General features: G+C 43.3%; 1 protein-coding gene across 1 annotated transcript; it reads left to right on the top strand.

Annotated features, from left to right (window-relative positions):
* The first annotated feature begins 41,115 nt into the window (after nucleotides 1-41,115).
* TREH (trehalase) lies at nucleotides 41,116-109,516 on the top strand. Its single transcript, XM_077456851.1, has 15 exons — nucleotides 41,116-41,273; nucleotides 63,110-63,210; nucleotides 65,623-65,773; nucleotides 69,427-69,514; nucleotides 69,614-69,714; nucleotides 69,817-69,909; nucleotides 70,103-70,219; nucleotides 70,310-70,432; nucleotides 78,514-78,566; nucleotides 78,662-78,850; nucleotides 85,956-86,173; nucleotides 100,004-100,115; nucleotides 102,097-102,209; nucleotides 103,978-104,031; nucleotides 108,275-109,516. Exons 1-15 carry the CDS (start codon nucleotides 41,179-41,181, stop codon nucleotides 108,413-108,415), a joined length of 1,749 nt encoding a protein of 582 aa, XP_077312977.1. The 5' UTR covers nucleotides 41,116-41,178; the 3' UTR covers nucleotides 108,416-109,516.
* Nucleotides 109,517-144,179: the final 34,663 nt, after the last annotated feature.

The raw sequence follows: 144,179 nt of genomic DNA, 5'->3' as shown, positions 1-144,179 counted from the left end.
GAGATTTTTTTAATCTCATAAATAGGCCTCCTAAATCCCCATCACCTTCCTTAAAAATCTCAAAGACCCCTTCTGTATTCACCACTCTTGTGGCTCTGAACTCAAACACATCCATATCTACTCAAGATTAATAACTAAATCAATCTGCAAGTAAAACATGCACAAATGAATAAAAAGGATTTTATTTAATGGTTATCCCCAGTCCTTGAGTAAATTCTAGAAATGCAGTCCCTACCTTCAACGCCAACGTTTTTGAATACCTTTTAAAAAGTATAGGTGACTTCTAACTAGTGTGCCAATGTTTTTAGAGCAGACAATCTTAACTAGCATTACCTGGAGCCCTAGGGTTTCTCCAGAGGATGCTGGGGGTTCCTTGAGTTGCAGATTGACCTTCCATTTGATGGTGCCTGCATAGTTACTGGGTCAACACCATTTGTCAGCGCCAGCTACGTGAACCCAATGATCTTTTGAGCTGTCTGGAAGGTTGGCAATATGACCACCATTGTAAAGGGGACATTCGTCCTACTGACTGCTAGCATAAGGGACATTTGTACCACAGCCTACTAATGAATTGGCTTTAACAAGGGTCCTCCAAGACTTGAAAGTTATATTAAGGGTTCCTCTGGGGTACAAAGGTCAAGTAAAGCTGCTTTAGAGAGAAGAGCTACCGCAGTAATAGTAAGGACAAAACGTATATCTATATCTGCTAAAATAATGCATTATGTTTGTGTAATGAGGATTACTCCTGAGCCTTGTGGTAGATCTAATAGTGTAGCTACTATTTCCAGCATCCGAGATGTTTTGGTTGCTTTTCTTTTTGAACAAACAGGTGACATTAGTTTTGGATTTTCAATTTTGATAAATTGTAACTAGGATGTGACTCTCCATAAGTATACAGCAGTGAAAGTATATGCAGAAATAGCTTTACCAGGAGGTTTTACTTTATTTGTTTAATGGTGGGTAATCCTGGACCTTTAAGCAGACCCAGTAGTGTGATAAAGAAACAAGACTTTAAAAATAATAACACAGGTTGGTAAGATTTGTTACATCAAATTAATTTAGTTCACCTTTTTATCTAAAATTAGCTGAAAAGGTTTAATGAAGATGGATGTTTATTAAAAACTTTAATCACTTCCCGTCCAGCGATGTACCTGTACGTTGCTGTACTTTCGGTGGTTATATCGGGATGATGCCTGACAGCTGTTTTTTAGAGCCCGTGGTCAGCAATCAGAGTGGCTGATCCTGCCTCCTTCCGTGGCTCTCTCTGGTGCTCCTGTCCCACCGTGACATCTGAGCGGCCAGACAGCGTGTCTGCCAGCTGGCCGGTCAGTCAAGTAAAACCAGGATCAGCTTTGATCAGCTGTTTGTAATAGTAAACTGGAAGCGATGATGATGATGACATAATTTCAGGTTTTGAATGCTTTTAAGTGCAGAGGAGAGATTTGGGGTCTTATACACCCCAGATCTCTCCATAAATAATACTGTGACATGCCTATTGCTGTCACAAGAATGTTTACTTTCCTTGTGACGCTAATAAAAGTGCTAAAAAATTTTTTTAAAGCATGACATGTTTGCTATTTATTTACTGTGCATAACATCATCTTTTATACTTCACATAAAAATTAGGTTATATATTGTGTTTTTTTGCATCTACATTAAAAAAAAGTGTATTTTTTCCTAAGACATTATGTTTGAAAAACCTGTGTGCAATTACCGTGTGACAAAAAAAAATTGCAAAACCCACTAATTTAATCTCTAGGGACTCTGCTTTAAAGAGGAAGTAAACCCTGATGAGTTTACTTCCTCTTTCATTCCCTGCAAAGGCAAAGCATAATGGACTACTATGCATCGCATAGTAGTCCATTATGTGTCACTTACCTGACACAGGAGCCAGCGAAGTCACCGCTGTCCCCTGTAGTCCGGCGCATCCATCTTCTCGGTGGGGTCTCGCAGCTCTGCCGCTGTCATTCGGCGAAGCCGTGATGACGTCACTCCCGCGCATGCGCATGGTGTGCCTGCTCGCTGTTGTCTACGGTGCCTGTCTTCGGGCAAATATCTCCTAAACCGTGTAGGTTTAGGAGATATTTCTTGGACCTACAGGTAAGCCTTAATCTAGGCTTACCTGTAGGTCAAAGTGTGTTGTAAGGGTTTACAACCACTTTAAGAATATTGTGGCAGCACGCAGGTAAAATCACCTGGTTGTATTCAGGATGGGAAATATGTGTGTCCTAGATTCAGGCTTTATGCAGACTTTTACAATTAGAGGGGAAGAGTTAATGAGCCCAGCTGAAGTAAGTGGGCTCATTAAGACCTCTACAAAAAACCCCAGCATGCATAGGGAGATGCTCCATCCTGGAACCAGTTTTGTGTGTATAGACTGGGGAGTCTGAGATCTGTTCTGTGCGGTGAGTTAACGCCTGTGTGGCAAACCCCTACAATAGAGACAGGGACTGGGGCAGCACAAGGCTGCACCCAGTTGTTAGACAGGGAGTCTACGTGTGTAGTTAGAGGTCAAGCTGACCAGGATTTATTTTCTTGTTTTATTTTGTTTGGCTGTTATATGTATCACTGCATGTAGCCTAAATAAACCGGACCTTTTGTTTTTTGCACCTACACCGCTGTCTGCTGTGCCTGACTTTGTGTTGTGAACCCATCCAGGGGGTCACACACACCCGCTACCGAGCGAACCCCCTCACAGTTGGTGGAGAATGCGGGCAGTTTTTTTTTTTTTTGTTAAGGCCAGCATGGAGGAGATACTGAGACAGCTGGCTCTAGCAAATGCAAACCAGCAGCAAGCAAATGCAAACCAGCAGCAAGCAAATGCAAATCAGCAGCAAACAAATGCAGCTTTACAAAAGAGCCTTGCAGCTCAACAACAAGCCCAGCAGCAGGCAAATGCAAATAAGCAGCAGACAAATGTAACTTTGCAGCAGAGTTTGGAAGCTCAGCAACAAGCACAGCAGCGATCTGAAGCCCGCTTCATAGACCTGTTGCAGAAGCAAGAGCAGAATTTTCAACAGCAAATAGAGACATTGATACAGCAACGTCCGCAGACCAATGAAGCAAGTGGGTACAATAATACCGCAACCTTTGGTGTGAGCCGTTTACTGACAAAAATGACTGGAGAGGATGATCCGGAGGTGTTTTTGACCACATTTGAAAGGACTGCTGAAAGGGAAAAGTGGCCTAAGGAGCAATGGGCTGGACTGGTGGCCCCTCTGTTAACTGGGGAATCGCAGAAAGCTTATTATGACCTAGAGCCTGACCAAGCAAAAGACTATGTGGTGCTAAAAGCAGAAATATTGGCACGGCTGGGTGTCACCCTGGCAGTCCGGGCTCAGCGTGTGCATAACTGGACTTTTCAGGTTGGAAAACCTCCCAGGTCTCAAATGTATGATCTCATTCACCTGAGCAGGAAGTGGCTGCAGCCAGAGATTTTGACCGCACCAAACATTGTGGAACGTGTGGTTATGGATCGTTTCCTGAGAGCTCTTCCTACTGCCATCCAAAAATGGGTAAGCCATGGAGACCCAGAAAATGCAGATAAACTTGTGGATCTGGTTGAGAGGTACTTGGCTACAGAGAACTTGACCACCTCTTCCAGGGACTCACGGACTTTCCCCCCTAAGACCAGATCATCCCCAGTGGCGGGTAAGATGACTCCAAGGGGTGAGGGTGGAGAGAGTGAGAGGGTGGGAGTTCTACCTAAGGTCTGGCGGGAGCAGCCCAGGAAGCCCATGCTGCAAGAGGCAGCGAAAAAAATTATTTGCTACCACTGCCGGCAAGAGGGACATATTGCAGCCAATTGCCCAGTTGTGGATGAGCCTATGCAATGTGACTTTATAAGGGAGAGACGTCAGTCGCTGTTTGCGACAGTTGCATGCACTGCCATTCGGGGACCTGAGAAACATTTATGTAAAATGTGTATTAATGGTAGACATGTTGATGTGTTGCTAGATTCAGGTAGCCTGGTAACATTGATAAAAGCTGAATTAGTTACTACAGAGGTCTCTGGGAAGAACAGGGTGGCTGTTATTTGTGTGCATGGGGACACCCGAGAGTATCCTGTAACTTCAGTGTTTTTTGAGACCCCCAAAGGTAACCTCTCTCATCAGGTGGGGTTAGTGTCTCAGTTACCACATGATGCTATTGTGGGAAGGGATTTTCCAAAATTCTGGGAACTCTGGGATTGTCCTGAGGCCCCCATTGGTGCCCCTATAAACCAGGAAGATGACCAGAATTCCTCTGGGAGTGGTGAGGACTCTCCTGAATTTCCCTTGTCGGTATTGGCGGGGGAAACTCGAGAAACTAGGGAGGAGCCAACATCCTCAGATGAAAACATGCCGTTTGTGGAGTTTTCGGATCTTGAGGTTCACAGGGAAAATTTTGCCACAGAACAGTTAAAAGACCCCACCCTAATAAAGGCACGGGAAAATGTGGTGAAAATAGATGGCGAGTTAGTGAACCCAGATAAGACTTGCCCTTATCCTTACTTCACTATGGAAAGGGACCTGCTATATCGAGTGGCTCAAAGGGCAGAAGAAACCATTGAGCAACTTGTAGTGCCCAAACCTTACAGGAAGTTGGTGTTAGAATTGGCTCATGGACACATTCTGGGAGGTCATCTGGGGACAGAGAAAACCAGAGAGAGGGTATTGCAGAGATTCTATTGGCCTGGGGTCATGAAGGAAATAGAAAATTATTGTTCCTCCTGCCCTGTGTGTCAGAAGTCGGCACCTATGCCACATTTCCGTAACCCACTGGTACCTCTTCCTATCATTGAGGTCCCCTTTGAGAGGATCGCAATGGATTTGGTAGGTCCGATAATGAAGTCTGCTAGGGGGCATCAGTACATTTTGGTTATATTGGACTATGCCACCCGTTATCCGGAAGCAATTCCTCTCCGAAATACCTCGGCCAAAACCATAGCCAAAGAGCTATCCCTTGTTTTTAGCCGCGTGGGTATTTGTAAGGAACTGCTTACGGACCAAGGTACACCCTTTATGTCCCAGGTTATGAAAGAATTATGCAAGTTGTACAAAGTGAAGCAATTGCGTACATCTGTGTATCACCCCCAAACAGATGGGTTGGTTGAAAGATTCAACAAAACCCTAAAACAAATGTTAAAGAAGGTGGTGGATAGAGATGGAAAGAATTGGGATTGTCTAATACCCTATCTGATGTTTGCCATTAGGGAGGTACCCCAATCCTCTACGGGTTTCTCACCCTTCGAGTTGCTCTATGGGAGACACCCAAGAGGGCTGCTGGATATCGCCAAGGAAACTTGGGAAAATGAGAGTTCTCCTCACAGGAGTGTGATTGAGCATGTCGCCCTGATGCAAGATAGAATTGCACAGGTAATGCCAATTGTAAAGGAACATTTAACCCAAGCGCAGTTAGCACAGCAGAGAGTGTACAACCGTGGGGCCAAGACCCGTACTTTTTCCCCGGGGGATAGGGTCTTGGTGCTAGTCCCTACGGTTGAAAGCAAATTTCTGGCCAAATGGCAAGGTCCATATGAAGTAATTGAAAAAATTAGTGAGGTGAACTACAGGGTTAGACAGCCAGGAAGGCGAAAGCCGGAGCAGATCTATCACGTCAATCTGCTGAAAGCCTGGAGGGATAGGGAATCCCTAGTTGCAGAGACTTTGTCACAAGTACAGCCTGATTGCTTAGTTCCTGAGGTTGTAATAGCAGACACCTTATCGAAACCCCAACAACAGGAGGTTAAAGAGTTTGTACTTCGTAACAAAGAGATTTTCTCTGAGCTTCCGGGACAAACATCTGGCGTAGAGCATGACATTATCACCCCGCCAGGAGAAAGGGTAAAACTAAAACCTTATAGAATACCAGAGGCCCGACGGGAGGCAATACGTGGGGAGGTTCAAAGGATGCTGGAATTGGGTGTGATAGAGGAGTCCCAGAGTGACTGGTCCAGTCCTATTGTACTAGTGCCCAAACCTGATGGGAGCTGGCGGTTTTGTAACGATTTTAGACAATTAAATAAAGTTACAAAATTTGACACCTACCCCATGCCACGTATAGATGAGTTGGTTGACCGGCTGGGAACAGCCCGATATATGACAACTCTTGATCTCACCAAAGGGTATTGGCAAATTCCCCTGGCCGAGTCGGCCAAGGAGAAAACTGCGTTTGTAACCCCAGATGGGGCATTCCAATATAAGAGAATGCCGTCTGGGTTACAGAATGCACCGGCAACATTCCAGCGGAAAATGGATAAGATTCTGAGGCCCCATCATAAATATGCTGCAGCTTACCGGGATGATGTGATTATCCATAGCACAGACTGGGTCTCACATTTGCCAAAAGTACAAGCAGTCCTAGACTCTATCCGGGAAGCTGGGTTTACGGCCAATCCAAAGAAGTGTACCATTGGAAAGGAGGAGGCCAAATATCTTGGGTACACTATTGGGAGGGGGGTGAAAAAACCCCAAGTCAATAAAGTCAAGGCCATACAGAGTTGGCCACGTCCCAACAGCAAGAAACAGGTACGAGCCTTTCTGGGAATCGCTGGCTATTATCGACGATTCATTCCCCATTTTGCTTCTCAGGCTGTGCCCCTCACCAACCTGACAAAAGGGAAAGAGTCGGTTATGGTTAAATGGTCCCCAGAGGCTGAGGAAGCATTTCAGTCCTTAAAAACAGCCTTATGTAGCCAGCCAGTGTTGTACTCACCAGACTTCTCTAAGGACTTTGTTGTACAAACTGATGCATCAGACGTTGGGTTAGGAGCAGTGTTATCCCAGGTCTGGAATGGGGAAGAGCACCCAGTCATTTACCTCAGCAGGAAGTTGAAGTCCCATGAGGTAAATTACTCCACGATTGAGAAGGAATGTTTAGCAGTGAAGTGGGCTCTAGATTCCCTTCGGTACTATCTGCTAGGTAGGCACTTTGACCTGGTGACTGATCACGCTCCTTTAAAGTGGATGGCTCAAAACAAGGAGACCAATAGAAGGGTAAATAGGTGGTTCCTGGCCCTACAGGAATTTAACTTTACAGTTAAGCATCGCCCTGGTGTTAAAATGGGGAATGTGGATGCTTTGTCTCGGATACATGCGTGTCTGGCTGCTTGTGTTACAACCCCAAGGTTGAAACAAGAGGGGGGGGGGGGTATGTGGCAGCATGCAGGTAAAATCACCTGGTTGTATTCAGGATGGGAAATATGTGTGTCCTAGATTCAGGCTTTATGCAGACTTTTACAATTAGAGGGGAAGAGTTAATGAGCCCAGCTGAAGTAAGTGGGCTCATTAAGACCTCTACAAAAAACCCCAGCATGCATAGGGAGATGCTCCATCCTGGAACCAGTTTTGTGTGTATAGACTGGGGAGTCTGAGATCTGTTCTGTGCGGTGAGTTAACGCCTGTGTGGCAAACCCCTACAATAGAGACAGGGACTGGGGCAGCACAAGGCTGCACCCAGTTGTTAGACAGGGAGTCTACGTGTGTAGTTAGAGGTCAAGCTGACCAGGATTTATTTTCTTGTTTTATTTTGTTTGGCTGTTATATGTATCACTGCATGTAGCCTAAATAAACCGGACCTTTTGTTTTTTGCACCTACACCGCTGTCTGCTGTGCCTGACTTTGTGTTGTGAACCCATCCAGGGGGTCACACACACCCGCTACCGAGTGAACCCCCTCACAATATATATATAATATTTGGGGGTTCTAAGCAATATTTTAGCAAAAAATTCTGATTGTTACATGTGAACAAAAAGTACCAGAAAAGGCCCAGACTGGATGTGGTTAAAGATAAAGTCAGCAAAGATTTACCACATCAAGAAAATAGGTAGAGGGCCAAACCCTGGATATAATTTTCACAGCTATTACCGAAAACAACTTTCTGGAAACTTTGATTTAAGAAATGATAAAATGAAAATGCTACACAATAAGATACAAAAACAAAGTTAATGAATTTCAGGAAAAATTGTGTAAATTATAACTCAATAGAAAAAAGTAATCATCATTCAGGACTTTTGAGGCACCAATGATCTTTCATGCAAGTGAATGGCAGTTGAAAGGTGAATTTACAGGAACCAGAAGAAGCAGTCAGTGTTTACTACTTTGCTTTTGACTTAAATAACTGTAATTGTGAATTTAAATTAATCTGTTTTCTTTTTTTTTAGGTTATGCTGATAATAAGCCAGAATGTGCAAAACTACACAAATTAGATTTCTGTATAACTGAAACACAAATGGCAAGTGAGGAACATCTATACTTTCGAGAAACATTGTTTATCAGAGGGCAAGGAAAAACATGGATTCTGTTGCCTAAATCTGGACTGCTGGACTCATATCTGTGGTGCCACAACTGATAAAACAAAAGAAATTACATCAAATGGACTAAAAAAACTATTATGGAAAGAACAGCATTTAAAATCAAAAACCATAAACTCTCAGACTGCTTTCACAGCTTTTCTTAGCAGAAATATGTGGGTTGCTGTAACGTACTACAGTGAGGGAAAAAAGTATTCGATCCTCTGCTGATTTTGTACATTTGCCCACTGACATAGAAATGATCAGTCTATAATTTTAATGGTAGCTTTATTTTAACCGTGATAGACAGAATAATGACAAAACAATCCAGAAAAAAGAATTTAAAAAAAGTTATAAATCGATTTGCATTTTTTTTTTTAAATCAAAAAGGTTTTTATTGCTCACACAATAAACATTAAATATCAGAATGAAACTCAATCCACAAACAGTCTTTGGTGTTTCAAATATCCATCTATGGTTACAGATGTTCATATTCATTACCAGTTTTCACCCATAGTACATGTGAATTACAAAAAATCATCCCCACTGCCATCTAATGCATAGTTCTTATAATTGTGGTCTTTTTGTTCCCCCTCTTTGCTTGTTATCTGAGAGTTTAGTGCCCCTACCATCTACAGCCCACTGATCAGTCTCGTCTGCACCAGCTCCACAGGGCTAAGTCCCGGAGTGTCAAGCCATGCGCCCCACAGTCTGTCAAACTTGTCAGGGTTTCCTCTATGTTGGTAAATGTACTTCTCCATTATGAGTGTTTTACCCATGTGCTGTATCCATGTCTTAGTTGTTGGCGGTGCTGCAGATTTCCAGCTCAATAAAATTGTCTTTCTGGCCTGAAACAGTGCTCTAGCAAATGCGGTTCTCTTCCCCTCCTCTTCTACCTCTCCCTCCAGTACTCCCAGCAAGCATTGTAATGGATCAAGAGTAACCTTGGTCTGGAACACCTGATTTAATATGACCAAGACCCACGCCCAGTACCTATGGAGTTTTGGACAGCGCCAGAGGAGGTGAATCAGATCCCCGGGCGCTATCCTGCACCTGTCACACAATGGGTCGTGCCTCTTGCCCATCCTATGTAGTTTCACTGGAGTGTAATGAGCTCTTAGCAATATAAAGTTGGGATACCTTCTGCGCTACATTCAGCGAGCACTTGTTAACCGCCTGTAGGGCTTCCTCCCATAGTTCCCCTTCAATAGGTCCCAAATCCACCTCCCATTGTGTTGCTGCCTTCATGGGGTGCCCCTCTAGGAATGACGACAGGAGCATGTTATAGCATTGGGAAATCATGCCCTTAGTTTCTACTGCATCTTGTAGCATGTGGAAGATTGGAGTGGGTGACAAGTTCCACTCCATGGCCTCCCCATGAGCTCTAACTGCATGTTGGAGTTCTATATAATAAAAAAGCATGTTATGTGCTAAGCCGTATTTGGATTGCAGGTCTTTAAAAAGGATCAAAGCCCCGTTATGGAAGATCTGCCTCAAATGGGTTACACCCAGGGGAATCCATCTAGGTCCTTGTTGGATTTTGGCTAGTTCTATATATGTTTTGTTTCCCCATATTGGGCTGAATGCCGTGAACCCTGTTACATTTTGTAGCTGCCTGACTTTGTTCCACACCTTCTGAAGGAGCGTGTATGTTGGCATGGTTTTGTTGGGTTTTTGACATTTTTGTCTTTTAGTCCCTCAGGTATGGAGTCCGCCCCCGTGCATTTCCATTAGTCTACTGGATGAGCCCCCCAGCGAGGATGTCATAGCCCCTATTAAATGCTGTACCTGCACTGATAAGTAGTATATCCAGGGGTTAGGTAGGGCAAGTCCCCCCCTCTTTTGGGTATTGCAACTGCTTGAGTTTAATTCTAGGGGGGCTTAGTGTGCCAAAGCAGCAGTCTGAAGAGTGAGTTCACCACTCTAAATATCTTCAGCGGTATAAACACTGGCGTATTATGCAGTAGGTACAGGAACTGTGGCATCAATATCATCTTAATAAGGTTTGTTTTTCCCGCCAGGGACATTTTAAGCTTGTTCCATACATTTATTTTGTCTCTAATGCGAGTTAGCATTGGATATACATTTATTTTGCAGATGTCTGTCAGGGGAGACATGTATTCCCAGGTATTTAAACTCTGTCACTATGGGCACTGGTGTTCCATCAATGAACATGAGAGCTCAAGAGAACAGGAGGGGGCGCTGCATTGTATCTCCTCGCACCCAACGAAGGACCCAGGAGGTAGGAACCTGATCCTTGAAGTTGCACCCACCCTGGATGGAAAGGCCCACAGCCTCAAGGAAAAAGTGGTGTTTCACCCAACAAAGGGCATCAGTAGAAGTCACTCTTAGAACCCACAAGGGGTAATCTAGAAAAAGTACATGTAGATATAAATGAAATATATGCTCAGGCAGGTCAGCATAAACTGTAATGACTGACCGGGTATGGCCTCTCAGTCAAAGCAATAATAATAAAAGAGTAGATTACCTGGGGAGCCACTGAAAGAATTGGGGGGTGTTTTTCAGCGTGCAGGCTGGCGTTCCACGGAGTGGACAAAGAGTAGTGATGGTGGATAGCGGACAGGACTATATAGGAAACCCACTGCCGGTAACTCCATTCTCCATGCAAGTAGCTTCCACCCCACCTCTCTGATCCAATCAATTCTGTACAGTCAATATTTACGCATTAGAAACTGTACTGATGATTAAATTTTCAAAAAGCTGACTCTCTAAGAATACGCTTACTAGCGCGGGGTTACTCGCACAAATGCCTTAAAAAAGCATATAAAAGAGTGTACAGCAGAAACCGAACTGATATCTTGTATAATCCCTCCACTAAGAAAAAACAACGAACCCGATTTCAATTATTATCACATTTTCCAACCAGCATCGCACAGTCAAACAAATAGTTAAAAAATACTGGCACATGTTGACGATGGATCCTCTTATTGGTCCCTTTGTGCCTGCCACCCCTGTTATCACATTTAGGAGAGCACGCTCCCTACATGACCGCCTTGTATGCAGCAAATACAAGGGCAATAAAACTGACCCTTGCAAATACAAAGGTACATTCACATGCGGAGGCTGAAATTATTGCAGATACCTCAACACTGCCTGCAATATCATATTACCCAATGGTGACACTTTCACACCTAAGCATTATGCCAATTGCTCTACCAGCGGTGTAGTATACATGCTTACATGTGAATGCAACAGTTTTATATATGCAATACTATCCAGGAATTCTGGAGAAGGGCATACAAACACATTTTATCTATGAAGACTTGCAATCCCAATTTACCCCTTGGTAGACATATGACCCAAGTGCACAAAGGCATTTGCCCCAAATTTTCTTTTATAATACTTGATCGGGTACATCAGGGCATCCGAGGGGGAGACTCAAACAAAATATTGCTCCAACTTGAACAAAAATGGATCTTCAATTTAAATGCCACCAAGCCACCCGGACTCAACGGGGCTGTCTCTTTCAAACCATTTTTGGAAGGTTTCACATCTGGGGGCTCTGACTGGGAACCCCCATTCAAGATCTCTCCAGACGCAATTTATATTTCTAATCTATATTTTAGTGAATATCACTTTAAATATCGCTTTTCCCTCTAGATCGGTTCTACAAAATCCTTATGTGTATGGTTCACTGCTTGTGTATACTGCGTTCCGCGGCAGAGGATCTCAACCGGTCCAGGGAATCCTGTGCCGAGGTCCATGCCTCCCTCGTGGGCTCTGATGGGTTTCTAATATAAGCAAGCTCCAACTGCCTCACCTGGTCCTCTACCTGCACCAACAAGGCCGAGGAGCCACGCTTAACAGCTGAAATTTTGGTTATAAAGGTGCCCCGCAGGCATGCCTTAAAGTCGTCCCATCTCAATTGCAAGTCACCATGCATTTGGTTATCTAAAAAGTATTGCTCAATTTGTTTCATCACCCTTTCATGTGAGGTAAATAGATGCAGCCAAAAGGCATTTAATTTCCAGGGTGCCCTGGGTAAAAGCGACTTGGGGCGGGTAATAATGTATGCAACCAGTGGCGAGTGGTCGGAGACCCCTCTCGGATGGTACTCAACCTTGGTGATCGCGGTTAGTCATTGGGGGGACCCCACACACAAGTCGATGAGAGACAGGGACCCATGGGTCTTGAGAATTGAGCATGAGAATTGTTTAACAGTTGGATGTTTCGTTCTCCAAATATCAGTCCAACCCACCTCCATCAGCAGCCGGCTCAGAATAGTGCCCCTGCTTCCCGAGGGTGGCCGGACTGGGGGATGTCTATCCAATTTAGGATCTAGGTAGCCGTTTAAATCACCCATAATCAGTGTGGGAGCCTCAGGCAGGTAAGACAGGAGAAGCTGCAATATTTCTCTTGAGAAAGGGGATGGTATATACACAAATGCAATTATCACAGTCAGAGTAAACACTTTACAATGCAAGAATACATATCTGCCCAGCGGGTCAACAACTGCGTCCAGTTCCTGGTAGGCCAAGGATTTATGTATCAGAACACTCACCTCCCGCAAATACGCGGTGTGAGTGGAATGATATGCCTTGCCCACCCAGGAAAACTGCAGGAAAGCTGTAGTGTCCTTCGTGAGATGGACACCCCGCCCCCTAGTGGTTAACCCCTTCACTGCCAGTGACATTGTTACAGTAATCAATGCAATTTTAAAGCATTGATTGCTGTATTAATGCCAATGGTCCCAAAAATGTGTCAAAATTGTCCGATGTGTCCGACATAATGTCGCTGTCACGATAAAAATCGCTGACCGCTGCCATTACTAGTAAAAAAAAAAATTATTAATAAAAATGCCATAAAACTATCCCCTATTTTGTAGATGCTATAACTTTTGTGCAAACCCATCAATAAACACTTATTGTGATTTTTTTTACCAAATATATGTAAAAGAATACGTATTGGCCTGTTTATAGCGCAAAAAATAAAAAACAAAGGGGTCATCAAATACCACCAAAAGAAGGCTCTATTTGTGGGAAAGAAAGGACGCCAATTTTGTTTGGGTGCCATGCAGCACGACCGCGCAATTGTCAGTTAAAGCAATGCAGTGCTGAATCGCAAAAAGTGCTCTGGTCAGAAAGGGGATAAATCCTTCCAGGGCTGAAGTGGTTAAAGGAATTGTAAAGGCAGAAAGTTTTTTTTTACCTAAATGCATTCTATGTGTGTAGCAGTCTCCCCAGCACCCCCTAATTACTTACCCGAGCCCCATCTCTCTCCAGCGATGTCCACGAGGGTCTAAGCCCTTGTACACACGGTCGGACATTCCGACAACCAAATCCGTCGGATTTCGTCCGAAACTGTTGCATACACACAGTCGGACAAAGTTGTCAGAAAATCCGATCGTACTTAACATGATGACGTTATTTTGTTAGGACGGGACTACATTCAGGCTAGTAGCCAATAGCTTTGGTCTAGGAATTTGATCTGAGCATACGTGGCACTTTGTCCGATTGGAATTCTCTACACATGATCAGACAAAGTCTGATGGGATCATGTTGTCGGAAAATTTTATAGCCCAGCTGGAAAACTTGGTCCGTCGGATACTCAGACGGAAACAGTCCGATGGAACCCACACACTGTTGGATTATCCGACAACACGGTCCTATTGGACATTGTCCATCGGAATGTCCGACTGTGTGTACAAGGGCTTAGCCATTAGGGACACCCCTCCTGATTGGCTTTCGCGGCTGTCAGTCAGTCAGCCAATCAGAGGAGGGGGTAGGGCCAGGTCGGTGCTCCGTGTCTGAATGGATACACGGATCTCTGACTCAGCTCGGGTGCTCCCATTGAGAGCTGCTGGCTGAGGGGGCAATAGATAGGAGGGAGGGGCCTGGTCTGCTCTGTGCAAAACCAACTGCACAGAACAGGTAAGTATGACATGTTTGTTATTTGTTTTGTTTTTTTAAAAGAGACTTTACAATCACTTTCACAATCACCACAAGGTTTTGAGGCTGAGATTTGGTGACTCAAACCTTCAGCTCGCTCCACATATTTTCTTTTACTGAGATTTTATTAAAGTTTTTGAGTATAACAAGAGAAATAAGGTAAATGAAGTGTACTCATAAAATATAAGTACACTTTGTACAAGCATTGCTCCCCAAAAGCAAAATGAGAGCAGCAACAATCTGATACTGCAACAGAACATGGATAAGACAGGACATACAAGACATCAATTTGTGAAATAAGTTGAGCGTCTAAGTGTCATTTGTTCATGGAAAATGGCAAAAGAACAACATCAAGGCAATATCATGCAGTCTGAACCACTTATGTCTTCAAGTTTCTGAGCCACAAATGGAAGATATAAGATGCGAGCAGAGTACGAACCGAGGTAAGACCCTTTTGATTCCACCATTGAAAACTTTGGGGATTTTCCAACGCAGGTAGGAACAAAGGACAGTTAAGCAGGGGTAAGGGAGGAAGATGGGGGGGATTTTAGAAGAGCAGAATATTTAATGGAATCTCAGACCGAGAGGGTGTGGATCAAAATCAGAATTAGAGATTTGGGAGGAATCCATGGTATAGAAGAAAGAGGGATTGGGTCAACATCCAATACATCTATAAGAGTCTATAAGGGTGACAAATTAACTGCTTGTAGTTGGACTATGGGAGAAATCTGGGCAGCTTTATAATAGTTGGCAATATTGGGGACACCCAACCCTTCCCTGACTTTCGGGGTGTACAGAAGGGATCTATTTAGCCGTGGTCTAGTACTTCCCCAAATAAATTTCAAGATGCGGTATTTCAAGATACTAAGGATATGAAGAGGAACAGGAATAAGAAAAACCATAAATGAGTATAGTATTTTGGGAAGGCCCTCCACATATTTTCTATGGGCTAGGCCACTCCAGGACCTTAATATGCTTCTTCCTGAGCCACTCCTCTGTTGCCTTGGCCATGTGTTTTGGGTCATTGTCATGCTGGAATACTCATCAACGACCCATTTTTAATGCCCTGGCTTGGGAAGGAGGTTCTCACCCAAGATTTGACAGTACATTGCCCCATCCATCGTCCCTATGTTGCGATGGACTTGGCCTGTCCCCTTAGCAGAAAAACACCCCAAAGCATAATGTTTCCACCTCCATGTTTAATGGTGGGGATGGTGTTCTTGGGGTTATAGGAAGCATTCCTCCTCCTCCTCCAAACACGACGAGTTGAGTTGATGCCAGAGAGCTCAATTTTGGTCTTATCTGACCATAACACTTTCACCCAGTTTTCCTCTGAATCATTCAGATGTTCATTAGCAAACTTCAGAATGGCCTGCACATGTGCTTTCTTGAGCAGGGGGACCTTGAGGGTGCTGCAGGATTTCAGTCCTTCACGGCATAGTGTGTTACCAATTGTTTTCTTGGTGACTATGGTCCCAGCTGCCTTGAGATCATTGACAAGTTTCTCCTGTGTAGTTCTGGGCTGATTCCTCACTGTTCTTATGATCATTGAAACTCCAAGACGTGAGAGCTTGCATGGAGCCCCAGACCGAGCGAGACTGACAGTTTTTTTTGTGCTTCTTCTATTTAAGAATAATTGCACCAACTGTTGTCACCCTCTCACCAAGCTGCTTGGCAATGGTCTTGTAGCCCATTCCAGCCAAGTGCAGGTCTACAATCTTGTCCCTGACATCCTTGGACAGCTCTTTGGTCTTGGCCATGGTGGCGTGATTGGAATCTGATTTATTGCTTCTGTGGACAGGTGTCTTTTATACAGATAAAAAGCTGAGATTAGAAGCACACCCTTTAAGAGAGTGCTCCTAATTTCAGCTTGTTACCTGTATAGAAGTCCAGGAGCCAGGAATCTCACTGATTGATAGGTTAACAAATACATATTTCACTCATTAACCCCTTAAGCCCCAGACTATTTGGCTGGTCGAAGACCAGAGCTTTTTTACGATTCGGCACTGCTTCGCTTTAATAATAAATTGGTATTCTATCCAAACGTCCACCCTCCTCCACCCCCAGAAGAACTGAGTCTATGTTACTGTATATAGAGATGCATGAAAGCGATGAAACTCAGCTGCTATTGCTTGGGAGTCCACTATCTGCTTATTGTCTTTATAGTGTGAACATAGCGTGAATCCTGTTGTTTCTTTAGTTATCTAGCCAATAGTATCCAACCCTTATTACTCTGTTCATAGAATCGGTGGGCAAAGTATCTATGTTTATTTTGAACTTTTCGATCGAGAAGCTGTTTTAAGTCTGCCCACAGTTTCTCCAGTCTCTGCATGTCCCCAGGTTTTAAATGGGCCTTATGTTTAATTTCAAATTTATGTATTTCCTCTAAGAGCACAACCATTTCCTTCTGTGTCTCTTAATACGCAAACTCTCCCTTCTGATAACCACCTTGTGGGCTTCTCATACCACTTGGTCAGACACCTCCTCTGATATACTGGTCTCAAAGTATAGTGCTAGTGTCCGGGACAAGAATTCCACATTCTGTTTATCATCCAAAATAGATTACTTTAATCGCCGTGTTCTTTCCAGGCTCCCAATTGATGCCGGACATATTGTTAAACTTATTGGAGCATGATCTGACATGGTGATTGACTCAATAGTTGATGAATATACATAATTCAGATAATATTGATCGATCAAAAACATATTGATCCTTGAATATACATTGTGTATTTTGGAGTAATAACTGATATCCCTGTCCCGCTCATGCAGCACCCTCCAACTGTCCACCAAATGCAGAGAGCAAAGACACTGTTTAACATATCTTAACATTTTATGATACACAAAGGTTTTCCCCAAAGAGGTGTCAAGACTAGGGTCCAAGGTAATGTTAAAATCCCCTCCCATAACCAATAGACCTTGCCGAAACTTCCCCAGTATATCCAAAGTTTTAGATAGCAATTTAACGGTATGGCTATTGGGGGCATATATAGTAGCTAGGGTATAACACTGGCCCTGGATCTTTCCTTTAACAAAAAGAAAGTGGCCCTCAGAATCTACAAAAAGGCCAATACCTAGTAATGAAAAGAAACAGTGATGTAATATTGCTAAAATTGTAAATTTAAGCTGATAAAGTACCCCATAAAAGACTATGAACAAGTCACCTAAAGGGAGGGTGAATCCGAGTCCCCCCCCCCTTCCGCCTTTTGGTAGAAAACAAAGTCCCTTGTCTTGGCACTGACTTATTGGGGAAAAGATGAATAAAAACATGAACAGAGTACCTCATGAACCCCAGGCTTCCATTCATATTCTTATATAATTTTTTGCGGTATTTGAGCATATTGCCTCAAAACTTCCCACCAAAGGGGAGAAAACAAAAAAGCATTGGGGGGGGGGGGAGGAAGGGTAGAAAATAAATAAATACATTTAAAAAAAATGGGGGAGGATGGTGGTGGATTAAGAGAGTGTCAGGGCTGGCTTAGCCCTTACTTCTCTGGGCTGGCCGCTCAGCTGTCGGCTAATTGCCAGCTCTCTTCTCTCTCCACAGTTACCAGCTGTTCCTGATGATGCTCGTCTGACCTGCCTACTTAAAGCCTTCCAGCTCACTTCACCTCTGCCTTCGCCTTGGTCACATCACTAGAAACCATCTCCTGCGGTTTGTTTAAAGACTGGCTTGCTGACATCCCTTCTGGCTCCTTATCCTGCTTGCTGTTGCTCTACTTGGATCCCTGACTTCTGGCCTGGCTGACTACCGATCTGGTTATTGGACTATGGCTATACTTGACTATGCTTTTTTTATTTACCTTTTTATTTTTATTAATAAACAAGTGTGATTTAATTGTACTTCTGTCTCAGTCTGATTCCTGGTTTCTGACAGAGAGAACAGAACAGAGGGAAAAAACAACCTCTCCCCCACACAAAACATCCCCTTAGTCAGCTCTAGGCAATCTGCTCCTTTCCTCTTAGCCTTTTTCACTTTACACCACTACTCAGGCATATCTTTCTATGACCAAATTATAGTCCTGTCTTATCCACATCAATTTTCTGTCAACCTTTAACTGGCACTTGTTGCCATCTTTCTAGTCATTGTAGTGATGGTTTGTAATTATTCAAGTTCCAGTCCAGAAAGTCCACCAGGGGGAGCTCCAGCACCTCTATGAAGTGTTGAAAGTCATCTTTCGTTTTAAGTGTTGCTGTTTTCCCATTCCGGGTTGCTATAACCTTAAAGAGATATCCCCAGTGATATTTATCATCAGCTGCTTGTAGAACTTCCAAAAAGGGTTTAATCTTTCTGCGTTGCATAAGAGTTCTGTATGATAAATCTGGAAATAAGGCTATCTGTGCACCATTAAAATCAACCGTGGATTTATTGCGGGCTGCTTTCATGATGGCTTCTTTCACTGGATATCTAGGTAGTTTACAAAGGACATCTCTTGGTTTTTCTGCATTTTGGGGGGTAGGGGCCAGGGCACGATGGACTCTGTCTATTTCAATCTTATCCGGTGCAGATGGCCCCAGAATTAACTGTAACAGACTGATCACCTTTGGAAACAATTCAAAATGTTGTTTTATTTCAGGCAGGCCCCTTATATATACCAGCAGGAAACAAAATTTAAATAAATGTGTGAAAATTAAATCAAATGAATAAAGAACTGCTGCCCCTACTGGCTACTTCCACCTGAGTGGGGTAAATGAATGAGAAAAAAATGAAAGTAGGTGTGGCGCTGTTCATTTAAATTATCTTAAAATAATTGGTAATGTAGTATATACTGGTGTGCCTAATACAATTAATTAGTGTATCTTATGAAACTCATATGTTAAGGCTCATACATACGAAAAAAATACATAAATGTGGAAAAATGCAGAAAAAACATAGAACTACACAAAATTAATTCATGAGAAAAAAATATCCAAAAACATGTGCAAAAGTGCAAAAATAATTATATGTCTCCAACGTGAATAACCATGCTCCAATATTATTATAAAAAACAAATGATAAAATTCATAGTCCCAATGATAAAAAGTTTTTTAAAAATAGGTAAAAGTGTTTTGTGCTGGTGAAGGAAACCCCCCCCCCCACCCCCCGACTCTATTTCCTCTTGAAGGGTGAACACAGCATACGCGGCTTATTCGTGCTCCTATTGTGACTGCACTCACCAGAAATGACTCCCCCTCCAGACATTCACCGTGGTACGTCACCGCGTTCTTGACGGTCGGAATTTGGTGTGACCGTGTGTATGCAAGACAGCTTGAGCGAAATTACGCCAGAATTGCGTCGAGAAAAAAACCATCAGAGCTTTTTCCGACCAAAATTCTGATCTTGTGTATGCGGCATTACAGTCTTGTTTGGATGAATAATGGGAAAGAAGGATGCTAGCAAGTACTTCTATTAAGTGTACCTAAACACAAAAATTCAATCAATTGCAGCTTACCAGTCCTTTTTTAATGATTTTTCCTTTTGTATTTGCCTGGTGATCCTGCAAATAACACAATTCTGTCCTAGAGTGACAGCTCTCACTCCACTGCATTGATGAAGAAGCAACATTGTCACCATATGCTGCCCACCTGATTTGAACTACAAACACATTCTCTACTTTTCATCAATTACATGGATTCCAGGAGAATTTATTTGTACTTTACATAGGATAGCTAGGAAGGAAAAAAAGATTATGCTTTCAGTTAAAGTTACACAAAGTTGCAAGGAAGCTACATTTCTGGCAAAATCAACAAAACATGTCTGTACTTGATGACAATTTATTTTACTAAAAAATAAAAATGAATGCGGTAACTGCATCGAAGGACTGGTAAGCTGCAATATATAATTTTATGCTCCTGTGTTTGAATATCCTTTAACCGCTTGCCGACCAGCCATCGTCATTTTACTGCAGCTGGTCGGCACAATCCCACAAACCATTGTAGCTATACGTCGGCTCGTGGGATCGAGATAGGCGCATGCACCCGCTGCACAGCAAAGGTGCAGATGCTCGTGATGACTGCCGGTTACGAGCGATTGCGAGCAGGAGAGGCAGAACAGGGACGAGTGTGTGTAAACACACACTTCCCTGTTCTGTTCTGAAAGGAGTGACAGATTGTGTGTTCCTATTAGCTAGGAACCACGATCTGTCACTTCCTCTAGTCAGTCCCCTCCCCCTTCAGTTAGAATCACTTCCCAGAAAACACAGTTGAGCCCTTGATCCCTCCCTAGTGTTTGATCGCTGTATAAATGTCAATGGTCCCAAAAATGTTTCAAAATTGTCTGATGTGTCCACCATAATGTTGCAGTCATAATAAAAATTGCAGATTGCCGCCATTACTAGTAAAATAAAATAATAATAATAAAAATGCTATAAATCTATCTTCTATTTTGTAGACACTATAACTTTTGCGCAAACCAATCAATATTTGCTTATTGCATTTTTTTACCAAAAATATGTAGAAGAATACATATTGGCCTAAACTGAGAAAAAAATAGCTTTTTAAAAAAAATATATATATAGGGGTATTTATTATAGCAAAAAGTACAAAATATTGTGTTTTTTTTTTCAAAATCGTCGCTCTTTTTTTGTTTAAAGGGCAAAAAATAAAAACTGCAGAGGAGATCAAATTCCACCAAAAGAAAGCTCTATTTGTGGGAAAAATAGAACGTCAATTTTGTTTGGGTGCAGTGTCGCACAACTGCACAATTGTCAGTTAAACAACGCAGTGCCGAATCGCAAAAAATAGCCTGGTCATTCAGCAGCCAAATCTTCCGGGGCTGAAGTGGTTAAAGTGCCTAAACCTAATGGGAGATCTAATCAAATACATAAGGAAAAGTTCCATATGTGGTGATATGATAAAGGTGTCTATAAAGTGACTAATTCACCTTTAAAGTTAAACCATTGAGCTTGAGGATAATTCTAGCTATGTGGATTGGGAGTGACTTAAGCTGTGACAACAAACACTGCATTCAGTAAGAGATTTGGAGGTGATTTATGTAGCAGAACCAAAGACTATGACTGGACAATGAAGTGCGTTTGTTACTGTGCAATGAGAAACATGCTTCTGTAGATTTAGCCTCGGATTGCACAATGAATCCCACAGGAACTTTCAGCCCATTCCTATTAAATTCACATGTGATTTACTATGGTGCAATTTGAGCCCATCCAACGATATGTCTTCTGCTGTTAATAAAATACCTTTATGTTTTAGATTCATAATCTAAAGTCATATTTCTTGAAAGAGGGGGTGTTGAGACAAAGGGCCAAAAACAAACATACTTGGCCAGAGTTTGATTCATTTGTCAAGTGTCTTATGAAGCTTCACTTTTCCTATGGTTTCAATTGATTCTGAAGGCAACTTGTGGGTATAAATGCTGGGGGATATTCCCCATACACATCTGAGCTGAGGAAGACACTTGGAGGAGTGGTGATGAAATGTCTTTAGCATTCTTAAAAGCTCAGGTTAATGTAACTAACAAAGACTAGTCACCACAGGATAGAAAGCAAAACACTAGCCTTTAATTCATGTTCATTACAATAACCATCCAGAACTGTAAAGGCCAAGTTTTCTTCAAAAGCAACTGGTTGGGCCATTGCTGTTAGAGAAGTAATATAAAATGTAACAACTGAAATGTAATCCCCTAATTAAGCACTATTAAGAACAAGAGGAAATTATCTCCTAATAGAGATGGCCTTGCGGTTCGCCCGGTGGTAGGATCGCAGCGAATTTTGCGTGTTCGCGATTCGCCAAACCGGCGAACTTCTGTCGCTGTTCGCCCATCGGACATATGCGTTTACATTGTGAAAGAACTTTGACCCATGATGACACATCCATCATGGGGTACAAGAAAGCCAATTGAGACATTTCAGCACATGAACAATTGGACATTCCCCCTACCTTATAAATAGACCTTATCTGGTGGCCATTTAAATTCTGTCTTATGTCAGTGTAGGGACAGAACACTGTGTGGAGAAGAGAGAGACAGTAGTGACACAAATCACTAGCTATTAGGTACACAAAAGTCCTTTTAAGGACTGGTCTAGGTGTAGTACAGTATATAGGGTTCAGTGCACTGCTGTGCTGGTGATTTCTGAGTGCACTGCTGACTGATTCTGCAGCTGTCTTTTGTCATTGTAGGGACAGGACGCTGTGTGGAGCAGGGACAGTCAGTTTAATCCCTAGCTATTACTATTAGGTCCACAAAGGTCCTATTAAGGACTGGTATAGGTGTACAGTATATAGGGTTGTGCACGTATAATATACTTTCTTCCAAATATAGAAAGAATATTATACTTAACTGCTGACCGATTCTGCAGCTGTCTTTTATCAGTGTAGGGACTGAGGGACAGTCTGCAAATCACTAGCTACTAGGTCCACAAAGATCCTTTTAAGGACTGGTATAGGTGTACTATTTGGTATGCAGTATATAGGTGTGTAATACACATATAAAATACTTGCACATATAGAAAGCATAGTATAGTGCATTTCCACTGTGCAACATTGTGAATACTGAGTGGTTCTGCAGCGATACTACAAAGAGTGACAAACGCAATAAAAAAAAAGTATTATAACTGGTGTGATAGACCAGTGGCCCCCAAAAACGACAGATTAAAGTGGGATGTTATACACCTTCTTCCACATACTGCACTTCTCTAGAGACTTTTGTCACAGGGTAATTTAAAAAATGACAGGCAGAGGAAGAGGCAGGCCCTTCCACAGGGCCTAGAGGCGATTCAGTTCGCACTGTGCGCTGTACAAGTATTTCATTCATTCATTCATTCAGTCACAGGGGTGGTAGGGCAGGAGCAACAGACTTGAGCCAAAGTGGCAAATTGCAAAAGGTGCGTGCGATTATGTCAAAAGACGCACCAGACTTGGTTGAGTGGCTCACTCAGCCTTACTCTTCTGCACCCTCCTCATCCTCTCGATCTGCACCCTCTTCACTCTCTGCTGTGTGCACCCCCAAAGACACTACCACCAACACCACCACCCCCATATACCTTCCGTTTGAGTCACAGGAATTATTTTCCGATCCATATCAAGACATTTCCGATGCGCAGCCACTCTTGGCATTGGATCAGGAAGAGGAGGTAGCAACAACCGCCACTCAGAAGTCTGACGACAGTACCCAGATCAGCCCAAGGAGGAGGTTGGTCCCCGCTGTTGCTGCCTACTCCGAGATCTCTAATTATAGCAGTGGGGAAGGTGACATTGATGATGACGTGTCTAGTGATGTCACGTGGGTGCCCACAAGAGAGGAAGAGGAGGGGAGTTCAGAGGGAGATATGGACCAGCAGATAGGGAGGAGAAGCAGGCGGAACTTAGATTGCACAGGAGGGACAAAGCAGACTGCTAATGTATCAGGAGCGAGGCATCAACCATGTACGGTCACATCTGGCGCTCCCAGAACGCCGTCACATGGCTCCGCAGTGTGGCCTTTTTTTAACATGTCCGCTGCTGACAATAGTGTTGTCATCTGCAATCTTTGCAGTCAACGCATAAGTCGCGGTAAGCCCAACACTCACCTAGGGACGACCGCCTTAAGAAGGCCCATGAGCTGCCATCACCGAGCCCAGTGGGATCAAAGGAACCCAAAAAGCCACACTTCAGGCTCTCACTGTCCAGCCTCGTCTTCTACTTCTCCTTCTCCTCTCTCCTCACAATTGTCCTCCACTCCACCTTCCATCATGCCATCCTCACGTTTTTCTGCAAAAAGGCAGGCTTCCGTGGGCCAAATGTTTGAGCGTAAAAAAATGATGATGCTGGATAACCCTCTTGCCCAACGGTTGATGGCTGGCTTGTCAGAACTGATAGCCTGCCAACTACTGCCATATAAACTGGTGGACTCGGAGGCCTTTTGAAAATGTGTGGCCATTGGAACACCACAATGGAAGGTCCCAGGAAGGAAGTATTTCTCACAGAAGGGCATCCCAGAGCTATATGGCCATGTTCAGCGGCAAGTAAATGTATCTCTGGCACACAGATTTCATGCAGGCCTGGTTCTTCTTCTCCTCCTCCTACTCCATCCTCCTCCCTCTCTTCCTCGGCTGACCCCTCCTTTTCCCCTGCTAGCGTCTCTTCCGCTGCGCAGTCCAAGCTCCCCAGAACCTATTCGACATGCCAGGTGAGACGTTGCCATGCTGTGCTGTGTCTGTTGTGCCTGGAAGCCAAGAGCCACACTGGCACTGCACTCCTTTCAGCTTTGCGTTCACAGGCAGATCAGTGGCTAACACTGCTCAATTTGACAGTTGGTAAAGTAGTGTGTGATAATGGTGCCAATCTGCTTAGCGCATTGAAACAGGGCAAAATTACACACGTGCCATGCATGGCACACGTTTTAAACTTGGTTGTGCAGCGATTCGTTGTCAAATACCCTGGGGTCCAGGTAATCTTACGGCAGGCAAGGAAAATCTCAGTCCATTTCAGAAGATCTTACACGGCCATGGCTCGCCTTGCTGACATTCAGCGGCGACACAATCTGCCGGTCAGACGTCTTATTTGCGATTGCCCGACGCAATGGAACTCAACCTTCTATATGCTTGATAGGCTGCTCCAGCAGAAACTTGCAGTTAACGAATACCTGTACGAACTCTGCGGCAGAACAGGTTCTGGGGAGCTTGGTTTTTTTCACCGTGCCAGTGGCTGCTCATTCACGACGCATGAAGACTTCTGCGGCCATTTGATGAGATCACCAAACTGGTCAGTCGCAGCCATGGCCCCATCAGTGACATGGTACCTTATGCCTTCTTTATGGAGCATGCATTGCGTCGTGTCATTGATCAAGCCGTGGAGGAGCAGGAAGATGAGAAAGTTGCAGTGCTGGATGAATTCCCGGGGGGGCTACTCTATCTGAGACAAGTCAACAACAGGAGTCTGAAGAGGAGTCAGAGGAGGATGGTGCCGGGGTGGATGAGGAGGAGCAAGAAGAGCATGCTTTAAACCTTTCTGGGATCCCTGTTGTTGTGCGTGGATGGGGAGAGGAGAATGAGGAGGACAACATTATCATGGATGATGAGCAGGAGCCAGGCCACCACACCGCTTCCAGTTTAGTGCAAATGGGGGCCTTCATGCTCCAGTGTTTTAACAGGGACCCCCGTATAAAAAGCATAAGGGTCAAGGACCAGTACTGGGTGGCAACGTACTTAGACCCCCGGTACAAACACAAAATGGTGGAAATGTTACCACCGTCACAGAGGGCTGTCAGAATGGAGCACTTACAGACCTTGCTTCGACAACTGCTGCATTCCGCTTTTGCGTGTGCTGGCAGAGGAGGACTTCTCACTCCCAGAGAAAGAGTTGCGGGTACCAATCCAACAGCGCCTGCAAGAAGAGGGTGGTTTTAAGATGTGTTGGTGACTTCTGATATGAGGTCATTCTTTCAGCCGACCCATGGACAGGTTTAATCTGGATCCAGCCTCAGGGAATGCCTAGACCGACAGGTGTCCGACTACATCAGGTTAACGGCCGATGTGGATGCTCTGAGGAGTGATGAACCCGTGGACTACTGGGTGGGCAGGCTTGACCTCTGGCCAGAGCTTGCCCAATTTGCAATGGAACTGTTGGCTTGCCCCTCATCCAGTGTCCTGTCCGAAAGGACGTTCAGCGCAGCAGGGGGGATCGTGATCGTTAAGCGTACTCGCCTAGCTCACTACAGTGTTGACTACCTGACATTTATAAAAATGAATGAGGCATGGATCTCAGAGGAATTCAACACGTGACCAGTAGAACATGTATATGCATAACTCTATAAACAATTTATTTAATCGAGCACACAGACCTTTTTTCTACCTTCAACTCACTTCCTTGTACAAAAAAAGCACACCGTACTATATGCCTGTACCCTCCTGTTTGAAGAGGTTGAACGGTGTCATATTTTTGGGCCCCGCAGCGAGTTGCTGGTATCAGTGCTTCTGTCAGTGGCCTCTATCTCGGTGCTGGTGTCAGTGCTCTCTCTCTATCTTGGTGCTGGTGTGGTGTCAGTGCTCTCGATCTCGGTGCTGGTGTGGTCTCAGTGCTCTCTATCTCGGTGCTGGTGTGGTCTCAGTGCTCTCTATCTTAGTGCTGGTGTGGTCTCAGTGCTGTCTATTACGGTGCTGGTGTGGTGTCTGTGCTCTCTAACTCGGTGCTGGTTTCAGTGCTCTCTATCTCGGTGCTGGTGTCAGTGCTCTCTATCACGGTGCTGGTGTCAGTGCTCTCTATCACGGTGCTGGTGTGGTGTCAGTGCTCTCTATCTCGGTGCTGGTGTCAGTGCTCTCTATCTCGGTGCTGGTGTCAGTGCTCTCTCTCTATCTCGGTGCTGGTGTGGTCTCAGTGCTCTCTATCTCGGTGCTGGTGTGGTCTCAGTGCTCTCTATCTTAGTGCTGGTGTGGTCTCAGTGCTGTCTATCACGGTGCTGGTGTGGTGTCTGTGCTCTCTAACTCTGTGCTGGTTTCAGTGCTCTCTATCTCGGTGCTGGTGTCAGTGCTCTCTATCACGGTGCTGGTGTCAGTGCTCTCTATCATGGTGCTGGTGTGGTGTCAGTGCTCTCTATCTCGGTGCTGGTGTCAGTGCTCTCTATCATGGTGCTGGTGTCAGTGCTCTCTCTCTATCTCGGTGCTGGTGTCAGTGCTCTCTCTCTATCTCGGTGCTGGTGTGGTACCAGTGCTCTTTATCACGGTGCTGGTGTGGTGTCAGTGCTCTCTAGCTCGGTGCTGGTGTCAGTGCTCTCTATCACGGTGCTGGTGGTGGTGTCAGTGCTCTCTATCTTGGTACCAGTGTCAGTGCTCTCTATCTCGGTGCCGGTGTCAGTACTCTCTATCATGGTGCTGGTGTCAGTGCACTCTAACATGGTGCTGCTGTCAGTGCTCTCTATCACGGTGCTGGTGTCAGTGCTCTCTATCACGGTGCTGGTGTGGTGTCAGTGCTCTCTATCTCAGTGTTGGTGTGGTCTCAGTGCTCTCTCTCATGGTGCTGGTGTGGTGTCAGTGCTCTCTAACTTGGTGCTGGTGTCAGTACTCTCTATCATGGTGCTAGTGTGGTGTCAGTGCTCTCTATCTCGGTGCTGGTGTCAGTGATCTCTATCACGGTGCTGGTGTGGTGTCAGTGCTCTCTATCATGGTGCTGGTGTCAGTGCTCTCTATCACGTGCTGGTGTCAGTGCTCTCTATCATGATGCTGGTGTCAGTGCTTTCTATCACGGTGCTGGTGTGGTGTCAGTGCTCTCTATCTCGGTGCTGGTGTCAGTGCTCTCTATCATGGTGCTGGTGTCAGTGCTCTCTATCACGGTGCTGGTGTCAGTGCCCTCTATCATGGTGCTGGTGTCAGTGCTCTCTCTCTATCTCGGTGCTGGTGTCAGTGCTCTCTCTCTATCTCGGTGCTGGTGTGGTCTCAGTGCTCTCTATCTCGGTGCTGGTGTCAGTGCTCTCTAACTCAGTGCTTGTGTCAGTGCTCTCTATCACGGTGCTGGTGTGGTGTCAGTGTCCTCTATCTCGTGCTGGTGTCAGTGCTCTCTATCACAGTGCTGGTGTCAGTGCTCTCTATCATGGTGCTGGTGTGGTGTCAGTGCTCTCTATCTCAGTGTTGGTGTGGTCTCAGTGCTCTCTATCACAGTGCTGGTGTGGTGTCAGTGCTCTCTATCTCAGTGTTGGTGTGGTCTTAGTGCTCTCTCTCATGGTGCTGGTGTGGTGTCAGTGCTCTCTAACTTGGTGCTGGTGTCAGTACTCTCTATCATGGTGCTAGTGTGGTGTCAGTGCTCTCTATATCGGTGCTGGTGTCAGTGATCTCTATCACGGTGCTGGTGTGGTGTCAGTGCTCTCTATCATGGTGCTGGTGTCAGTGTTCTCTATCTTGGTGCTGGTGTCAGTGCTCTCTATCACGTGCTGGTGTCAGTGCTCTCTATCATGGTGCTGGTGTCAGTGCTTTCTATCACGGTGCTGGTGTGGTGTCAGTGCTCTCTATCTCGGTGCTGGTGTCAGTGCTCTCTATCATGGTGCTGGTGTCAGTGCTCTCTATCACGGTGCTGGTGTCAGTGCCCTCTATCATGGTGCTGGTGTCAGTGCTCTCTCTCTATCTCGGTGCTGGTGTCAGTGCTCTCTCTCTATCTCGGTGCTGGTGTGGTCTCAGTGCTCTCTATCTCGGTGCTGGTGTCAGTGCTCTCTAACTCAGTGCTGGTGTCAGTGCTCTCTATCACGGTGCTGGTGTGGTGTCAGTGCCCTCTATCTCGTGCTGGTGTCAGTGCTCTCTATCACAGTGCTGGTGTCAGTGCTCTCTATCACGGTGCTGGTGTGGTGTCAGTGCTCTCTATCTCAGTGTTGGTGTGGTCTCAGTGCTCTCTATCACAGTGCTGGTGTGGTGTCAGTGCTCTCTAACTCAGTGCTGGTGTCAGTTCTCTATATCATGGTGCTGGTGTGGTGTCAGTGCTCTCTAGCTCGGTGCTGGTGTCAGTGCTCTCTATCTCGGTGCTGGTGTGATCTCATTGCTCTCTATCACAGTGCTGGTGTCAGTGCTCTCTATCTCGGTGCTGGTGTCAGTGCTCTCTATCACGGTGCTGGTGTCAGTGCTCTCTATCACGGTGCTGGTGTCAGTACTCTCTATCATGAAGCTGGTGTCTTTCCTATCTATCACGGTGCTGGTGTCAGTGCTCTCTATCACGGTGCTGGTGTCAGTGCTCTCTATCACGGTGCTGGTGTGGTGTCAGTGCTCTCTATCTCGGTGTTGGTGTGGTCTCAGTGCTCTATATCACGGTGCTGGTGTGGTATCAGTGCTCTCTAACTTGGTGCTGGTGTCATTGCTCTCTATCACGGTGCTGGTGTGGTGTCAGTGCTCTCTATCTCAGTGCTGGTGTCAGTGCTCCCTATCATGGTGCTGATGTGATGTCAGTGCTCTCTATCTCGGTGCTGGTGTGGTCTCAGTGCTCTCTATCACAGTGCTGGTGTGGTCTCAGTGCTCTTTAACTCGGTGCTGGTGTCAGTGCTCTCTATCACTGTGCTGGTGTCAGTGCTCTCTATCTCGGTGCTGGTGTCAATGCTCTCTATCACGGTGCTGGTGTCAGTGCTCTCTATCAGGGTGCTGGTGTCAGTGCTCTCTATCATGGTGCTGGTGTCAGTGCTCTTTATCACGGTGCTGGTGTCAGTGCTCTCTATCATGGTGCTGGTGTGGTGTTAGTGCTCTCTATCTCGGTGTTGGTGTGGTCTCAGTGCTCTCTTTCATGGTGCTGGTGTGGGGTCAGTGCTCTCTAACTTGGTGCTGGTGTCAGTGCTCTCTATCATGGTGCTGCTGTGGTGTCAGTGCTCTCTATCTTGGTGCTGGTGTCAGTGCTCCCTATCACGGTGCTGGTGTCAGTGCTCTCTATCACGCTCTGGAGAAATCCTGGAGGTGAGCATGGGAGGAGGTGACAAGGGAGCTAGAAAGCAGGAGGTCTTATGCCCCGTACACACGAGAGGACTTATGTCCGACAGACTTCCGCCGGAGTTCCGCCGGAGTTCCGACGGAGTTCCGACGGAGTTCTGACAGACTTTTCGGCCGAACGGACTTGGCCACACACGATCACACTAAACTCCGACGGATTCGAACGTGATGACGTACGACCCGACTCGAATAAGGAAGTTCATAGCCAGTAGCCAATAGCTGCCCTAGCGTCGGTTTTAGTCCGTCGGAGTAGCATACACACGAGCGGAGTTTTCGAAGGGGACCGGGTCCGGCGGAGTTCCTTCGGGAAAATTTGAAGCAGGCTTCATTTCTAAAGTCCGTCAGACTTTGGCGAATCAAAAGTCCCTTGCAGCCCACACACGATCGGATAGTCTGACGGACTCGGTCCTTCGGACTTTGGATGTTGAAAAGTCCGCTCGTGTGTACGGGGCATTAGGATGACCAAAGAGAGCAGCTTGGTTGGTATTTTGGGACTAGGTTCGTGATGTAGGTGGGGGCAGATTTATGGGTGGCTTTGTAAATTATTGTTAGTACTTTGAATTTTATTTGTTGGGTGAGTGGAAGCCAATGGAGGGATTGGCAGAGAGGAGTGGAGGACACTGAATGGTTGGTAAGGTAGATGAGTCTTGCAGCAGCATTCATTATGGACTGAAGGACGGATAGTCTATGTAAAAGTAATCCAATGAGGAGGGAGTTGCAGTAATGGAGGCGAGAGATGACCAGGGAGTGAATTAGAAGCTTGGTGGTGTCATTAGTTAAAAAGGGGCGTATTCTGGAAATGTTGTGGAGGCTAAGGCGACATGATTTGGACAGGGATTGTATGTGGGCCTGAAACGACAGTTTAGAGTCTAAGGTTACCCCTAGCACCCAGGCATGTGGGGACAGACTGATAGATGTGCCATTGATCTTGACAGAGAAGTCAGGGGAAGGGGGACATGGGGGAGGAAATATTAAGAGCTCAGTTTTAGATAGATTCAGTTTGAAGAAGTGGTTTGACAGCCAGGCTGATGTGTCTGTTAGTAGATCAGTGATGCGTGAGGAGATTGATGGGGTGAGATGGGGGAGGGGCCGAGAGATTGATTTGGGTGTCATCAGCATATAAATGGTAGTGAAAGCCATGGGAGGCTATCAGCTGCCCCAGGGAGGACATGTAGATTGAGAATAGTAGAGGTTCAAGGACAGAACCTTGGGGGACCCCAATGGTAAGAGGAGTTGGAGAAGAGGAAGTGGAGTTGTAAGTGACACAGAAGGTGCGATGAGATAAGATTCGAACCAACGGTGAATGCAGTCATGGAGACCAAGCAAATTTAGTTTTTTGAGGAGGAGGGGGTGCTCAACTCTATCAAAGGCAGCAGAAAGGTCAGAGAGTAAGAGTATGGAATAATGACCATTGTTTTTGGCTGTTAGTAAGTCGTTTGTGAGTTTTAGGAGGGCAGTTTCTGTGGAGTGCTCTGGGCGAAATCCAGACTGAAGGGGATCAAGAAGGTTATTCTCAATGGGGTGGTCACTCAGTCGGTTGAAGACGAAATGTTCAAGGAGTTTGGAGGCAAAAGGGAGTAAAGAGATGGGTCTTAGGTTGTTAAGATTGGTGGGGTCTGAGGCCTTTTTGGTATGTAATGCAAAGAAAAAGAGAATCTCACTGCTCCAGGATCACACATACAGGCTTTGAACTGTTCTCTCGGCTCGGAAGCCACAGGTGCTGGCGATTACCAATAGTAACAGATGAAAAACAAGCTCTGGACTGCCGCACTCCTCAGAAAACCCATCTTACTTTATTGAAGGATCACATCACAGCTCAACAAGCACAGCAATCAAGGAAAATGCTAACCTTTCGCACTAGCTGCAGTGCTTAATCATAGCTATCTGCTTTTAATGAAAATTGTTAGACAGTGTATCTTTTTTTAAGGAGAAAGCAAAAAAGTTCCAAAGAAATAGGTTCATTCCAGCTTAAGCAGCGCTACAAAAAACAACAACACATAAAGTAAAAAACAAAATATATTAGGAACCAGCACTCCAAAAATATAAAAATTGTGACAGTCCAGGTGTCGACAGAGATATGGCGTCCTGATCCTGAACATTCCAGACTGTACACCCCCACAATCCTCTTATTCCATTCAAGCATATAGAAGTAAAAGGAATCCTCATAGTGTCACACTGAAAACTTTTATTGTCCCAAAAACACCCGACCCTTAAGCTATTGCACTTACACAAAAATATACCCCTCACATTTTTGTAAATCATTTATTATATCCTATTGTGTGACAACACTGAAGAAATTACACTTTGCTACAATGTAAAGTAGCGAGTGTACAACTTGTATAAAAAATTCAATTTGCTGTCCCCTCAAAATAACTCAACACACAGCCATTAATGTCTTAACCGCCGGCAACAAAAGTGAGTACACCCCTAATTGAAAATGTCAAAATTGGGCCCAAAGTGTCAATATTTTGTGTGGCCACCATTATTTTCCGGGACTGCCTTAAACCTCTTGGGCATGGAGTTCACCAGAGCTTTACAGGTTGCCACTGGAGTCCTCTTCCACTCCTCTATGATAACATCACGGAGCTGGTTGGACAGTCCATCACCTCTACCCTCAGCTTCTTTAGCAAGGCAGTTGTCGTCTTGTAGGTGTGTTTGGAGTGGTTATCATGTTGGAATACTGCCCTGCGGCCCAGTCTCCAAAGGGAGGGGATCATGCTCTGCTTCAGTATGTCACAGTACATGTTGGCATTCATGGTTCCTTCAATGAACTGTAGCTTCCCAGTGCTGGCAGCACTCATGCAGCTCCAGAGCATGACACTCCCACCACCATGCTTGACTGTAGGCAAGATGCACTTGTCTTTGCACTCCTCATCTGGTTGTCGCCACATGCGCTTGACACCATCTGAACCAAATAAGTTTATCTTGGTCTCATCAAACCACAGGACATGGTTCCAGTAATCCATGTCCCTAGTCTGCTTGTCTTCAGCAAACAGTTTGTGGGATTTTTGGTGCAACATCTTTAGAAGAGGCTTCCTTTTGGGACGAGAGCCATGCAGACCAATTTGATGCAGCTTGCGTCGTATGGTCTGAGCACTGCCAGGCTGACCGCTCACCCCTTCAACCACCGCAACAATGCTGACAGCACTCATACGTCTAGTTCCCAAAGACAACCTCTGGATATGATGCTGAGCACGTGCACTCAACTTCTTTGGTCAACCATGGTGAGGCCTGCTCTGAGTAGAACCTTTCCTGTTAAACCACTGTATGGTCTTGGCCACCGTGCTGCAGCTCAGTTTTAGGGTCTTGGCAATCTTCTTATAGCCTAGGCCATCTTTATGTAGAGCAACAATTCTTTTTTTTCAGATCCTCGCAGAGTTCTTTGTACCAGTACAGTACTTTATATTGTAGCAAAGTCTAATTTCTTCAGTGTTGTCACATGAAAATATATAATAAAATACAAAAATGTGAGGGTGTACTCACTTTTGTGAGATACTGTATTTAAAACAGCATTCATGTATAATATACACTGCTGATGAAAGCAGTTCCGATAATCTCACCACCTCAGAAAGAAACAGATCATTCCTGGTGGTTCCTGGGAGAGACTTGGAACAAATCCCCAGTGCAGCAAGCCGTGTGGTCTCACCTAGACGCATTTCCACTTTGTCAATAGATGAGTTGCTTAAGCTGGAAAGCACCTATTTCTTTGGAATGTTTTTGCTTTCTCCTTAAAGCAGTTCTGCACTGACTAAAGTATAAAATAATTCCGGTCAATAAATGTAAAAGATATCTATATTAGAATATGCTCACTTGTTTTTTGGCTGCACGTTTTCTCCGTCCATTTTTATCACTAATGAACTCTTTTAAAAATTTCCTTTGACCGATGTCATTTTGCTTGTGGGCAATTGAAGCTCACAAGCAAACACTTCCTCCTTCCCTTCGTTGTGAGGAACCAGCATTCATTGCCGGTTCCTGTGCATGCTCAGTGGCTTCACAGCTACGAGCGGCATAATCGGACTTCCGCAATGACTCCTGGGATTCATTACACGAGATCCCAGGAGACACAGCAAATTACACAGGAAATGACGCAAATCCCCGCATATAGCCCGCCCACCCCCGCAGGGAGAAAAACAAACATGAAGTCAGGATAACAGGTCGGCTTACTGCATAGACAAATGAACCCGCAATTAGCTGATTTTACATGGTCTAGAAGCGATAGAGCTCAAATTGATAGGATGAGTGCAGAACCGCTTTTATGTTATATTTGATTACAGCAGCTGCTTAGTTTAATATACTTCTTATCTTGAGAGCTGGATAAGTGACCCTGTTTGTTTGTTTTTTTTGCTGGGGAATTTTTTTTTCGTGTTTCTGCTATGCAAAGCCCTTCCATGCTCACCTTACTTTATAAAGCTGGTTATAAATTGGGGCACTTGTCATTTTTGGTGAGCTTACTGGAATTGGCATGGGTCACATTGGAAACCTTCAGTTGCTAATGTGCTTTACTGGGATTCTAGTATGTCCCTGTGTAGCTTCCACATGTATATTTGCAAATTTTGTGCAACTAAAACCTCTATTTTTAACACAAATTGTTAGACAGTGTAATTAGTTTTTTTGCTGGTTAGCTGGTATGTGTAGTGGGAAGGTTTTTGTTTTCTTTGTGAAGTGACTGTTCTGCACCCTTGAGGAGTAAGATGAAAAGGGCACATTAGCAGCACTTTCCAAGCAAGTGGCCGCTCAGCGCCCTAGAAGAGGAGGAAAAGGGTGCCTTAGCAGCATAGATAGGAAAGTGGCTGCTTTGTGTCAGGACCTGGATCACCTACTGATGGCACTGTGGTTCCTAGAGCTGAAGTTCTCTAATTAGGCTACACCTGATGCTAGCTGCTGGGAAGGTATATAACCTCGCCCTTGATTTGCATCATTGCTTCAGCGTTTTTGTCTGTTAGCCATAAACCTGCTTGCTGATCCCTGTCTTATTTTGTACCTTGCATCCAGTTTGGTTTGGATTTGCTTCATTGTCACGTTTTTTTTTTTCACTTTTTTCACTTTTGCTTTGCTCTTAGTCTTTTGGCTATGGATTGGTGTTGTGCGTATTAATAAACTTCATTTTAATCTTACTCAGTTTGATTCCAGTTTCTTAAGTACAGGTACAATTAACTGATCATCCCTGCTGCCTCTGGATACCTGCACCTGGTATCCCTTACACTCTGCATCTTTGAGGACGAGGACGAGGAGGAGGATAAAAATGCCACATCAGCAGCATTAAAAAGAAAAGTGGCTGCTCTATGTCCTTGGAGAGGTGGAAGAAAACGGTGGCACAGCAGCACATGCAGGCTTTGTCAGTCACTTCACTACCGCCTACATGACTCACCATTGGGGGAGTGAAAAAAAAAACAGCTCCCCCAAAGCGTCTACTTGTGCCATTATCACATTGTAAGAGGGAATGGAGAAGAAGTAAACAGAGATGGAGCTAAAGAAGGGGGAGAAGAAGAAAGGGGAGAAAGAGTAGAAGGAAGAAGGATGAGGTCACAATAGTAAGCCTCACCACTTACTACCTCCATGTGGCAGCACCTTTACCTTTTCTTTTAAGCTTACCATTGAATGTCCCCCTTCCATTTGCAGCTGCTTGCCCTTCCACTGCCTTGTGAAAGGGCAGGCAGCCTATGGTCCTTGATTTTCCCCCTGCGGTCATGCCTATGGTTTACCCAGCCGCTGACTGCCTGGGAGGAGAAAGGTTATGCTAGCATAGCAGAGAAATTGCAGACATGCCTGGTTTCTGCTGTGTGCATCCCAAAAACCTTTTCAAGACCAAAAAATAAAGAATCAATCTAATTTCTGGTGTCATGTATCTTGTTAGTGTTAAAAGGTCTCAGGTGTGAATGGAGGGCAGGTGTGTTAAATTTGGTGTTATCACTTTTACTCTCTCATACTGCTCACTGGAAGTTCAACATGGCACCTCATGGCAAAGAACTCTCTGAGGAAAAAATAATCGTTGCTCTACATAAAGATGGCATAGGCTATAAGAAGATTTCCAAGACCCTGGAACTGAGCTGCAGCATGGTGGCCAAGACCATTCAGCGGTTTAATAGGATAGGTTTCACTCAGAACAGGCCTCGCCATGGTCGACCAAAGAAGTTGGGTGCACATGCTCAGCATCATATCCAGAGGTTGTCTTTGGGAAATAGACGTATGAGTGCTGCCAGCATTGCTGCAGAGGTTGAAGGGGTGGGGGGTCAGTCTGTCAGTGCTCAGACCATACGCCGCACACTGCATCAAATTGGTCTGCATGGCTGTTGTCCCAGAAGGAAGCCTCTTCTAAAGTGATGCACAAGAAAGCCCGCAAACATGTCCTTAGTCTGCTTGCTGAAGACAATCAGACTAAGGACATGGATTACTGGAACCATGTCCCGTGGTCTGAAGAGACCAAGATAAACGTATTCGGTTCAGATGGTATGAAGTGTGTGTGGCGGCAACCAGGTGAGGAGTACAAAGTCAAGTGTGTCTTACATACAGTCAAGCATAGTGGTGGGATTGTTGTGGTCTGGAGCTGCATGAGTGCTGCCGGAACTGAGGAGCCACAGTTCATTGAGGGAATCATGAATGCCAACATGTACTGTGACATACTGAAGCAGAGCATGATCCCCTCCCTTTGGAGACTGGGACACAGGGCACTATTCCAACATGATAAGAACCCCAAACACATCTCTAAAATGACCACTGTCTTGCTAAAGAAGCTGAGGGTAAAGGTGATGGACTAGCCAAGCATGTCTCCAGACCTAAACCCTATTGAGCATCTGTGGGGCATCCTCAAACGGAAGGTGCAGGAGCGCAAGGTCTCTAACCTCCACCAGCTCCATGATGTCATCATGGAGGAGTGGAAGAGGACTCCAGTGACAACCTGTGAAGCTCTGGTGAATTCCATGCCCAAGAGGGTTAAAGCAGTGCTGGAAAATAATGGTGGCCACACACAATCTTGACACTTTGGGCCCAATTCGGACATTTTCACTTAAGGGTGTACTCACTTTTGTTGCCAGCGGTTTAAACACTAATGGTTGTGTGTTGTGTTATTTTGAGGGGGCGCTGTACATTCACTACTTTACATTGTAGCAAAGTGTCATTTCTTCAGTCTTGTCACATGAAAAGATATAGTAAAATATTTACAAAAATGGGAGGGGTGTACTTTTGTGAGATACGGTATAACAAAAGCGTATTTTTAGTTTGGGTACAGTAAGGAAGGGTTAGAAACTCCACCAGATTTTCAGTGCTATGTTCCCCCTAGGGAGATTCTCCCTCTCTGTCTAGGTGACCCTTGTCATTGGGACAAAAAATCCAAAAATCCAAAATTTTGCAGCCGTTATCAAATAACAAATAGGGAGGAAATCTTTCAATATGTTCTTTTATGTTCTTTGGGATAGAAAGTGAAGGAAAATGTCTCTGAATGGACAAAAACATTGAAAAATCTGGCAGGGGTTCTAAAGATTCCCTATGCTATCCAAATAGCAAAAAAAATTGGCTTTAGACAAACCTTTCACAGGTCTAGAAAAGATTCCTTCTGACCTTGGCACTCCATGTTGAGATATTTTTAGTGGAAGTTAACATGAAGGGCTAATGCAGGCCATACCTGGTCAAATTTCGAACAAATTTTCTTTTCAAAATCAGAATTTTTTTTTTTTTTGTGATCCGATGGTGCCACCATTGATTTTCGAAATTCGGCCGACCAAGCCTTAAATTTCACCTCATGTTGCTACAGAAAATAATTTTCGTGGCCGGGAATCTTCTTTTCTCTCTGTAAATTTTCTTTTCTTTTTACATTTCTCACACGATTCTCCCATCATTGATTAGAAAATCGTTTGTTTTTCAAAAAATTTCCAACATGTCCGATTTCTCAAATTTGATTTCCACACGAAAATCGGCTGTTGCTACAGCCCACTATTTGTGCGAAATTCATATGAAAATTCTTAGATACGATTTTCGAAAGAAAATTCTTTCGAAATTCGAACCGTGTATGGCCGGCATTACTTTTCTATTGCAACATGAGTTCATAGGATTGTATCAGTTGTTTGGCGTTACATGTTGGAACTAACACATTTAAGGGGTAACTCTACTTTTAGTGAAAAAAACGAATTCCTCTGTGTGATCAATGTTGATTGCAGCGATTTCAACAATCGTTGTTACAGATTCCTAACTTTTGTTGCTCTGAAGAAATAACTGTTTGTCTAAGTCGATGTGCAAAATGAATCTGAATAGGAGCGATTTTCATTACAGAGTTGCACTTGCTGATAAACACAGGGTTCTCATGCGGAAAATTGCAGAGTCTGAATCCCTTTAGATGTGATTAACCCTTTGGAAATATCTCACCAAAAATTTTGTTTTGTTTTTTTGTTAGAGATGATGCCTAAAACCTGACTTGTATCTTAGTGCAGACTTCTGGGAAAATCAGTGAGCCAATCACACAATGCAGCGAATTACATTTCTGGGAGGTGTTTTGTACACCACCTGTGTATGGAACACTTCAAGGCTGCCATATTGCATTGAATTTTAACATTCAATTACAATATGGCTTGCATCTCAATTGTATATGCTATATTATTTTTTTTATTTGTCCTTTTTTCACGAAAGTGGAGTTACCCTTTAAGCACTAATAGAATCAATAGCACTACTAATGATAGAAAAGCCTTTTGTAACAATATCTAAATTTGCATCTAAAAATTTAGTATGTATGTAAAATGTAGAAAGCACAGAATTTGACACAAACATCTCATTTAAAAGCCAAAGTACAATTCATTCCTTCTGCTGGAAGGTTTCTGTTTAGACAGCAATGTGATGTTTCATATCAACTTGCATACGCTTCATGTTTTAATTAAAATTTGTGTCTGATAATACATCAGTCCTGTAGAAGGGGTTACTGTACTTCTGAAAATACATGTAAAATTACACAACCTGGCTCAGCTTTTGTATCTTTGAAATTGGCTTGCAATACTGTAGCTTGCACTGTGTACTGTAGAATATCTGACTTGTTAAGTGAAACATGGCGTAAACTTGGGAAACTATTGCTATCTCCCTATCTTCGAGTTTCTTGTATACTTCACTAAGTCATATTGCTCTGCACTACAGCCTGGTATTACTGTGTGGGAAACTTGAACAAAAAATTTGGCAAAAAAACAAATTATGACTTATTGGCTATAATTTGAGCTATAAAATTAATGTGTGAATTGGCATAACAGATTCACTATAGACTAGAAAATTTGGCCCCATAATAGGTAGGGTACACAAAAGTACTTGGGGCATTGGAAGACTACTTGACCCCTGATCCATGGTGTCTGCAGTTGTCTTTTGTCATTATTTAGTGAATGTTTTGCCTATTAAAAATACAAAAGAACACTATAAATGTATACTATATACACATACAGTATACCATATCACATATTATGATTTAGCATTTATAATTAAACCTATACAAAAAATAGAATACATTCTAATTTATCATGGTTTATCATGAATGTTTTGCTGATACATGTACAAATAATATAATACATGCTTATTATCATGAATGTTTTGCTGATTAAAAAGGAAAAAAACACAAAAAAAGTATATGCTACATATACAAAAGACATAATACATTCTGGTTTATTATAAATGTTTTGCTGCTTAACCTCCCTGGCGGTACCATTATTTCGGATTTTAGGTGCTAAAAGCGGTACCATTATTTTGCATGAAAATTTGGCGTTTTATATTGTAGTCCTGCAATTCTTAGGAATAACTCTCTTAAATCTGTCCAAACCAGAGTCTAGCAGACATCCCGGGTATGATAAAGTTTGAAAAATTAAATCATAAATTATAATATAATAAATAATTATAAATAATTGTACCAAATAATAATATAACAATAATAAAAATTATTCAATAATGTAATCTAATCAAAAACACTGAAATTTGCTGAGTTGCAGAATTGTCACTGTCATTACTTTTCACTATTTGATGACGGATCTCCCCACAAATCGCTATCGCTCAATTCTGCGAGTCATTCTAATTTATTATCGCTGTTTTCTAGCTGGTCTAAAATCATTTTTGATGTACAGTGACAGTTTTGGTTGCTATGGGCAATCTCCAGTTTCCAGGCATAAAGAACAGTTTTTACAATATAAAACTGCATGCAGGACACTGGGCAGACCACTAGGGACAACGGGGATGTGAAATATTTACATACAGCAATGTAATCTGTAAGATTACATTATACTGTATGTTTACTGTTTATTTCACTTTTTGAATTTGGCGCCGATCTCCGTGCCCGTGCGTCGCAACGCTCGCAGGGCACGGAGATCGCCGATGTGATAGATCGAGCGAGACACGGCTCGCTCGTACAGCGGGGAGACAACGCTGGATTCGAAGGAGAAGGTAAGGAAACCTCCTCCTGGATCCAGCGACGCTGTCCCGAGTCTGACTCGGGGATACCGCTTTTGGTATAAAAAATCCACCCCGAGTCAGACTCGGGAATACCGTCAGGGGGGTTAAAATGGCTAAAGCACAGTAAAAATGTATACTACATATACAAAAGATTTAATACTTTCTGATTTATTATGTCAATTTCTGGAGTCTTCTCAGACATGGAGAGTCCCACAGGAAGAGTCAGGAGTCATGTATGGGATGATTGCTCACTCACACATGATAGCACTTGGTACTGCTCCTCGTTTTTCCCATTGGGGTGCCATGTTCCCCCCCCCCCCACAACTCCTGAGCCAGACACCTGTCGATGGTTTTCATTAGGACGTCTAATCTTATATTGCTATATAGCTGATTTATTTTACAATTTGCATAGTCTCCTGAAGAAGTGAGATAATTGTCATGAAACGCATTGAGCTAAAGGATACATCCATCATTATGTTTTGTGAAAAGCCTTGATGAGTGGAATTTGTATATTTATCATTATATGAATACTACGTTGACTGTATTTTTTCTTATGTAAATGATTTTCCTCTATTGCTTAATAAATCATTTTACGCAAATGTTGTGCCTCATTTAAAGTCCCATGGAAAATGTTTTTTGTTCTTTACATATGTAACTAGGGGATAGAGGCATGACATTATAAAGCACCAACACAAATTACTATTTATAAAATCATCAAACTGAACTGAGGAAAATTATGACCACGACCCCTTTATTTGTGTTTTAAAACAAATATGATAATCTTTAACCTTTGCTGTACCATTCCTTTAACAATGAACACACAGATCAATAGAACTATTGAAACTTTAACCAAACCACCTGCTCAGCCTTTGAGGACTCAAGCACCAAGTAGTTGTACCAACCACCAGGTACAGGTACCTTTTATTTTGCACCATGGAAGGCCAATTAGAAAGGAAAGGAGTAGTTGGCTGTAGGGGGTGATTGATCCCACGGGGACACTTGGTTAGCCCCATGTCCCTAGCATGCTGCTAACTAACCATGTAACTTCAACCCAAGTCCAAAAGTCCCAGAATGTAAGCGGTTAATGGGATAAGATACATGGGTGTAGTAAGAAGAAGACATGGCAGAATGCCAAAGAATAGACTATTAATGACTCATTAACCCTTGTCCGGACTCTGTCTTCTTGTGGAACTTTGAGCAGTCACTTGGTTTGTTTTACTCACTGCGACATACGATGAATTCTTCAGCTTGGTGGGTGACATTCTTTGCCCTATTCTGTGTTTTACAGAAGAAAGGTGTCAATGGAAACTTTTCCACTCCATGTGACAGGTAAGCATTAAATTCATTTTAAAACATGTGAAAAGGGAAACTGCATATAATTTTAATTAGTGATTAAATAATTCACACTCACATTCAAGTAAGTAGGCATCAGCATGAAAAGCATCCACAGAGCCAAGTGCCAGACAATTTCATGCTGAAGATTATGCATTTGAATGTGAATTGTTTACTCTCTCGTTAATATTTTCCAGTTTTAATACTTTTTTGAGCCCTGTTTGCTCTCCTTTTTTCCTCTTTTGTTATTGAATTCTCAAGCCTGACAGCAGTGGTATAACAATAGCCATGGCAGCCCATGCAGCTGCTTTGGGGCCTGAGATAGGAAGGGGTCCCCATTAGAGATGTTAAGGAAACTCAAAGTCATATCTTAAGCTGCCTATAAATGGATCGAAATTCAGCTGGTTCAGCAGGGACCAGAGGAATTTCCATCCTTGTGTGGGCACTATGATTGTACAGAAGTCAATGTGCTGGAAAATGTCCCCTCAATCAAAGCTGTAGGCTATGGCCCCTAACACTGATCTGTATATTCTGATGGGGGGAAGTCTTCCCGCTGTCAGAATACAGTGACTCAGTGGGGAGGATTCCCCCATCCACCTCTTCTTCTTTTTTTTTTCATTCAACCCTCTGGTTAGAAGAAAAACACTGACCCATCTATAGCCAGCTTTTCAGTCTTTCCTAGTCACAGATCCCCCTCTGTGCAGAAAGAAGCTTTTGCTTATCTGTCTTATCAGTGACATTGCCCTCTGAACTTCTACTTCATTCTAAAATTAACCCGTTATGCCTAATGCAGTCAAAACCTTAAAGGATAGCTGAGGTTTGTAATAAAAAAAAAAAAAGTTTAATGCTAGAGTTTAAAGAAAGTGTGTATTAGGGTTGTAGAGTAATTGTGTGCAAGAGCATTATCATTTTGTCATAATATAAAATACCATGATGGTTATTGTTATTATTGCAAATACATCTATAATTTTTATCCAAAGCTCTGGTCCCATGTGGTGTACTGACTATGGTAACAGCTCTCCTGCTGCCTGTCCTTGATTTAAGCATACATTATGTTAATATCATATTGCCACAGTGAACACTGCCAATGGCTACAGAGTTAGCTGGGGGGGCATGATTCAATGTAATTGCAAATGTTTTACCCATCCATTCTGTGCTATAAGGACCAGATAACTTTATATTTACTCTGAGGCCGCGTACACACGCGGGGACTGTTCGCCCAACTTTGTCCGTCAAACAGTTTCAGCAAACAGTCCGCTCAAAATTAGCATGGACGGACATGGCCACACACGACGAACGAACAGTTTGCTGAAACCGTGCGCGATGACGTGAACGGCACGTACGACGGGACGAAAAATACGACGTCCTATACACTGCATTATAACTTTCGGCATGTAAATCCTTTCTGAGCATGCGCGGAACTTAGTTTGACGAACAAGCCTACACACGAGGGGACTGTTCGCTGAAACAAAGTTTCAGCGGACAGTTTTTCGGAATTTCCGAAAAACCTTGTTCAGCGGACTGTTCGCTGAAACTGTCCGCTGAAAGCCCACACACGGGCGGACTGTCCGCCGAAACACTGTTCAGCGGACAAAGTTGGCTGAACAGTCCCCGCGTGTGTACGCGGCCTGAATGTTAATGCTTCCTTAGCATGAACTGACTACATTGAAAGGCACATTTAGCAATATAACACATGCATTTCATCTCAAATATCAGGATTACAATATTCTAAATATTGCATTGTGAGGAAACTATTTAACCTTACGTCTCCAAAAAAGACACATGGCTACACAGTGAAGTTAGATGGTTCAGCCTTAAACTGTGTAAGGGGTTCTTTACTGTTAGAGTAGTAAGTATGTGGAACTCCCTTCCACAGTTTGTGGTTTTAGCAGGGAGTGTAGTTAAATTGAAAAACTTTCTAATTAAACACAATATACTATGGAAAAGGGTAGTGACATAAACAGACACACACACACACACACACACACACACACACACACACAAACATGTTCAGGTTGAAGTGGATGGATTGTTGCCTTTATTCAACAATAACAACTATGTAGCTATGTACAACCCGAGGGTATACTGCACTGTTGGCCTTTTAGTTCCTACTAGTGTCTTATTGACAGAGTTGCTAAAGGGAAGGCGTTGACAAATGAACGCTAAAAGAACTAAAATGAACATGTATAACATTCTAAGACCAGCTACAGCTGGGTGGTGATTTGAGGGGTCATATCACTAAAATAATTTCTTACTAAGAACAAGTCAATATCCACCAGAGTATAAATTGTGTTTTTCATAAACATAAGATAAAAATCTTGTGAAGTGCACTTTGAACACATTACTGTTTAAAACTTGTAAGGGTAGATAACAGAGGGTGGTTCACCAGAAGGGCATAATTCATTTTATATAGAGCAAGAAGTGGTAATTAATGTTAATAATGGAATCTTCCTCTAATCATAAGTTATATCTCGTTGTTTCCTTCCATTTTTTTTCTGCTGTCCGACCAATAGATTCCTGCTCTTACAACCAATTTGCATGCTGTTGTACATAACTTGGGAAAACTAAAACATGTCATATTAGATATTTTTCTTTGATATGGTTGGGGACCATATCTTTTTTGGACTCATGCAATAACACAAGGCTCACTACTGAATGTCATCTTCATGGCTCAGCTGAATGTTGCTTTTATGAACAATGTTCTAATCACCAAAATTCTAGTAAGAGAGAACATTTCTGCAATTGTTAGAGCAAATATTCATCACTTAGGAACATTGCTTTAGTCTTTTCATCACCACACATCCATAAGACCCCTTTCACATTGTGCAGCCCCAGGCGTCAGCGGTAAAGCAGCGCTATTTTTAGCACCACTTAACTTAGTTTTAGCAGTGCTATTTGGCCACTATTTGGCCACTAGCGAGACAGTTTTAACCCCCGCTATCGGCCCTGCCAGCGCCACGATCCAGTGTGAAAGCCCTAGAGAATGGAGCAGCTGTTTTAGGGCAGGTTGCAGGCGCTATTTTTAACGCTATAGCGCCTGCAAAACGCCCCAGTGTGAAAGGGGTCTCAATGTTAATACTAATAGCTGCTAAAAACGTAGTCTTGTACCAGGTACGCATACCTGGTCTGGTATAGTTCATTACCTGGACAATTAAACAATTTGTTGCTTTATCTTAGTAAAATTTGATGTCAGTAAATTACCTTCAATGAAGCAGTGCAGAATATCCTGGTAATACACTATAGTGTACACTATAGTGTATTTTTTAGTAAGCAGATGGTATGTCTTGGTAATGGTACCACGCTGATCGCACACCTGGGCCTGCTGGTACCTCCCCCTGGTCTTACTCGGCTCCTCCCCCTCATCCCACATGCCACCAGTTCAGCGGTGATTGTTATCTTTGTGCTGGACTGTTGGATGGGAACAGTTGTTAATTGGAGGGGGCTGGAGCGTATTGTCTGGAGAGAGAGAAGCAGTGGAAAAAGGTAAGTCTTATGCATGTTACCTGGGAGGGAGGAGGAGTAGCAGGGGCCCCTGAACCATAGTATGATGGGGGGGGGCAGTGTGATGGGGTATTTTGACAGGAGGAGGGCAGTGTGGCAAAAGAAGGGTATCTGGAAAGTGTGACTGGAGGGGGGAGTGTGAAAGAAGGGGAGCAGTGTGACAAGAAGGAACAGTCTAATAACCTGGGAAGTATGACAGGGGAGGGCAGTGTAATAAGGGAAATGTAATGTGAAAGGGGGGCGGCTGTGTAACAAGAGGAGGCAGTATGATGGGGTAGTGTGACAGAAGGGGGCAATGTGACGAGGGGGCAGAATGATGGAGGGGCAGTGTTACATTACAGGAAGGGGGCAGTATCACGGAAGTATTGTGCCAAGGGGACAGTGTGACAGGTGGGGGGCCAGTGTGACAGGTGGGGGAGCCAGTGTTACAGGTGGGGGGACCGCAGTGTCACAGGTGGGGGGGGCAGTGTTGGTATTACCTTGAGAAGAGAAGTCCAAGCAGCAGCCCTTGTACATGCAAACTTGTGCACTGAATCTGGTGTCTGCTCGGGTCAGAGGCCCCTCCCCTTTCCATTGTATACACTGACTCTCGGGAAGCGAACTGTGCTGGCTGGAGGGACATCACAGAGCTGCCGATTGCCCCATCCCCTGTATAGTTAGAGATGCCAACTGGCCCAGAGGTACAGGGGGAGGTGCAGGGTCTTGAGGGCCCCCCCACAGTGGCGGAATGCCAGGGCGCAAGTGCAACCCTGCCCCTGGTAATTCTGCCACTGGAAACAGCAGCTGAAGTTCATATTGTGGGGGCTGGGCTGGCTGTTTTGTGCCTGTACCTGTACTGCTGGGCTAGGTACATTTTGTCACTCCCGGTGTCTTGTCACATATGGTGACCCATCAGATTTGGCTACCCGCTGGACTGCGCATGCGCGATGCCGCCATATGCATTCCACCCCTGAGTCCAGGTTCAAGCCCCACCATCCTAGTGTATATAGAGTTAGACTATAATTATGCCAAGCGAAGCGAGGCCGTGCCCAAAGCATGGCGAGCGGCCCTGTGTTGGAACACATATGGCGGATTTGCGCATTGCGCACTCCAACGGGTAGCAAAATGTGATGTGTAGCCGAATGTGATGTGATACTGGCTTCAGTGCCCTCTTGGCACCCTAGCAGCTGCCTTATGCTAGAACCGGCTCTGTGTGTGACACAAGGAGAGGAGGAGGGAGGAGAGCAGTCTGACACTTCGGTGCCCCCCCTGTAGAGCAAGCGCCCAGTATCGACCCTGTTTACTACAGTAAAATGTCATAGTGTGATAGCCATGGGCAGTAGTAGGAATGCAAAGAAATTATTATTATACAGGATTTATATAGCGCCAACAGTTTTTGCAGAGCTTTACAACATGAGGGCAGACAGTACACTTACAATACAAATCAACAGGAGGGATCAGAGGAGTGCTCGTTAGAGCTTACAATCTAGAAGGGAGGGTCAAGTGGAAACAAAAGGTAATAACTGTGGGGGGTGAACTGATGGGGGAAATGAAAAAACAGGTGTGGGTAGGGTAGGCTTCTCTGAAGACAAGGGTTTTCAGGGATCGTCTGAAAGCTAATAGAGTAGGAGATAAGCGGGCAGAATGGGGTAAGCATTCCATAGGATTGGAGAGGCTTTGGAAAAGTCCTGGAGGTGAGCATGAGAGGAGGTAACGAGGGAGCTAGAGCAGGAGGTCTTGAGAGGAACAAAGAGAACAAGTAGGTTGCTATTTAGAGACTAGGCTAGTGATGTAGTTGGGGGCTAAATTATGGATGGCTTTGTAAGTAGTTGCAATGCCGTGTAAACATGAGCGGAATTTCCGACAGAAAAAGTCAGATGGGAGTAGTTCATCATATATTCCGATCATGTGTATGCCCCATCTGACTTTTTACGTCAAAATTTCTGATGGACCTAGAAAGAGAACATGTTCTAAATTTTTCCAACGGAACAAATTCCTATTGGGAAAACCGCTCGTCTGTATGCTGTTCCAACGTACCAAAAACGTTTCATGCTCTGAAGCAAGTACGAGATGGAAGCTATTGGCTACTGGATATTGAACTTCCTTTTTCTAGTCCCGTCGTGTGTGTTATACATCACCGTGTTCTTGACGGTCGGACTTTGATGTGACCGTGTGTATGCAAGACAGCTTCAGTGGAATTCCGTCGGAGACACCTTCAGAGTTTATTCCGACAGAAAAACCACTCGTGTGTACACAGCATTAGTATTTTGAATTTAATTAATTGGGTGAGCGGAAGCCAGTGGAGGGATTGACATAGAGGGGTAGCAGACACAGAGCGATTGGTAAGGTGGATGAGTCTGTCAGCAGCGTTCATGATGGATTGAAGAGGTGATAGACTATGTAGAGGTATGTCAATGAGAAGGAAGTTGTAGTAGTTGAGGAATATAGAGAATACCTTGTGTGTGGCTACATATATATATATATATATATATATATATATATATATATATATATATATATATATATATATATTGTATATTAATCATATTCAGCTAACCACGCAAAGGGTAACATCTACATTTTTATTTTCCAACCAGTTTTACTGGGAACAGTAGATTAAAAGGGAGTGGTTTCACATGTTACTGCGTTACGAAATACATTACCTAAAAATAAAAAAATAATAGATGCTTGTGTTCATTTGTAGCACTCTCATGAGGCAACACATTTCATTGCATGTGTACTAGTCTCATGTAGAGAAGGATGATGGTGTTCTTTAGTAAAGCAGTATAAAAAAACACAAGCTCACAAAAGTGAAAAGAACAAAGAGAAAACTCACTAAGTTGTTTATCTGAGGTTGGCTTGAATAAAAGAAATCTTCTTTAAAATTTATTTGGAGGGTATTTTGGGTGGGGTGGTATTTTGGGTCATTTTGTTTATTTAGTGTCACTTTGTATCTGTGCCTTTTACTTTTTTTGTGTATGTGAATGTTATTTTTGCACTGTTACTTTTAAAATTTTATGTAAAAAAAATTTAAATAATAAGGGGCTATTTAAAAAAAAAAAAAAACAATAACAGGTCTGGTATTAAAGTGGCTGTAAACCTTTACAAACCACTTTGACCTACAGGTAAGCCTAGATTAAGGCTTACCTGTAGGTCCAAGAAATATCTCCCAAACCTATATGGTTTAGGAGATATTTGCCTGAAGACAGGCACCGCTATCTATGGCGAATGCGCCGTAGACAGCAGCGCGCAGACGCACTGAGCGGGGCATCGTCGATGACGAAGATGCCGCGCGTCTCGGCTCCCGTGCGCATGCGCGGGAGTGACATCATCGCTGCTCTGGCGAATCACAGCGCCGGAGCAGCGAGACCCATGGAGACCCACCAAGAAGATGGATGCTCGGAACTACAGGGGACAACGGTGACTTCGCTGGCTCCTGTGTCAGGTAAGTGCGATGCATAGTAGTCCATTATGCTTTGCCTTTGCAGGGAATGAAAGAGGAAGTAAACTCATCAGGGTTTACTTCCTCTATAAAAGTGAGCATCACAGTGGGCTAGTGGTTATACATGGAGTTTGCATGTTCTCCCTGTGTTTGTGTGAGTTTCCTCCCATGATCCAAAGATATTCTATTCTATGCTATATTATCGTCTCTACTATTTGTTTGCATGTGAGAAATTAACACTAGATTGTAGATTCTTTGAGGACAGGGGCTGATGAACATCCAAAATATGTATAATGCTGCTTAAATATTTGGTGTTTTTTTATAGGTATTTGTATAAGGAGCTTTAGTAACCCCCTGAAGCCATAAAAAAGCCCATTATATTCAAACCACCTTAGTTTTGCCTTTCCTACTGATTCAAATGCATTTCTGCAAAATGATAACATTTAGCAAAATCTGCTGATTTCTGCCACAAGTTTGAGGAAAATAATGCTTTTAATTTCATTCATCCTTAAAGTATATGTAAACCCTCACCTTGTAAAAACAACCTATTCCATTTAACCACTTCTAGACCGCCCCACGTACATTTACTGCGGCAGGGCGGCCTGGCTACGCAAAATCACGTACCTGTGTGTGATTTTGTACACACGGTTTAGGGGTCGGCCCTCGCTCTGTGATTGGACAAAGCGGGAGCCAATCAGCGTGTCTGGTGGCCAAGGTGGCCATCGCGACCCGTCGATCAATCACAGGAGAGACAGATCAGCCGTCTGCCTGTGTAAACAAAGCAAAAGGCGGATCTGTCAGGAAAGGAAAGAGAGATCTTGTGAGTCACCTAAGCTGAATCATAGATCTCTCTTTTTCTTCAGTGTGACACTGCCCCACAAAGATTGTAAGCAATTCCCTAGGGAACATTTAACCCTTTGATCACCCCCGGTGTTAACCCCTTACCTGCCAGAACCATTTATACAGTAAACAGTGCATTTTTATAGCACTGATCACTGTATTGGTGTCACTGGTCCCCAAAAAGTGTCACTCAGTGTCAGATTTGTATCCCGCAATGGTGCAGTCCCGCTAACATAAAAAATTTGCAGATCGCCGCCATTACCAGTAAAAAATTAAAAAAAAGTCCCCAAATCTATCTCATAATTTGTAGACTCTTATTGGGATTTTCTTACCAAAAATATGTAGAAGAATAAAGTTGTCAGTCTTTTTTTGCATATAGCGAAAAAAAAAGGAAAATTGAATTCAAATACTTACCATAAGTTTCCTTTCCTGACAAGCTCCATGGCAGCACAGCTGGGTATAGGCTTCACCCCCCCATGCCTCCAGGACTTAACTCACATAAATTTGAGCCGACCTACAGCCTTGGCGTTCTGTAACTAGTTCTATCAAGCTGGATGGGATCTGTGCTGTCATGGAGCTCGTCAGGAAAGGAAAATTACGGTAAGTATTTGAATTCAGTTTTCCTAACGGCTCCATGTCAGCACAGCTGGGAACTAACTAGCCAAAACAGGAGAGGGATAAATGCTACGCACTCCTCAATTCTGACAAAAAAAAAAAACAGAAGCCAGGATGCATCTGCCAAACTCAACTGTCATTAAGCCATGAATATGAATATTTTGGTGCCGACGTAGCTGCCTTGCAGATAGTTTCAGACACTCAACCTGCTGCCACTCTCAAGGTCGAGACCCTTCTAGTGAAGGGTGCCGTGATTCTCCCAGCATGGCCAACCCTTTCAACTTGTAAGCCAAGGAGATGAGCTTTACCAACCAAGAGGCAATAATCTTGCTGGAAGCCGTAAAATCATCATGTGTTCCACCTGGAATGACAAACAGATGCTCCGACTTCCTGATGGCAGAAGTTGCATTGATTAAACATTTTAAAGCTTGGCCCACATTCAATGGGCTAATTTCTTGAGTACTGCCCAAAAGGAACACAGGAAGACAACCTCTTGTGTGATATGAACTCTGAATGTCAGTTTAGGCACAAAATTGGAGCATTGGCATGAGCATCACCCTGTCTGGAAGGACGGGTTCTTTAAACCCCAAGGCCACCAATGTTGACTCTTCTGGCTGATGTTATTGCCACCAGTAAAGCAGTTTTCAGTGAGAGGTACCACAGGTTAATTGAAAGCATTCAATTACGTCTAACAGCAATGGGAGATTCCATTTCGGAAACAACAATTCAAGGTTTCAGCCAAATTGCATCTTGAAAAACAGTATAATTATGTGTTGGATGCCCACTGTATGCTGGTGAAGGCAGAGATAGCCAAAATGTGTGCCATAGCATACTTGCGCATAGCCCTAAATCAATCCACGCCTGCAGTCCAGCGTAAAATCTTGATCAGCAATAATACTGGTAATTTATGGCATATTCTACTTTAGGCACGGTTAGCGCTGTCCTTTTTTGTTTTTGTAAGAGTATTTACAATCTTCATAGAGCATTCAAAATCCATTAGCCTCTGCCTCTCTAGACCCAGGCCATCAGCCTGATCCTGTCAGATGCTGGATAAATGGGACTTTGGAGAAGATTTGATCTTACAGAGGGAGTCAATCCTTGACACTTATAAGGATGAGCAAAGGGTACCAAGGCCCCTTCGGCCAATCTAGGATCATCACCGCAACTGTCATCTTCCCCCGCCACAACCTCAGCTGGAAGCTAAGAATCAGAGGGAGCAGCAGAAAGGCATAAGCTGTCTTGAAGATCTACTCTGCAGTCAGCACGTCCACCCCGATTGCTTGCGGATTCTGGGCCTTGGAATGGAACTTCAGCAACTTGGTGTTGACTGGGGATGTGAGCGGTCTACCTCTGGAAGAAAAATACCAAGTTCTGTTAGTTCTCGAAAGACTCGCAGTAGTCTGGACCATTCATTGTTGTCCAGACTTGTCCTGGACAAATAGTTTGCCTGAAGATTATTTTCACCAGGCACATAGGCCATAGATAGTTGCATAAGATTGACTTGGGCAGATTCTAGAATTGGAGAAACCTCCTTCAGAAGGGAGAGACTGAGCCTTGTTCCCAAATGTAGGCCACAGTCGTTGCGCTGTCCAACGTCGCCAGGACAGGCTTACCCCGGAACATTGCAGACGACTTAGTTTATTCAACCACAAATTTAGGCCACTGGTCCAGAAACCCAACTTGAACGGGAGCAAGAGTTAAACTGAGCTGCTGGAGCGAGGCGATTTCTATGGCTCAATCTGAGACGTGAAGGATGAAAGATCTACAAATATGGCCAAAAATTCTTGCCTTAAATGGACCATGTGTCAATCACCAAAGCCGTACCTATGTCCACAGAAGAGCCACATAGTGCCCCTAAGGCATGTTTTTGGGAGGCACAATCCCAAAATAACAGAAAACATCCTGAAATGGAACTCTTTACTGACTTCTTGGTTTATGTGTTAGCTTCCCAGTTTTTCCTGGACTCCCAGCCAGAAATGCAGAAGTTAACCTCTCAGGAGTGAGAGTGAGCGTGGAAACTGACTCTTGAGTTTTTAGGTCTCCTTTAACTCAGCAGACATTAATCTTGAGGCAGGAAGCCAAACTGACCACTATTAAATTTAGTCTCGACCTTCTACAATCAAGAAAAATGCAGGCCACAACATCTTCTGATGGTAAGGACATGTATATGGCCAATCCCACAAGGCAGACACAGTGACCAGAGGGGTGATCCCAACCCCTGGACATCTTTCAGTTCAAAAGCGCATAACTTTCACATCTTGCTGTGACAACATACTCCAATCTTGTAGAACGAGCACTTGATCTATTCAACATAAGATAATTGTCAAGCTGTCCTCTGGAGGTACTTCAAATGCTTCCAAAGCTTCACTTCTAATTAAAGGCATTTCACCAACCTTACCAATCTGGAAAAAGGTCATCCTCATCTTACTGTTCAGAAGAGACTGAAGAGAATTGATTGGCTTGAGAAGGCCCTGAATAAAAGACTGGACATTGCCAGAATAGATGGCCCTTGCAGAAGATGAATTCAGAAATTCCTTAAGAGTGTCTTGACCATATGCTTAATTTTGACAACTTGGTCACCCTCATCTTAATCACAGCTTGCCTGAACAAAGTAGGAATCACATATTCATCCACCTCTACTTGGGAAGAAGCTGACAAGGGTTAATTTGCCTGAGGTGGTTCTGAGACTGCTCATTGGCACCATATATGACCCTGTCACAGAGTGAGTGGAAATGACTCCTTTAGAGTGTATTGACCACATGCTTAATGAAAGTGACAACCGGTTAGATGTCGTCATCATCTTTTCCTTGGTCGCTTGAACAAGGCAACATTCTTGCAGTCATGCTTGTCTGTCTTCTCTTTGGAAGAATCTGAAGCAGATTGCTTGCCTGGGAAGGCTTGAGACTGCTCAGTAACCCTTTCACAGGGTAAGTGGAAACACTCCTTTAGATTGTATTGACCACAGGCTTAATGAATGTGACAACCTGTTAGGTCATCCTTATTCTTGGTTGCTTGAACAAAACAGAATTATGCAGTCATGTTCATCCGGAAATTCACCTGGCATGGCTAGGCAGCTTCTCATTGCCAGAGCAGATAACTCTTTCAAAGGATGAGCAGAAACCACTCCTTTAGAGTGTATTGACAATAGAGGTTATTTACGAAAGGCAACTCCACTTTGCACTGCAAGTGCACTTGAAAGTGCAGTCGCTCTAAATCTAAGGAGTATATCTGAAATTAGTGGGAGCTCTGCTGATTTTATCATCCAATCATGTGCAAGCTAAAATGCTGTTTTTTACTTTCCTTGCATGTCCCCCTCAGATCTACAGCGACTTTATTTCCAAGTGCACTTTCAGTGCAAAATTTATTTTCCTTTAGTAAATAACCCCCAATGTGTTTATTGAATGTGACATCCTATTAGGTGTCATCCTTATCCCTGGCTGATTGAGCCAGTGGGATACATACTGTCATGTCCATACGGCAATTCGGAAAATGGGCTGTATCACATGGTATGGCTAGGCAGCTTCTCATTGCCAGAGCAGGTAACCCTTTCAAAGGGTGAGCAGAAAACACTCCTTTAGAGTGAATTGGCAATGTATTTATTGAATGTGATATCCTATTAGGTGTCATCCTTATCCCTGGCTGCTTGAGCCAATGGGATACATACTGTCATGCCCATCCGTGTATTCCTCTTAGAGTATGAAGAGGGATGTTTAACTTAGGAAAGCTGTGAGAATGCTCCTTGCCAGAGAATTAAACTCCTTCACAGGGTAAGTGGGAATAACTCCCTTGAGTGTATTGGCCACTTGTTTAATAAATAAGACAACCTGTTAGGTATCATCATCCTCACCTCTGGTTGCTTAATCAAAGCAAAATTCACACAGTCATGTTCCTCCACATCTTCCCCTTTGGAGAGTCTGAAGACTGAAGTCGGAAGTTTATTAGACTGGTCATTACCAGAACATATAACCATACTCATACAAGACTCATGCAAGACTCATACAGCCATGTTCATCCACATCTTCTTTATTGAAGAGCTTGAAGAGGGCTGTTTTGCTCTGAGACTGGTAATTAGCAATAGATAACCTCTCCACAGGGTTTTGCGTGTCATTTATCAAACCAGCCCATAAAAATAATTAAATGCAGTAAAATAGTTTACTTAGTAAAAAACCACTGCTAGAGGGAGACTGAAGCCTCCATCTACAGCCCTGATTCAGCAGGTGGTTCATGAGCTAAACCTTGCTCTGCCAGGAATCAGGACATAATGAAAAGATTGTTCAAAACAGTGACAAAACAGGTAGGAATTTTCAACAGAATTACAATAATATTCTGCAATGTACACAAACCAAGGGAATTGTAGACACCATGAGCATGCTTCTCCCCATTTTTGATGTTTTGGTGAAAAACTGGAGAACACATAGAAATATAAAAGGAGATCCCATATCTCAACAGGCCATAGCTGGCTCCAGTAGTCATCCACAGGTGACTCCTCTACCTTCTCTGGAAATGCTGGTCTTTTGAGGGGGTAGACAAAACGGCACAACAGTAAAGCAAACATGAGAAGCCACCAACAGGTTATTGCCATGTGCGAACAGACAAAGGGGGTTATTTTCTAAAGAAAAATCCGCTTTGCGTTGCAAGTGCACTTGGGAGTGCAGTCGCTTTTGATACGAGGGGTACATGCAAGGAAAATAAAAAACAGCTTTTTAGTTTGCACATGATTGGATGATAAAATCAGCAGAGCTTCCACTCATTTCAGATCTACCCCTTAGATTCAGAGACACTGCACTTGAAAGTGCACTTGCAGTGCAAAGTGGAGTTGCCTTTTGTAAATAACCCCCAAAGTGTTACTTTGTGTGCCTGTTATGCAGAGTACTCCCTGTGGAGGAGCTAAGGCTATGCATAGAGGCTGCAGGGAGAAAGGCACCACAATACCCAGCAATGCAGCATTCATTTGGATACAAAGCATTTTTCAAATATAGATCACCCATCCTCCGTCATCCAACCATAAACACTGGCACAGAGCGGGTACACGTGCATAGGAGAGACTCTGCCAACACCGCTGCCCACCTTACATGGACCCAGCGGACCCCAGACAAGGCTGTTAGCCGTGACAAAAGCTGCCTCGAGGACCAGTAGTGAGGCTCTCTGGATTATGGGTCATTTAGCCGAGACACCAGGGACTGCATCCCGTCTAATCCACACATGGATGGACGACCAGCCATTTAGACCAGCCAGGTAGAGGAGCACACCTAGGTCCTGCGCATAGGAGGAAAAAAGAAGAATGCTAAGACTGTGGGTGGGTTCAAATTTATATGAGTTAAGTCCTGGAGGCATGGGGGGTGGAGCCTATACTCATATATGTGCTGACATGGAGCCGTCAGGAAATAAAAAGTGTAGACCCAATCAAATACCACCAAAAGAAAGCTCTATTTGTAGGGAAAAAAAGAACATCAATTTTATTTGGGTACAGCCTCGCAGAACCACACAATTGTCAGTTAACCACTTGCCGACCGCCTCACGCCGATGTACGTCGGCAGAATGGCACGGGCAGGCATAAGCACGTACATGTACGTGATTTGCCTCCCGCGGGTCGGGGGCCCGATCGGGCCCCCGCCCGGTGCCTGCGGCGGTCGGTTTTCGTTCGGGAGCGATCCCGGACGAGGGGACGGCCATTCATTCATGGCCACCCCCTCGCGATCGCTCCCGACGAATGGAAATCCCCGGTGACATCACTTCCTCTCCTGTAATGTAAACACAGGAGAGGAAGTGATGTATTCTCTCCTCCGTGTCGGTATTTTTCGTTCCGACACGGAGGAGAGCGGATCAGTGAGTTGCACCAACACATCCCACACACAGTAGAACATGCCAGGCACACTCACACCCCCCCTTTACCCCCCGATCACCCCCCCAATTACCCCTGCCCCCCCAGTCACAGTGACACCAATGTCATTTTTTTTTTTTTTTTTTTTTTTTTTGCATTGGTGTCATTTGTGACTGTAATAACTGTTAGGGCAGTTAGGGTTAGCCCCCTTTAGTTCTAATGTACCCCCCTAACCCCCCCAATAAAGGTTTAACCCCGTGATCACCCCCCGTCGCCAGTGTCACTAAGGCTGGGTTCACATTGCAGCGGTTTATGAGAACGAATGTGATTCGCACCGCACTGCAGTGCAAATCACATCCGATCTCTGTGCGATTCGAGTTCAGCCATTCGCCGCACCCGCCGCACCCGCCACACCCGCCGCACCCGCCGCAAATTCGCACGGGACCCTTTTTTTGGCCCGCAGCAGAATCGGATCGCATGGGTGTTCACACCATGCGATCCGAGTTTGCAGATCGCACTGCGATATGCGAACTGATCTGGGGGTGTCAGTAACATTTCACTGACACTCCCAGCAGTTCGCATAGGGCAGTGTGAACTGCCGCCGGGAGGCATGCGATGCGGGAACCCGCCGCGGATTCGCGGCGTTTCCGCATCGCTCCAGTGTGAACCCAGCCTAATAAGCGATCATTTTTCTGATCGCCGTATTAGTGTCACAGGTGACGCTAGTTAGGCAGGTAGGTATTTAGGTTCGCCGCAGCTTTTTATAGCGCTAGGGACCCCCATATACTACCGCATAAAGCCCCCTGATTGCCCCCTAGTTAACCCTTTCACCAGTGATCACCATATAACTGTTACAGGTGACGCTGGTTGGTTAGTTATTTTTTTATAGTTTCAGGGCACCCGCCATTTATTACCTAATAAAGGTTTAACCCCCTGATCACCCGGCAGGTGTCATTTGTGACTAATAACTGTTAGGGCAGTTAGGGTTAGCCCCCTTTAGTTCTAAGGTACCCCCCTAACCCCCCCAATAAAGGTTTAACCCCGTGATCACCCCCCGTCGCCAGTGTCACTAAGGCTGGGTTCACATTGCAGCGGTTTATGAGAACGGATGTGATTCGCACCGCACTGCAGTGCAAATCACATCCGATCTCTGTGCGATTCGAGTTCAGCTATACAGATAGTATGGCTGAATTCGTGTCGCACCCGCCGCACCCGCCGCAAACTCGCACGGGACCCTTTTTTTGGTCCGCAGCAGAATCGGATCGCATGGGTGTTCACACCATGCGATCCAAGTTTGCAGATCGCACTGCGATATGCGAACTGATCTGGGGGTGTCATTAACATTTCACTGACACTCCCAGCAGTTCGCATAGGGCAGTGTGAACTGCCGCCGGGAGGCATGCGATGCGGGAACCCGCCGCGCATTCGTGGCGTTCCCGCATCGCTCCAGTGTGAACCCAGCCTAATAAGCGATCGTTTTTCTGATCGCTGTATTAGTGTCACAGGTGACGCTAGTTAGGCAGGTAGGTATTTAGGTTCGCCGCAGCTTTTTATAGCGCCAGGGACCCCCATATACTACCGCATAAAGCCCCCTGATTGCCCCCTAGTTAACCCTTTCACCAGTGATCACCATATAACTGTTACAGGTGACGCTGGTTGGTTAGTTATTTTTTTATAGTTTCAGGGCACCCGCCATTTATTACCTAGTCTCACTAGTGTACCCCTAAATTTAGGGGTGTCTACTTTCTAAAATGGGGTCATTTGGGGGGGGGGGGTTTGTGCCATCTTGGCATTTTATGGCCTTCAAAACTGTAACGCCCTTAGAAAGCCTGAAGGCGGTGCTTGGTTTTTGGGGCCCCGTACGCGGCTAGGCTCCCAAAAAGTCCCACATATGTGGTATCCCCGTACTCAGGAGAAGCAGCAGAATTTATTTTGGGGTGTCATTTCACATATGCCCATGGCATGCGTGAGCAATATATCATTTAGTGACAACTTTGTGAAAAAAAAAAAAAGTTTGTAATTTTCCCGCAACTTGTGGCAAAATATAAAATATTCCATGGACTCAACATGCCTCTCAGCAAATAGCTTGGGGTGTCTACTTTCTAAAATGGGGTCATTTGTGGGGGTTTTGTGCCATCTTGGCATTTTATGGCCTTCAAAACTGTAATAGGTAGTGAGAAGTGAACTCAAAAAATTACGCCCTTAGAAAGCCTGAAGGCGGTGCTTGGATTTCGGGGCCCCGTACGCGGCTAGGCTCCCAAAAAGTCCCACATATGTGGTATCCCCGTACTCAGGAGAAGCAGCAGAATTTATTTTGGGGTGTCATTTCACATATGCCCATGGCATGCATGAGCAATATATCATTTAGTGACAACTTTGTGAAAAAAAAAAAAAAAAAAAAAAAGTTTGTAATTTTCCCGCAACTTGTGGCAAAATATAAAATATTCCATGGACTCAACATGCCTCTCAGCAAATAGCTTGGGGTGTCTACTTTCTAAAATGGGGTCATTTGTGGGGGTTTTGTGCCATCTTGGCATTTTATGGCCTTCAAAACTGTAATAGGTAGTGAGGCGTGAAATCAAAAATTTACGCCCTTAGAAAGCCTGAAGGCGGTGCTTGGTTTTCGGGGCCCTGTACGCGGCTAGGCTCCCAAAAAGTCCCACATATGTGGTATCCCCGTACTCAGGAGAAGCAGCAGAATTTATTTTGGGGTGTCATTTCACATACGCCCATAGCATGTGTGAGCAATATATCATTTAGTGACAACTTTGTGTAAAAAAAAAAAAAAAATTTTTTTTTTGTCATTATTCAATCGCTTGAGGCAAAAAAATAAAATATTCAATGGGCTCAACATGCCTCTTATCAATTTCCTTAGGGGGTCTACTTTCCAAAATGGGGTCATTTGGGGGGGTTTTGTACTGCCCTGTCATTTTAGCACCTCAAGAAATGAGATAGGCAGTCGTAAACTAAAAGCTGCGTAAATTCCAGAAAACGTACCTTAGTTTGTAGATGTGACAACTTTTGCGCAAACCAATAAATATACAATTATTGACTTTTTTTTTACCAAAGACATGTGGCTGAATACATTTTGGCCTAAATGTATGACTAAAATTGAGTTTATTGGATTTTTCTAATAACAAAAAGTAGAAAATATCATTTTTTTTCAAAATTTGCGGTCTTTTTACGTTTATATCGCAAAAAATAAAAATCGCAGAGGCAATCAAATACCATCAAAAGAAAGCTCTATTTGTGGGAAGAAAAGGACGCAAATTTTGTTTGGGTACAACATTGCATGACCGCGCAATTACCAGTTAAAGCAGCGCAGTGCCAAAGTGTAAAAAGACCTCTGGTCATTTACCAGCAAAATGGTCCGGTCTGAAAGTGGTTAAAGTGACGCAGTGCCGTATTGCAAAAAAATGGCCTGGTCAGGAAGTGGGTAAAACCTTCCGGAGCTGAAATGGTTAAAAGAGAAATGAAAGGCAAAACATTTATATATATATATATATATATATATATATATATATAGACTCATAAATACATTTTCCCCTTTTTTGTAAGTGGTTACATACCCTCTATTGTCAGCTGCATATGCTTATATGAGAGCTGGGGAGGAAAAACAGCTTAGAGAGTTGGGGGAGGAGAAAGAGCAGCACCTTGATCTTCCAAGTGAATGTATATGCAGGGGGCGCGTCAGGACAAGTCTAAATATTGGAGGAGAGCAGCCTGAGTTCTCAGCACAGCTAGAAAACTGACAACAATGTGCTTTCAGGCCTAGTGTGGTCAGTTTTGAATAAGAAAGCATTGGGGCTGGCAGGAACACCAGGGATTTCACATAAAGGAAGGAATACAAAGAGAACAGGACACTTTCTCCTACAAGTACATGGTACAGCAGGCACGTATCAGGAATATGAAATGTTGGGTTTTCATCACTTCCGGTCGCTGCCGAGAACGGAAGTTCCTTTGTTTGCAAGCTGTACAGAGTGTTTATTGACTGTAAGATTCTACTGGTTTTATTAATAAATATTTTTGGATTACTACACTGTGGAGCCCCCCCCCCCCCTTCTTTATTGCATGTTAAACTGCATTGGATGAGCCTGGAAGTTCACCCTCTTATCGGCATTGGTGTGGATACTTTTGGGAATCGGTCGATCTATCCATACAAGGGCTGAACTTGACCTGTAGGGGTACCTATGAGGTGAGAGGCTGGGGCAAATGAGTGGCGCACATCGGATGGTGAAATGTTCGGGTGACGTTTTTTTCTGCTATCTGCACATGCACTTTTTTCTATGAACTGTTTCCTTGGATGCTTTTTTATTGGACATTATTATTGCACTATTACCACTTTGGAGCATTTTTTGCACTTTATTTTTGAAGACTGTTTCTTGCACTTTGAAAGAGATTATTATGATGTGATTGCTATTTTGCAAATGTTGATGAAGTTTCTCTGAATATTGCACTTTATTACTCATCAACTGTAGTTAGCACTATCACAGAGGTGTTTCCGTGAAGCAGGATTATTGCACTTTCAGATTCATATATAGATTTTTTTTATGGTATTGATTGATTTTGCTTATTTATATATTTTCCTCATTACAAAGAACCGGACGTCCCTCCAAAATTGATTAAAAGATGAGAAGAAAACTGGTTAGGGAGACTACAAAAAGGCCTACAGCAACATTAAAGGAGTTACAGGAATATCTGGCAAGTCTTGGCTGTGTGGTACATGTGACAACAATCTCCCATATTCTTCATATGTCTGGGCTATGGGGTAGAGTGGCAAGACAGAAGCCTTTTCTTACTATAAAAAACATCCAAGCCCAGCTAAATTTTGCAAAAATACCTCTGAAGTCTCCCAAATGCATGTGGGAGAATGTGTTATGGTCTAATGAAACCAAGGTTGAACTTTTTTGACTATAATTTCAAAAGATAGGTTTGGAGAAAAAAACAACACTGTGCATCACCAAAAGAACACCATACCCACAGTGAAGCCCATATGGTGGTGGCAGCATCATGCTTTGGGGCTGTTTTTCTTCAGCTGGAGCAGGGGCCTTAGTCATGGTAGAGGGAATTATGACTAGTTCCAAATACCAGTCAATATTGGTATAAAACCTTCAGGCTTCTGCTAGAAAGCTGAACATGAAGAGGAACTTCACCTTTCACCATTAGAATGACCCAAAACATACATCCAAATCAACAAGGGCATGGCTTCACCAGAAGAAGCTTTAATTTTGGAATGGCCCAGCCAGAGCCCAGACATGAATCCGATTGAACATCTGTGGGGTGATCTGAAGAGGGCTGTGCACAGAAGATGCCCCAGCAATCTGACAGATTTTGAATGTTTTTGCGAAGAAGAGTGGGCAAATATTGCCAAGTCAAGATGTGCCATACTGATAGACTCATACCCAATAAGACTGTTCTGAGAGTGCTGTAATAAAATAAAAAGGTACTTCAACAAAGTATGAATGTAAAGGTTTGCACACTTATACAACCATGTTATTTTTATATTTTTATTTTTTTACTTCCCTCCACCTAAAATATTTCGGTTTGTTGTTCAACTGATTTGTACAGTTTATAGGTCACATTAAAGGTGGAAAAAAAAAATCTGAAAAGATTTATCTTTGTCTATTTTTTTACATCACAGAAACCTGACATTTTAAGAGGGGCGTTTAGACTTTTTATATCCACTGTAAATGTCACTGGCAGGGAAGGGGTTAAACACTAGGGGGCGATCAAGGGGTTAAGTATGTTCCCTCAGTGTGTTCTAACTGTAGGGGGGGTGGGCTCAGTAGAACATGACAGAGATCACTGCTCCTGATCACTGGGAGCAGTAGATCCCTGTCATGTCTCTAGGCAGAACAGGGAAACACCTTGTTTACATAGGCATCTCCCTGTTCTGCCTCTCATCTCACAATCACGGGCCACCAGCGGACATCGAGTCTGCGGGACCCACCGGCAACGTGCCCACTACCCTGCGATGACGGAGGGACGTACGTGTACGCCATTCTGCCGACATATATCGTTGTGCATCGGTCGGCAAGAGGTTAAACTGCAAATCTGCAATATGTCACAATTACTGCAAGAATACAGCTGGCAAACATTTTTGTTTGTATTGTGTTTTCTTTTAAATGTCATCAGTTTAGAATTTAAGATTGTTGTGATTAAACTTTAATGCCTTTTTCTGGCATGTGGATCATTTGACTAAGAACAGGATCCTGAATCTGACACAAAGCAGTATTTATAGATGTACACTTAAAGGTGTATAGGTGTGTCTGTAGAGGTCTACTAAAAATGTATACTCATATGTACTAGGAAATAAATACATTGATACACTAAATCTTTACTGGTCCACATTATTCTGAAAAAAATGCTAATGTCATTCTAATAATTTTAAAATAAAATTAATTTTAATTAATAAAATAATTTTCAGTTTTTTTTTTTTGTTGTTAAACGTTTTATAGAGGTAAATACACTCTAAGCTGGTTAAACCAGTTTTATCTAAAGTGTAATGTCTACTTGCCAAAACTGCAATTAGTCCAAAATAGTATCTACTGTTCAAAAGCTGCCCCTATTTTTACCTGATGGATGTTCAGCCATATTTTAATTACTGCTTAAAGCAACTTTTTGACTTTCTAGTTGCATACCTGATATTTTAAGTATAACTAAGGATATAGTGGAGAGAGATTGGAACTCCTATCAGGTTTTTATTGCTGCCTGTACCCCTGTTAGGGAGATTCCCCCTCTGTATGGGGGGGGGGGGGTATATTTAAACTGGTGAATCTGGTGCAGCTCTGCATAGAATCCAATCAGCTTCCAGGTTTCATTTTCAGGCTTACCTGAACAAGCTGAAGTTAGAAGCTGATTGGCTGCTATGCAAGGCTGCTCCAGTTTCTGAGTGCTCCAGTTTTAGTAAATCTCCCACTATGTGTCCTGTTTACCATTATCATTGAAAGTGAAAGTAATAGAAAATTCCAAATTTTGGGTTGCCCCCAGAAAAGTAAGAGAGAAAATCTTCCAATGGGGACACTAGTTCTGGTGACCTGAGGGCCTAAGGGATTCCTTTAATTGTCCGGGATTTCCTCTAATTTTCTGTTTTAGCCATTGGACAGAAAGTGAAGGTAAATCTCCCCAAGGGGACAGAGTTGACCAAAAAAAAACTGCGTTTATAACATAAAAAATAAATAAAATGTTTTGCTTTTAGTTCTACATTAAATCAATAACACTATTCATGTTTTTTTTGTTTGTTTATTCAATAATTAATCTCTTAACTTGCCCAAAGTCTCTAATTTACTTCATGGCATCAAAGTGGCTAGCAGCGCTAGGGTCGTCGGTTAGAATTCAAACCACAACACTATCTGCCTGGAGTTTGTATGTTCTATGTGTGTTTGCGTGGGTCGATTCCGGGTACTCCGGTTTCCTCCCACACTCCAAAGACATGCTGGTAGGTTAATTGACTCCTACCTTAATTGGCCCCGATATGTGTATGCATGGGAACTAGAGATCTTAGATTGTAAACAACTTACGGGCAAGGATTGATGTGAATGTATAATATATTTGTAAAGCCCTGCGTAAATTGACAGTTCTATATAAGTAACTTTAATAGATAAATAAATAAAATGTAATCAAATTAATTCTCAGTCAGATCTATTGCACGGGAAGTTTCCTTCACCATGTCCAGATGGCCAAGATTTTTGAAGATGATAAACATTTTGTTGACATGGGCCTCCGTGATACACCTGGTGAGTTCTCTTTCTGATTTTTGTGAATAATGTTGATGTTTTATATATATAATGCATTAGACACAGATGTTACAACTACCAACTAAACTACATAATAAACTAAAAAGAAATGCTGGTGAAAGACTTGAATTAAATTACTTAAATGTAGCTCTTGTGTATTAATTTTACTTGTTATTTGAAAGCAAAAACATACATACATTTCATTTGTTAGCCTAATGCCGCGTACACACGATTGGAATTCCGGCCAGAAAAAGACCAATGAGAGCTTTTCATTCGAAAATGTGACTGTGTGTATGCTCCATCTGAATTTAGCTGTCCGAATTTCCGCCAGCCAAAAATTGATAGCATGTTCTCAATTTCCCAGACGGAAAAACTTTCTATTGGTAATTCCGATCGTGTGTATGCAATTCCGACACGCCAAAAATCACGCCAAAAATCACGCATGCTCAGATTCACGAGATAGACGCTATTGGCTACTGGCTATTGAACTTCCTTTTTCTAGTCCCATCCTACGTGTTGTACGTCACCGCGTTATAAACGATCGAAATTGGATGTGACCATGTGTAGGCAAGACAGCTTGAGCGGAATTCCGTCGGGAAAGATATCAGAGCTTTTTCCGACAAGAATTCTGATCGTGTGTACGCGGCATAAGTGTCGGTTCACACTGGGATGACTTGTCAGGTGACTTAGCCGCCTGACAAGTCGCGTCCCGTTTTGTATAATGGAACCATTCCAATCGGAGTGAAACAAGTCGCTCCGACTTAGAAAAAGGTTCCTGTACAACTTCGGGGGCGACTTGAGGCAACTTGCGTTGACTTCTATATAGACGCCGTTTTGCAAGTCGCCACAGCGGTCATGTCCAGGTCGTCTGAGGCAGTGGCACTTCAAGTCGTGCTGCCTCAGTGTGAACCGACACTAAATGTAGAAATATTTACTGTAAGTGCATCTCTAGGCAAAAACTTTTTAGAGAAGGGTTCAACGTTCTGTCAAGTTTTTATTGTTTAAAGAAAAAGTGTGTCACCGGAGCAAATAATACAAATATATAGTGCGTGGCTGTTGCAGGAAAAATGTCAGATCTGCTCCAGTCATAAGCCCCCTAACCAGTTTTGGGGGCTTAGTAATGTTGCAGTAAAAGTGTAACTGCACTGATCCTAAAATGCTCATATATCTTTACCACAAAAACGTGAACAAAATTATATCTGTGATTCATAAAAAAACAAATTCAATCATCAAAACTGTATATATATCATCACAATGCACAGTTTTACACTCCTGTGTATCATTATGGTGCACTGCGTCAGGTAAACTGCATGTCAGTTTTTTTGTCAAAATGAATGGGCTGCCCTAATGCAGTCAACCCCAATGTGTGACACAGCACATGCTGACACATAACACAATGCTAAACTAATTTTCTTTAAAAAGACAAATGTTGAGTTAAAGTGGTTGTAACTCCACATGACTTTGTATAAGCAGATTGGTTTCCTAAGCCTGTGTCCCCCCTGTCTCTGCGTTTTATTTAAAAAAAATGCTTTCAATGCGCCACTCGGCGATGGTGTGACCGGCCAGCTTTCTACTCTCCCCATCTGATAGTTAAAGCGAGAGGGGCTGAAAATCCCCTACTCATGTCACACGGGGAGGAGAGGAGGAGAGAGGAGACAGCCGGCCGGTCACGTGATCGCCAAGAGGAGCATTAAAATCCAGTATTTACAGAATTTTTTAAAATAAAACACAGAGACAGGGGGACACATGCTTATGAAACCAAGAGGATTATGCAAAGCATTAACAGTTATTTAGGCAACAGGAGGGGGGGCGGGCCGTGACACAGGGCTGACAGGCAGGGAATAGGACAAAGGGAGGCACAGGATAGCAGAGAGCAGGGCTGATGGAGGCACTATGCTGACCACGGTGTCAGGGCTCAGCAGCCCTGATATACCATGGTCAGCGTACAGAGGGGAGGGCAGAAACTGGCAGGATCAGCCAGGTATTTCAGGCGTTCTAGGGGGCCAAATGACACAGCACAAGCACTGTGCTGTATAAAATACTTTAAAGGAGCAGGATCTTTATTTTAATTATTTTGGGGGGTTAACAAACATTTTAATAGCTGTTTTCCAACATTTATGAGAAGTGGTGATAAAGGGGTGATATGATCACCTAGTATAAATAAAGAAAAGGTCCATATAATAAACTTAGTGGGAATTTATTCACATTAAAGGCACCCCTAAAAAGTCTCAAAGGCACTCTTTGTGACTGGAGGAAAAGGAGATAAAACTTCATATACAGAACTGACTTTTTACGGTTACAGCTCTAAAAAATGTGAAATCTGTGTGTTTCTTCTTTTATAGATTTCAATGGAGAAGTGTATACATTCATCCTAATTTTGTAACTATGTCTTTGCAACTATTTACATTTCAGCCAAGATATATAAAAAGTTTCAGAGTCTGTTGTTTCGGAGACAATCTAGTGGAGCAGTGGATAGGGAAAAATTGATCACATTGGTGAACACATCCTTCAATCATCCTGGCACAGAATTGGAACAGTGGGACCCACCAGACTGGAATGAAAGGTACTTTTTATTTTGATGACTTTTAAAATTAATGTAAGGCAAAAAATAAATTTTTAAACAGGCAGGCGTTTATGTCCCAGCAGACAACACATTTTTTTAATTTCCTAACTCCATGAAAACGTATGAATGGTGAACTCCGCCCTCGCTCATACCCCATAGCACCGACTCCCATAAATTTTGAGGCTGATCTAGTCCATGGACTCCTATTTTGTCCTCCTTACCTCGCAGACCCCATCAAGAATTGCTGTGCAAGCAGCACCGCTTACCTACTGTAGCTGCAACAAAGTTGTGGCTGTTCCACCTGTTCCTCCCTAGGTGGAGACCCACTTTCTGGACCTCAAGTAAGGCTGAAGGCCAATGGTGTTTGTGGTTGGCATTTGAAATTGTTGCCTTGCTTAATGCAGGCCTGTTTTTCTTTCAATCGTTTTTATTGAGAATTTTACAAAATAGATGAAAAATAAACAGGTTACAAATAGGAATCCAAAGACAGTAGAATTGAAAAGTAAACAAATTGTCCATTTCTAAAAAATATATGTATAAGGAAAACACATGGGATAAAGCAAACATGACCTATTGAGGTAAGTACCTAGCTATAGTTAATTCTAGAAGCGAGAGAAGTATACCAATAGTCTGGTTAGAAGTTCTATATTCAATACCATTGGTCTCATTCAAGTATCAGAGGTACATTTCCATATTTTTGTAACACTTGGCAGCCCGCTCCCAGGCTGAAGGTAATCAGTTTCCAAAATGCCACACCAAAACAGGTCATCTGTACCTTATATAATTGTAATAAAGAATGTGTTCTCTAGGTCAATCCCTGAGTTTTCTTATAAAACTCTCAATGACGATCAGCCTCCATCACGGGGGGGTAGGCGATTGCATCATGTAAGCTACCAATAGTAGCCTATTCCCTTAGTTAACAATAGGAAGGAGTATAGTTACAAATGGAGAAAAGGGGTCTAGAAAGAAAAAAGGGGAAGAAAGGGAAAGGGAGTAAGGAACTCCTACTCCAAACTTCACCACCTAATAGGCAATCTAAGTATCAAAGTATTGTGATCAGTAGTCAGATAGTTGATCCATCTATCCCACACCTTCTCAGTCACCTTCATTTTGACGTTTCATTTATCATAATCCAGGAGAGTTTGTACTTAAGCTGATCAAAAGGTATGACCGCCAATTTCCAGAACTTGGCAATGATAATTTTTGCAGACACAATATATAAGTGATGAGTCTCCTCTGATGTCTCGGTGTATCCTCCACCACACTACCTAGTGGCTGTTTAAAGTGTAACTTCACTTTTGTTAAAAAAATAATATCCTATCTGGATGATCTATGTACATTGCAGAATTTTAACAAACTTTGTTACAGATTCCTACCTTTTTTCTTGTTATGAGCAGAAGACTGTTTGCTTAATTTCCTTTTTAGATTGTTTGCTGAATGGCAGGGACTGGAAAGTTAACTTTGTCAGCATCCTTTTAACATAAGTAAACCCTATAAGGGTTTCATACCAAACAAACTAAATTCCTATTGCAACTAATTCCTATTGACTTTTGGTTTTTGATTGAGGATACTTCAGCAGTTTGAAAAGGAAAATTAATTTTTTGTATCATCAAATTACTATATGGTTTGAATTGCACTTGCACATAATTACGTAGTAGGTGAGGTTGAAAAAAGACACAAGTCCATCAAGTCCAACCTAAGTGTGTGATTATAAGTCAGTATTACCTTGTATATCCCTGTATGTTGCGATCGTTCAGGTGCTTATCTAATAGTTTTTTGAAACTATCAATGCCCCCCCGCTGAGACCACCGCCTGTGGAAGGGAATTCCACATCCTGGCTGCTCTTACAGTAAAGAACCCTCTATATAGTTTAAGATTAAACCTCTTTTCTTCCAATTTTAATGAGTGGCCACGTGTCTTGTTAAATTTCCTTCCAGAAAAACGTTTTATTCCTATTGTGGGGTCACCAGTATGGTATTTGTAAATTGAAATCATATCCCCTCTCAAGTGTCTCTTCTCCAGGGAGAATAAGTTCATGGTATATTACTTTTCTTAACAATGTGAAATTCTCCTTTAAACTTGCTCATCATCTGTGTTTCACAGGGATTTGTTTTTTACTGTCTTGTGCAACTTGCAGTCTAGATTTTTTATGCTATATCTGCTCCGATTCAAGTTGAAAGCTGATGGGAACCTTACTGATATTTTTAACTGGATGATTGCCAGTCCTTCTGTGGACCACTTAAAGCTGTACACTCTTTGCTTCCTTGTATTTCTGTATTTCTTACTGCCAATTTCTTTACTGTTCTAAACCATAAGTTTGTCACCTCATTCTTGCCACCAGCCATTGCCAAGAATGTAGGGGCTTCTTTCAGTTTTGATTTTTTTCTTTCAGGCATATGGAAAACTGACTAACTGTTATTTAGCAAAGCCCTGTATGAATCCTGTTTTCAAACAGCCAAGGGTAAAGAGGATGATGGCCAACAGGATATGGTCAAGACACCTTAAAGAGGAAGTAAACCCTGATGGGTTTACTTCCTCTTTTTTTTCCCTGCAAAGGTAAAGCATAATGGACTACTATGCATCGCATAGTAGCTCATTATGTGTCACTTACCTGACACAGGAGCCAGCGAAGTCGCCGCTGATCCCTGTAGTCCGCCGCATCCATGTTGCTGGTGGCGTCTCGCAGCTCCGACGAATCACAGCGGCGAAAGCCGCGATGACGTCACTCCCGCGCATGCGCACGGGAGTCGCGTCTCGCAGCTCCGCCGCTGCCACTCGGCGAAGCCGCGATGACGTCACTCCCGCGCATGCGCACGGGAGTCGACAAATTAGGCAAATCCATTCATGGATTTGCCGCATTTAGTGCGCCTGCGCGCCGCTGTCTACGGCGCATGCGCCGTAGACAGCGGTGCCCATTTTCGGGCAAATATCTCCTAAACCATATAGGTTTATGAGATATTGCTTGGACCTACAGGTAAGCCTTAATCTAGGCTTACCTGTAGGTCCAAGTTGTTTGGAAGGGTTTACTTCCTCTTTAAAAGAGTTTGTTTGGACACACCCTGTGCAGGGATCATTTACTCTAGCAATGTGCAGTTTTTCTTCCGGAACCGGTCAGCCAGTTTTAGAGCCTTCTTAAAACCAATCCACCCACTTTCTATATACTGGTTTTGATTTCAAACTTGTACCTTCATTACCTTCAGTGGAAGGTGTTGCAGAGTTCCCTGCAACGTAGCAAATGTATTTCAAGAAGCCCTAAAGAGACATTGCAGTTTCCCTATGGTAACTGAATTAAAAGTTTATTCTAGAACAAAGAAAATCGAGCAAAAGACATTCCTTTCCTGGTTAATTCCATGACATCATAGGATCCCTCCCAGTTTTTTGAGTAGGTTAGTTATGGAACATGTGGACTGGATCAGTCTCTACCATTCACATGCTGCCATGGAGATAGAAAGGACAGGAAAATGATGGTAAACATTTGATAACAATTTTCCATTATCTCTACACTCCTATAGTAAGAATTTTAGCTGCACATGTCTGATATACAAACAGCCACTAAAATGTGAATATTGTAAAGTAAATTTTCAATAATAGCTCAAAATACTGTATGTAGTCACTGGAAATGCTTCTTTTCCTAATGTGGATATTTTTAACAGCCCCGAATTCTTAACTGGTATTGTTGATGCTGAACTTCGCAAGTGGGCCCTAAGTCTTAATTCCCTTTGGAAGTCATTGGGTAGAAAGGTAAGAATAAACAGTACATTTAAAGATGTCTTTAACACTGACTGTAAACATTATTTGAAAATATCTGGCATAGAAGAATTAATCCTCATTATGTTACAGATCAAAGAAGAAGTAAAAACCCAACCGGATCGATATTCGCTCATCTATGTTCCAAATCCACTGATAGTACCTGGAGGTAGATTCCGAGAATTTTACTACTGGTGAGTAAAAAAGAAGCAGCTCACCTTTAATAAATCTGATAATCTCATGCAATCAACTGAAGAGTTTGTAATCTAAGATTTATGCTATTCATTTTGCTTTAGGGATTCTTATTGGGTGATTAATGGACTTATTCTCTCTGAAATGACCCAGACAGCCAGAGGAATGATAGAAAATTTCCTTTATATGGTAGAACGGTGAGTTGGGCCAAATCTGTCTATCCAAAGTTAGAGCCATGTATTAATGCCATCACCGAAAAATCAAGATTTAGTGAGGGGAAATTAAAGTGGGTTTAGTGGGAAAATAAGAAGCAAATATTAGGAGAGCAGAAAGTGAAATATACTGTATGTGTGTAGAGAGCGGTTTCAAAGGTTTTACTTTTAACCACAGATATGGAATGATCCCTAATGGAGGGAGAATATATTACATTCGCAGAAGCCAACCACCATTCCTTACTTTAATGATGGAAAGCTACATGGAAAGCCAAAAGAACCTCACCTTTCTCAGGTACTTTCTTGATAGATTACTACTGGTATGACTTATCCTAGTGGAAGTAGAGAAAAGAAACTTAATTCTGACAATCTTTCTCTCACAAAGGGAAGCCATCCCACTGTTGCTGAAAGAGTATGACTTCTGGATGAATAACCGGAGTATATCGGTGTCACTCAATGGAAACAATTACATGTTAAATCGTTACTATGTACCAGTAGGGGAGCCAAGGTGAGAAGATTCTTGTTGTAATGTTAGATTTACTTAACAACTTGTAAAGGAGTTTCAGCCCCCCCCCCCCCCAAAAAAATTTTTTAAGTCAGCAGCTACAAATACTGTAGATGCTAACTTTTACTATAAGGACAATTACGATCCAGGGATGTCATCACGCAAGCTGACAAATGTGGCAGTGGGGGGGGGGGGGGGGGTTTCAAGCAACCAGAGCTTCCCCTTTTGGGTGGAGCGCTGCTTTAAAGAGTATGTAAAGGCAAGACATTTCTTTTTTCGTTTTGGATAAAGTATAAAATGGTTAGATATCTTTTTTTGTTTAAATTATTGTTTTTTTTTTATTTGCTTTATATTCAAATTCACAAATATTGCCACAAAATAATCACATACAATAATTCCCCTTACAAACAAATTTCCCTTATCACCCCCTCCCATCCCCCCTCCCCCTATCAGCCCTCTCCCCCTCCCATTCCCTCCGCCGATAATATTCAATTCACATTTATACAAAAATTTTAAATAACATCAAACTTAGACAAATTACTCATTCCCTTCTCCCATCCCCCTCCCCACCTCTCATTCATTCCCTCCTTCATCCATCACTCTTACATCTTACTCACCCTTTCTCATTGCTCACCCCACTTTCCCCATATTTTAACAAACTTCCCATAATTACCTCTTTTCCTATATATGTATTCTTCCTTTTTTATGTTATCTTTCACCCTTTCCATCCATTCCTTTACTGTAGGCGCTTCCCTCCTCTGCCATTTAAACGCAATTAATTTCCTCCCCTGAAAAAGGCATCTAATAACAGCTGTGTGGATATCCCCTCGTACCTCCTCTTCTTCTATCAATCCCATTATACAGATTTTAGCTTCTACTTCCAGTGATAGCCCAAACACTTTATTAATTTTCCCTATTATTCCTACCCAATATCTGTATAATCTTGGGCATCGCCAAATCATGTGTATTAAATCTCCTCTTCGGTCTCCACACTTTTGGCATTCTGCGTCCTGTCTACTCCCAAATCTAAACAATTTAAGAGGAGTGTAGTATACCCTATGGATTAAATACATTTGAGATATAATATGTGATGGCGATAAGGAAACTTTCGCCCCCAATGCCAGAACCTTTTCCCACTGTTCTACCGATATTGGGCTCACCTCTCTTTCCCATTTTACCTTTTTTTTCTCCTCTATTACCCCTTCTTGTTCTGTTCCCTTTAGATACCTATAGATCTCAGAAATAACTCCTTTCGATATATTATAACTTATAATTCTCCTGAGTACAGGCATCTTACTCCATTCCAACTTCCTGTCTCTAAATTGTGCCTCTAACGCATGTTTAATTTGTATATAATTAAGGAGGTAATAAGCCGGTAACCCATATTCATCCCTTAGTTCCTGAAATGTTTTCAGTCTCCCGTCCCTATATAGTTGCGCTAAGAAGTGTACGCCCCTCCGATCCCATTCTGCTAATCTCCCCATTTTCTTAATTTCCTCTAAGTTTTTATTTTCCCATATTGGTGAGAATTCTGTATATCCTCTATACCCCAATATTACTTTTACCTCCTCCCAACACTTTACCATCAGTTGGACTGTGGGGCAGCTGGTCCTAAATGAGTCGGCTTCCACTGCTTCCGCGACCGTATTATGTGGGGTATCCCTCCCCAGGGGACCACCCCCCTTTCCTGTCACTGCTGCTAGGTTACCTCCCCTCATATACTGTAATTGGGCAGCCAGAAAGTAGTATCTCATATTAGGTAGTGCCATCCCACCCATTTCCCTTGGTCTCTGTAGTACTTGTAAGCTAATTCTTGCCACACTGTTCTTCCATATCACCTCTCTAAACAAACTTTCCATTTTTTTAAACCAATATTTTGGAATCCAAACCGGTGAATTTTGTATAACATATAATATTTGAGGCATCCACACCATCTTAATTAAATTGCACCTACCAGCTATTGACAAGGGGAGGTTCTTCCATATTCTGATTTTACGCTTTAATTTTGACATAAGTGGAACTAAATTCCCTGCTATATACTGCCTTGGGTCTGCCGTCATATTCACTCCCAAGTACTTCATTTGTTTAACTATTTCTATTTGGGATACCTGTACTGGCAATGGGGTATCGAGGGGATCCACTGGTAGGAGAGCAGATTTTTCCCAGTTAATTTCGAGTCCAGAGAAATACCCGAATTCTTTTATCAGGGTCATTGCCGCCACCAATGAGGGCCCCGTGTCCCCTAAAAACAACAGTACATCGTCTGCATACAAAGCAACCTTTTCCTCTTCATTCCCTCTTTTAAACCCCCGGATATCCTGCGCCTCTCTCAAGGCTATAGCCAGAGGCTCCATCGAGAGGGCGAAAAGCAGGGGCGACAAAGGGCACCCATGTCTTGTCCCCCTCTCCAAATGGAACCCCTCTGAACATTCCCCATTTATTCTCACTTTCGCCCTTGGACCTGTATACAGTACTCTTATCCATTGCATAAATCTCGGACCAAATTGAAATTCCGCTAACACCCTCCTCAAATAATGCCACTCCACACTATCGAAGGCTTTTTTCGCATCTAAGGACATAACTGCTCTATTCCCTTTGTTTTCTGAAGGAATCTGAATGTTTAAATAGGCGCGTCTCACATTCATATTTGTGGACCGCCCTGGGATAAACCCAGTTTGGTCCTGATGTATTAATTTTGATATTATATTTTTTACCCTTGTTGCAAGTACTTTTGCCAAGATTTTAACATCTGAACACAGTAACGATATAGGTCTATATGATGCGGTCTCCAATTGGTTTTTCCCTTCTTTTGCCAGGACCACCACTGTGGCCTCCATCATTGATTGCGGTAACTGCCCCGCTTCAAAAGCCCCATTGAGCACCTGTAGGAGGGCCGGTAAAAGTATCTCCCCAAATTTTTTATAAATCTCTATCGGCAGTCCATCCGGACCTGGGGCTTTCTGATTTGTCATTTCTGCTGTTACTTTTTGCAGCTCCTCCAGGGTCAATGGTGCTTCCAAGCCCTCCCTATCTTCCTCCGACAGCCTGGGTAATGTTATTTTCCCCAAAAATTCCTGCATCTCCCCCTCTACTTCGGAGTTTGAAACTTTATATAGTTCCTCATAATATTTTCTAAACTCTTCCACTATTTCAGGTGTTGACTTCCTCATACCTCCCTCCCTGTCCAATATCGCCGGTATTATTGGGGACGAACTATTTGATTTAGCAATCAATGACAATACCCTCCCCACTTGTTCCCCTTCGCCAAAGAAGGACTGCCTCTGGAACTGCCTTTTCTTCTCATCTTTCTCCCATATAAGTCTTTTATATTCTACCTGATTTTTCTCCCATTCCTTGGAGCTTTCTTCTGAAGGGACCCTTATATACCTCTCTTCTGACCTCCTTACCCTTTCTTTTGCTTCTATTTCCTTTGCTAACCCATTCTTCTTAATCTGCGATATCATTTTTATTAGTTCCCCCCTTAAGAAGGCTTTCAAGGTATCCCACATTATTCCCAGGGACGTAGATCCCACATTTATGCTCAAAAATTCTTTTAGATTTTCTTTTACCCCCTCCATGTTATCCATTAGTTCTAACCAAAATGGATTTATCTTCCATTCCCTTCTGCTACATCCTCTCCCTATTGTCATTAAAAACATTACCAGTGAATGGTCCGAAATTCCCCTTGGCTCGTACTCCACCTTCTCCACCATCCCCAGCGCCTCTTCATTACACAGCAGCATATCGATCCTGGACAAGGTGGAGTACGTCTTAGAGTGACAAGAATACTGTTTTCTTAAGGGGTTCCACCTTCTCCATATATCCACAAAACCTGTTTCTTCACAGAATTGAAATAACAACCCATTAGGTCCCTCCCTACTACCAACCTTCTGTGGGAACCTATCTATTTTTTGATCCATTATCATATTAAAGTCCCCTGCTATTATGACTGGGATTCCAGGCTTATCCTTTATAAACTTCAGCAGTTCATATAATATTTCTGCATTAAATGGTGGTGGGATATACACAGTTGCGATCACACATACTCTATCTTCTATACCACAAAAAAGGAACACATATCTCCCTTTAACATCTATGATGCTCTACCTGCAGGTTAGACCCGACCCAGGATCTATTAAGACACTCACTCCCCTTGAATAGGAGGTGTATGTAGAATGATATTGTATCCTATATTTCCTGTGTCTTAGCACACTGATTGTATCTCGGTCCAGGTGGGTCTCCTGCAAACAGAGCATCCCATAATTACCCATATTCCCCATGGAAAATAACGCACGTCTCTTCAGCTGTTCCTTTACCCCCGTACATTCCAAGAACAGATTTTAACCTTTTTAGTGAAGTTCCCTACCTTACTGCTTACTCCCATATTTAAAACCTAAATCACAATATCATACTTTTATTCTCCATTCTACGTGCTTTCTCTGTGTTTTCACACGTGATCCCCCCCTTACTTTTGTCCCTGTGCTCCAAAATTTTAGTCCCACACATATTTTGTATCTCAAATTTACCATATTTCTTATACACATTTTACACACATTTTATATAAATTGGACAATTTATTTCCTTGTGCCTCACTTAATTTCATTTTCTTGTGCCCTTTTTCACTGACCACCGTATTTAATGCAATTTCACACATCAACTTTATACTTAAATATTTTTTGTGCAATTAATAATCCTTTACCATGCCTACCTATATCCTTCCCTATCCTTTCAACCTCCTTTCTCTCGCTATCATTCATCCATTCACACTCCCCATCCCTTTTTTCTTTCCCCTCCCCAACCCTCCCATGCCCCACTTGGGGCCCTTCTAAGGGGCTTCCAACATGACCGTTTTTACCTCCCAGGGTGATATATCCTCCCCACCTACTCGCCCTACCCACCCACTCCCATTACTCTTATTTCTATAACAAAAAATAGTCCACATTACTACCGAGAGAAAAAAAAAAAAAAGGGAAGGGGGGAAGGAGAAAGGGAAGGAGACAAACAGAGCAATATGGGGGCATTCCCTCTTAGTCCGGAAAAAAAAAAAAGAAAAAAAGAAAAAAAATGTCCATTTTCTTTCTGTTTTCATATTACAACATTCCCCTCTGTTGCAGCAGACATTTATTTTCCTCCAACCACAACTTAACTTCTTCTGGACTATTAAAAAATATGTTTTCCCCAAATGCTGATACCCTCAACTTTGCCGGATAAAGCAATGCATAGTTCACTTTAAGACTCTGCAATTTCTTTTTGCACTCTATAAACTTGGCTCTCTGTCCTTGCAGCTCTGGGGAAAAGTCCGGATACAATGAAATCTTTGTCCCATTATATTCCAGATTACGCAGTTCTCTTGCTCTTTGAAGGATAACAACTTTATCTCTATAGGACAGCAATTGGATGATTATGGGTCTAGGATGACTTCTTCCTTCCACCATCCTAAACGGAATTCTATACGCCCTTTCAATTGCAAAAAATCTTGATAGCTTCTCACTCCCTACTTTATCCTTTATCCATATTTCCATAAATTCAGCAAGATCATTGCCTTCGCTTTTCTCCAGAAAACCTAAAACTCTGATATTTTTCCTGCGTATAATATTTTCCATATTGTCCATTTTAGCCATACACAAATTTAACTGGCCCTTCATCATTTGCATCTCCTGTTTCAGCGGGAGCACATCATCCTCCACCTGGCTGACTCTCTCCTCCATATCTGATATACGAGCCGCAGTTTTCTGTACTTAATTTTTAAGATTTAACCCATCTTCTCTTATCTGCTTTAATTGATCTGATACATCATCCAATGATAATTTACATGTATTCACCGCAGATAGAATTTCTTTTAGTGATGGTTCTTTACCTTTTGCCCAAATTTCTCCTTCTGTACCTATCTCAGTGTCCCGTCCAGTCCCCCTCTCCATGGAGAGATTACTCACGGACGCTTGTGCTTCCGATATTCCACCCATTACACCCGTAGTGTCCGACCGGACTGCCACACATATTGCTTTATTTGAACTTGTCGGCTCTATTTCGGTCGTCAAGCCCTGGCTTTTCCTTCCGACCGTTTGCACGGCTGCAGTACTCTGCGGCCGCCCCTCTCCGACTTGCACATTCTTTTTGGGTGTTTGGTTTGGAGTCTGATTAGGCGTATGGGCATATCGCTCCAGTTTAGAAGCGGCGGCAGCAGCAGCAACGCCTGTCAGCCCGGTCGAGTGACCAGCCTTATCTTTGGAGCTGCGTAATGTTTGTGATCCATTATGTGTGGTCGCCTCCTCCACCCCCCTTTTCCTGGTCATACCTTCGGGTCTTACGTCTCTTCCACCGGGGGGGGGGGGGGGGGTAACGCTCAATCCCTCCCTTCGCTTTGATTCCCTCTCTCACAGGGTTTCTTACGTGGGGATCGATGTTCCTCTATGGGAGAGCTTCCTGTGGCGACCTCCACATACCTCCACTGTTGCGCCGTTCGGTCAACCGATTGTACCGTTACTCTCGCTTTGGTGGCGTCACAGCTTCGCAGCGTCCCCTCGTTCCGGCACTTCAACGCTCGGCTTCTCCTTCCCTCCTCCTCCTCCACACTACCTCGGCAGCATTAGTCTCTGGAGCGAGCGGTAGGTCTGAGCCCGCCGCGACCTCTCACCCTGACATCCGGTCACGCCCCCCAGTGTCACCGGAGTGGACTGAAAATGGTTAGATATCTAGTCAAGTTTTTTATTGTTGTCTCTGCCCTCTTTTACCCTCCCTTTTTGTCATGGTGAGAAAATTAAGAGAAATCCAAAATGTTAGAGTTGCTATCAGAGAAGGAAGTGAGGGTAAACCATGTAACACCTTTGCTGCTGAAACCATAACTATTATGGAAGTACTAGCATGCAAATAACCCCATAGCTGCTAAAACAGTTGGGATTTGCTAACTCTCTTACTGCCAGCTGTACATTTACTCGTAGAAGTGATTTTAGTGGATGTAAAGCCATTCTTCATTGCTGGGGAAGGATCCATCTAGAGCCAATATTCATGCTTAGCAGTATTAAATGAGCATCAAGTGAACCACCAAATCAAAGAATGCTTCTTAAAGTGAGGATTTAAGCTGTCCTGAGCATCTGTGCTATTTTAATCAGGTCAAGTTTTCTCTATACTTGTTTTGGGTCAGTGAAAGCATCAAAGTACTGTATCAGAATGACAGCGGAGGAACTAGCATTCTCAAAGGGGAGCTCATTATTGGCAGCCATCAATATTCTCTCATGAGCATCCTTCAAAAATATTATTAACTGTTTAACCTCAGAACAGGTCAGGATTTTTCATGCTGGTATCCTACAGAGCTGGTGTGACCAGTTATGGAGCTACACAGAAACCAGACTCAAACCTCTTAACTCAAAGTTAAGAAATACAATTTGTTATGGATGCAAGAACACAGATGACATAAAACATACATGCAACAACCTATACACAACCCAGTAAATACACATAAAAAATAGAAAACAAACTACCTAACAATCTATGTATAAACTGAGGAGAAGGGAAATCAAGTAGACAAGGGTCAGGCAGAAGTATATAGTAACAGGGAGCAAGACAGGATGAAAATGGGGGTCAGAGTGGGTAGCAGATTCATAGAGCAACAGATCCAAAGTATACAAAAAAAAATGAGGCATTGTGTGGCTCCTGAGGTGCAAGGAGCCATCACTAGATGTATATATCACTGTATATAGTCTATCCTATGTATATATATATATATATATATATATATATTATAAAGTATCTTATGGTGGCTAATAGCTGAGACTTGATGACTACTCCACTGGTGCACATTGGAACTATAGAAGTTCCGGGACCATAGGGCCCCCCAGCAGATGTTCTGGTTCCTGCACCCACCCCCTTATTATACCAATGAGATCACAGTAAGGAAAACCATTTCCCTATGCAAAACTGGCAGAGAATTGTGTGACATTAAATGTCTGATTGTTTTTAGTTGTTTTTAGTTTCTTGTACATCCGTATAATACTATATTACCATATTTAACAGAAACCTTGTTTCCCAGTAGTAGCAGAACATTCAGGTATAAATCTCTAATATTAAAACAATTCTGATATCTACAGGCCCGAGTCTTATTCTAAAGATTTTGAGCTTGCTGAAAACCTTACAACAACAGGTATGAAAGAATTTGTTTATGTCTTTCTCCTATTATTGTTGATGTCATGTCAGAAAAGCCCTGTATGCTAACAAAATTTCCCTTTATATATGTAGAAGCAAAACAGTTGTTGTATTCGGACATTGCAGCTGCTGCGGAGTCTGGTTGGGACTTTTCTACCCGCTGGTTCAATGGTTCCACAAATACTTTGCTAGACACAAAAACCAGCTATGTTGTTCCTGTGGACTTGAATGCCATCTTGTGTCGTGTGGAGAGAACACTGGCCAAATTCTACAAAGATCTAGGTGAGATATTAGAAACAGTACAATATATTTACTCAACGTTTTTACTAATAGAGATTAGGCTAATGGTTTATAATGATAAATAAAAATTTATAGGTGTTAAACCTCATACAATACCATATCTATAATGGTTTTGTGGCCAACACAAAAGGATATTTTTTAACTTTTGAACTTGTTATAATCCGAATAACTCTAGAGCAACAAAAGTGATCAATGACTATTTAGTACACCATGGGAGTAAAACAGGGCGCCTAACCCAGGCAGTGGTACCTCAGCAAGGAGGTGTGTTTCCTTTCAATCCCTCAACCTATTGTTAAGAGGCATCCCTAATCAATCGCACACAGCGGTACAAGGAAGAGGAACTGCCTACAGTGTTGATCTCACTGATTTATCATTGAGAGCAATATAGGAAGGAAGCAGCCCAGGAAGATGTGGAGGGGGCGCAGGGGGGAAATTAACAAACAGACCTAAAAATTATTGTGATCACTGAGTATGGTTGCTATATCAGTTCTCAGTGCTAGGCAAGATAAACCAATCTGTCCTCAACCAAACCGATTTAATATACGACACTTGCCAATTGCATGCAGGGCTGAATTTTACAAGTTGTACAAACACAATAACTAGAGAATAGTGACTTGATAACAGGTGAACAGAATTTGTTCCAGGCTTCAAACATTTCAGTGAGGGATGAGGTTCAGCATTAAATCCACCGTGTGTGTCCAAATTGGCGCCTGAGACCATAGTCATTGCATAACCCTTTGTCCTTGGTCAGACTGGTTTCTGAGAGCCTATAATCTGGAAGAATAGATATACCAGCTCCCACTATTAAAGGTGGGCTCCCAGCAGCCATGTTGTCAGTGTGTGTTGGAGCTGGTTAGGGAAAGCTAACAAATCTGTGTAGGGAGAGATACTTTACTATACTGTAATCTAGAGTGTAGATTACAGTGGGGTGCGTTAAATACCTTTGTGTACACTCTGTGTTCGCAGTTCCACAGACCTGTCTTTCTTTAGATTCTTTTTTTCTGTACAAGTAGCAAGTTTTCTTGCTTTCTAGCTTATGTGCAACCCCTTTTTTTGCAGCATTTGCTTTTTCTCTCTTGTGATTCATCAGTATTATTTTTTATTTTTTTTTTGTAAGTTTTTCTATTTTATTTTCTGTTAGGGTTAAAAAAAATGGTGGGCTTTTATTTTCAGTGGTTAGCATTTTGGGTTTAACAAATATTTTTGGGGTGGAGGAATACTCTGTTTGATTGTCTTCCTATGAGTTTTTTTTAAGTTTAGAGTGTGCAGCATACATTTGTTGCAGACCAGTTATTGGAACTGATTTCTGTATGCAGCACCCTGCCACATTGCTGTACAGTAATTAGGGTGCATCACAAACACCACACATTCATTCACTATCTCCATAGTTTTAATACAAGTTAGGCATCCCCCATTCACCTCCCAAAAAATACTATGAGAGGTCTACAATGGGAGGCAGAGATGCTGTAGAGATGATGTGGAATTAGCAGGGCCACTGTCATAAATCATGGGGCCCCATACAGCCTACCTGATGGGATTCTCAAAAGTCCATCCTTGACCCCACCCCCCTGGCTCGCTCTTGACCCCACCCCCTGACCCCACCCTTGACTCTGCCCACCTGCCTTAAAAAAGGGATAGTTATCTTTTATATAAAGTCTGAAGCTGATGATAAGTAACAGGTCCAAGTCCACTACAGGAGGTCCGATTGTACGCCCTTATTGATGGCCCTTTGTGGACCCAATCAGACTCTCAATTCACCACTATGGAGCTACGGTGTAAATGTACTTGTGCCTGTGTACACCTGCCTACCTCTGATCTGGTCTGATTAAAAAAAAGTGAAGGGGGTCTGTCCTCCTCCATCTAGGTGGATCGGATCAGAGGGAAGTTGGGTGTAGATAGACAATGGAGCCTATTTACACCCGACCACCAATAGAGAAGAGTAGGCTCTGTCCATGTCTGCTCTGCATAAACTGAGCAGACATGGACCTGTCATCTGCCCACTCTGCTCTGATTAGTGGGGAGATCTCCTGCTAAGGAAAGCAGAGTCCATCCCGTGTGATAGGAGCCTAAGGCAGGCAATAGATGATGCAAATTCCTTTGCTGCAACCAGGGGTTGAAGGAAAGAAAATCACTTGATTACCCCATCAACACAGTGAGTATTGATGGCAGAATCTCTACCACAGAGCTATTGTGGCATGCAAGCTGCTGCTAACAAAGCAAACAGAATATTGGCATGCATTAAAAAATGGATTAACTCCAGGGATAAAGCGATGATTCTCCCACTATACATAACTCTGATCCGGCCACACCTAGAGTATGCTGTCCAGTTCTGGGCACCAGTCCTCAGGAGGGATATACTGGAAATAGAGCGAGTACAAAGAAGGGCAACAAACAGTGGCGTAACTAGAACCTTCAGGGCCCGATGCAAGAAACCATGAAGGGCCCCCCTGAACCCCAGCCAGGGCCCTTCCCTCCGAGTCCAGTGGTGGAACTCCAGGGCGTGGTCACAGGTATGACCTTTGTGAGCCCTGTAGTTCCACCACTGGCATCAGTAATTTTTTTTTATTATTATTTCATTTTTTTATTTTTAGGTGCCCCATTGGGGGACTGTCCCTAGGCAGGATGGGGTCCCCGTCCCCAGAAGAGGTCCTTTTCTCCAGGGCAGATTAAGTTACTGCCCCCAGGTGAGAAGGGGTCCCTGTCCCCAGGGGAGATGGGGGTCCCTGTCCCCACGGGGAGATGGAGGGGGTATGTAATGGTGTGTGGGGGGTGGGGTCCTCTCACTCACCATGACCAAGCTGAAGGCCATGCACTCATCAATGTTGGCCTGGGCTCCATCCAGTGTGCTGGATGGGTGATCAGAATATCTCCCAGAAAGACCTTTCATCATCTGTGTATGACAGGGGAGGAGGGGGGCTGGCAGACAAGCCTGCAGTGTCCTCCGGGAGCCGGCTCTCATAGGGCTGTACTGCACCTGTGTGCTTAAAGTTTGTTCACCCGGGAGAAGTATGCAGTGCGGGCCGGACTCGGGGGGGGGGCAGGACTCTGGCTGGGGAGAACAGACATCGGACTGAGCGGCAATGCATGGAGCAGGAGAGGGGTACTCTGAGGAGCCGGCCGAGGACACAGGTCATGCGGGGAATGCACAACTAAAGAGCAGCCAGTGTGATAGTCGAGCATGGAGCTCTGCTAGTCACCCTCCACCTCCAGCCACCCGTGTGCATGGTGCACTGGTACCCCTAGCTGCCTATGCTGCTGCCGGCCATATGTAGAGGGGGCTGCATGGGCCCCCTGCAGCCCAGGGCCCAGTTGCGGTCGCAACTGCTGCACCCCCTATAGTTACGCCCCTGGCAACAAAGCTAATAAAGGGTCTGGAGGATATTAGTTATGAAGAAAGTTTGCAAGCACTGAACTTATTCTCTCTGGAGAAGAGATGCTTGAGAGGGGATATGATTTCAATTTACAAATACCGTGCTGCTGACCCCACAAAAGGGATAAAACTTTTTTGCGGAAGAGAGTTTAACAAGACACGTGGCCATTCATTAAAATTAGAAGAAAAGAGGTTTAACCTTAAATTGCGTAGAGGGCTCTTTACTGTAAGAGCGGCCAGGATGTGGAATTCCCTTTAAAAAAAGAATTAGATAAGCACCTAAACAACTATTCTGACTCTGATTGTTGTGAAGTGACTATCCCTTGTGAGACTTCTATGCCTGGCCTTTATAAGATATAATCACTGAGGACAATCCTCATCAGATAGCTTGGACTCACCAAATACCGATTCCATCCACAAGATGCTTTTATTCTGAACATCAGGTTTCAGCAGACGATCATTTGGTCATTTGGTATGGATATCTTTTCTTTCTTTCCTTTGTTTGTATTTGTCCAAGCCATGTTTGGGTGCACCGCCCTATTTGGCAAGGTTGTAACATCGAAAACAAGAAAAGATTCTATGGCCAGCTTGCATTTCACTGTCCTTCCTTCAACAATCATCATCATGATAATCACACAGTACAGGTGCTGTAGCTCAAAGCACCTGCATTGTGTGAGTGTGACTGTCATCATAATGATAATGTTGATCACATTTGACTGCTCCCTGCTATCTATACTGTAAATGAAAATAGACAACGGCCAGAGCATGGGGAAAGGTGTGTGATCATGTCATGAGACTGTATCTTTCCTGTGTGACTTCTGCCAGAGCCAGTGATCCCTCTGTGTGTGCACAGCTGGACTGTCTGCTGAGTGGACATCACACATGGTCTCCCCTGCACTGATCGTTTCCAGTTCCAGGCTCCTGCCAGCTGCCCCTAGCCTGCCAGCACTCTTCTGCCTGATTCTCTGAGCACTTACTTGCTAAAGGAGTCAGGCAGTGTGCAGGCCAGCAGCAGGGACTTACAGAGCCGGGACCTGCTCACATCACAGGAAAGTGTGTGCAATCTAAAGGCTCCCGGCTTCTAAGGTGAACCCCCCCCCCCCCCCGGTCCCCCTCAGCCCAGCAGGGAATATAAATACCCGGGACTCTGGCAGGAATAGTATATGACAGTATGTACACTGAATGACTGTACACAGTGACATCCTACATGAAGTATGAAGCTGCTGGCCGGACCCCCCTGATAAGTGATAGGGCCTGGGTCCCCTACAGAAGGACCGGTGGTCCCCTCCTATCAGCGGCCCTGGGAATAAGTAGGAGACAAGCAGGTTCAGTAGGACATAGTGGTGGTTGGGATGTACAAACTGTAGGTAGGACATTTGTTCTTTTCCCCAAAATGGTCTCATGACAGGTAGAGGAATTGGTTGAATGATCAGACAAAGGGTATTAACTTGAACTTTACTAAACAGGTGTAGATTAGGATTAACATTGCAAACAGGGTCAAAATGGCAAAAGGGTGTGCAAGTGATTATGAAGATATAAAAACAGGGGCTCATTAGAACAATGTGTTTACACTCAGAAAGCACACTAGGTGGCAATACAGTACAGTCTCTATAAGATCTGTAGCCACATATAGTTACATAGTTACATAGTTAGTCAGGTTAAAAAAAGACACAAGTCCATCTAGTTCAACCACAAAAAAAATAATAATAATAATATCATACAATCCCATATACCCAATTCTATACCCACAGTTGATCCTGAGGAAGGCAAAAAACCCCAGAAGAGCATGATCCAATTTGCTAAAGCAGGTGAAAAAATTCTTTCCTGATCCCCCCGAGAGGCAATCGGATTTTCCCCGGATCAATTTTACCTTTAAATGTTAGTACCCAGTTATATTATGTACACTTAGGAAATAATCCAGACCCTTCTTAGAGCAATCCACTGAGCAGGCCAGAACCATCTCTGCAGGGAGTCTATTCCACATTTTCACAGCTTTTACTATGATGAAACCTTTCCATATTTGGAGATGAAATCTCTTTTCCTCTAGACATAAAGAGTGCCCCCTTGTGCCCTTTGTTGACTGTAAAGTGAATAACTCAACACCAAGTTCACTATATGGACCCCTTATATATTTGTACATGTTGATCATATCCCCCCTTAATCTCCTCTTATCAAGAGTGAATAAATTAAGTTCCTATAATCTTTCCTCATAGCTGAGTTCCTCCATGCCTCTTATCAGTTTGGTTGCTCTTCTCTTCACTTTCTCCAGTTCCCCGATATCATTTTGGAGAACTGGTGCCCAAAACTGAACTGCATATTCCAGATGAGGTCTTACTAATGATTTGAACAGGGGCAAAATGATTTCTCTCTCTGGAGTCCATACCTCTCTTAATACAGGAAGGGACTTTGCTCGCTTTGGAAACCGCAGCTTGGCATTGCATGCTATTATTGAGCTTATGATCTACCAAAACCCCCAGCTCCTTCACTCCTTATCCACTGTGGATTCCCCCAGTTGTACTCCCCCTAAAATGGATGAGTGTGACTAGAGAGTGATTATTTTAGCAAACAATACACTACATTAACAGCTACTTGTGCTTAGCCTCTGCAACAGCATCTCTCACAGTAAAGTCCAGGGTAGGTCTGGGTACGCAGTGAGGTGGGCTGGAGGAATCCCAGGGTTGGTGCCATAGGCAGGTGGTTGAAGACCCAGGTCAACCCCACTTGATTTGCAGTGGCCTGGTGGCAATTGAGGAAGTTATCCCCGTAGTTGATAGGTCTTCTGTAGAAGCTTCATTCTCTTGGGTTCCTGCCTGGCTGCCTGAACGCCAGGGCTAAGAGTGGAGTACTGCACACCTGGCTGCAGATCACAAGCCCAGCCACCTCTGCCTCATCAGGTGTGCTTTCTCTGAGCTGGAGAGGGTGGGAAACGTATATTCCCAAGGTGCACCCAGGAGTGCAGGGGCATGAGGAAACCCAAGAAACTGTGGGCAAAGGAGTTAAGACCACACCTGCATCTGAGCATTGCAAGTCATGGGTCACTCAATACAGTCATAGAACACACAGATGGTTGGCAAAGCTTTCTACAAACACATTCTGCCAGGGGCAGAGCACTGAGTTGTCTGCCTGCATTACCAATGCGCCCTTTTACCCATTCTCCTCTCTGAGGCTGTCTGCGAACATTGTGATGTTCCATAACACCACATATAGCTTTAATACATCCCCCAAACCTGTAATTTATAGGATTTGTGTATCTTCAATGTAGCCCTCAAAGCCACATACAAAGCCACTCTTCCTGCTGTACAACAGATTGTTGACTAGCCCCACAAAAATAATTGATTTGAATATCAAGATTCACCTCTCCCCCAAACCCCCATAGCCTTTAGGGGGGTAGGGTGAAAAGTTAATTTTTATTTATTTTTTTGTACATTTTTAGGCCGTTTCACAAAATTGGCCATGAATCAAACCCAGGCAGATTTACTCATCCCTAGTCACAAGTACTGTGCCCACTTTTAGGTAGATCACCTGCTCTGGTCCTAACAAGACAGGTTCTGTCTTCCAAGAAAGGTGATAGTAAGTGTTCATTAAGAACAGAGGTGTGCCTTCTGTCTGCTATATTAAGCACATTTTTGGAATATTTCTAGCCTTTGGTTAAAGTAATCTGTTTGCCTTGGACTGTTATGTTAACCTTTTTCCTATGTTCTGTTACTTGGTCCCAAGATATGCCAGAAATGGCCTCCAGGTTTTCAGAGGCCCTAGAGCAACGGCTCAAAGCTGTGCAGGCTGTGCTGTGGGACCCAGATCTAGGAGTATGGTTGGATTACAACACAGAACATCAGAAAAGGAATCCAAACTTTTATCCCAGCAACTTGTCTCCACTTTGGGCTTCATGCTATGAAGACACAACAATTGTTGACAAACTGGTCTCATATTTGGAGGTATGCTACATGGTTTTATTATTCTTTTTTTTTATTTAGTTTGTTGAAATTAACATTCTGTTCTTGTTATAGACCCCCCAAACTTAATTTATTTACCAAAATTACAATTTCACAGTCAATGAGGAATGGACAGTTAAAGTAGAACCCCAGGATAAATTTTCAGTCCTCCTTACTATATAAAAAATAAAAAATAGTATCAACCCTACCCACTCCGCATTATAGAGCTATTCCCGACTTCCTGCTTGGTCCACCACTGGCAGTCCTTTTGGGTCATTCTGCCCATTTACATGCTTATGTAGTTTAGTGCCTGTCAAAAAATATTGGCAAAAAAAATTACTTCCCATAGTCCTATGTGTTCCTTTTCTGGTAGAACCATGCTTGTCTCAGGTAGTCAGTAAGGGTTGAATCTGTCTTTGCACAATTGCATAATTTAAATTGGGAAATTACATTTCTCAGCATTCCTCTGTAATAATCATGTGGTGAGGTAAAAAGAGGTTAAATTAGTAACCCCTATATCCACTGTCAGAGAAAGTCAATGACCGACCACCATGGTATTATCCTGGGAGGAGTTGGCACACAGCAGTGCTTCAGAGAGAAATTGGTGGGTTTATGCAAGATATGGTGGCCTGATTTATAGCAAACAGCGCAATCACATAGGGCCTGTGGGTATGGCCTACTTTCTGCACACAGAGAAATGCTAACTTTACTTTATTGATTCAAGTGTCAAAAATAGATACATATGTTTGCTTGCTTTTGATACTGATTGTCAATAAATATTGACTTCAAGATGACCAGTGATGTCACGTACCTTACAGCGGAGTCAGACTGCTGAGGGTGGCCTCTCGCACGGTTCCGGTCACCACGCCCCTGGAGATGGGAACAGGGAACGTGAGGACACGAAAGGGTGCAGGTGCCTGCAGATGGAAGTAGAAGGCCTTGAAGATGCTGGGTCCTCACGGTAGAAGAGATGTAGATTGGTCACGTAGGTAGGCACCAGAAGACCAGCAGGCGTGCAGGGAACACTACGTGTCTGAAACAGGTAGGATCGGCAACTGGCAGGCAATGCGGCACAATGACAGGAGACAGGTGCGAAATCAGGAACAAGCAAGGGGTCTGGTAACATGCAGGCAAAACGAGGTACCGAATCGGGAGACAAGCCGAAGTCAAAAGTCCAAGCCAAGGTCAGAGGTGGACCAGGAATCCAAGAGTGGGTATCAGGAACGGGTCAAAGGAGCAAGGATCACAGGAGCAAGGCCACAGGAGCAAGGTTTCAGGAACAAGGTCACAGGAGCAATGATCAAGTCTTACAGGAACAGCTGAAGACGATCCAGCATTGGTGTCAGGCCAGGACCCTGTTTATATAGAGGGAAGTGAGCCAGGATTGGTGGAAGTGGCCGTCCGTGCGTGAAGACGTACATCCGTTCAGTTTGCGCGGGTGTTTTCGCGTGTTCGGATTGGCGTACAGCCACGTGTTCGGATTAGCATACGTCCGTTCGTCCTGGAATTCGTACGCCTCTGACGGAGACACCTCGCATGGCGCCTGGAACGAACAGGAACTACTGCTATACGGGAGCGGGCATAAGTACGGTGAGTTCCCTGACAGTGCCCCCCCCTTAAGGGCAGCCTCCGGGTGCCCCTTTGAACCAACCTTTGAGAGCGATGAAAAGCCCGTATAAGCCTCTGGGCATGAAGATTCGCTTCGGGTTCCCAGGAATTTTCTTCGGGGCCGAAGCCTTTCCACTTAATCAAATATTGGTTTTGTCCTTGGCGCTTCCTGTAACCTAGAATGGCTTCGATCTCAAACTCCTCCTCACCATCTATCAAAATAGCTTCTGGAGAGCATAATTCCCGATCTGGAAAGGAATTGGGTACATCAGGCTTAAGTAGAGAAGTGTGAAATACAGGATGAATTTTAAATGAGCCGGGAAGTTCAAGTTCATAGGCTACTGAATTAATTTTCTTCTTAATTGGAAAAGGCCCCAAATATCTGGGTCCCAATTTTTTAGAGGGACACGCCAGTTTCAGATTTGCGGTTGACAGCCATACACGATCACCGATCTTTAAATCCAGTTCTCCCCTTCTCTTCCTGTCAAAAAAATTTTTATCGTCCTCCTGAGCCTTAGAGAGGGTTTCTTTAAGTACCTGATTGTTGGTAACAAAGAAATTCAGCCTATCCTGGACAGCTGGTACAGGAGAATCCGGTAAGGATGTTGGTAGGAAAGAGGGATGAAAACCAAAGTTAGAATAAAATGGTGACTGGTTAGTGGCGGAATGAATAGAATTATTAAATGCGAATTCTGCTAAAGGTAGTAACGAAGCCCAATCCTCCTGAGAAAAAGAAGTGAAACAACGTAAATATTGTTCCAAGGTTTGATTAGTGCGTTCGGTCTGCCCGTTTGTTTGGGGATGGTAAGCTGAAGAGAAATTTAACTTGATACCCAGAGTTTCACACAATGATTTCCAGAATTTTGACGTGAATTGGACTCCACGATCAGAGACAATATCACCGGGAATTCCATGGAGTCTGACAATTTCTCTAATGAATATTCTGGCTGTCTCGGTTGCAGATGGGGTTCCCTTCATGGGAATAAAGTGTGCCATTTTAGAAAAGCGATCCACCACCACGAAGATAGAGGAAAATCCTTCAGAGGGGGGAAGCTCAACAATAAAGTCCATTGCGATCTTATCCCATGGTCTTTCAGGGATAGGTAATGGCCTCAATAATCCCCAGGCTTTATTTTTGCTGTTTTTATTCCGGAGGCAGGTTGAACAAGAACTAACATAGTTCCTGCAGTCTTTCGCGAGGTTTGGCCACCAGAAATGCCTTTGAACTAAATTTGTTGTTTTGTGACTCCCGAAGTGACCCGCCAGAGGATAGTCATGACAAACCTGTAAAATGGAGGCGCGAAGGTTTTGAGGGATGAATAATTTGCTTCCTCGCCAAAACAGACCATCTTTTTCTTGAAGGTTCATATCTGGAGGGATGGATGCACCTCGGGATGACTGTCGAACCTGTGATAGAAAACTGGTTTGTGTTAATAGGAAGTTTCCAGCTTGCAAAATAGTGTCTGGAGGGGATGAGGCTTCAGTTTCAGAGAACATGCGGGACAATGCGTCGGGTTTACTGTTCTTGGATCCTGGTCTGTAGGTTATGTGAAAATTAAAACGGGAAAAGAAAAGAGCCCATCTTGCCTGCCGGGGCCTGAGACGCTTAGCTGTTCTGAGATATTCCAAATTTTTATGATCTGTAAAAATCAATACTGGATGTGTTGCCCCCTCAAGAAGGTACCGCCATTCCTCCAAAGCCAGTTTGATTGCTAGGAGTTCTCGGTCTCCCACATCGTAGTTTCTTTCTGATGTATTGAGTTTTTTGGAAAAGAACGCTACAGGATGCATTAATGATTTAGGCCCTTGGCGTTGAGACAGAATGGCACCTACGGCGTTTTCTGAAGCGTCTACTTCCAGAGTGTAAGGTAGAGCAGGATCAGGGTGTTTGAGTATTGGGGCTGATGTGAATAATCCTTTTAGTTTATTGAACGCAGCTTGGGCCTCGATGGACCATCGAAAACGGTTTTGTTTGCTGGTCAGTTGCGTGATGGGGGCAATAACACTGGAAAAGTTTTTGATAAACTTCCTGTAAAAATTAGAGAATCCAATGAAGCGTTGTACCCCTTTTTTATCAGTTGGAGGTGGCCAGGATAAAATGGCTGAAACCTTTTGAGGATCCATCTCTATTCCCTCAGTTGATATTACCAGACCCAGGAAGTGAATGGTCTGCCGTTCGAACTCGCACTTCTCGGCCTTGGCGTAAAGCCCATGTTGCCTTAATCTCAGGAGAACTTGTTTCACATGGTCACGATGGGTTTCTAGAGAGTCTGAAAATACCAAAATATCATCCAAATAAACAATTACAAATAAATCCAAAAAGTCCCTGAAAATGTCATTAACAAAATGTTGAAAAGTGGCTGGGGCGTTGCAAAGTCCAAATGGCATGACCAGATACTCAAAGTGGCCAAAACGTGTCCGAAAAGCCGTTTTCCATTCGTCCCCCTTACGGATTCTGATTAGATTATAGGCCCCTCGTAAATCCAGCTTTGTGAATATTTTGGCTGATCGAAGTCTCTGGAATAATTCTGGAATTAATGGAAGGGGGTAGCGGTTTTTAATCGTTACTTTATTTAAATCCCTATAATCCACACATGGGCGGAGCGAATGGTCCTTTTTTTCAACGAAAAATATTCCAGCACCGGCTGGAGAAGATGAATGTCGAATAAATCCTTTCTTGAGGTTCTCATCAATGTATTCTTTGAGGACCAGGAGCTCGGGTTCTGATAGAGGGAATATCCTCCCGAATGGAATTTCGGCTCCAGGCAATAACTCGATTGGGCAATCGTAGACCCGGTGAGGAGGTAGTGTGTCCGCCTTTCTTTTGTCAAACACGTCCAGGAATTTGTGGTATGTGGTTGGGACCAACCCCTGGAGCTCAGATGTAGGACCCGAACAGGCAATGACCGGAACCAGGTTGTTTGAGGTCCTGACACAATTTTGGAGGCAGTAAGTGGACCGAAACACTACCTCACCGGTTATCCAGTTTATTTGGGGATTATGGGCTTGTAACCATGGCATTCCCAAGATGATTGGAAAGAGTGGTGAAGAAATGACATCCAAGCAGATTAATTCTTGGTGACCGGATAGAATGTTGGCGAGCAGTGGTTGAGTCTCATGGGTAATGGGACCTGATCTGATGTTGGATCCATCTGCTAACCGTATAGAAAGTTGGCGTTGCTTGAGTGCCAATGGAATGTTGTGTTGCAGAACGAGAGTATGGTCAATGAAGCAACTACAGGCGCCCGAATCAATTATAGCTTGGACCTGTAGTGTTCCTCCTGGCAGCTGTAAGGAAAAAGGAACAGCTATATGAATTGATTTCGTCAGAGGTAATGCATTGGATACAAGAGGTGAGTCTTTGAACTTACGATTTTTATTGGGACATGCATTCGCATAGTGACCAGTTTCCCCACAGTAGAGGCAAAGGTTATTCTGACGCCGGCGTAGCTTCTCCTCTGAAGACAATGGTGAGCGAAGTAATCCTAGTTGCATTGGTTCTGGAGCTTCAGAGATGGGAGCAGGTGTAGAGGTAGGAGGATAATTAGGAACCTTGGGTAACATCCAGGTGGGGCGAAACTGACCAACTCTTTCAGCTCTCCGTTCCCTAAGACGGCGGTCAATTTGGATTGATACCTGTATGAGGTCTTCCAAAGAACTGGGAACTTCGATGCGGGCTAATTCGTCTTTTAATGGTTCGGACAGTCCAATGCGGAATTGGTAACGTAGGGCGGCGTCGTTCCAATGAGTGTCAGAACTCCACCGCCTAAAGTCCGTCACGTAATCCTCTACAGGTCTGCGACCCTGTCGTAGAGCATGGAGACTGGCCTCAGCAGTGGTGGCACGCTGAGGATCATCGTATAATTTAGCCATCTCATTCAGAAAAGAGTCCGTGGTATCAAGCAGGGAGCTGGCCTGTTCCAAGAGGCGATGGGCCCAGGTCTGAGGTTCCCCGAGAAGCAAGGAGACGATGAACCCAACTTTTGTGCTTTCCAAGGAGAAGGTGCGAGGCTGTAGCAGGAAGTATAATTGGCATGCATTACGAAAAGCACGGAATTTGCTGCGATCTCCGGAAAATCGCTCTGGTATAGGAACTCGAGGCTCCGGGGATGGCACCACTATTGCAGGCATGGATGCTGGAGTTGCCGGACTGGCGGACCGAGACGCTGTAGCCCCTTGGGAGGCAGTAGTGTTTGGAGATAATGACTCCACCCTCTGCTCGAGTTGATGGTAACCATCTTGCAAGCCTTGAACTGCTTGGGTAAGGGCAGAGATCTGTTGGCACAAAGCGTCCAGAGGTGAGGCCCCCCTGTCTGACTCCATGTTTCGGGCTGGATCGTACTGTCACGTACCTTACAGCGGAGTCAGACTGCTGAGGGTGGCCTCTCGCACGGTTCCGGTCACCACGCCCCTGGAGATGGGAACAGGGAACGTGAGGACACGAAAGGGTGCAGGTGCCTGCAGATGGAAGTAGAAGGCCTTGAAGATGCTGGGTCCTCACGGTAGAAGAGATGTAGATTGGTCACGTAGGTAGGCACCAGAAGACCAGCAGGCGTGCAGGGAACACTACGTGTCTGAAACAGGTAGGATCGGCAACTGGCAGGCAATGCGGCACAATGACAGGAGACAGGTGCGAAATCAGGAACAAGCAAGGGGTCTGGTAACATGCAGGCAAAACGAGGTACCGAATCGGGAGACAAGCCGAAGTCAAAAGTCCAAGCCAAGGTCAGAGGTGGACCAGGAATCCAAGAGTGGGTATCAGGAACGGGTCAAAGGAGCAAGGATCACAGGAGCAAGGCCACAGGAGCAAGGTTTCAGGAACAAGGTCACAGGAGCAATGATCAAGTCTTACAGGAACAGCTGAAGACGATCCAGCATTGGTGTCAGGCCAGGACCCTGTTTATATAGAGGGAAGTGAGCCAGGATTGGTGGAAGTGGCCGTCCGTGCGTGAAGACGTACATCCGTTCAGTTTGCGCGGGTGTTTTCGCGTGTTCGGATTGGCGTACAGCCACGTGTTCGGATTAGCATACGTCCGTTCGTCCTGGAATTCGTACGCCTCTGACGGAGACACCTCGCATGGCGCCTGGAACGAACAGGAACTACTGCTATACGGGAGCGGGCATAAGTACGGTGAGTTCCCTGACAAGTGAATTGTGAATGTCGTGAGCATTCCTACTTCCAGTATATTGTAATAAGATCCAAGGCACATTTAATCCCAGGGATGGTTTTTTTCTCAGGTTGAAAAAGTGAACTCAGAACAGGAACAGCTTTAGGATAGGGTCTGAAACACCAGAATCCAACCAAACTCTAATCCAGTGTTTCTCAACTCCAGTCAACAGGTCATGTTTTCAGGATTTCCCTCAGATGAAACAGCTGTAGTAATTACTAAGGCAGTGAAACTGATCAAATCACCTGTGCAAAATAATGGAAATCCTGAAAACATGACCTGTTGGGGTGCCTTGAGGACTGGAGTTGATAAACACTGCTCTAATCCCTTCAAACAAAAGAAGTTTCTTTTTACCTTCTATAGCTACCTCTTTGGCTTCCTGGCAACTGAAGTTCTAATGATTTCTCAATCTTTAGGCCTCATGCCCACTGGAAATGCCAGTGGCATTAGTTGTAGAATTCATAGAAAGTGTTAAAAATGTGAGATTTGCCACATTTTTGCTTTAGCGTTTTGCCATGTTAGCATTTTTTATTGTTTATTAGCAAAAAAATTTACTCTTAAAAATCTTGTGGCTCAAAAAAATGCCTGTATGCCGGATAGCCACATTTTACCACATTTAACGCAGTAGTTCTGGGTTTTTTTCCAGCCTAAAAATCTCCCTGCCAAAAAACTCTGATAAATGCCTATGTGAACAGGCGGTGTTACAACACATAGGTCTAGGAGATGGGATGTTGAGATGGATCTCCAATTTATATTCAAAACCAAGAGCCAGGGTAAAAATAAATAATAGAATCTCTGAGCCCTTCTCTATTTTAAACTGGACACGCCAGGGATGCCCTCTTTCACCCCTGATATTCATTTTGACAATAGAACCTTTTTTAAGGAAAATTTGTGCCAATATGAATATTAAGGGGGTAAAAATAAGGGAAGAAGAACAGAAACTGGCAGCTTATGCGGGCGATTTGATTTTTTTTGTAACTGCCTAAATTGCATCTCTTCCATCTTTATTGATGGAACTACGAGAATATGGGAAAGTATCCAATTTTAAAGTAAATTATGGAAAATCAGAAGCAATGGGGGTAGAAATAAATGTGTCCCTCCTATAGGTGATATCTACACAATTCGATTTCAGATGGACAAATTCATACTGTACATAAGCTACTTAGAAACAAAAATGTCAAAGAATTTAAATAAGCTGCTTGAACTCAACTACATACCATTGGTAAGACAGATCAAACTTGATCTTCAGAAATGGGATAAGGACATTTTTACGTGGTTCGGGAGAACCAACATTATAAAGATGAATGTGATGCCAAGACTTTTGTATTTAATACAGACCTTACCAATTAAGATCAACCCAAGCTTTTTAAGAGATCTTAGATCAAGATTTTTGAAGTTTATCTGGGATGGGAAACCAGTGAGAATACATCAAAACATCTTAGCACTTCCCAAAGGAAAAGGTGGGATATGACTCCCAGATCCAATAAGATACCAAGAAGCCTCACACCTAGCCAGAGTAGTGGAATGGTGTAGGCTTAAAAAAGATAAACCTTGGATACAGACAGAACAAGCAGTGACAGAAATCCAATTGGAAGGTCTAGTGTGGATTCCTGATGCAGAGGTGCCAGTAGAAGTGAGAAAAGACCCAACAATAGACATGACAGTGCGAACAATTAAAAAGATATTTAAAAAAACACCCATTTCGAGAAACCCTTGCCCGCTCCTCCCAATCCTGGGCACTCCGGCATTTCAGCCAGGAATGACAGACCCAAAGTTTAAAGCAATACGAGGTAGAGGCATAAGCAGAATTTGCCATTTTTTGGTGGAAAACCGTTTGATGACAAAAAAAGATATTGAAAAAGAAATAGCACCAGAGCTAGACTTTTTCAGAATTATGCAACTAGAAGCTTTCATTAGATCTAACTCAAAGGCATATGTAGAAGTGAGGGCACTGACTGAGTTTGAGGAGACCTGTTTGAAAGGAGAATCATTGAGACACTTGATGTCCCATTTCTATATTATACTAAACAAAATGAAAACTCCACAATAACTTTTTTTCAGGCCTGGGAGAGATCTAGAGACCATATTTTCCCCAGAACAAAAAGATAAGATCCTGTTATTTAATCAAAAGGCATCGGTAGCAAGCAGATACCAAGAAGGGGGATATAAAATTCTCACTAGTTGGTACAGAACACCAAAAGTATTACATCGGATCTACCTCCAAATATCCAATGCCTGCTGGAGATGTCATGGAACAGAGGGAACATTGTTACGTATCTTCTGGGAATGCCCAAAAATTAGAGAGTTCTGGGAAATGGTAGCTGATACTATTAAAACAATAACAGGAATTGCCATTGGAAACAGACCAGCAACTTTTCTGTTGCTGGACATCCCAATGGCAATAAAAAGATTCAAAAACTCTCTGTTGAGACATCTGCTAATAGCAGCAAGGGCATGTATTCCTGTTCTGTGGAAAAAAACAACCCTCCAACTAGAGCACAATGGCTCACGAGAATTGCAGAAATTCAACAAATGGAAATTGACAATGGCAACGAAAGATCAAGATGAGAAATACCGGAAGATATGGGCTCCCTATTTAGTCTATAGGGAAAGTGAGATGTAAAATATTTGGAATCTGGAAAATGAGAGTTGGTGGATCTTGGGGAGAGGAGGGGGGTTATAATATTATATTATATATATTTTTTGTGTTGCTAAGGGGGGTAGACGATAATTAAGATAGGGGAGGGGGGAAAGGGATCAATTAAAAAGGAGAATTCACCTGGAATTAAGGTGTAAACTGAAAAATATTGTAAGATATAACTGTTAAAGACAATATAGGAGTGTAATGAATTGTATTGTGAAATCTATGAAGAAAATAAAGAATAAAAAAAAAAAAAGCATGGACACATAGGATAACATGCTGGGGAGTTTACTGGCTGTAGAAAAAACATCTGACTCCCAAAACGGCAGTTGTAAAAACGCCTAGTGTGCATGAGGCCTTTTGTTCTAAGGCAGGACAGAAGGGAAAATGTTCATTTGTATACTTCCCACTCAACTGGTCATTCCCCGCACCACATGCGGGGTATATTTACAGCCTATTTCCTCTAGGATAAGGTGTCGGCAATCCCTGGCACGCGTGCCAGAGGTGGCACGTAGCCAAGTTTATGATTCCTCGGAGACCCATCTCCAACATAATAAACCCAGCCGGCGGTTGTGCTCTAGTCACAGAAAGAAGCACAGATGGTTCCCACCAGCCTCAGTTCCTGCCCACTCTATTCAGCTCCTGCCCACCTACACTGAAAGCAGCATCAATTGATCGGTTCCCCGCTGGCTACTGTTAGTGCCCACCTGCTTAGCTCCCACCCACCTACAGAGAAAGCAGCATGGATGTTTTAGTTCCAGCCAGCCGCAGTTCCTGCATACCCACTTAGCTCCCACACACCTACAGAGAAGACATAGTGTATGGTTCCCTTCTGGCTCTGTTCTCACCCGTCCACTTCGGCTCCCGCACACACCTCACTCTTTGCCTGCATTGATCCTGAAGCCGAGTGGAGTCTGACATCCCTGCTTGCCCGCTGTTCTGCTCTGCTTTGGACAGGTAATTACAGGACTGCAGCAGTTTTGTAGCCTGATGCCGCGTACACACGAGCGGAATGTCCGACAGAAAAAGTCAGACGGCAGCTTTTCATCATATATTCCGATCGTGTGTATGCCTCCTCAGACTTTTTTTTTTTTGAAAATTCTGAGGGACCTAGAAATAGAAGATGTTTTAAATATTTCCGATGGAACCAATTCCTATCGGAAAAAAACGCTCGTCTGTATGCTGTACCGACGGACCAAAAACGACGCATGCTCTGAAGCAAGTACGAGACGGAGGCTATTGGCTACTGGCTATTGAACTTCCTTTTTCTAGTCCCGTCGTACGTATTGTACGTCAGCGCGTTCTTGGCGATCGGACTTTGGTGTGATCATGTGTACGCAAGACAGTTTCAGTGGAGCTCCGACGGAACTCCATCGGAAAAACCTTCAGAGTTTATTCCGAGGGGAAAAACGGCTGTGTGTACGCGGCATGAGCCTTCCTTGTCAGCGTGCCTGCTCACACCTTGAGGACCATTCCTCTTTCTCAGCAGCAACATTGAAGAGGACCAGTGGTAGCTGCTTTATCTCACATCTTTATGTGAACAGCTATTGGAAAATACTACTTTAAAACTAATAGAAGTTCCAAAGTAGTAGGTACCAAACCTTGTTCTAAAGTAGTAGTAGGAATAGTCCCAATAGCAGGATGAACAGGGTGTGGTACCTACTACTTTAGAACTTCTATTGATAACTACTACTTTTAGAAAACACAGACTAAAGGTCAGTTCCCACTAGAATGCAGTACCAGAAAGGTGTTTCCTGCACTGCATTAGAACGCGCTGCCCTTGCAGTCTACATCTGAGTTTCAGTGTATTTTTAATTGCACCCCAATCACAGATTGCAAATGAAGTGCACCAAATTGCATGGCACTGCAGTACCATGTGATTTTAGTGCAGTGCATTCTAGCACAGTCCGGTGCACTACTGTGCGGTCTGATTCATTTTGCAGCCCATTCAAATGAATGGACTGTTAAAATACACCACATGGGAACATGCAAGAATCACACTGGAACCCATGCATTCCTGTGAAATCCTGGGAGAACCAGTCCTAAATTAATATAGAAATCCTAACTACCTGTCCAGTGGGAACATATGGCTTCTTTTTCACACACAAAAAATAAATAAAAAATGTTGTTTTAAAAAAATGCATAAGTATAGTAGCTTAGCCCTATTATTAAGTACAAGAAGTGGGTATCGCTGATTAGTATAAAATTCATACCCAACTACAAGCTGCCTGCTACAGAGAGCGCAGGGGCTGTGGGGATAAAACCAGCAGCTGCAACAGTGGTATCCCCTCTATTTGCTCAAGGTGAATACAAGGTGTTCTGTGAATAGAGAACAGAAGTGATGGGGGTGCAACATCATCTCTCTTCCTTCATTCACAAAACACATTGTATCTTGTCAAAAAAAAAAGGCCTGCTGTGAGTGGACAAGGAGATAGGAGAGGGCGAGATGCCACTGTCACAGCTGCTTCTTTTATCCCACAGCACCTGAAAATATTGCCCTCTTTGTAGTAGCTGGCTTTTAGTTAGGTATGAATTTTGCATTAAGCAGCAGCCATACACACCTCTTGTACCTATAAATAGGGCTATGTTAATGTACTTGTTGTGCATAACAATTTTTCACAGGAAAGTACTGATTACATATTCAGTGCGAACAATATGGCTTCCTTTTTTTTTTTTTGGAGCCTGTGAAATATTGTTATATTTATGCAGATATTGGAGCTCATATGAGGTGCCAAATTTTGTTCTGATCTGAGGGGTGAAGGTGCAGAATTTGGTTCTGATCTGAGGGGTGAAGATGCAGAATTTGGTTCTGATATGAGGGGTGAAGGTGCAGAATTTGGTTCTGATCTGAGGGGTGAAGGTGCAGAATTTGGTTCTGATATGAGGGGTGAAGATGCAGAATTTGGTTCTGATCTGAGGGGTGAAGGTGCAGAATTTGGTTCTGATATGAGGGGTGAACATGCAGAATTTGGTTCTGATCTGAGGGGGGAAGGTGCAGAATTTGGTTTTGATCTGAGGGGTGAAGATGCAGAATTTGGTTCTGATCTGAGGGGTGAAGGTGCAGAATTTGGTTCTGATATGAGGGGTGAAGATGCAGAATTTGGTTCTGATCTGAGGGGTGAAGGTGCAGAATTTGGTTCTGATATGAGGGGTGAAGATGCAGAATTTGGTTCTGATCTGAGGGGTGAAGGTGCAGAATTTGGTTCTGATCTGAGGGGTGAAGATGCAGAATTTGGTTCTGATATGAGGGGTGAAGGTGCAGAATTTGGTTCTGATCTGAGGGGTGAAGGTGCAGAATTTGGTTCTGATCTGAGGGGTGAAGATGCAGAATTTGGTTCTGATCTGAGGGGTGAAGGTGCAGAATTTGGTTCTGATCTGAGGGGTGAAGGTGCAGTATTTGGTTCTGATATGAGGGGTGAAGATGCAGAATTTGGTTCTCATATGAGGGGTGAAGGTGCATACATTTGGGCTCATTTGAGATCTGAAGGTGCAGAAACTTAGCCTGATCTGAGAAGTGAAGGTGAAGGAATTAGGGCTGATCTGGGATGTGAAGGTGCAGAAACTGGGGCTCACATAAGATCTGAATGAAGGTGCAGAATTTGGGCTGATCCGAGGTGTGAAGATGAAAAAATTGGTGAAGGTAGCCTTGGCAATGTTATGTGCATTTGGATCTACTTATATATGTGAGCAAATTTTCTCACATAAGACAGGAATATTGAACAAATATTGCACTCTATTGACCTCTGATTACCATTTCCTTCACCACTTACCATTGATCTTTGAAAGCTAAACATGAATTTCTTATTAATATTCAAGTAGTTTACAACATTTACTTTATAACAATTCCTTTCATGATTGAGAGTGTGAAGTTGACATTTCTTTTTATATAACCCGCACTCTCCATTGAATTGAAAACATTTCTCTTGGCCACCATTCCTTAATCTGGTATCTTCAGGATTACCTCCTCAAGATTCTGCTTCTTTCCAGACACAAAGACTTGACTAGGGAGACAGAGCAAGTGATATCCTCACAAGGTAAAACCCCATCAGAGAAGAGACAGAACAGAGAGTGTGCCAAATATTAGACAGCTCCCCCAGCATACATCACCAGGCCCACCAAGCCTGCTGATTGGCTGGGCCATTAAACATTTGTAGCATAGAATATAACCTCTCTAGCACAGCCTGCTGGAACAAGCTCAAACAGCAAGTGGAAGTGACAATACACTCGGTGCTTGGAGATCACTTCTAATAAGATGTAGATAAGCTGACTGCAGCCCACTGCTTCTTACAGAATCACAAAAATACAATAAAAAAATGTAGCAAAAGTACTCTTGCAATAATATATGCAATACATTAAACACTTTGGATTTACAAAATCTTCACTATGCAGGTAAAAATTTCCTGTTTTTTGTTTCAGAAAAGTGAAGCATTGACCTACAAAAATGGTCTTCCAACTTCTTTCACAAACTCTGGAGAGCAGTGGGATTTCCCTAATGGCTGGCCACCTTTACAACACATGGTAATTGAAGGTAAGGGTGAAATATGAAATGTAACACTTGCTCCACTGCTGATCTGTTTGAGTAACTCTTACTGCGTTCATACTGCTCATGTGCATTCCATTGAATAGCACTGTTGTCTCTGTCATTGAATCGGTGTAACACAGTTCCTGTTTTACCACCTAAAAAATATATATATGAAATTCACAAAAGATCCTGCCATATCTTTCAAGTACACCAAATGCATAATGGCAACTTCTCTTCCCTTCAATATTATTACAGGTAGTTATATAGCGTTGTCAATTTACGCAAGACTTTACACATATGTTGTACATTCACCCTCAAGGAGCTTACAATCTAAGGCCCCTAACTCACATTCATACTAGGGCAAATTTAGACACGAGCCAAAACCTACTAGCAAGTCTTTTGAGTATAGGAGGAAACCAGAGTACCCAGAGGAAATCCATGCAGCTACAGGGAGAACATGCAAACTCCAGGCATGTAGTGCCATTGTTGGGATTCAAACTGATGACCCTAGTGCTGCTAGGCAGAAGTGCTAACCATTTATCCATACCTCCTAACTTTTTGAGATGGGAATGAGGGACACCTACCAGCAAAGGTATGCAGGCATATGACACACCCCTTGCCACACCCCCTTAAAGAAGAATTGTACAAAAAACAAGATTGGTTAAACCTACAAGTGCTTTTTTAACACTGCTATTCCTTTATATTGGCTTTTGGAATTTACAAATGCAGCAAGTTAGAAATCAGATGAAAGGTTTAGCACTGGAAAACACTTTTTGAAAGATAAAAAGTGCATTTTATATACATCTCTATAGATCAGACCAAAATGAGGGACAAATAAGGGGGAAAGAGGGACAGAGGGACATTGCTCCAAATCAGGGACAGTCCCTCGAAATCAGGGACAGTTGGGAGCTATGACTTAGCCACTGTGCTGACCATGAAACAGATCAGAGGCAGGTCCAGACACTGACCAAAAATGGAGAGAGATGGGGGGTATTGTAACTTTAATAGGCCTGCTACCTTATTTTTGAGCCATGGTCTTGATTGATGATCTCAGCCTGGCATCAGTCACACCGAATCCTTTGCCCCTTATGCACTGTGCTTGTAAGTCCTACATAACCCACACACATACCACATACAGAGAGCCACAGACAGCACAAAAACATAAGAGTAGCGACTAAGTGTGCATGATGGAAGGCACCAAAAGCAGATACATTTTTATTCAGACTCTTATCATAGAATGCATTTCGGGGATTAAAAGGGTCCCACTTCATCTGGGCTTGGTAATATTGAACAAAATATGATCACTCTAAATGCTTAAGTGGCATATAAAGAGCTCCTTATAATTATCCCACAAAAACACTCCGATTCTATTAGTTCATTGACCTTTGGCTACCATTCCTGTGAGCTCTGCCTAAGGATACTCATTCCCTCTACATTGTTTAAGACATGAATGAGAACTCCAGCACCCCACACCTTTCTTCTACTTCCCAGCAATAAAAAACAGGCAGAGATTTTAACACTTCCAAATTCTATTATTGGCTTTACATACTGCATACTTTACTTGGAAAACTGTGGTGAGTGCAATGATAAAGCTGTCAGGGATACCTAATGTATGTTTTTAGCTTTAGAAACTGTGCAGTCCGACACCCAGACACGCACAGTGAGTACACCCTATGCCTTCCACCCCCCTCATTCCTACCCCTAGATTTCAGCATATTTTCCACATGGACGAAGGAAGGTGAAAAGGAAAAAAGAAAATAATCTCCCCTATGTAGTACCACCCTCCTCCCAACAGCTTTCTGATCATGGAAATGGCCTATGGAAGCTAAAGTCGAAAATACAACCATGACTGCAGAAGACACCCAGCCCTCAGAAGCTCCTTTAGCCAGCAATGGATTTTCAAGTCCATCAATCAATTTTTAAACACAGCAATGTGTTACTTATCCATTCTCTGCAGCACACTTAAAATATGTATTGTTTCCGGTAGGGCTGGAAAAGACAAAGTCTCCCAAAGCACAGGAAATAGCCTTCAAACTAGCCCAAAAGTGGGTCACATCCAATTTTAGAGCCTTCAAGAAGTACAATGCCATGTTTGAAAAGGTAAGTGTGTAGTTTAAGAAAACTGGGTTCTCTGAAAATGTTTTATACAAAATTTGGGTAAAAAGTACCGGGTGGGTTTCTAAAGCTGGCCATGGTTGTTATGATCTGCTTGTACAGTCCTTGTTAGATTTGTAAACAAATATAAAGTGAAGCAGAGTAATTATATAATCCATCCAATTTAGATTCTCGCAGGTCCATGTATTACATTGTGATAGTACATTTAATGATAGGCAAAAATAGTGTGATTCTGATCTGGTTTCTTAAACATCACTAGTGCATGACCATCTGTCCATTGAAAGAATAATTGTTCGATGCAGCACACATGGGGCCGTAAAACACAAATAACTATGTGAAGCTCTATATAGGCAGTTAACATTGGGATGGCAGCATTGCCTGATGTGATGTATATTTTATGTTAACTTGTATGGCAATGTTTGGGATGTATTGTTTACTTTTTATAGTCACCAACACTAAACCCTCACTGTTCAAAATGATAGTGTCTGAAGTATCCTATGTGAAGTCAAATTTTCCTGTAAGTTGTTTTTTAGGTTATTCTTACCACTACGTGGGTGTTGATTGCGAAATATCAATCATTTCAAAAACATGTATACTATCAATAATAGCAGATCGATACAAATCTGCTACAACTTATCAATGCTCACTGGTCAAAGTCTGCAAAAAGTTTGCCATAATCTTTTGTAATGCTCTTTTGTAGAGCCCGATATTCTTTGGTTGAATGTTTTAAACTCAAACTTAAAAATTGGCTTCCATAAGAGAGACTGTATGATCAGATTGTTAAGTGTGTGGCCAGCTATAGAAAGAATATGCTTAGTATTCTTAGTATAGGTTTTTATAAACATTAAGATTTTTAGAATTTGAGTTTATTGGTCTAGTCACTTCAGAATTCCCTGTTTTCCATGTTAAATGTATTTCTAGTCTTCTACTTCCTTGTTAGCAAATCGTTCTTTCAGGGCAGACATTTTTTTTGGAAAGCTAATATACACTTTGAGCATTGTTTTTTTTTTCATTTTGATACATTCCGGTTCTGAGCACCAGGATCATTTTTTTCATTTAAAGTCTGAAGTTAAATGTGTAAATGTGTTTTCTATGGTTGTGGGTTTGACTTGTCTAAAGACATTATGCTAATACTGGTGACTGTGGTTTAAGAGAATGGGATAATTATATTAAGTGATTATCTATAATCCAATTATTCTTACCTGTCCCCCAGCTTTCTTTTCTTCTTTTCTATGGCTCCTAGCAGAAATCCTTGGCATATGCCTTATTCCTCAGACTGGACTTTTTCTGCTCTCTGTTTTATACTACTCGTACTTCCGTCTCTCTCTCTCTTCCGAACCTCATGTTCTTGTCCAGTTGGCATTTCCATTTAAGATCCTCACATCCTTACTTGACCAGATATAGGCGGGTCTCTGGGCTGCTGACTACGAGTATTATAGCCAATCATTATAGCAAATGTAAGATGGACTAAAAACTTTAAAAATGAGTTTTCTGACCCAATAAATACAATTTAGGAGGCATGCAAGTGGCTAAATTATGGACATGTCTTTATTATTGGATTCAATTCTAGAAACACAGACTATATACAGTATGCACAAGGAGCAGAAATCACATCACGCAGAAGCAAATACCCTGTAATAACATTAATTCTTTCCCTGAACTTCAATAATTATTTATAATAATGTCAAAATCCAAACCAAATGTATGCATCAATATATGGTGATTGTATATTTAACACTTTTTTTTTTAACAGTATGATGTTGAAGGTGATGGTAAACCAGGTGGAGGAGGCGAATATGAAGTACAGGTAAAACCCTTATATCACCATTCATCTTTGATTTTTATGTTTTCTTCAAAGTGAGTTGTTATACTTTTAAAGTCTATGAACCATCTCTAATAGTTGAGCTTGCAGCCCAGGTCACAGGGTTATAATTATCCAGATATTAATTGGGGGTTATGTGCTGGGTTTTCTGGCTTTCAGCACAATAACGAATCCGCGTATCAGTTACTAAGGAAGCAATTCAGGAACAGTAAAGCTCAGTAAAGTAGCTGTGCATAATGAACGTAATATGTAACTCACAAAATGGCAAAGCAAAATTAGACACATACATATATACTATAGACCAACTGTATATTTAGGTGTTTGCCTGGATTCCTACACATCCATCAGGTTGAACAATCAAGTAGCAATGGATATTTGTCAGCAGAGGGGAAAGGCACATGTTTAGGAACAACATGCCCATCCACACTGTTATAAAATTTAGCAAATAAGTAATTTTTTCTTTTTTCTTTTTCACTGATGTGCGCCAATGAGGCTGCACTGATGGACACTGATGAGGTTGCACTGATAGGTGGCACTGATGAGGAGCCACTAATAGAAGGCAGTGATGGGCACTGATAGGCAGCATTGATGGGCACTGATTGGCACTAATGTGGCTGCACTGATAATCAGAGTACTGATGGTCAGTGTCCTGATTATCAGTGTAAACAATGTACTGACATGCTGGTTAATTGCTCTTCTTTCCTCACACAGATACAGCATGGGAGGAAAGGACTGCTGATAACTGGCAAGTCTTTTTACATATGATCAGCTGTGATTGGACACAGCTGATCACAATGTAAAGAGGTGCTGTGATTGGCCCTTTACTGTGATCATCTGTGTTCGAAGGTACACAGTGGTCACAGAGTGTGCCAGATGCACACCCCAAGGGACATGTGGGAGATGGGGGTTCAGAGAGGACATTTATGGATGCCCTCCCAGAACTGGATGACTACGCTGTAGCCATCTTTTGGCTATAGTGTGGCCTGGAAGTAGGTAAACTGACCATACATGATTCATTTTTTTTATTCAACCTCAAATGTGTGGATGGGGAATACTTCTTGCTGTGCTATTGTATTCTGACAGCAGGGAGACTTTACCACCATCAGAATATAATGATCACTGTTTCCGACTGCAGCCAGCGCCACTGATTGTTCAGGAAAAGCTAAGAAAATCTATTTATAGCTCATACAACCAGTCTGCCCATACATGGATTGAAATTCAGCCAGCCCCGGCTGAACAGGCCACATTTCGATCTATGTATGGCCTGCTTAAGAAAAGTTAGCAAAGTTTGACCCTTCGTGGGTAAAGTGCGTGCATGGCATGCCTTTCGTTCCCACGGTTGTACAATAAAGGACCTGTTTTTACTCTCTGGAAGTGCCGATATCTTCTTCTTTTCTACTTACGGTACTTAAATAAAGTACCAAATACTTAAAGTGACACTAAACTCTGGTTTAAACAAAAATATTTTCGATTCTAGGAGGTTAGAGGGTGGCTACATTTGTTCTCAATCTGTAAGTAGATTTGTATCCCCCTCTCATGTGCGCTCCCAAGGTGAACTAGGGACTATCGACTATTGGAATTGTAGTGTGCCTAGAGTAATGCATGTGACAGCAACTAATGTACACTGTTTGATTCAAACAAACAAAAGTGAGTGGGGAAAAGGAGAGGTTTGGTAGTACCAAGGATATTACAAAATACAAGATGATACACCAGTTGTCAGCTGAATGTGTGCATTTGCCAGTGACATGTTACAAGGCTAAAAATGCTAACTTTTAAAAAGCTTGGGTATTCTTTAATACAGTAATTCCACCATGCCTGAAGAAGGAAGGTCATCTACAGTGGGGAAAATTATTATTTGGTCCCCTGCAGAATTTGTAAGTTTGCCTACTTACAAAAGAACTGAAGGATCTATAATTGTTATCATAGGTGTATTTTAAATGATAGAGACAAAATATTAACCAAAATCCAGAAAAAACACATGAAACAAATGTTATAAATTGAGTTACAGTTCAGTGAATAAAATAGGTATTTGATCCCCTACCAACCAACCATAATTCTGGCTCCCACAGACTGGCTACATACAGTATGTGCTCATGTGGTACACAGATTCGTTTTGTCAATTTAATTGCTCCTAACAACAACAACTTCTTATGTGTATAAAAGACTTCTACCCACAGAATCTTTCTTCTATTCAGACCTCACCATCATGGGCAAGATCAAAGAGCTGTCAAAGGACATCAGGCACAATCATGGGTGATGTGCTTAAAGACAGACATGGATGACATTTTCTGGACTATATGAGAGTGGAACGTGGGCCCAGTCCATATATATACGGTAGCCCCATTCTTGTTGGGAGACCTATGATCCTTGCATGGGACCACCGCTGTCCATATGCAGGTGTAGAGTGATAAAAGAGCAGACATTTTGAGACGTGGTGGTATATCTTGTCATATTTAGGGGCATCTGACTATCCCTGAGGAAGAGATTAATTAGTTGAATCTAGAACTGCGTTGGATGTGTGGTGTCCAAAGCGAGCAATCTGCTGAATATCAAACCTCACATAATATGTAACATTGGATGAATATTATCATTTTCTGTATACATTTGTAAAAATGCTCTGTAGACATAAATATGGCCCTATGTCTTTTTTAAGGAATGTTTGTATTTTTAAAGAATTTTGCAATAAAAGAAAGTTTTTTTTAAAAACAGTGTCTTGTTGGTTGGTTGCCGGTAAAACCTCATAAGACGATTTAAAAAATAAATAAATAATTATGTAAAAAAAAGGATGGCGGCAACCTTTTCCCAGAACAAAGTGAACAAATACAAAGGAGTCAGGGACAAGATTGTAGACCTGCACAAGGCTGGAATGGGCCACAAGACCATCAGCAAGAAGCTTGATGAGAAGCAGACAACTGTTGGAGCGATTATTTGCAAATGGAAGAAATACAAAATAACCATCAATCGAGCTCCTTGCAAGATTTCGCCCCATGGGGTAAGGATGATCATGAGAAACCTGAGGGATCAGCCCAGAACTACGCAGGAGCAGCTTGTGAATGATCTCAAGGCTGTTGGGACCACAGTCACCAAACGAACCATTGGTAGCACAATACGCCGCCATGGATTGAAATCCTGCAGCACACGCAAGGTCACCCTCCTCAAGAAGGCACATGTACAGGCCCATCTGAAGTTCGCCAATGAACATCTAAATGATTCAGAGAAAGATTGGGAGAAAGTGCTGTGGTCAGATGAGACAAAAAATTTGAGCTCTTTGCATTAACTCGACTCGCTGTGTTTGGAGGAAGAAAAATGCTGACTTTGACCCTAAGAACACCATCACCAGAGTCAAGCATGGAGGTGGAAACATTATGCTTTCGGGCTGTTTCTCTGCTAAAGGTACACGCCGACTTTGCCACATTGAGGGGCCAATGGAGAGGGCCATGTATTGTAAAATCTTGATGAGAACTTTCTTCCCTCAGCCAGAGCACTGAAGATGGGTCATTATGAATGGGTCTTTCAGCATGACAATGACCCACAACATACTGCCAACAAGGCAACAAGAAGCTTATTAATGTCATGGAGTGGCCTAGAAAGTCTCCAGACCTTAATCCTTTAGAAACTTTATGGAGGGAGCTGAAACTTCAAGTTGCCAAGTGACAGTCAAGAAACCTTAAGGATTTAGAGAAGATCTGTAAAGAAGAGTGGACCAAAATCCCTCCTGAGATGTGTGCAAACCTGGTAACCAACTACAAGAAACGTCTTACCTATGTGCTTGCCAACAAGGATTTCTCCACCAAGTACGAAGTCATGTTTTGCTTGGGGATCAAATACTTATTTTACTCACTGAACTGCAACTCAATTTATAACATTTGTATCATGTGTTTTTTCTGCATGTTTGGTTGATATTCTGATTCTATCATTTAAAATACACCTATGACAATCATTATAGACCCTTTGTTTCTTTGTAAGTGAGCAAACTTACAAAATCTGCAAAGGATCAAATAATTATTTTCTCCACTGTAGCTTGAATTGTATTACTGTAATTCTACCTTTCTGCCTTTAGTAATGGTGAGGAAGCTAATACCATTCACTTAAAAAAAATACATACATGCAAATTTAACAGCATTGTCGTTAATTTTTGTTAAAATATTACTTTTAAAAATCAAATGTTTGCACTGCATTAGTATGTAATTCAGATTATTTTACCAGGCTGTTTTATTTTCTTTCTCAGCTTGGCTTTGGATGGAGCAATGGAGTAATCCTTCAGCTTTTGGACCTCTACAAATCCCGTCTGACTAATTCAGCCATCATGACCTCATTATCATTTCCTGCTTTACTGTTCCCGATAATAATGCTTACTTTATTGGTATAAATCTTATGTTGCTACTTTCCTCAGACCCTTTTCCTAAATGTGTTAATCTCTTATGTGATTTGAATTTTCTGCATATGTCCTAAAATATTTATGTATGTGAACCATGTAGCTGCTTAATGGAATTTGGGTCAATTTTTTCCTCCGCACATAGAAATGCATGTATCTTTAGCATACTATTTGCATGTGTTGTGCTGTATTTTTGATACATTTCACATGTTTTTATCTTATGCATTTCAATGAAGAGTGTGTAGTGTGCATCTCCATTAATTAAAGGATAAGTTCACATTTGGGAACATGTTACATGTTGCACCCGTTCTTTGGGTGGAACATGTTATATGTTTCCACTGCTGCAGCCTCTCCCCGATCCACCGCCTCCAGTGACCGAGAGCCAGGAATCTTTTCCCCCCCAAACTCACTGTCACAATTTAAAAAAAAGAACCTGGCCTTGCAGAACTCCGCCTGCCTGGCCTCATTATCCGTTCACAGTTCTGTGAATGGAAAAACTACAATTGCTGCAAGCCTTTGCGGCTGACGACTTGTAGTTTTCAGTGAACTACCAGAGCGCTGTTGAGCGCTCTAGGTAGTTCATTCTTTATTCCTGACATTGTGTAACTACCTGCTCATATGAGGTGCGAGCAGACAGCTTGCACGGACAGCCAGCAGGGAACCTGCATTGCACCCGCGATCTTCTGTTCACGACTGGAATGCTTTCCTAATAAAAAATAATAAATACACATTTTTTTACCTGCAAAATTATGTGCATTTATTATTATTTTTATAAAAGGTGAACTAATCCTTTAAAACACATGTAGGGAATTTTACATGAGTTACCACCCATTACTAGCATAAAAAGTGTATTTTAGGAGAACTGTAAAAAATGCATTGATGAGAATGGTACCATTCAAAGTAATGCACTTTATGTGTAGTTTAAAGTGCATTCATTCAAAATATGAATAATCCATTAAAGAACAATGCTTATATATAAAGTTCTTAGTGTGATATAATTTGCTGGGACATGGTCCATACAAGTCAAAAAAACCTCCAACTCTCCTCTCCTCGCTGCATTTAGCATAATACAATCATTGTTGATCATTCATTACAGATTTGTTTCTGGTGTTCTTTTCTTAAGCCTCCAACTCTACCCAAATGTACTACTTGAAACATTATGTTCCTGAAAGTCAGTCTCACCAGTTTATAAATGAATAGGCTTGAATGTGTCCCTGAATACATACTGTAGTGAGGCATAAGTACAGTATGTCTGTATGGCTTCAGTATAACTATTGGAAGCAAGTACTGAGAACTGATCAAAGGTAAGGGCCAGAACATCCTGCATACAACCACGGCTGGATACACACAAGCGCAAATCTTGGATGGTTTTTCCGTCAGAATTCCGCTCAAGCTTGCCTTGCATACACACGATCACACAAAAATTCTCTGAACTTTTGACCGTCAAGAATGCTGTGACATACAACACTACGATGAGCCGAGAAAATTAAGTTCAACGCTTCCAAGCATGTGTCAAATTGTTTCCAAGCATGCGTAGGAATTTTGCATGTTGGAATTGCTACAGACGATTGGAATTTCCCGATGGGGCATACACGTGGCCGCATTTTCCGACCAAAAGTTCTCATCAGTCTTTTGCTGGCCGAATTTCTGATCGTGTGTATGCAGCATTACACTGAAGCCATCTGCTGGAAGCTGCTGATAGTTTGTCAGTGAGTCTAATAATACTGAAATCATCTAATAAATGGACATGAAGTCATCAAACTAAGCTTGTTCAGGGATGTAGCATCTCTTCACAGCAAACTGAATACTAAATTTGCACATGGCACAGCCAGCAACTTTTACACTTGGGAAAAACATTAGCACTTGGATGTGGGGGTAGGGAAGAGATCTTCTCTCGATTATTGTCCATTCTATATACACCATCAATATCACTCAAACTAGTAAAAATTTAATATAAGGAACATGAGAAAAGGTAAACAGGTATTTACTGTGGGACAAACTGTTACAAGTGTCTCTATATATTACTCATTCGTATCACCCATCTTGGCCTCATATGAATTTTCTAATCTGACTATCTGATAACACTATCTCTTCCTTGGGGTCATCTTCCTCAGTTCTAACTATAATTGTAGTAATCTTTTGTATTCCACATTTAGCACAAAAACAATATGTAATCTGAGTTTCTCTTCTATTTCCTATCATAATGTCACATTATATATCTCTTTCCCTTACTTAATAAGGGGATATTCCCAAATGCCTTAAAGTGGTGTTCCACACACAAAAAAAAAAAAATGATTAAAATTCCTAAAAAAATGTAAAAAAAAAAAATGGCATTTTTTTTTTAACTCACCTCCAAATGCCTGTTACTAGAGGGTCCCTCATAGTCTGCCTCCTTCAGTGCCTGGGCTGGTGACATCACTTCCCCTCGGTGCAGGAAGGGCTCAGCTCTGCCCCCTCCCTCCTGTCAGTCATCTGGGACACGTGACAGGTCCCAGATGACTGCGCGGCCAATCACAGCGTGCGAAGAGGGGACGAGCGGGGCTTCGTTCCCCTACATCGCTGGACCCTGAGATAGGTAAGGGTCTGATGATTAAAAGTCAGCAGCTGCAGTATTTGTACCTGATGACTTTTATTTATTCATATTTTTAGGGGAACACCTATTTAAGTAATTTTTAACATAAATTTTCACAATAATAGAACATTTGGGGTATTTCTAGACATACTGGTATTTTGGGCAGCTTTGTATTTTTTAAACTCAAAATGAAAGTAAATGGGTACTAGGTATGTGTCTTTTTTTTAACTGTCTGGCCTATGTGAACATATCTATCAATTAACCAAATTACTCCTTATGCCTGTTAGCATGTGTAATTTGTACAGGTGATTTTCCTCCATAGCCTTGACTGCTAAGATCAAACAAGGCATAACAGCAGTTTACTCATCTTTTGAAATTAGCTGTACTTTCTTGCAATGGCTGGCATGTATACACGTCACTTTACAGCTGTAGCAATTGTCAGGAGCACTTGGTTGGGTCCTTCAAACTTTGGTTCCAAAAGGTACTTTCACATGTTCTTTTACTAGGACCAAATCACCTGGTTGTAAATCATGTGTTCCAGTTAATCAAAAAACAAGCTTGTGCATCTCAGTTAGTTGCTTGTGGTAGGCAATTGCATAAAAAACAAAATCATTATACATTACAGCAGTCTGATGTGGAAAATACAACCCTGTCTTAGGTGGGGACACAAACAAAATCTCATAAGGGCTTAAGTTCTCTAACCTATAAGTAGGGGTAACCCTGATGTTGTAAAGAACCAGAGGCAACAGTTTTGGCCATTGTTTCTTCTTACTGACTTGTTTTCCCTTTTCCTGCATTCATTTAGTTAGCCTGTCTTCAATGATTGCATTATATTTTTCTACCTTCTCTGAACTCTGAAGATGATAGGGGCATAGAAGGCCTGCTCAACGCCAAGTCTTTGCATATAATTTGCATGATCTGTCCAGTGAAATGTGTTCCTCTGTCATTCTCTATGGTTTCAGGGACTCTAAAGCAGCGTATTATTTCGGAAAATAGCTTCTTTGCTGTTGTCTTGGCATTTGCTTTAGCCACCGGGCAGGCTTCTATTCAGCTTGAAAACATGTCTATGCACTCCAAAACATATTGATATTGGCCTGATTTGGGCAATTGGATGTAATCAATCTGAAGTCCTTGGAAAGGGAAAAGTGGCTTGGCCAAATGTCTTTGTGTTACTCTGGTCGGTTTTCCTGGGTTATTTTTAGCATAAATTATGCATCCCTCAACAAAGTCTTGACTTGCATTTCTGGAGTATTGTGTAAACCAACCAGCCTTGTTTATGTTTCTCTCCATTGCCTTAAGGCCTACATGACCTGGGCCATGGCCTAGTTGCATGATCATCTTCTCTGTTTGAGGTGGAACACATATTCCATTTTCCTTGCACAAGATTCCTTCTTTGCTCCTGCCCCTTTCCATTGTTTCAGTCCAATCATCAGGTACAGATTCTTGCAATTTCTTAATCACCTCGTCCTTCAATCTTTTACGGCTTCTTCTTCTTCCTTTGAAAAATCAGTAGCTCAAGGTCATGATTGCTTTCATTGGTGTTTCAACAGTCTTTCTGGCAGTATATGCCTTGACCTTCAGGATGGCTACTTCCTTTGGGAGGGTGACTGCTTCAAAAAGTTCTTGATCATATTTCCAGTTTTTAATTGGTTCTCCTGCAGCAGTTGTGAATCTTCTGTTCTTCCTTATTGGTCCATAATCATGGACTACTTAGAGAGCATACTTGCTATCAGAGTAGATGTTGGTATCAGGTTACCTGAGGCCAGGTGACAGATGCACACCGTTGGGATCAGGAGTGCGCCGTAGTGGACGCTACGGCTGACTGCTGCAGATGGGAGTCTGGGTGGTAAAGGAAGGCAGGAACACCAAGATGGATCCCACAGGGTCTGGAGCATAAGATTCCCTAGGGTGTGGAGTCTAAGAGCTAGCAGGTGTTCGCCAGAGCCTTTTAGTGGTGAGGATGGACTGGGCTGCAACTGGCTCCAGGTCGTGACCCCCCAGGGTCTCCCAGCTCATGCCCACAGTAGGCTACAGGAGAATAGAGATAGTAAGGGAATAAGCCAAAGGTCAGGGCGACTAGCAGACAAGGATAAACATAGAACACGCCAAAGGTCAGGGTCACAAGCAGACAGGGATAGTCGAGAACAAGCCAAGATCAGTAACTGGAATCAGAAGTAGAAGACACATAGCAAGATGCACATGGAAGCTAAACACACAAAGTTGTTCAGCAGGGTTGGCTTGAAGTGCACAGGTTAATATAGAGTTCTCTGATAGGGGCTGGGGTGGCGTCATGCTAGAGGGGATATTATAAAAGCAGTGAGAGTGGCTGGTCTCTAGAAGTGAACACATGGAGGAAAGGTAAGCTGACAAACACTATTGCATATATTGGCAAAACACTATTGGCTGTTTGATCCTTTGCGGTCTCACATGCTCTTGTGAGTGCTACCACTTTGGCAGCCTGCGCTGAAAATGATGAAGGGAGTAGTTGAGTCTCAATCACTTCCTCCAATGTTGTCACCGCATCTGCCATTCTTGAGACTCCATCTTTTTACAGGGGTGAAGCCTCTGCAAACAGGATCAGATCAGAATTTTCAACAGGAGTGTCCTTTACTGGGGAGATTTTGCTGCATTTCTTCTTTCATGCAATTAAAGCAGATGTGGTCACCCTCCTCTTTGAGGTCTCCTTCTCTCTCTAGGAAGACGCTGGCAGCATTGATTGTAGTGCATCTTTTCACTTCTATTTCTCCTAATTCAAGCAGGATTGCTTCATACTTGCTATCAGCCTTGCTGATGACAAATGTTTTGTCCTTGCTCTTTTCAAGATTTAATTTGCATATTTCTTCATAACATCCGTTCTAAAACATATTTTCTCCTTTGTACAGCACCACTGGCCCAGGTTGCAGCAGCTGCAGTTTTCTTTTTGTGTTCTTGCCATGACATGGATCTTGGTACATCCACAAATTGGACCTATTTTATAAACGGTTTGAAAGGGTTTGCGGTCAACAGGGCAGGATGAGGAGGTTTCACACCATTTAAGAATGCAGGATATACAGAAAACATGACAACAATCTTCTGGAAAGCCAACCTCCAGGGAAAGACTGTTCAGACAAATTGGACACCTCTCAGTTGAACTTAATGCTAAAGTACTGGCACCAGTCCCATCTTTGCCTTCATCACCATCTTTTTCTTCATGTTGCTCTTGCATCAGATGAGCATAAATGTTTGCTCCTCATCTTTCTCATTAAACCGTTTAATGTGATTTATCTCAGCAGGGTCAGAGATGGATGCAACTATAAAATCACAAGCCAAACAAAGGCTATCGTAGCTTTGATTCCTCAACTGCAATTCTGTTATTCCATCATTTTGTTCACAATATTCTTTGATATCTGCGCTTCTTGGCAAGATGCCCAATTGTACCACAATTTAAACATTTTCTGGTTTCTCTTTGAAAAACAAATTATCTTCTTGAATCTTATCTTAGGCTATAAAAGCATTAAGTCTGTTGTCTTCTCTTTTATCACCTCTCTCTTGGCTTCAATGCTACTGCACACTACTCTTAGCAAAGCCCATTCAAATCCTTGTTTCCTTATTATGGTAGTAAAGATGTACGATCATCCACGGACTGGACACATTTAAAGTAATCAAAAACATCCTCAGTCTTTTCTTGTCTCACATCCAGCAAGCCAACTGAGTTGTTCTGCGAGGGCCACACATTAATAATTCTACAACATTCTGTCCACTTTTCTTCTAGTGCAATTCACATTCATGTTTCCTATCTACTTCTTTAAATCATCAATAACCTTCTGATTTCTCTCTTCTGGCATGTGCTTCCTTGTCTAACTACTGCTTCTTAACCTCCCTGGCGGTACCATTATTTCGGATTTTAGGTGCTAAAAGCGGTACCATTATTTTGCATGAAAATTTGGCGTTTTATATTGTAGTCCTGCAATTCTTAGGAATAACTCTCTTAAATCTGTCCAAACCAGAGTCTAGCAGACATCCCAGGTATGATAAAGTTTGAAAAATTAAATCATAAATTATAATATAATAAATAATTATAAATAATTGTACCAAATAATAATATAACAATAATAAAAATTATTCAATAATGTAATCTAATCAAAAACACTGAAATTTGCTGAGTTGCAGAATTGTCACTGTCATTACTTTTCACTATTTGATGACGGATCTCCCCACAAATCGCTATCGCTCAATTCTGCGAGTCATTCTAATTTATTATCGCTGTTTTCTAGCTGGTCTAAAATCATTTTTGATGTACAGTGACAGTTTTGGTTGCTATGGACAATCTCCAGTTTCCAGGCATAAAGAACAGTTTTTACAATATAAAACTGCATGCAGGACACTGGGCAGACCACTAGGGACAAAGGGGATGTGAAATATTTACATACAGCAATGTAATCTGTAAGATTACATTATACTGTATGTATACTGTTTATTTCACTTTTTGAATTTGGCGCCGATCTCCGTGCCCGTGCGTCGCAACGCTCGCAGGGCACGGAGATCGCCGATGTGATAGATCGAGCGAGGCACGGCTCGCTCGTACAGCGGGGAGACATCGCTGGATTCGAAGGAGAAGGTAAGGAAACCTCCTCCTGGATCCAGCGACGCTGTCCCGAGTCTGACTCGGGGATACCGCTTTTGGTATAAAAAATCCACCCCGAGTCAGACTCGGGAATACCGTCAGGGGGGTTAACTTGCATAGTTCCTTTAAGATTCTGGCATGCTAAAATATGAAATCAACCAGGTCTTATCAGTGAGTGAAATCTTTTCCCTTTTCAAGCTCATTAAGCTAGAATGGAGAACTAAAACATTCAAATAATTATAATAATCATATCTACCTTTTAAGGAATATAAAAGGGTGTCAGCCGCAATCATCAATTTTCTTTCTTTGTTTAAAATAATCCTAGAGTTATATAGTAAAAACTAACAATTTCAGTTAGGATTAAATTCTTACAACAACACCATAATTACTAATTTCTTAGATCTTCAAAACTCTCTGGCTGCTTTACACAGGAATTGGAAGGGGGGCGCCTCACTCCTTACACTGAAACACAAAGGGAGATGTGAGGAATCTGCAAAAAAAGAGCAGGCTTCTCATCTGTATGTTTTACAATCATCCATACGTAATATTATCCTTCTGCTTTTCAAATATTTCTTAAAAATTTAGATAACACTTGCATTGTCTGGTCTAGTCCCTTTTTTTTCTACCTCTCCCGGCTTTAAAGGTCCATGGGAGTGCCGTACTCTCAATCAAGAGTCCTCACTCTGAGTCTGTAACAATTTGTGGGTCGTCACCCACATTTTTTTTTTCTGTGGGCTACACACAGTAACCGTCAAATAGCACTTTATTACACTTGGCCACACAGGCATTATTCGCCACACAGGCTCACTACTACAGTCCTCTGGTCAGACCTTCTCACAAAGTCTCATAAATCTATTGACACCCCAAGCATAGAAACAAAACATTGACAATGATAATTATTATCTGCTCTATTATTTCTGCAACAGGTAAAGGAGTTATTTGGGTCAAACTGTGTAACATCAACATTGCTCTAGTTTACATTCAATTTTACCTTAATCTCACAATCTCATCAACAGCGTAAGACTCCTTCAGCCAATGGACCCAAGACACCAACTAATTACTTGCCACGGAGAGCAGAATAAGTAAGAATAGCAGTTTCTTACCGTGGCCACTTGTCTGCTCAGCGTGAGTTTCGTGTCTCTCTGGCCGGGAGCCCACCAGACTGTATCCAAGTCACAGGCACCATTCTGTTAAATCAGGTTAGGGAGTCTCCAAACAAGACATTCAGATGAGATAGTAGATCCAGATAGGTGCAATTTTATTCACTGCTTTGGAAAAACACAATACACAGTTTTCAATAAAGCAAGTAAAGTGAAAGTGTTTCTGAGGTTACATCTACAGGCTATACAATATTATATGTACGAATATGCATAAGGTCTAGGTGTGTTATAGGTGTGACCTTATAGTTTAGTTCAATCAGCATTCATATCTTCTTAACAGATAAATAGGTGGTTACATCATGTGACTGATAGAAAGTGAAAGAAAACATGGGTGCCGCCATGACGGTACTGTCTCAGACCAGCTAGATAAGACAGACATTTCTTGGAGCAAAAAGGGAGTAAACTGTTGCTTCTTATCTGGCAGTGAAGGTCATCATAGACTGAAAGCTGTGTCTAAAAAGATAAAAACAAGTGTATTACAAATTCTTAAAGTGATAGTTTCTATTTTTATATATATATATATATATATATATATATATATATATATATATATATATAATATGACTCAACATTATCAGACCCCTATAATTCTACTCAGAAGTCACCCAGGTACATGACAATATCCCAAATCTCCAATTCTTCCAACTTCCATAGAGGTATATGTTTCAGATAGGTGTCATAAAAAACCTGATACAGTAATGTCACTTGTGTCCCTGTGTCCAGCAGCACATTGGTGTAGACCCCTTCTACTTGAATTGAGACTATAGGTGAGGCACACACCAATTGATTAGGGAACTTGTTTGGAGTGGGCTCAGCAGTTTGGACTTCTGCTCTTCTCTTAGTTTGCTTCTGTTTTTCTCGCTGTTCCGTGGCAATCCTGGGGGAACGGTGTGCATTGGCTTCATGTGCCGTTTCCCTCCAGCTTTCCAGTAAACAGTTTCTGTAATGTGTATTGAAACTGTCTTCCTATAAATCACCCTAAAAAATGAGTTTAAAAAAACACAAACAAAAAAGGCATTTTGTTTGCTGTTTTATTCAATACCATATTAGCATATAAAATGCAAGTACAATTACATATAAAATACTAATTACTACCGTACTTAACAGAAGTATTTAAAAAAAAAAGACAAATATATGTTTTTAAGCAAAATTTACATTCACAACAAATAATATTTTCTAAAGAATATTCCTTTCAAGGAATGTTTGTTTTTATAGGTTGGTCACAATGGACACTCCGGATATCTACTTATCCTTGGAACACCTTAGTACAACCATTCCCCACCATGGATCTGTGGAACACTAGGGTTCCTCCAAGGGCTGATAGGGGTTCCTTGAGCTATGGCTAGCTAATCTCCCATCTGATGGTGCCTGCATAGTTCCAGGTCTAACGCCATTTGGCAGAGGCAGCAGTGTGACTGCAAGGGTGTCATTCTGACCACCACTAGAAGGCAGATATTCTTCCCACTTATCACCCCCATGTAAAGAAAAAAGGGGGAACACTGAAACACAGATGGGACTTTGAATGAGGCACACATCAGGTGTGCCTCCATCCCTGGTAGGGATGAGCTTCGTGTTCGAGTCGAACGCATGTTCGACTCGAACATCGGTCGTTCGTGCGTTCGCCGAATTCCGAACGTTTGGGCCGTTCGCGGCAAAATTCGTGTGGCCCACAATGCACTGCGATGGCGCAATGCATTGCTGTCTCACGATTGGCCAAGCATGCACTGTGACCCCGCATGCTTGGCCAATCGCAGCGCCAGTAGCGGGAAGAGCAATGGTTGGTCACAGGCATCCTGCCTGTGGCCAATCATAGCTCAGACAGTGTAGTGCACGCCCCACACTATATAAAGCTGCCTTTCAGGCGGCCTCGTGTAGTGTTTGTTAGCATCTGAAGCAGTGGGTGTTCTGTGTACCTTCAACACAGTTACACACCAATCGTTTTTGGCTGATTTACTATTTTGCTCTTGTGTAGTGGTTACTGTCTGTGCCCTGACCGCAGTATACACCACTATATTCACCTCACCTATATAGCTAGTGATCTAGCTTTAATAATAGAGCTTGCAGTCAGTAGTGTTAGTGCGTGCTGTCTGCGTGCTCTGTACCCAGTACATACCACTATATACACCTACATAGCTGTTCTCTATTTGAGCCCGATTGTCATTTGCTGGAGTTATTGGAAGTTGTGTGTGCCTCCAGCACAGTACAGTATACAGCTGTATATGCCCCTTTAACTCTGCTGTTTTCTTGTTATTGTCTGCGTGCCCTGACCGCAGTATACACCGTGATATTCACCTCACCTATATAGCTAGTGGTCCATCTTTAACAATAGAGCTTGCAGTCAGCAGTGTCACTCAGGAGATAGTGCGTGCTGTGTGCCTGCTCTGTACCCAGTACATACCGCTATTATCCACCTACATAGCTGTTCTCTATTTGGGCCCGATTGACATCTGCTGGAGTTATTGGAAGTTGTGTGTGCCTCCAGCACAGCACAGTATACAGCTGTATATACCCCTTTAACTCTGCTGTTTTCTTGTTATTGTCTGCGTGCCCTGACCGCAGTATACACCGTGATATTCACCTCACCTATATAGCTAGTGGTCCATCTTTAACAATAGAGCTTGCAGTCAGCAGTGTCACTCAGGAGATAGTGCGTGCTGTGTGCCTGCTCTGTACCCAGTACATACCGCTATTATCCACCTACATAGCTGTTCTCTATTTGGGCCCGATTGACATCTGCTGGAGTTATTGGAAGTTGTGTGTGCCTCCAGCACAGCACAGTATACAGCTGTATATACCCCTTTAACTCTGCTGTTTTCTTGTTATTGTCTGCGTGCCCTGACCGCAGTATACACCGTGATATTCACCTCACCTATATAGCTAGTGGTCCATCTTTAACAATAGAGCTTGTAGTCAGCAGTGTCACTCAGGAGATAGTGCGTGCTGTGTGCCTGCTCTGTACCCAGTACATACCGCTATTATCCACCTACATAGCTGTTCTGTATTTGGGCCCGATTGGCATCTGCTGGAGTTATTGGAAGTTGTGTGTGCTTCCAGCACAGCACAGTATACATCTGTATATACCCCTTTAACTCTGCTGTTCTATAAAAAAGGCATCTGCAGGAGTTAGTGGGTGTTGTGTGCCTCCAGCACAATATAAACTACCCAACTACTGTTTTACCCAACTCCCTTCAGGCCATTACCATGTCTGGAAGGCCAGCAAGGAGAGGCAGACAGGCGCGAGCCGATAAAAGAGGGCAAGCAGGCTCTGTGTCTAGAGACAACAGTGCTGGTCGGGGACGCGGTGCATTGTCATCAGCACGTGGCCATGGGACATGCTTGTCCTTCTTTTCTGCAGCTGGACATGTTGAACCGCAACATGCCAACGACTTGGTAGAGTGGATGACCAAGCCCTCTTCATCCTCCTCATCCTCTCTCACCCAGTCTCAGGGTAGTAGAAAAGCAGCTGCCAACACATCGTCGTCCCTCCTCTCAATGTCATCATCAGTGACTCCTTCCCTAGACCCACCACGTCCTCCTGAGGAGTCTCCTGAACTCTTTGAGCACAGTGTTGGGTACATGCTCCAGGAGGATGCCCAGTGTTTGGTGGGCTCTGATGATGACACTCAGCTAGAGGAAGGCAGTAGCGTGAGCACAGAGAGAGGGGATGCTCAAGAAGGACAGCAATCTGGCAGTAATGTTCCACAAGCTGCAGCATACTGCCAGGTTTGCTACAGCGATGAAGAGGGAGGGGATGATGAGGGCACTGACTCCACATGGGTGCCTGGAAGGAGGGAGGAGGAGGAGGAGGAGGAGGAGGAGGAGGCACATGTCCAACGAGGCAGGATGCCCTCCGGGGGCCAGCTTAGGGGCAGCACACCGACTGAATCACACCGCAGAGCTCCGCCTGCGCAGAGCGCTTCCTTTGCGCAGAGCGCTTCCTCTGCGCGTTATTCTAAAAGTTCTTTGGTGTGGGCCTTTTTTGAGACGAGTGCATCAGATCGCACCGCTGCTATTTGCAACATATGTCTCAAGCGTATCTCACGTGGCCAAAACATCAGCCGCTTGGGCACCACATGCTTGACCAGACATATGTTGACCTGCCATGCAGCTCGTTGGCAAGCATACCTCAAAGACCCACACCAAAGAACAAAGCGGACCTCTCCTTGCTCCTCATCAGCTGGCATCTCCAACCCCACTAGACCTTCAGTCCTCTCTGAAACCTGCTCTGAGAGGAATGAAGGTGTAGAATTAGGTGTGTCACAGCCAAGTGCTTCCGGGAACTCTGCTAGTGGTACATCCACGTCCGATTATAGCAGACAAATGTCCCTGCCCCAGCTGCTGGACCGGCGGAAGAAATTTACTCCCAGCCATCCACATGCCCAGCGGTTGAATGCTAGCTTGGCTAAATTGCTAGCACTTCAACTGCTGCCTTTTCAGTTGGTAGATTCGGCCCCCTTCCGTGAGTTTGTACAATGTGCGGTTCCTCAGTGGCAGGTCCCCAAACGCCACTTTTTCTCACGGAAGGCAATTCCGGCTCTCTACCGGCATGTGAAAGGCAATGTCCTTGCCTCGCTGGACAGGGCGGTCAGCGGTAAGGTGCATATTACCGCTGAATCATGGTCCAGCAGGCATGGACAGGGACGTTACCTGTCTTTCACGGCCCATTGGGTCACTCTTCTGGCTGCTGGGAAGGATGCAGGACAAGGTGCAGTAGTATTGGAGGTTGTTCCGCCACCACGCCTCCAAAATGCTACTATTGGTTGTGACACACCTCTCTCCTCCACCCCCTCCTCTTCTTCTTCCTCCACGGCCTCTTCCAGTGCTCTGTCCTCAGAACCAGCGGTGCTCCGTAGGCGTTGCAGGGGCTACGCAAGTACGCAGGCAAAACGATGCCATGCCGTGCTTGCGCTGGTTTGTTTGGGGGACAGGAGCCACACTGGGGCGGATGTTTTGTCAGCTCTGCAGGGGCAGGCCGAGAGGTGGTTGACGCCACGCCAGCTTAAGCCAGGAATGGTGGTTTGCGACAATGGCACCAACCTCCTCTCCGCCCTCCGACAGGGACAACTGACCCATGTGCCCTGTGTAGCTCACGTCCTTAACCTGGTGGTGCAGCGGTTCTTGGGCAGGTACCCCGGCTTACAGGATGTCCTGAAACAGGCCAGGAGAGTCTGTGTGCATTTCCGCCGATCATTTAATGCCTGTGCTCGGCTGGCTGAGCTCCAAAAGGAGTTGAACCTGCCCAAGAACCGCCTTATATGTGACATGCCCACCAGATGGAACTCAACATTGGCCATGCTGCAGCGGCTGCACACGCAGCAGAGGGCCATCAATGAGTACCTGTGCGACTACGGCACCAGGACAGGGTCAGGAGAGCTTGGTTTTTTCTCACCACGCCAGTGGGGCATGATCAGGGATGCATGCACTGTCCTGTCACCGTTTGAGGAGGCCACAAGGATGGTGAGCAGTGACAGTGCATGCATCAGTGACACTATACCTCTTGTCCACCTCTTGGAGCATACGCTGCGTGGAATAATGGACAGGGCACTTGAGGCAGAACAGAGGCAGGAAGAGGAGGACTTCCTTGCCTCTCAAGGCCCCCTTTATCCAGACAGTGTTCCTGCTGTGCCACCCATCACACAGGAAGAGGGTGAGGAGGAGGAAGAGGAGGAGGAGGATGATTGTGTCAGCATGGAGGTGGAGGCTGGCACTCAGCATCAGCAGCAGCAGTCTTATAGGGATGATTTACAGTCCCAAGAAACACGTGGACTTGTACGTGGCTGGGAGGAGGTAGCTGCGGATCATGTTGTCCTTAGTGACCCAGAGGACTCCGGACCGAATGCCTCAGCTAACCTACGCTGCATGGCCTCCCTGATCCTGCAAAGCCTGCGGAAGGATCCTCGTATTCTTCGGATCAAGGAGAGGGACCATTACTGGCTGGCCACTCTCCTTGATCCACGGTACAAGGGTAAGGTTGCCGACCTTATCTTGCCATCGCAGAGGGAGCAGAGGATGAGACATCTCCGGGAGGCCTTGCAGAAAGCTCTGTGCAACGCGTTCCCAGAGACTGGGAGGTCACAAACTCCTGGTCCTGGACAACGTGTTGCTGAGGCATCAGTCAGAAGGAGCGGTGGAGAAGGTGGCCGTCTGACTGATGCGTTCAGACAATTTTTTAGTCCGCAGCCCCAAGGTATGATTGGTTCCAGCACCCATCGCCAGCGTCTAATTTACATGGTGCAGGAATACCTAGGGGCAAGGTCAGACTTGGACACCTTTCCCACTGAAAATCCTCTGGCTTACTGGGTCTTGAGGATGGATCACTGGCCAGAGCTTGCACAGTATGCAATTGAGCTCCTGGCCTGTCCTGCATCCAGCGTTCTTTCGGAACGCACCTTCAGTGCTGCTGGTGGCTTCGTTACCGATCACAGGGTGCGCCTGTCCACCGAATCAGTTGATCGACTGACCTTCATCAAGATGAATCAGTCTTGGATCACCCACAGCTACCAAGCACCTGAAGCTGATGTAACCGAATAATTTTTTTTGAAATACCACATCCCTTCAAGACTGCCTATGCTGATGCTGAGTGACTGTCCTGTTATGTTGATTGTCTATCCTCTTCCTCCTCCGCTGATATGTTGGAAGAACATTTTTGGTTCTGGGTGATGCCAGCAGCCCAATTTTTCTGCCCCTGTTTAACAGGGGTGTTTAAGTACAATTTTTGATGCAATGCTTTGCAGCAGGGCTAATTCCTGCAAAAAAACTAGAGTGTATGGCAGAGGTTGCAGTGTGATGGCACCAGTGCCTAAGGCCCAATTTTTCTGCCCCTGTTTAACAGGGGCGTTTAAGTACAATTTTTGATGCAATGCTTTGCAGCAGGGCTAATTCCTGCAATAAAACTAGAGTGTATGGCAGAGGTTGCAGTGTGATGGCACCAGTGCCTAAGGCCCAATTTTTCTGCCCCTGTTTAACAGGAGCGTTTAAGTACAATTTTTGATGCAATGCTTTGCAGCAGGGCTAATTCCTGCAATAAAACTAGAGTGTATGGCAGAGGTTGCAGTGTGATGGCACCAGTGCCTAAGGCCCAATTTTTCTGCCCCTGTTTAACAGGGACATGTAATTACAATTCTTGATATAATATTTCACAGGAGGGCCCCTTCCTGTGCCCACCCAGAGTAACTGTGAGGACTTATAGTGTTGTGGCACCAGCACCACAACCACCAAAGGTCAATTTTTCTACCACTGTTCAACAATGGCATGTAATTACAATTCTTGATATAATCGTTCACAGCAGGGCGCTCCAGCGGCCACCAAGAGTCACTTTGAGGGCTTACAATGTTGTTGCAAAACCAACACCTTGTTCCGCCATTTCTGCAGAGCATATAGGGCAGGCCCCTACTTTCAAACATCCAATTTACAAACATCTCCTACTTGCAAACGGAAGGAGACAACAGCAAGTGAGATGAAAAAAGATGGACGACAAAACAAATTATACAGGGGTGATAACCCTTCCCTATGTTTTCCAAAAAGCTTAAAGATATTTTTTTTGACTGGAGCTACACTTTAAAAATGTACCGGTTGAAAATGACAAACAGATTCAACTTAACACAACAAACCTACACAGTCCCTGTCTTGTTTGCACCGCCTGTATACTGCTGTTCTGAGTATATAGGGCCTGGGGGCCACACGCATTTCCTTTTTTTAATATGGGTACGGGGTTCCCCTTAATATGCGTACAAGACCCAAATAGGCTGGTAATGGGCAGGGAGGGCTACCCATGCCATTTTTCTGAATGATTTTCAACCATATTACAGGAACCAGATATAACATTAAAACCGCAAGCAGTTTTAAATGGTGTTATTTCCGTTTAATGTCATTTTGTGCAGGGACTGTTCTAAACACGGGGAAACACGTGGCACTTCACAGGCATACTATAGACACCCCCCAGGCACCATATTTAAAGGAATATTTCACTTTTTTTTTTCACTTTAATCGTCATTAAAATCAGTGCTCCCGCCAAAACGGTAGTTTTTAAAACTTTTTTTTGCAGTGACCCATGTCCCCTGAGGCAGGAGGCAGATCGCCAAACCCTTTTTAGCACACTATCTTGCATATTAGCCGTTAAAATTAGCACTTTCCAATTCGAACGTTCGAGTCCCATAGACTTCAATGGGGTTCTAACGTTCGTGCCGAACGCGGGGGTCGTTCGCAAGTTCTGGTGCGAACCGAACCGGGGGGTGTTCGGCTCATCCCTAATCCCTGGTACAAAAAAATCACCACCAATATAAGGGATGTTTTCCCAATGACACCTGATGGATTCATTTTACTACCTTGAGACCTGAAAATAATTTCAAGTGTTCCTCTGAGGTATAAAGGTTGAGAAAGGTTGCTTTAGCATACGAAGGAGAGGAGGGCCATCACCTTGAGACACTAGTGCAATTTAAGAACTGGCGGGTCAGATTAGGGAATATAGACATTTTTTTAATCAAACATTTATTTCTGATTAAGCAGATATATTGGATGTATATTTCATTAGAAGTCATATTGTATAGTCAGCTGTATTTTGTGTTAAAATGCTATTTACACCTCCAACTGTGAAGATTGCTATCACAGCCTGTTCCTCCAAGGAGCCACTGGAAGTCACAAGCATATGTGAACAACTATTCGCATATCAACGATGTCACCAGAAACTCAGATGGACTTCAACAAACTTTAGAAAGATAGGTGCCACCCACTTCAGACCATATAAATTGTATTAGATGTCCTAGCCAGTTAGAGCTATTCTTTTTGAAACCAACACTATGTATTGTCCAAGCATTTATTTCTTTTTTTCCACAAAAATGTTATTGAAAGTTTTTCAAAAATAATAAAAAGAGTACCATAAAACATATAACCAAGGTACAAGTACATGGTTCCAACTAAGGTGAGGCATAGGGTGCAAAGTTCGTGGGAGTAAGAGCCAACAGATGCAACCTCTGCCTACAGTTAGCAAAAAAGCCATGTAAAGAAACTTATATAAGTAGGAAGTAATCTTTTAAGGAGGATATACTCCCCTGTCTGATTAATGTTGGAATGAGAGGTTTCAAATAAAGGTACTCAGTATAGCTTCTGTAATATAAAAGAAACAGGTATTGGGGATATAGTCCAACTACTAGGTCAGCACTCAACTTCACCTCTTTTTTTTTGTAAGATAAAATAAAATAACAGGAGAAAAGTAGAAAAAGAGAGGGGAAAGGAAATAAAAGAGAGGAAAAGGACAGAGTGAGGAGGAGGGGGGAATGAGTGAGGCACTGTAAGGGGAAAATGTGAGGAGGGAACATTGTGGCATAAAGCCCCTAGATCTCCTGACACTGGGAAGAGGAGCTAGAGCATAGTGATTCCAGAACAGTAGGAGTTTTCGTAAAGTTTTCTCTATTCCCGGGACTGTCCAGGAAATGTTGAATATAGGCCCAGAGGGGGAAAGACTTTGTGTTAGATAATGATGCAAGTTCACTTTGTCGGAGAAACCTTCCTCTGGAAAAGAAAAGAAGTGCTTGGCCTGCATTTCTGCATCTATTTCCATAGACTTTAATGGAAGTTGCCTCCAAGTTGGATCCTCATCTATATTGATGTGATTTGGATCCAATATTACAGGAAGATTGTGAAAAATATTTTTAAACTTCTAGCGATAGTGAGATAAAAAATAGTAGCGGTTAAAACAAAAAAAAACTAATTGTGAAGCAGAAATAAAAATTAATCCATTTACATCAAATGATTATATATAAGTCACCCTGTGAGAACAGAGAGAAAAACTATATAAAATACAGCAATTTATTTTATGTGTCAAAAGAATTTTTCACTAAGGTGACAAGTCCATAGATGTTTTGTTCTCTAAATATTGAAACTTTGTGTAAAGGCTTCTTAATTCTTTCACCACACCATGTGTGACAGTGACTCCTCTCCCTTCAAAAAGCACACCCACCAGCTCCCAATGCCTTACAATCTCATGCTCGGCAGAAGCGTTTTCAACCACACACCAAGGGGTTAAATGGATTTTCAAAACTCCAACCGTGAACATTAATCAGGATATCTCCACATGTAAATGAAAAAGTGCTTCTAATAGTGTAGTAATATAAACCATTTTAATTAAAAGACTCAGAGAAAACTTCTTCCATTAGCCCTTGTACACACCGTCGGACATTCCGACCACAAAATCCGTCGTATTTTTTCCAACGGATTTTGTCCAAAACTGGTGTTGCATACACACGGTCCGACAAAGTTGTCAGAAAATCCGATCGTTTGGAACGTGATGACGTTCGTTCGTTTCGATGGGACTACTTTTAGGCTAGTAGCCAATAGCTTTGGTTACGTAATTTGATCTGAGCATGCGTGGCACTTTGTCCGAACAGAAATCTCTACAAATCTCTACAAACAAAGTCCGATCGGATCATGTTGTCGGAAAATGTTATATCCAGTTCTCAAACTTTGTTGGTCGGACATTCCGATAGAAAAAGTCAGATGGAGCCCACACACGGTCGGATTATCTGACAACACGGTCCGATCGGACATTTTCCGTCGGAATTTCCGACCGTATGTACAAGGGCTTAAACTCACATCAAATCAAATCTTTAAAAGCACAGCAATATAATCACAGCAATTCTTCAAACGATTTGTAGCAACGATGTATAATGGTCACGAAAGTGAAGAGCTGTTTCGAACCTGAGTGGCCGGTGAGAGGGAACCTGCTTGCATACCTTGTGTCCGCCGTGACCATTATACATCGTTAATACAAACCGTTTGGAGAGTTGCTATGATTATATTGCTGTGCTTTTAAAGATTTGATTTGATGTGAGTTTAATGGATGAAGTTTTCTCTGAGTGTTTTAGTTAAACTGGTTTATATTACTACACTATTGGGAGCACTTTTTTATTTACATGTGGAGAGATCCTGATTGGAGTTTTGAAAATTAATTTAACTCCTTGGAGTGTGGTTGAAAGCGCTTCTGCCGAGCACCAGAGTGTAAGGCATTGGGAGCTGGTGGGTGTGCTTTTTGAAGGGAGAGGAGTCACTGTCACACATGGTGTGGTGGAAGACTTAAGAAGACTTTACACAAAGTTTCAATATTTGGAGAACAAAACACCTATGGACTTGTCACTTTAGTTAAAAATTATTTTGACACATAAAAGAAATTGCCGTATTTTATGTAGTTTTTCTCACTGTTTCATAGTTTCATAGTTAGTAAAGTTGAATAAAGACACCAGTCCATCCAGTTCAACCTGAGTGAGTGTCTACAATTACCCCTATCCCTGTACATTGCGCACTCATATCACACATCCCTACCCTCAAAGAGCCCACAATCCAAGGTCCCCATTCATATACTAGGGCCAATTTTGGACAGAATGATTATATATAATCATTTGATGTAAATAGATTAATTTTTATTTCTGCTTTACAATTAGTTTTTTTTTTTTTAAGCGCTACTATTTTTTATCTATCGCTAGAGGTTTAAAAATATTTTTCACATTTCTATATTATTTAAAGTAGCAGCTTTAGTATAGAGGTTCACTTTATCCATTGGCGCAGTGGTGGTACTTCAGGTGTAGGCACAGGGAACTTGCTGACCATCAGTTTTTTCATTACAGGAAGATTACCCAGACATTCCCTGAAGTTGCTTTACAGTTGCTTCAAAGTTGCATCAAGTCACACTCAAATCACCTGACAAAGTCACACTGTAAGTCGTGCGACTTTCAGATCATGGCAGTGTGAACCTCTGATTTTGATTCTATTTTCAATGTGAATATGAAGTGCAACTTGAATGTGGTTTGCATATCCTATGGGACAAGATTTGTACTGGAATCAGACCAAAGTAGTACAGGCTCCTTTTCCAAAATCACATTCCAGTTGCATTGATGTGAACAGGCACCATTGAAAACAATGTGATTACCATTGTCATGCAAGTATGTGTGACCCAAGTTGCATCTGAAATCGCACTAGTGTGAACAGAGCCTAAACCAGGTGCCCATACTGTCTGAAACACGTGCAAGTCACAATATAATCAATGCCGTGCATGAACGTCTCATGGATGTACTCTACCCCTACAAAGCTATCACATTACTAAACTGAATTCTGCTGAGCATGCAGTTAAGGACTAACATCATAAGAAACTTGAAGGCAAAGAGATAAGATAAAGGTTAAACTATAATCATCTAGGTTCTCAGATTTCCTGATTGTAATAGAAAATCTGAGATGCACAGTCACTTTGTAACATACACGAAGCATAATCATAATACTGCAAAAGAAAAAAATACTTTCCAGCCCAGAGGGAGATCAAACATGCTTGGTCACAACACAGTGTATCATCTGATCTGTGTTCTGAAAATTGCAGTCTCACTGTGTATCACACTGTACACACTGTTCCATCAGAGAAGTAGAGAGCATGCCAATGCCGGTGCTCATCATCTGTCCAGAACTCTGCTGGGCTATATAATGTGGTCACAAAATGGGGTTCACATTGACACATTTCATCAAATATCAAGGATGCTTTATTGCAGGCTCCTCTCTGTGCTCATCTATATATTTGTAGCAGCGGCTCCTGAAGAGCAAGCACTATGCGTTTTTTTCAAAGTTAAAATTGCCTAAACTGCAATTTGGTTTTGGTACAATTGTTTAAATTTAGATTTCAGCATCAGTCTAACTGGACTGTGAGATGTTCAGCCTGGCCACAGGAGGCACTGTCTCTTCTGGCAGGCATGGAACTATGGTCTGGTTAGGTGCTTAAGTTACTCTCTCTCGGAGCCCGCCCAGTGGGAGTAGCGCTCTCACTGTGCTTGCTGGGAGAGGGTATTTACGATGCGGACGTCACATGGTTCGGGGTTCCGGTCCAGAATGATGTACTGACTTCATGGTCCTGGTCCTCCTGACCAGCCCCCAGGAAGGCTATGGTTTGGGGTGCAGATCCACCCGATTTTGATGTCTCGGGGCTGGCTAGCCCGAGGCAAGGAAACTAAGGAAGGGTTCTGAGGTGGTTGGGTGCTGTCTCCGGTTTGGGAGAGACCCAGTGACTTCAAGCATTCCAGGGGAGGACTCTTCAGAAGAACACGTATGGGTTGGTTTCTTAGTAAGAGCCTGAAAGGGCTGAAGTACCCGAGAGAATCTGGTCTTGCGGATATCGCCAAGCTGGCTGAAAGATCCAGGTATCCTACGAGTGTTTTTAAGCTTAGTTTCCCTACGTGTTCTACAACAACGTCTGTGGCAGATACATTATCTTGTACGTTCTACAACAACGTCTGTGGCAGAGACTTGTTCCTGAGTAAGCACTTTGTTGGCTGCTAGGCCTTGTGAGAGAGGGACTGTCCAACCTGAGTGAGCAAGTTCTTCAACATTTTGACTTTGACAATAAGAGTACCTGAATTTCCTTTCCAACCCTCTGATCCCAATTTAAGAGACTGTTCATTGTCTACGTTTTGCAAATAAAATCCATTCAGGTGGATTTGTTGTCGGTCTTTCAAGTTACTGGGCCATTTACCAAGGGACACCCTTAGACGTGCAACAGAACAGAAGTTAACGGTAAGCCCAAATATAACCAGCAGCTCCTTCGGGGGTTAGTGCTACATATTTTTTATCCTTTAGTACTTTAGTACTTTAGTCCTTTAGTACTGTTTTTGGAAGTACAAGTGTACTTCCAATTCAGCCGGGCCGTGGCCCAGGACGTCATGTCCTCTTCTTCGGCGAGGGCCCCCGCTGTCTTTTGGGACCTGTGTGTGTCCCAAGAGAGAAGCTGGCCATTCACAAAGCACCGTGGGACAAGCGCATGCACAGTCAAAAACTGTCAGTGAAGCCTACAGTGTTTGTAGCTGCTGACTTTAAAAAAAAATGCGTCTGGAACACCGCTTTAAAGATACAATGTTATTTGATTTATAGATATATTTCAGTATTAGATCACGTGCTGTGCTATTAATTGTGTGGCTACATGTGTGATAACCACATTGGGGTTACATGTCACTGCCACTCCATTGGCTGCCAGTGCAGGAGTTTTACTGCCGCTGGGGAAAATTTCACTATCACTGCACTTACCACCAGTCCAGGGGGTTAAAAGCACTGATACAAATGTTTGGGATCACTACTACTGCCACTGACACCAATGCTGATGGATTGCAGTCACTGATGTCAATGCTGTAGTATTATTGGAACCACTGACAACAAAGCTGGGGGGGGGGGGTTTATAATGTTGTCCAACCACAGCAACATAGGGGTTATTATTGCATCCACTGAGATCAATGATAAGGCATTTCACTGCAGACACTGACACCAATGATAGGCTTTTTTTTTCCAATTAAAAGTTTATATTGGTTATCTCAAAAAGGTTAATAATACACAAGTGTGTGGTAATCAACAACATCAAGTTTAAGAACAAATTAGTACGAAGTTTGTACTCAGTAAAATAGGAAGGTAAAGTGTGCATATAAACTGTGCTAGATATAGTCTATTTCTTTTAGCAATAGTGCCCTGGAAGCTCAACTCGATATACAGTATCCTAGAGCTGATTTCACATATAACCTTGCAATAGTCTGCGAGTTGAGGGAGAAGGAAAAGAGAAAAAAATGGAAGGAAGTAAAAAGTGTGGTGGGGGGGGGGGGGGGGAGAGAAGTTAGAAGAATGAAGATTAAGAAAGGTAGTAGACTACCGCTTCTGCTCCCATACCTGCTCACCGTATGTCCTCCTGGAGATGCCACCTCTCCCAGGCTGCATTGTGTTCATCCAACCTATCCCGAATTCTGGCCGTCATTTCTTCCATGAGTTCTACGTCCTTGATCCTGGAGTACAGGGCTTCTTGAGATGGGGATGATTTTTTTTCCAATTAAGGGCTATCAGGCACTGGGCTGCTGTAAGAATATGTCTGAGAAATTTCTTGCACGGTTTAGCCATTTTTGGTTGGGAGAGGCCAAACAGGAAAAAGTTAGGTGAGAGGGGTATGGGAACCTCAAAGAGGCTGATTAATAATTGTTGAGTTGAGCTCCAGAAGACATGACCAATAGATGTGAAAGAGAGAGCCTCTGTCTCGCTGGCAGCGACAACATCGATCAGAGGGGGAGGGGTATATTTTATGGAGTACGGCTGGGGTCTGGTACCAAAAAAAGAGAATCTTATATGAATTTTCTTTATAGAGGGTACATAGGGAGCTTTCGGCAGCCTTCCTCCAGACTGCCTGCCATGCCTCCACTGGCAGTTCCTCTCCCAACTCTCTCTCCCATCCTAGCATGTATGCATGTTTACCTCTTGTTGGTATCCTGTGTGCATTTAGAATCTGGTATATGTCTGATATCAGTCCCCTGCAGTTTCGCCCCTCCAGTATGATCCATTCAAATGGAGAGGTTGGGGGAGAATTGCAGGTGCTGGGCTATGGTTTGGGCAAAATGTCTGATCTGTAAATAGCTATGGAACATCTGTCATGACAGGTAATGTTTGGTTTGGAACTCCGAGAAGGTCAACAGCCTACGGGTTCTAGGGTCCACCAGATGGCTAAAATTGAATAAATTCCATGAGGCCCACAGCCAAGACATCTGGTGGGTAAGGCTAGTTGGCATTTTGGGGTTACAGAGGGACACATTTCGCAAAAGCTGACGGAGCTGAGACATCGGTCCCAACAATCGCCCCGTATCTGCTTCCACATTCGTATTCCAGAGAAGGCAGTTTGGGTGCACTGGGGCTAGCCATATTTTTTCTATATCTGTCCATTTATTTTAGGACCTCTGGGGAAACCAGAAGACTATTGCACGTAGTTGGCCTCTTGGTAGTACCTTACAAAATTGGGAAATGCCAGGCCCTCATCCGTGCATGACGCGGTCATGACTGAGCAAGGCATCCTATGTTCCTGTTTTTTATAGTTCCAGACATATCTCTGCATGACACTGAAGTCTACGTAGGTGGACATAAGGAATTGAGATGGGCAATGTCTGGAACAGGTAAAGGAGCTTCAGGAGGATGACCATCTTGATAGACGTGATTCGCCCCAAGAGGGAAATATAGACGTGATTCGCCCCAAGAAGGAAATCTCATGGGATGTCCATTTTTGGATGAGCTCTCTATTTGACCGATACAGAGGGGGGAAGTTGGCTTGATATAGGGTGCTGAAAGACAGGGTAATAGAGATACCCAAGTATTTGAGGGAAGTACGTTCCCACCAATAGGGAAAGGTAGACTGCAGGTGGTTGACCTCATTCTCCAGGACATTAAATGGAAGGGCCATAGATTTTGATGCGTTTGTTTTATATCGCGAGAGCACCCCATAACTGTCTAATTCGGCATGGAGGTTGGGTAGGGAGATCCTAGGCTGGGTCAGAGTTAGGATGATGTCGTCTGCGAATAGAGATATTTTAAATTCCTTACCCCTAACCGGTATCCCCCGGATGTCCAGATTGCCCCTAATGGCCACTGCCAGTGGCTCCACACAATAGCAGGGGGGAAAGGGGGCAACCCTGGTGGGTGCCATTGCTGTTCCGACAGGTGGACGAGGTGGCAAAGGGGGTTTTTACTTGGGAAGTGGTGTTGGTATAGAGGTGTTGTACCGCCCGTAAGAAGGGTCCCCTGAATCCCATATGGCACAGTGTTGCCATCATCAAAGGCCAGCTTAGGCGGACAAATGCCTTTTCTGATTCTAGGCTCCGAATCACAGATTCAGAGTTCTCTCTATTGGCCACTATTAGGTTTCTAACTTTTCTACTTATAGCTATAGTGGGCAAATAAGAAATTGGAAGTAATGTAAATCCAAAAAGTTTATTAACCACTTTCAGACCGGACCAATTTGCTGGTCAAAGACCAGACCACTTTTTGCGATTCGGCACTGCGTCGCTTTAACTGACAATTGCGCGGTCGTGCGACATGGCTCCCAAACAAAATTGACGTCCTTTTATTCCCACAAATAGAGCTTTCTTTTGGTGGTATTTGATCACCCCTGCGGTTTTTATTTTTTGCGCTATAAACAAAAATAGAGCGACAATTTTGAAAAAAACGCATTATTTTTTACTTTTTGTTATAATAAATATCCCCCAAAAATATATAAAAAAACATTTTTTTCCCTCAGTTTAGGCCGATACGTATTCTTCTACATATTTTTGGTAAAAAAAATCGCAATAAGCGATTATTGATTGGTTTGCGCAAAAGTTATAGCGTTTACAAAATAGGGATAGTTTTATAGCATTTTTATTAATAATTTTTTATTATTTTTTTTTTTACTAGTAATGGCGGCGATCAGCGATTTTTATTGTGACTGCGACATTGTGGGGGACCCATCGGACATTTTTGGGACCATTGTCATTTATACAGTAATCACTGCTATATAAATGCAGTGATTCCTGTGTAAATGACACTGGCAGTGAAGGGGTTAACCAGGGGGTGGCAGTGTAGGGGTTAAGTGTTCCTAGGGGTGTGTTACTAACTGTGGGGGGGTTGGGCTTTCATTTAGTGAACACTGATCTCTGCTCCAATCACATGGAGCAGAGATCAGCGTCACTAGTTGCTAGGCAGAATGGAGAAATGCTGTTTACTCTGCATTTCCTCCATTCGGCCGCTCCGTGAGACGATCGCGGGGATGCCCGCAGCGATCGAGTCCGCGGGTCCCGCGACCGGACTCACGGGGGTCCCGACCAGCGCAAACAGTATTATGGCAGGAGATCAGCGCATGCGCGTTCTCTAGGGTTGCGGAGATCTTAGCATATTCTGAATCTCCAGTTAATAGGTCAAATAACCCTACAACACTAACAGCTATGTATGTTGCCTAAATGGATTAGTGACCATCTAATTTATAGATGATATTTGAACAAGTTGGTGCAAAATACAGTAAAGAAAACCTTTTTATTTTTGATTTTCATGGAAGTTCATAGATGTTAAATTCCATTTTCTTTTTCCATATTCAATAATAAATGGTTTCGCTACATGGTTGTCAAAAATCAAGTGGTTTTAGTCCAAAGAAGTTCCAATTTACTAACACATTCCTTTAAAGTGGTTGTTAACCCTTACAACCAACTTTGACCTACAGGTAAGCCTAGATTAAGGCTTACCTGTAGGTCCAAGAAATATCTCCTAAACCTACATGGTTTAGGAGATATTTGCTGAAAGACAGGCACTGCTGTCTACGGCGCATGCGGCATAGACAGCGGTGCGCAGGCGCACTGAGCACGCCGCGGTCAACGGCGATATGCCGCGAGTGGCAGCTCCCGTGCGCATGCACGGGAGTGATGTCATCGTGGCTTCGCCGAATGACAGCGGCGGAGCCGCAAAACCCACCGAGAAGATGGATGCGCCGGACTACAGGGGACAGCGGTGACTTCGCTGGCTCCTGTGTCAGGTAAGTGACACATAATGGACTACTATAATGTCCACATTATAAAACTCTCATTCTGCTCAACTTTTTCCAAAACCTTTTGGTTCAATTCTGTGATCACTCATATGTACAGACAGGAATTCTCTACCCCAAAACACTGCCTCTTTGTAAGGACAGAACTTGATATCCACAGACAGATTGGAACTGATGCGTTGGGCGAGACCGGGGACTTTCGGCTGGTACATCTGGATCTTTTTCATGTGGTGCTCACAGGAATTTTGTACCCCAGGTTTGCGTCATGTGGCTCCCCCTTGAGGTATCATTCGCAGGAACATTTTCCAGCAGGAGTCCGCCTTTAGTCATCTGAGCACCTCCTATGGTATTTGAACAACAAAGATTTCCATGTTAAAGCTGTAGTCATCACTTCATTAGGATAGGATATAGGGCAGGGTATGGATGGGGTGTAGGGTATGACTGGGGTGGGCATTTCTTCATGTGAATAGGGCTGTGGGTGAATGCAGGCTGGCTGGGGCAGATACTCCTCATCTGACATGAGTAGTCACAGAATCTACCTGATCAATTCAGGCCTTAACCATTGGAGATATTAAAAATAATATTCTTAATTGACTCAAACATACCGTATATACTCGAGTATAAGCCGAGATTTTCAGCCTCTTTTTTGAGGCTGAAAGTGCCCCCCTCGGCTTATACTCGAGTCATCGCTGTCTGCCCGCTCGATCAGCGTGTCGAGCAGACAGACAGCGGCCATTCTATGATTCAAAAGCCGCGCCTCCGGCTCCGCCTTCGCCTGTGATAGGCGGAACACTGAATTTCCCAGCAGCCTGTGTTCCGCCTATCACGGGCGTCGTCTCATCCTCGTACTACGGACGAGGATGATACGACGTCCGTGATAGGCGGAACACAGCCTGCTGGGAAATTCAGTGTTCCGCCTATCACAGGCGAAGGAGGAGGCGCGGCTTTTGAATTTTACAATGGCCGCCGACGAAGAGGGCACGGGACGGAGGCAAGGCAAGGCACGGCACGGGACAGGACGGGACGGGACGGGACGGGACGAAGGCAAGGCACGACACGGGACGGAGGCTCGGGACAAAGGCTCGGGACACAGGTAGGCTGGACACACACACACACACACACACACACACACACACACACACACACACACGGATGGAGACACACACACACGGATGGATGGATGGATGGAGACACACACACACACACACACACACACACAGGGATGGATGGATACACACACACACAGGGATGGATGGATGGATGGATGGATGGAGACACACACACACAGGGATGGATGGATGGATGGATGGAGACACACACACACAGGGATGGATGGATGGATGGATGGAGACACACACACACAGGGATGGATGGATGGATGGATGGACACACACACACACAGGGATGGATGGACGGACACACAGGGATGGACGGACACACAGGGATGGACGGACACACAGGGATGGACGGACACACACACAGGGATGGACAGGCATGTCTCACCCTCGGCTTATACACGAGTCAATAAGTTTGCCAGTTTTTTTGGGGGTAAATTGGGGGCCTCGGCTTATATTCGGGTCGGCCTATACTCGAGTATATACGGTAAGTAAAACATGCAGGAATGAAAATGTTTCTCTGCAAGGGTTTTCATTATATAGCTTCAATGTATTTAACTAAACATTTTTCCAGATCCAGTATTATAGCAAAACTTCAACAAAACTTAAACCTCTTTAGTTTCTTCTATTCCCGGGATCCAAGTGGACCCGAGGGACCTAGGACAGAACATTTTACCCAAACACATATTCTGACTCAGAAGTCTCCCAACTTTGCAAATATGTCTGATCATCAGCAACAAACAAAACACTTCATGACTGACACCCAGGTAATTCAGAAGTTAGATATCCAGAATAGTCATTCTGATTGCTTATTTCAAATAAATCCTTCCCATCACATTTTAGTACCCCATGGACTCAATATACGCAGCAATGTATCTTGATTACAGTCATTTAATTTCTTCAAACATTTTTTCAAATTTTCACCCTTCCTTTACCAAAATCCCTTTATCAATTCTTTTAATTGAATTTAACCCCAAACTTTTAGGGAAAATATAACATGGGCCCAAACACAATATGAGACACCTTGTTGTGCACATTCCAGACACACGTATAACAACTCTCTCTCATCCCACATTCATCTGGCCATTCCATTCTTCTTCATTTCATTTATAACACCTTTAAACCTTAATATTTTTCTCTCTAGTGTCCGAGATTACACAACACAGTTACTTCTCTTTTTCTTTACTAACCACAATTCCTCTGGCGTAGCGCCTGGAATATACAACTTCCCTTTTATTTACTTTCGAATTCTGGATTTCTTAATTCTAATATTCTCAACCCTGTCAGAATCAATATTTCAATATCATTGTTAATACAGCTTAAAGCGGGAGTCCGCGTTTTTTTTTTTTTTAAAAGCCAGCAGCTACAAACACTGCAGCTGCTGACTTTTAAAATAGTGACACTTACCTGTCCAGCGCGCCCGTGATGTCGGCACCCGAAGCCGATCTCTCGATCGTCTCTCGGGTGCTGCCGCCACCATCTTGGGTATGGGAATCAGGAAGTGGAGCCTTTCGGCTTCATTTCCCGGTTCCCTACTGCACATGCGCGAGTCGCGCTGCGCAATAAGGATGGACCCGCTGCCTCTGGGATCTGTGTGTTTCCCAGCAGGCAGCGGGGGACTTTCGGAAAGGGGCGTAATCTACGCCCCTTTCCGCAGAGAGCTATCCCGGAAGTGGGTGCAGATACCTGTACTGTACAGGTACCTGCACCCCCCTCCCCCCTGAAAGGTGCCAATTGTGGCGCCGGAGGGGGGGAGGATTCCAATGAGCGGAAGGTCTACTTTAGGGTGGACCTCCGCTTTAAACATTTAACAATTTGCAAAAATATAGCACATTTGCTGTTATCAGAAAAAAACACACTTTATCTCTAATAATGTAAGGATAGGCAACCACACCCAAAATAGTCTTAAAATCAGACTCTAAAAATTTGCATCTGATCAGATTCCTTTAAAAAACATTTGGTAATTTTATCAGTGACATGTCACATTCCCCTTTAAATGTTCCCAATTTTCTATGGAGTAAATATCGGCTTAGTATATGCCCAACACATTTCATGAATAGACTGACACTAGTTGCAACATTTTAACAATAAACATGTACCTTTTATAGATAACTTTTCTGAATCAGATCCTTCTTTAACATTCATTTTCCACTTCAGCAAGTCCCTGACTCTCCTGACTATGGAATACAAATATAAATATATACTCCCCACAAAACCCGTGGTGAAAATATAGTTGAAGTTTGTTCCCCTCTTCCACCCGAAACTCTGTCCCTTTCACCTGCCCACTTTAGCAACGATCTCTGTCTTAGCAGGATCATAGGACATATATCAACTACCCAACCATCTATCTGAATTCAGAAAACAAAAACAATCTTAGGCCGCGTACACACGCGGGGACTGTTCGCCCAACTTTGTTCGTCAAACAGTTTGAGCGGACAGTCCGCTCAAAATTAGCATGGACGGACTTGGCCACACACGACGAACGAACAGTCCGCTGAAACTTGCGCAAAGACGTGAACGGCACGTACGACGGGACTAGAAATACGACGTCCTATACACTGCAATGCAACCTTCGCCGTGTAAATCCTTTCTGAGCATGCGCGTAACTTAGTTTGACGAACAAGCCTACACACGGGCGGACTGTCCGCTCAAACCAAGTTTCAGCAGACAGTTTTACGGAATTTCCGAAAAACTTTGTTCGTCAGACTGTCCGCTGAAACTGTCCGCTGAAGCCCACACACGAGCGGACTGTCCGCCGAAACACTGTTCAGCGGACAAAGTTGGGCGAACAGTCCCCGCGTGTGTACGCGGCCTTATACTCTAAATTGGAATTCCAAGACAAGACAAAAATTCACATACACATAAAATTAAGCATTTCTCTCCATTAACCAGTTCCCTCTACCCATGTGTCCGTCTTATAAAACTGCGAACAGGGCGACCCAAGGACTGCCACTAACCACAGTCCACAAACAGTCCATGAAGCAGAGACAGTCGTGGGAGAAGTGTTTAAACATGTTCTCCCTCCGACAGAAACAGTCAGTCTGTAAAACTGCGACCTTAGTGCCTCACCGGAGATCCATGTCAGAATTCACACCCCCAAACCCACCAGCTCAGAGGTGGAGAATCGGAGAGCGATGAGGGAATCTGGGGAATCCGAGGGGGGAAGCAGGAAGATTCATATTCTCCCTCTACCTAACTCAGACCCCCCAAAACAGTAACCATGTCCCCCTGTCAGTGCATCCAGCAGCAATTTAACCACTTGAGACCCGCGCTATAGCCGAATGACGGCTACAGCGCGGATCTCCTTTTCCGGGACTACGTCTATTGACGTAGTCCCGTGCACGAGCGGCCTGCGCGCCCCCTGAGGGGCGCGCGCGGCATGCTCTGTGATCGGCGAGTCTATGAGACTCGCCTGATCACCGATCAGAGCAAGGGGTCGATCCCGACCCCTTATCACGTGATCAGCTTCAGCCAATGACAGCTGATCATGTGATATAGCGGAGCCAGTAATCGGTTATTATTCCTCCTCGCGCTGACAGCGCGAGGAGAAAAGAAAAAGAGCCGATCACCGGGGGCCGTGATCGGGACATCAGTACCGATCACGGCCAGCCCTGCCAGTGCCCACCTGCCCCCTGCCAGTGCCCACCTGCCCCCTCATCAATAAAGATGATTTCAAAATAAGTGCCCCCGTCAGTGCCACCCAGCAGTGCCCATAGTGCCACCCAGCAGTGCCCACAGTGCCACCCAGCAGTGCCCACAATCTGCCTCAACAAAGGTGCTGCACCCCAGTGCCACATATCCGTGCCCATCAGTGTCATCTACCAGTGCCCATCAGTGCCCAGCAGTGCCGACCATCAGTGCCCAGCAGTGCCACCTATCAGAGCCACCTATCAGTGCCACCTATCAGTTCCCATCAGTCCCATCTATCAGTGGTACCTATCAGTGCCCCTTAGTGCCACCCATCCATGCCACCCATCTGTGCCACCCATCCGTGCCATCTTATCTGTGCCCATCTTTGCCCATCAGTGCTGCCTTATCTGTGCCCATCGGTGCCGCCTTATCTGTGCCTAATAGTGCCGCCTTAACTATGCCTATCAGTGCCCACCAGTGCAGCCTATCAGTGCCCACCAATGCAGCCTATCAGTGCCCACCAATGCAGCCTATCAGTGCCCACCAGTGCAGCCTATCAGTGCCGCCTCATCAGCGCACTTCAATGAAGGAGAAAAATTACCTGATTGCAAAATTGTATAACAAACTATTAAACATGATTTTTTTTTTTGCATCTTTTTTTGTTTGTTTAGCAAAAAATAAAACTCCCAACTGTAATTAAATACCACCAAAAGAAAGCTCTATTTGTGGGAAAAAAATGATAAAAATTTCATTTGGGTACAGTGTTGTATGCCCGCGCAATTGTCATTCAAAGTGCATCAGCGCTGAAAGCTGAAAATTGGTCTGGGACTGAGGGGGGTTTAAGTGCCCAGTAAGCAAGTGGTTAATCACTGCCCAATAAACCAACATCTTGATGTCTCTATGAATCTCTGGTACCGTAATCCCGCAAAAGTCTCACGAGACCCCAGCACCAGGGCTGCACATTTCACGAGGTGGGGTGCTTTCAACAAGGTTTCTAGCCTCCCCACCAGCTCTCTCTCTTTTTACCCTCGGTTGAACCTTTTTCTCGTACCCGTTGCCAAACAGGGATCTGCACTGATCTGCACATCCCACCAACCCACCTGTACTGACTCATTATAACTTCAGCAAACAACAATAAACAAATAATCAACGAACAGAGACACAAATAAACAAACAAGGTAAGTCTACACTAAAACATTTTGAGTTTAACAACACCTTTTATCTGATAATCCAAATAAAACTAGCTGTGACACTTTAAAAATCCTTATTTTAAACAAAACTCTCTCTGTGTTAATGTCCTTACCTGCCTAAAACCTCCCATCCCGGCTGTCCTTTAAAATCATTTCCTCAACGCAAATAGAATGTCCCCTTTAACTCTCAAAACAAGCTCTGCTAACTTTCCGTTTTTAAATGTAACTTTCCTTCACTTTTTTTTTTCTTTCTTCTATGTCAGTTCTACAATGGCTCTGAAACCCGGCTCGTATATAAAAAGAACAATGCATTGAAAAACCTTGCAAAATGCACACCTTCCTTTAATAAATAACTCAAATCTCTCCTTTACCTTCTAACTTCACTTACTTTACCCTCAACAAATGTAGGATATTCTTAATTAACATCTTACTCACTTACTTAAATCTCATCACTCCTGGGCATTCTTCCAAAATACCCACCTGTCAAAATCAACCCCCTTTCACCTAACACATACATTTTACACCCTGCAGAAAAAATACCATTCCGATACCCTTCCAAGAGTTACCAAAACACATGTTAAACATGTGCAAACAAATTATGCACTTCTCAAGCAGAGAAATTTAACAAGGGAAATTTTATTTCACTCTAATCGAATTTTCCCCTTTTGGGACATCATATAACAGTGAAAACAGGGCTGTCTTACCTTACAACCATGTTTCACACAAAACATATCTTATTACTTTAATGCAAATGCAATAGACAAGAAAAGCCAGATAGAGCAAAAGTTTGTAGCAGTTTTGTGGGTTCCGGTAGTAATTGGTAATTGCCCCATTACCTTTTTATTCCCTTCTCCTTCCCTAAAGGAGCCTAATATTAGGTTTTTAAACAGAGTCCCACCAAGGACATAGGCTTCTCATAAGCCACTTCTTAACAGCCTGGTCCGTCTCACAATTCTCTCTTAACTAAAATTTATCTGGCCAGGGTTGTGTGTGTCAAAGCTTCAACGCTTGACCACACCCTGCCAAGTCCTAAATTCCTAAATTCCAAAATCTCAGCGAGTGCCTCCATTCTGTTGTGATTAAACTGGTATTTCTATATACCTGACAAAGACCAGCTAGGTGTAACTAACGCAATTACAATACTCACGAAACCCTTTTAATCTAACGCTGCAGCATTAGGAGACAACGAGGAAAAAGCCCAGCCAATGTTACAATTTCAGCAGTCGTCTAATTTATTGTGGGAGGGGCTGCACGTTATATGCACCCTTATCAGCCAATCATTGCATATAACATGGGTGTGGTTTATACAGAGATGTTCATTACATATCATTACATATCATTACTCATGTCACCTGCTTCTGAATCACAGTCCTGGGATATGTGGCCCAGACATATTGTGACACAATCTCTTTATTTAGACAGCATAGAATGAGACTGCCTATGCAAGCTATATTTCCTTATGTGCATGTTTACAGAAAAACTGCTACAGTCTGCAGATACAGAATCTAAGCCAGCTAGTAAAATTAACCAGGTTAATACTATATGAACTTACAAAGATGGAGTCACTCTGGTTCAGCCATATTACTACAGTAACGAGATGTTACCGCAATCCCCTCCTCACACACGATCGGTGTGTGAGGAGGAGAACCCGGTAACATCTTGTTACCGCGGTTTGTTTACATTGAGTGATCGGCTGTGAAAGGATCACAGCCGATCACGTGGGTAAACAGCCAGCCAATGGCTGTTTACCAGCATCGGTGACAAGCAGTGTTCCCGGGAACACGCCGCCGCCGACGTGCACGCGCAGAGCGGTCGCGGTCGCGCGCACGCGCCATGCACAGTGGGGGTGGAACCATCTGTGATCGGCCATGACTTCATCACGGCCGATCACGTGGTAAACAGCCATGCCCAATGGCTGTTCACCCCCCTCGGTGGCGAGTGGTGTCTCCGTGACACGCCGCCACCGCGAACAGGGATGGGCGTGCACAATCACGTGCATTCCCTGTTTAAACGGGAGGGCGTCATATGATGGCCTCCCGCCACAATAGATGCGCTGCCTGGCTGTCAATTGACAGCTGGCGGTCAGCAACTATTTAATATAGCATGTTTTTTTATGCATGACAGGTCATCGGCACATGCGTGGCTAAAGAGGCGCCTTGTCCGTTAATTGTTGTATATGTTTGTCTTTTGTGTATTTAGTTAGTTGTTCACTTTGAATAGAATCTATGGGGAATTTGTAGCATGTGCATGCAGAGCACAATGGGATTGATTTTTAGTAGGCCATTTGGCTGGATCAATTTTACATGTATGAATTTTTGTAATTTAATAAACTTTTTGGATTTAAATTACTTCCAATTTCTTATTTGCCCACTATAGCTATAAGTAGCCACCTTTACCATTTTGGGACATCCCTTCTCTTAGGTTTGCCCTAAGTCGAACCCCCCCTTTTTTATATGCTTATGTTTCGGCTACGGCATTAGCCTCCCTTAAATTGGAGGAGCGACATAAAGAGGTTTATTGAATTCTTCATTTTTTCACTATAGACAACTGTAGTAGGGAATAGAGATGTGGTCAGTTTTTTTGTTTTAAAATTATAACTTTTCTAGTATTGTCTCCTGCCTGGCACAGGGGGACAAAGACCACTTGGTCCTTATGTATCGGGGGGGGGGGGGGGGGATTACGTTCAATCTAATTGAAAGGATTTTTGTAATATTTTTAGGTCCGAATTAAGCAAGGCTATGGGTCTGTAGCTGGCTCATAAGGCCGGGTCTTTATCTGGTTTCAGTATAAGGGATAGGAAAGAGCCTTGTATGTCACTCGGGACAGGGGTCTGTCAGCAGGGGAAGGAAGGAAGGCAACCCGTCTGGTCTGGGGGATTTGTGGGCGGGGAGGGCTTTTATGGTCGCCGCCAGTTCTTCCGTGGAGATGGTGGGGGGGGTTCAGTTCTTGCAGGCAGCCCTGCCTGTCTGAGATACTGGGTCATGCGGTCAAGTATGTCGGGTGGTGGAGAATTATGCGCTATCTCCGTTTTGTTGTAAAGATCTGTGTAGAAGTCAGCAAATGTGTTTGCTATGTCTTGTGGGTGGGTCAATGTGTCACCTTTTTTATTCTTGATTTGATGTCCACCTTTTCCACCTGGCCCATCGCTAGGTCCCAAAGCATC

Source organism: Lithobates pipiens, unplaced genomic scaffold, assembly GCF_037356315.1.
Source record: "Lithobates pipiens isolate NorthernLeopardFrog02 unplaced genomic scaffold, aLitPip1_a1.2 Scaffold_27, whole genome shotgun sequence".
NCBI classification, from domain to species: Eukaryota; Metazoa; Chordata; class Amphibia; order Anura; family Ranidae; genus Lithobates; species Lithobates pipiens.
This window is presented reverse-complemented; position numbering and strand designations above follow the sequence as displayed.

Excerpts from the sequence above, each read along its gene's own strand:
- TREH (XM_077456851.1), top strand. The coding sequence starts at position 41,179 with ATGAATTCTTCAGCTTGGTGGGTGACATTCTTTGCCCTATTCTGTGTT. Across the intron at positions 65,774-69,426 it reads CCACCAGACTGGAATGAAAG|CCCCGAATTCTTAACTGGTA; the intron begins GTACTTTTTATT and ends TATTTTTAACAG. Across the intron at positions 78,851-85,955 it reads CAAATTCTACAAAGATCTAG|ATATGCCAGAAATGGCCTCC; the intron begins GTGAGATATTAG and ends CTTGGTCCCAAG.